At 33.6% G+C, this 144,179-nt stretch overlaps 9 protein-coding genes across 11 annotated transcripts in view; 3 read left to right on the top strand and 6 right to left on the bottom strand.

Annotated features, from left to right (window-relative positions):
* LOC129802087 (sodium-dependent nutrient amino acid transporter 1-like) overlaps window positions 1-5,592 on the bottom strand; it is a 17,491-nt gene extending 11,899 nt beyond the window's left edge. Inside the window, exon 1 of one of the 2 annotated variants that reach the window (XM_055847657.1) lies at window positions 5,286-5,592. The gene's annotated coding sequence lies outside the window, so the exon portion shown is untranslated. The remainder of the gene's footprint in view (window positions 1-5,285) is intronic. The other variant, XM_055847656.1, reaches the window with a different exon arrangement.
* Window positions 5,593-13,857: 8,265 nt separating this feature from the next.
* On the bottom strand, window positions 13,858-18,409 carry LOC129802089 (sodium-dependent nutrient amino acid transporter 1-like). The gene is made up of 4 exons (XM_055847659.1): window positions 17,517-18,409; window positions 16,891-17,265; window positions 16,445-16,811; window positions 13,858-14,463 (listed from the first exon to the last, which is right to left on the bottom strand). Exons 1-4 carry the CDS (start codon window positions 18,104-18,106, stop codon window positions 13,930-13,932), a joined length of 1,866 nt encoding a protein of 621 aa, XP_055703634.1. The 5' UTR covers window positions 18,107-18,409; the 3' UTR covers window positions 13,858-13,929.
* A 4,480-nt stretch (window positions 18,410-22,889) lies between these two features.
* On the bottom strand, window positions 22,890-39,912 carry LOC129802091 (proton-associated sugar transporter A-like). Its single transcript, XM_055847661.1, has 5 exons — window positions 39,664-39,912; window positions 39,464-39,584; window positions 30,025-30,597; window positions 29,619-29,956; window positions 22,890-23,395 (listed from the first exon to the last, which is right to left on the bottom strand). Exons 1-5 carry the CDS (start codon window positions 39,774-39,776, stop codon window positions 22,996-22,998), a joined length of 1,545 nt encoding a protein of 514 aa, XP_055703636.1. The 5' UTR covers window positions 39,777-39,912; the 3' UTR covers window positions 22,890-22,995.
* On the bottom strand, window positions 26,153-29,205 carry LOC129802106 (uncharacterized). Its single transcript, XM_055847684.1, has 2 exons — window positions 27,086-29,205; window positions 26,153-27,026 (listed from the first exon to the last, which is right to left on the bottom strand). Exons 1-2 carry the CDS (start codon window positions 27,130-27,132, stop codon window positions 26,189-26,191), a joined length of 885 nt encoding a protein of 294 aa, XP_055703659.1. The 5' UTR covers window positions 27,133-29,205; the 3' UTR covers window positions 26,153-26,188.
* An 11,079-nt stretch (window positions 39,913-50,991) lies between the features above and the next one.
* Window positions 50,992-61,730, bottom strand: LOC129802076 (DNA-directed RNA polymerase I subunit RPA1). Its single transcript, XM_055847637.1, has 5 exons — window positions 60,787-61,730; window positions 57,290-58,508; window positions 55,748-56,687; window positions 53,316-54,716; window positions 50,992-51,867 (listed from the first exon to the last, which is right to left on the bottom strand). The coding sequence occupies exons 1-5, from the start codon at window positions 61,509-61,511 to the stop codon at window positions 51,098-51,100; spliced, it is 5,055 nt and encodes a 1,684-aa protein (XP_055703612.1). The 5' UTR covers window positions 61,512-61,730; the 3' UTR covers window positions 50,992-51,097.
* Window positions 61,731-67,522: 5,792 nt separating this feature from the next.
* Window positions 67,523-93,615, top strand: LOC129802104 (uncharacterized). 2 transcript variants are annotated; one of them, XM_055847681.1, is made up of 4 exons: window positions 67,523-67,921; window positions 80,097-80,906; window positions 90,553-91,850; window positions 93,244-93,615. In XM_055847681.1, the coding sequence occupies exons 3-4, from the start codon at window positions 91,050-91,052 to the stop codon at window positions 93,415-93,417; spliced, it is 975 nt and encodes a 324-aa protein (XP_055703656.1). In that variant the 5' UTR covers window positions 67,523-67,921; window positions 80,097-80,906; window positions 90,553-91,049; the 3' UTR covers window positions 93,418-93,615. The 2 variants fall into 2 exon arrangements, with proteins under 2 accessions (XP_055703656.1, XP_055703657.1); XM_055847682.1 differs by having other exon boundaries at window positions 67,561-67,921; window positions 92,221-93,615.
* Window positions 93,616-97,151: 3,536 nt separating this feature from the next.
* LOC129802073 (protein transport protein Sec61 subunit beta) lies at window positions 97,152-99,258 on the bottom strand. The gene is made up of 3 exons (XM_055847634.1): window positions 97,819-99,258; window positions 97,527-97,732; window positions 97,152-97,463 (listed from the first exon to the last, which is right to left on the bottom strand). Exons 1-3 carry the CDS (start codon window positions 97,819-97,821, stop codon window positions 97,376-97,378), a joined length of 297 nt encoding a protein of 98 aa, XP_055703609.1. The 5' UTR covers window positions 97,822-99,258; the 3' UTR covers window positions 97,152-97,375.
* A 3,356-nt stretch (window positions 99,259-102,614) lies between these two features.
* Window positions 102,615-135,512, top strand: LOC129802072 (pro-interleukin-16-like). Its single transcript, XM_055847633.1, has 6 exons — window positions 102,615-102,743; window positions 108,066-108,166; window positions 124,193-125,091; window positions 126,494-126,946; window positions 134,682-134,934; window positions 134,994-135,512. Exons 2-6 carry the CDS (start codon window positions 108,142-108,144, stop codon window positions 135,146-135,148), a joined length of 1,785 nt encoding a protein of 594 aa, XP_055703608.1. The 5' UTR covers window positions 102,615-102,743; window positions 108,066-108,141; the 3' UTR covers window positions 135,149-135,512.
* A 3,984-nt stretch (window positions 135,513-139,496) lies between these two features.
* LOC129802071 (odorant receptor 33b-like) lies at window positions 139,497-140,231 on the top strand. Its single transcript, XM_055847631.1, has 2 exons — window positions 139,497-139,726; window positions 139,795-140,231. The coding sequence occupies exons 1-2, from the start codon at window positions 139,505-139,507 to the stop codon at window positions 139,852-139,854; spliced, it is 282 nt and encodes a 93-aa protein (XP_055703606.1). The 5' UTR covers window positions 139,497-139,504; the 3' UTR covers window positions 139,855-140,231.
* Window positions 140,232-144,179: the final 3,948 nt, after the last annotated feature.

Here is a 144,179-nt window from a genome sequence, read left to right as displayed (position 1 = left end):
ATTTTTTCCTTAGTCTACGTTTTGTGATAAGGCTAGATGTTCAAATTTCGTATTCCAAATGATACAGAGTAATGTGTCAATAAATCCTGACACGACTTCTTAAAGTGTCAATAGGTGTTCCTTTCACCCTAAGCTGTTATTAAACTTATAATAAATTTAAATGCTAGATTTTGTGTGTCCAGTAATTTTTCTCACGAGTTTTTTTTTAAATCATAGCATCAAATATATGAATCAGAGCATTCCGCAAAGCTACAGTGCTTTTCCATCCTTTTTCTTGTAAAATCATGTCGTAATGTCCCTATTTTATTTTTGTTAGGCAAATTAGGCAGTTAAATGGAAATTTTTCCTAAAAAACATAAACATTGTTTCAGCAATTCAATTTATTAATTCGACCAGCACCAAAAGATTTTTTTCTTGTGAATGAGATTTTTACCTAGTTTTGACCTATCTCAACCAAGTATAGAGTAAAGGTAACTGACCACTGAATTACCTTCAAAATAGTTTTTGCAGAAGGTTATCTCAGGCAATATAGATTTGCTATAGAGCTGAATGAACACTGAGGTCTGCAAAAATGATTATGTTGACATTCTGTACAACAATCGTCATTAAACAAGTCGGCATCCTTTTACAAAGTTTTCCATTCGAACGTAAAAAAAAGACTGATAGCTATAAGAAATTGTGTAAAACAGTCTGTATATCAAATCGAATGATAAGACTCTTTTTATAAGTGTATTAAGGTCATTCTGCGCAAAAGACAAAAAGATTTTCCAGCAAAAACCCAGCAGAAGTTGAGGAAACAGGTAAATTCCAAAATAAAATCAAATATTTCGCAGAAAAATAATTTGGGACTTTCCGTCACAGGGGCTTAAAGGTATGCAATTGCTTCATTAATTGGTTTTTGAAATACATGCTTAAATGTGGATTTTCTTGAATTATGTTTTCATTTGTCTCCATATTAGAATATTTTGGATTCGCATGACTTAAAATTGCCCAAAAACAAATTGTGTAAAGTGTTTCAATTTCTCTTGGAGCAATTGGTTACCAAACAAGTCTAAAAAACAACATTTCCATGCGGTATTTTTCCCCAAAAAAAGTATAACCAAAATGGTACGTAGCAAAGTTTTATTTAAAGTGCATTTAATCACTTTTGATACGAGCTTTCGCTTCCGAAGAAAATTCATCTGTTTTAATTGAGTAATAAGTCAGCGAAAAGTCGCAATTTCTTCACGTGAGGAGCAATTGCAATCATAAAAGTTCATCGTTGAGTGGCATAAAAGTTGCTGTCGATTGATGCAACGAGATGTTCAATTGTTCATCAATGTTGTGAGTCTTAACCTCTTAATTATGCGCCGTGGATGAAGCAATACCACTCAAGTCTTGCAAGAGAATCCGTGGAAAACACTAAATGATGGTACTTTATGCATACATTTCTCTTGCACTTTTGTACTCTTTTTTTGTCAAATTGTTTGAAACGATCATCATGATTATCACATCGGTGATTTTATTTGAAAAGTTTAAAGTTCAAAATAATTAAACATTTTTTAGTAGTTTCATCGAGTAGAGAATACAGTAGAGTCTCGCTATAGTCCATATTTGGTTTCAAATTTGACACTTGGGTCGCACTATAGTCCATGTATTTTTTTAAAATTATCAACGATTTTTAGTATTGAAATTGCTCGACGGCTTCCACTTTCTTTGCGATTGTGGTACTTGTCCTTGCTCTCTTCATTATGGATCACAATTATCACAACTACTTAATAAAGTTTGCCAAAAATATTAAAATAATTATGCATGTCGCATACTAAAAAACATAACCTAACTTAAAATCAGTGTTTTGAAATCAACGGTCGATAAATTGTGGACTATAGAGCGATGGCCTATAGCGAGACTCTACTGTATTCGTTATTCGTGTTATTCGAATATTCTTTTGAAGATCAGTTCCCGCTATCTTTGGATGACAACTTGACGATTTCATTTAAAATGTACTTTAATAAATGGATTTTTATTTAATTTTTTATTAAAAATATCTAATCCTACAAGAAAAAAATTAAAAAATCTTATATTTAAATATTTATTTTTGAGATGTTGGAGTTCGAAAAATCCGGATAATGCAGTCGTTATCTGTCATTTTCTTTCCCAATTATTCAAAGAAAGTGGACCATTGTCATTTGAATGCTGGTTCTAGCAGTTCGAAAATTCGATATTATTAACAACAGTGTGGTAAATTTTTGATAGTTTTTTTTTAATTAAATTTTTCATAACTTCTTTAAAAGAACTTAAAGAAAAAATGTAAACCAAACAACTGAATTTTCTCAAAATTTTGTTAAAATTCAAATTAAAATTAATTTCACAAAACCTTTTCTCATCATATTTTATAAAGAAGCATTATTTTGACAAACTTTTAACAAGATCCAATTGGATTTGATAAAACTAATTTAATACTCCAAAGAAAACCTTCTATTGACAAACTTTTCACGTTAAAGTAACAAAACATTTTTTCAGAGTAGTTGAAGTTAATTTGGCAACAAAATATTGAACTTCAGTTAAGTTCACTTCATAATCGGTATCAGTGACAGTCAAAATAGTAAAGTCAAAATTCTGATCGCCAAATACCTGGAAAGCTAAAATATCGAATAGACCAAAATTTCGAAAAACCAAAATCTTGAATAGACCAAAATCCCGAATGGGTCAAAATCCCGAAAAGCCAAAATTCCGAATGGGTCGAAATACCGAAAAACCAAAATCGCGAAAGGGCTAAAATCCCGAAAATCCAAGATTTTGAATGGACTAAAATTTCGAATGGGTCGAAATCTCGAATAGGCCAAAATTTTGAAAACACAAAATCTTGAATTGCTTGAAATTCCGAATGGGTCGAAACACTGAAAAGCCAAAATTCCGAATGGGTCGAAATATCCGAAAAGCCAAAATCGCGAAAGGGGTAAAATCCTGAAAATCCAAAATTTTGAATAGACTAAAATTCCGAACGGGCCGAAATCTCGAATGGGCCACAATCTCGAAAACTCAAAATCCTAAATTAATCGAAATTCCGAATAGGCCGAAATCCTAAACAATCTAAAGAAAATCTTTTGTTTTCGGAATTTTTTTGGAAAAATCGGAGTCGAAAGTAATAAAAATCTGTGATTAAAAGACTTAAACAAATTTGATAAATATGGAAATTTTGAATAGGTTTTGAAATTGTCTACTACCTTCAAATACCCACAGTTTTATTATTTAATCTAGGGAAAATTACCAGAGAAAAATCTTTTAATTTTTATTGAGAACCATATTTCTAAACAATAACAAGCAATAATGAAAATTCTTCATAAATCACAGATGGTAATATGAAACATAAAATAAACCAACTGTTAGAAAATAAACAAATAAAACGTAGATAAACTAAGAAATACTAATTTGAATACGAGTAATAAGTATGAGTATTACTATCAATTTTTATCATATTTATCAATTGTTTTCCGTTCTTTGTTTTTAAAGTTTTTGTGTTGGGATACTAAAAAAGTCAATTAAGTAATACGTCATTGTGAAAAATTTCATTATTTTTTTTTATGATTTCCAATGAACTAATCAATTCTAATTTTAAAACTTTCAACTAATCACAATTAAAATTTTAAAAATATTTTTTTTTTTGGGCAAACAGAGGGATTTTGATTCAAAACTTCCATTTTGAAACAAAAATCTCCAAGTGAGCTTTAGCTTTTTTTTTAATTTTTTCAATTTTTTAAAAAAAATTGACGTTCCTGCCTACAATGATACACGAATTTGTACTGTTGAAAGTTATAGGGGAAACTACTCTCCATTCAAACGTTCATGCCTGCGAATAATCTCAATTTTCTTTTAGTTTTCCTAAGAGACTTACACAATCCTATTAAATATTAGTTAGCTTATCATTATTTGTTGATAATTTAGTGTAAATCTCTTACGAAAAACAAAAGAAATTCACATTATTTGAAGGCATGAACGTTCGAAGGGAGATCACTTTCCCCTACTGTAAATTTCACTCAACAAATTTTAAGTGTTTCTTTATAGATTAATTGATTAGTTAACTAAAACTTTTTTTATAGACTAAGAATGAGAATAATTGATAAATTACTGGCTTAAGTGATTTATTGTTTACAGTGTTTATGGATTAAAAGTTCTTTATAACAATAGGACAAAAGTTAGGCTTTTTTTTTAATTTTTGTGGTTTTTCGGGTGAAATTTTGCTAAAGTTAGGGGAAAGCGGGCTACCTTCGGATGACTCAAGCTTCGGACAAGCGAATCGATTTCTAATTTTTCTAATGAATTTTATCCATGAAATATTATATTATTTAGTTAAATTCATTAAAAATAAATTTAAAAAAAATTGAGTTGTTTGAGGCTTGAGTCATCCGAAAGTAACTCACTTCCCCCTACTGATTTTTAATGAAACAATTCAGTTAAATCACTTCTTAACTAATTTATAAGCAATTAATACAAACAGACGGTTCGTATAATTAACTGAAAAAACTGTTCTTGTTCTTATAGACCTTATAGTTAGATGCACTTGCTAGTTATTTTTGATAATAACAGTGATTTTAGTTTACTTCGCACTCATGACTGGTATTCCTTGAAATACACCATATTTAAATTGTTTTTCTTTTTATATTTCTTGATTTTCTGAAATTCTTTTTACCAAGGTTTCCAGAACCTTATGTTTCTGAAACTTATTTACATTCATTCATTGATTTTATTCACTTTATTTATTCACACTTAATTAATTTAGAGTTTCGAACTTCTAACAGCTTAAAAAATGATTTTTTTTTAAATAAAATTGAGATTGAAATTACAAAGTAAAATTTAAAAAAAAATAGATATTACATCACTTTGTTCTCAGTGAGATCTTAAAGTTATGAAAGTCTTGATTTTTTGTATATTTATCACTTTTTCGATTGTTTAATTTTCATCATTTCAAGGACATTTAATACCAGACTAATAATTTACCTATTTTTAAGTTTTTTGTGATATTAAAATTCATAACTCTTGATGCTTTTCATAATTCAACCTTTAATATCTTTCTTGATAAATCACAATTTATTATTCATTCGGAAATACCACTTTTTTCCGGTTCCACTAAATTTTTTTGCTCATTTTCATAAAAACAACTTATCATCAAAATTCTTTGTCAGTTTTTTCTAGGCATCAATTTCTATTTCTCAGAAGATTTTATAGAATTCTTTTTCACACTGTCGCAAGAAATCACAATAATTGGACTTAATGATCACCTTTGTAAATTCAAAAGACAATCTTACCAATTGAGATAGGAAGACTTTTTTTTCTCACAATTCAAAATTGCACTTGAAGATTTTAGCACGAAAGTATCAGCGAGGAAAACTTGGTGGGAATTACACGATGTAAAGATTCATTTGTAAGATTGCAAGAAGTATTTGCGCGGGAAAGCTCAATGGGAACGATCCAATCGCGATCGAAGCGAACACAGAACTGAGGTGTTTGGGCTGAACAACTGGAGGCAAAAGCCCGTTCGTGTGTAGAGAGTACTTGGGGGAAGCTCATGATGATTGTGATAGACCTTCACCATGGACATTTTCCATGTGGACACTGCCACATAAGAAGTCCACCAGTACGCAACTCTTTGCGATGAGGGAGTGCGAAAAAGCTTCCTCAGCAGCTGTTCGTGGATTTAATCGCACAAAATGGGAGACAGATGCGATATGAGATTCCCATTCTACGTCACGATCTCTGGTTTTTTTTTTTTGGTGAAGCTCTTTTTTTTGTATCTCCATGTGCTTGTGATATTCCCTCCGCGGCACTCCTCCGGATCCCAAATTTTTATTGGAGTCTGTTTATGAGGTGAAAACACAATATCGTACAAATAAAGCTCTTGGGAGAAAAAAAAACGATAGATATAACTCTTTTGCGGTATATGAGATTCTAACCCTGGACAAGAAGTTGAAAATTGAATTAAGGCAGGAACTAACACACCTTTTCAATTACGTGAATTTTATATTAAACTCTGAAAAATGTAATTTCAATTTAAACAACAGCTGGAACTCTAAATGTAGTTGATGTTCGAAAATTTAAAATTTCGAATATAAGTTTTCGCACAATTGTGAGAACTTGCAAATAACTCACTAAAATTCTTCAAAGGTTTTTATCAATGTCTTCATTTAATTTTTCATTTTGTCTGCAAGGGAAATCATATATTCGTACCAATCATGAGTAGAGTTTAAAAAAATCGAAGATCTGTTAGAGAATCCAAAAAATTCTTACTTCTTGCAGGGGCCTAATCAAGCCTAATAAAAAGTGAAGCTATTTTTCACTTTTCCTTGTAAAAATTTTGCAGGTATTGCATCGCGACTTAAACAAATTTGCTCGTAGTTCTTGTATTATTTCGGCGAACATTACGAAATATGTATTTTAAGATAGCTTTTAATGAATGATTTCGAAATATGCTCTCAATTCTTCCGATGTTCGTCAGAAGGGTATTCCTCTTTTCAAATTAAATTAAGGAATACCCTTCTGACGAACACCGGAAGAATTGAGAGCATAAAGTTCCCCGTCAGACTCCAAAAGAAAGAAGATTTCGAAATATATCAGACTGATAAGTCAATTCTCTTTAGAAAAAAACTTGCCAATAGTCTTCAATGCCTCTATGCAAAATCGTATGGAAAAATGAAATGTCGATAGGCCCCTGCCTCTTGATTATTCAGGAAGATAGCTGAGGTACATTCTCCAGTCGAGTTCCTCAAATTTGAACTACGGTTGAGTTCAAAAGGTAAAATATGAAGTTATGTAAAAGAAATTTTGCATGGAGTCTGAATTAGAAATATTTTTCTCTGCTGTTTCCTAAATATTGTCGTATTATATTAATTTCCTCAACGAAGATAAGTGACCTATAGGGTTTTCAAAAAGCACTAAAATTTCTCACTATTTAGTATTTTGAGACCTTCGGGAATTGGGCTAAACCTCTACTCTGAAGACAGTTTAATTTTGACTTATGGGGGGGGTCATCGAAAACCGGAAGTCGCTATCTCTTACCGTTTGGCCTCTAGCCGTGTCATAAAGTGAAAAAAGTGGATTATGAAACTACTCTTTCTTTGAGTTCATTAAAATAAGAAGCCTATTATACATGATAGATTTTAAGATACGCATTTAGTAAAAATCGTTTTTGTTTCATTAATAATAGTTCAGTACTTTAAAAAAATTTAAAAGATCTCGAGAAATCAGAGAGAACTTCTTTAAAAGCTGTAAAGAATTTAGTAAATGAAATGATCACGAAAATGTTGATGAAGAGAGAAAATATTGTATATTATCATTTCTTATTTAATAAAAAAAGATCAAAACTGTTTAGTGTTCTGTAACTTATCAAAAATATTGCAGGTTCATGTAGAAAGAATTATTAGAAAACAAGGAGTAGTTACGTGAGGTGCATTTTCCAACTTTCGAAAAATCTTCGAATATGCTTGGTTTGGGTCTTTGGAAGGTGTCCCAATCGTCCTTAAAGGGTTAATCAGAAAACGACTTAGCGTCATAATAATCGTAATAATGTAACCTAAGCTGTTTTCCGATTTTCAAAAATAATAAATTATTTTTCCTTGCCTTTTGGCATAGATCTTTATTAAGTGTGGTACAGCGTAATTTTATTATTATTAATTTAAATACAATTTTATTACTTTAAATACAATTTTATTAATTGTATTTAAAAATAATAAAAATTGAGTCTATATTATAAAAATCGCTGCTTAAAAAATATTTTACAAATATTTTTAAATGAATAGAAACTAATCCACTTACAAAACAAAACTTCTGATGACTAAAGTTTAACAGGGCCTAAAAATTTTATTCACCTGTTTAAGAGATAAACTATTTTACTTAATAAAGGTTGCAAATTAACTAGACTTCCAACACATTCACATAGATAGACCTTTGCTTTAAAGCTCTCGGTAAAAAATCTGCGAGCACTAAAGTCATAAAATTCAGCCTGAAGGGGTTAGCTATATAAAATTGTCGCGCGGAAAGATGGTAAAAGTGTTAAATTAGCAAATAATGTGACAATGACACAATTTAATATAATCTCTTTCCTAATTTACGGTAGTAAGTCACATTGAAGTTTGTCAAAATGTCCACAGAAAGAAAAGATACATCATTAAACGGCTGGGAAAAAATTTGCAAAGTTAACAACCATTTAATTACACTTGAACAAATAGTAACTTAAGTTTGTAGAACGCTTTAATTCAATATTTTTTTGCCGCATTTACCAGATGATCACAGAAAAAAATTTAACCTTATATAAATTCATGGTTTATTGCCTTCAAAATGCCAGTGATGATTTTTTTTATCATTAGCAACGATAATGTTTATAAATAGAGATTGTGGTTCCAAAGCACAGATGGCGGTGTACTGAAAGCTTTTTACTCGATGGAGGCGCCAGGTGACTTTTTGTTTTCTGTCTTTCAAGTTTAGGTCAAGTTAGTATCCTTTCAAATACAAGTTCAGTAGGAAAGTCAGGAAAGTTAACTCTTTCGTCTCTTTTGGGACTCTGAGTACCCAAAGCAGCATATGAATATTCAGTGAAAAACAGTGTTTTTTTAATTATTCAGAACTGAGGAAAATTCAATTCTTTTGGATGATTACAAACTATAAGGATGTCCAAATGTAAGATATTTTTTTGTAGGACCTCAATTAATTCCTGAGCTTAGATATTTTTGATTAAAAAATTGTGAAATTGGCTTGCAGCATATGCTGCGGTCCGGAAAGAGTTAAGGGCTTCTTAATTATTCTTATTAGTTTGTTCACGATATTTTATAGTGCAGTAGTGCAGGAAACTCACGGCGGCCTAGAAATTCACCATTAAAACATTTACATATTGACCACCGGTCGAGTCGAGGAACTGGTCGACTCGAGGGCACTGTACCTTATTATATCTTTTAATTTTTTCACTGATCAAAATTGAATTTTTACTGCCAATTTTTGCTGACAAAAATATTTGTCGCATTTTGTTGAATTAAGTCAGTGGATTTAGGGGGAAGTGGGGCACCTTTGAAATGAGACAGCTCTTAAAATCGGCTTTTTCTTATTTTTTTTAAATGGAATTGGCCCCTTATCGTGATATTATTTAACTTCAAAACCCCATTGAGGCTAAATTAAATACATTATGATTAGTCTTAATTCCTTTTAAAAAAAGGAGTATAAAAAAAATTATAAAGCTACCCCATTTCAAATGTGTCCCTCTTCCCCTTACCCTGAAACATCTAGGTTGTTTGGAAATAAGTTGTAGGTTTTAGCAAGATTCTCAAGACTTTATTTAATAAAGTTAGGGTTAATATTTTGGGTAGTCCTGAAAAGTGGTAATTCTAACGGAATCCTAATAATTAACATAAATTTCTTCTTTTTCGCCAATTCTTACCTCTTTTAATTCCTGGCCTCAGTATTTGATACGATAGGAGTAGTTCATATTAGATGATTCTTTTCCATTCCCACCAAACGATCCAAGTTACCTAAGTATATGTTTTTCAAATGTTTCATGAGTTGAATACGTACACCGAGAGAAATCCGAAAAAGTTAAAATAACATTCCAGAAATGTTAATTTTACCATGCATTATTGATCCGAAATTGGTGTAAATATTATGCTTTTTCGGGGTATTATGGGTTAAAGTCACTCTTTTTCATATTAATTTTACATTTAAAAAGGTGTAAAATTAACGTTAAAAAATGTTGATATATTTTTACACCTAAAAAGTGTTAAAGTTATGAGGAAAAAAAGTTTATCGCACCCCATTTTTTTATCAGTGTAGGAGAAGGCTTTCAGGTTTCGAATTCTTCTTTTATGATATTTCTTTAAGGAATCTAACTTATCTATGGCAATATATATGAATACCTATTCTTAAGTCATTACATATCCTGAAAAAAATAGGTCAGAAGCATTAGAGGAATATGGGAAAGATAGAAAATGTTCGAAGCTGAAGTGTGTGCGAAGCCTGAAAGCCTTCCCCTACGTATATTACACTATTTATGGATATTTATTATTTTATTTTTTTTTTGCAAGCTAAAGTCGAACATCCCATAGTCCAATTCATCCCATTTACCTTCCTTCCATGTGGCCACCGCCGTCTTAGCGTTGCTTCTAACCTCCAATAATAAATGAATTATTCTCAAAATGAGTCACAAAATTTATTATTATTTTTCTTCAAAATTATATATTGCCTTTAAAATTACAATATTTAAGAAGTACCTTAGACAAATTCAAAGGCATGAGATAGATATTGAGAGGAAGTTCATGAAGGAGTTGGTATAGGTTCTTACACAGCTTTGTAGGATATCCTGTCGATCTGATGATCAGCACTTCAGGAAAATGTTGCTTCAGTCATACTTCCTTCTTTGACAGAGTGATTTTGAATGTAGGGGAAAGTGCTCTCCCATCGAACGTTCATGCCATCGAATAATGTGAATTTTCTTTTAGTTTTCCCAAGAGACTTACACATTTCCATTAAATATTAGCTGGCTTTATCATCAATTGTTGATAAACAAAATAAATTCACATTATTTGAAGGCATGAACGTTCGAAGGGAGAGCACTTTCTCCTAGTAAGGCGTAGGTTTGTAAATTTTAAATAATTTCGTGGGAATCAGGATGAAATAAAAATATAAGGATCAAAGAAGTTTTGATGTGTATACAGAAATAAATAGAAGAAGTAGTCGCTTTCCTGGTCAGCTATCCAAAGATTGTGATTCATTTGAGGGAAATTTTCTTTCTGTTTTATAAAAGGATTTGACACTTTTTCTGCAGTTTTAACTACGTGATATCGTAAGACTACGAAGATTTTCTTCACTTGCTTTTTAAACATTCTGGAAAATGATCTGTTTAGATTAGAGGGGACCTAGTGAACCTACTATTTCACCCGTCTTAACCACAATGACGACAATGACCACATTAGAGATGACTTAATTCATCAATTAAATTTAACAAGGTTTTATCCGGTTTTATGTTCTCATAACATTTAAGTTGTCCAAAAAATTATCTAATTAGTAAGAAATTATATTCTTCCTATTTTGTAAATATGTTAGTTTTATTAGGTTTCCACCAAGTAAAGTCTATAACATTTTTATATGTTTTTTTATTAAATATGTTCTATGTTATAAAAAGATATGGTGTCATGAATCATCATAAAAAACATAAACAAAATGTGTCATTAGTTCCGGTTCTTAATATTAATAAAGGTTAAAATATGGTAGTTTTCCTTCCTTAATTGCAGCGCCAAGGATCTAAAAAGAAGAATATGGAACGATACTTGTTGATTTTCTGGAATTATGAATTTCTATGAAGTAGAAGTATGCTTAGTGAAGTACGCAAACTCGAGTCTTCGATGCTATCTAAAATAAAGTGCCCTTACTTGACTGATAAAGTTATTTATTCAATTTATTTATATTTGCTAGAATGTTTAGCGAATGATCTAACATTAATCAATGACAAATTCATAGAAATTGACATTCAAAAATTCGAAATATTAAAGTACTTTCGCATGATTTACCGATTATTGGTTCTCAACTGGATTTGAACTGATTTACGAATTAGTCGAAAGGTCGTCCAAAATAGCTCGGAAATATACAAGATTTTCGGATAAGAATTTTATCGGCTAATATGATGGGTTCATTACCGGTTCGTAAGCTATTTAAACCGATGTATAAATCAGTCAAAAAATTGCCAAAAATAGCTTAGAAATAATACAATTAATTTTTGGTTAATAATTGTTTATCGGTTCATAAGCTATACAAGCCATTGTGAGGAGGCGTTGACCTCGAGGCAGACCTAGGACAAGGTGGCTGAATCAAATGCAGAATCTTACCTTGGAGCGATTTGGTATTGACCGCGAACACCTTCCTGAAGTGGCATAGGATCGATAGGCGTGAGCTGCTAATAGGGATGTCCTAAGCCCGCGACGCCAATAGGAAGAAGCAGTTAAAAATGATGATGACCTGTTCATAACCGATATGAACCGATTAAAATAGCTTGGAAGTAATAGGGGAGAGCCTCAATGTTTGAGACGCGGTGAATTATTATTTGTTTTATTTAAATAAATGTGATAAGAAAAAGACTAATTATTTTAAATAAGTCTATGAAAATGACTAAAGTTTAAAATTAATGAACATTTACGGGTAGGGAAGACTGGGGTAAAATTTGTCAAAACAAAAATTCCATTCACTATTTTCTTAAGTAAAAGAGACTGAGGCTTGAAATTTTAGATAGCCTTCATGAACCTTCTTAAACTTACAAAGTTTCAAGGGATTCGAATAAAAAATAATGAAATTTTGAGCCCTATTTTTGGAATATTTGGCTTACAGAAAATATCAATACTGATTAGCTCAATTTAAGCACATTTCTCGTTAAGATAGAGAAAAATTATCTTCGACAAAGTTGTAGAGGAATAAATTTCCTATAAAAATATGTCTATTTGATATTTTTAAATTATCCGAAGACCGACAAAATTTGCCCCAGCAATTTTGAGAATCTCCACAAAATCGACGTTTAGAAAACGATTCGAAAATCACATTTCTTTCGAGATAGAGGAAATTGTCTTCTGCAATGTTGTAGAGCAGTAAATTTCCTATAAGAATATGCTCATTATAAAACGTTTAAGTTTTCTCAAAGCTCGTGAAAGAATTAAATATGCGTTTTGGCAAGTTTTGCCCCAGTCTCCCCTACTTAACCGATTCATTACCTATTGCAACTGATGCAATGGGGTAGGAAATTTCAAGACCTTTCTAAAAATTCTAAATTTAACCAAATTGGTTGTAAAATAGACTATTAAAGAAGTTAAACTTTTACCTTCAAAAATTTAAGATGGCGATATTTTAGATCATAGGTATATTTGGACGAAATGTTCACCTGGACCACCTCCAAAACATATCGAAAAATAAAAGAAATCCTAGCCGTTTTCGAAATAAATCAAAAAACATGGTTTTGGAGGGGATGGGCTCGTCTGGAGATATCATTTTTTTTATTGGGGGTCATCGAAGACCGGAAGTTGATATATCTTAGAGTTTAAGCTGACAGTGATAAGTTGAAAAAAAGTCGATTATATAACTGTTCTTTCTTTGAGTACGAACAGTAAAATTATGGAGCGGGGGTTCCCGAAGATCAGAACTTGATATCTCATACCGTTTGGTTTCTATATTACTTTCTCTTTTGTACAGTAAAATATATGGCTAGCTCTTAGACTTATCACAGGTTTATGTCTATACAAACCTTTTTTGGAGATATTAGAAGAATTTTTAAATTTTTGGACGATGTAGTTGTAGAACTCAATGATGATACTTTCTGAAGTTTGAATATGCTTTCGCTAGAGTTTCAATTTGTGGTTAACTTTAGCTTTTTATAAAAATTCGGCATCAGAAAAAGACCAACGTATATGGAGATAGCTCTAAAAAATAATCGTATGTTTTTTCTTGGTAATGCATCGGAAGGTTCCTCTTCATTTTAGTATATTTTTCACTCTGTATCTTTTTGCTATTTCTTGTTTTCGTGACACTTCTGTGAATATTATGTCGTGCTATTGCAAAGAATTTTCCGATTTTACTAAACACTTTCCACTTGCCCATTCTGCAAATGATCCTTTCGGTTCTGTGAAGAATAGTATACTGAACTTTTAGACAGTCTTATGATCAACTATCAAGTTCATTAATTACTTTTTATGTTGCTATAAAAATGTTGTTTTAAATTATTTTGAATTACTGTTATTTTATTTCTGGAAAGAGTCTAGATGCAAATAATTTTTAATTAGTCTACTTAACATTCCTAATGATTAATTAGTAGGTCTTAAAATCTCATGATGCATTTCGAGCTTTTGAAATAAATAAAACTCTGTAAAAATTAAAATGATTCTTTATTGTAAAAAATTACGATAAATATCAAAGAAAAATTTAAGTTTGTAAAGAAAATCAACTGAAGATTCTGTCTCTCATTTTCTCAAAGAAATTCATCTGTTTCAAATGTGGTTCGCATTCTTTCTTGTATTTCGTTGTGAATTCTTTATATTCCCGCAAGAGATTCTCATCCAAAGGACCCCAATTGATTTGGGAGTGAAAAGCCGAAAGAATCTTCTCCTTGAGGTTTTGAGATTTTTGCTGAGTTATTGCATAGATTGCCCAGAATGGGAACTGCATTACTCCAGTAGCAAAGAGTATCCAACCAGCGACATAAGCTGCTAGAGGATAGTACTCATCCCGATATGTGAGAGGTTCTAGCTTTACCAGAGTGTAGATCAGAATGATGGCCATCATTATCGGTGTGATAAAGCCCCAGCAGATCCTCCAGTAGATACCAATTGGTATGCGTAGCATAAATTCAACGTCTTTGCAGAGACGTTTAACTCCATAAATCCATGCAATAGCCACCAATTCGGCGATGGCAAGAAAAAAGGCAATAAAAGACGCACCGAAAAAGTCAACAAGATTGAGGATGTACTGACCACCCTATAAAAAAGTTAAAATAAAAAAAAAATTTCCTTTTAATGAATTTTTACGGGAAAGTATTACATGTTTGTCTGTAATACCAAGAAAAATAACTTTGTATTGTTTAATTACCGGAAATGAAATTCAGAAAAAAATAAAAAAAGGACATTTAAATTAAAGTTTTAAATTTTGTTTTAATAATAATACTATAAAATTATAATGAAAATATAAAATTATAGCATCTACACTGCTCAGGACGACCTTTCATATTTTTAGTGTATCATATTTTGTGGAGCTTAAACTTTTCAAAAACAAAAAGAAGGACTCATTATAATTAATTCTAATTAATTAATAATAATTTTGATAATACCAATTAACCAATATTCATTGATTCATTTTGAACCGCTTAGCCTTATCAGGGTCCGGCTTATACCCTAGACACACTTACAACTTAAGCTGAGAGACGACTTAGTGGAAAATTATGGAAATGATGTCTAACCATTATTTCGAATACAGTGGACTCTCTCTCAATCGGCAATATGGGGCAAAATGTCATCCGGTTTAGCGATAGAATTTAGCGTCAAGGCCTTTGTAAATTCCACAAAAAGTGCTCAATTATAAAGAATCACGATAAAATAGGAAGAACTACAGCGAATTTGAGTGAATTAGCTTCATAATTAAGCGTGAAAACTGTCAACAAAATTTGACGCCCGATTGAGAAAGAGCCGATTGAGTGAGAGTCTACTGTATAGGGTATGTGTGCCAAATTTCGGCATAGTTGCATGCAAGCGCCAAAGTCTCAAGTTTGAAATGTAATATCTTAAATAGAAATTGATTTTTTTCATTCCTTCTACTTAAGGAGTGTTGCTTAGAACCTTGTAAACAGTTTAACATTTTAAAATGAATAAAAATGTACACATAACTTTGGTGACATATTTCGGCCACTATCATTCTCATAGCTCTTTGACCTTCGGGAATTATTTAATGTCTTTTTTACATCATCTCGTTTGTCGAAGCTACATTTTTTGTTATTTTTTGCATTGTGTATAATCTCTAGAGTATGCATTAACTAAAAATTCATGGAAATTCGAGGAACAAAAATGGTGGCCGAAATTGTAAGCTGGCCGGAATTTGGTACACTTACCCTATATAGTTTTTGACTTGAGCATTTGATTCTTTAAAATCTTAAATTAATCACACTTAACATTAGGGAAACTGAGAACTGAGGCACTTTTGAATTGGATTATCTGTGACATAGGGTTTTTTCTTCTCTTTTTAAACGAATCTGGCTTTAACCATGATTATAATTTAGATCGACGACTAATTGTTAACCTTTTAACGACGAGACAGTTTTCGCTGACAGAAAATCAGCAATAAAAATGAAACCGGTAAACAAAATCCATAAAAGGTCTTACATCTAATCTTAGACAGTCCAACGAAGTCTGATTTTGTGTATTTTTTGTCTCTATGAACGATAGAGACATAAAATAGCCCAAAAATTTAAGTAATTTTTCTGATGATACTAATGAATGATAATTTTCACTCTGATAAAAAATATTATGTTTGAGTACTGTAATTTCTTTTACCAAAACGGTTTTACTTAAAAAAAAAATTGGAAGTATAAAAAATAATTAAAATCAATTTTAAATATGAAAATTTAAAAATTCGTCATTTTTTCGAGCTTAAAAATTTAGTATATAGAAAATAGCTGGAGATTTGCAAAAAATATCTTAGGTTACTTGAACCTTCTACTTTGCAATTACGTACAAACATAAGAAAAAATAACTTAAGGAAGCCAGGAAAAATTATTTTCTTTATGGGACACCGGTGTTCCAATCGTCCTTAAATGGTTAAGCTAAATTATATTATAATAAGCCTCTTCTTTTTGGAAAATATATGAAAAATACCCAATTTCAAAGGTACCCCAATTCAAAGGTTTCTCACGCTATCGTAATGTATAAGTTTGTGGAATGTATGAGTTATTCTTGCATCTTTTACCTACCGGAGTTACAAAAATGGAACCAAGACTTAATCCCACGAAACCTATTCCAAAGACGACCTTCCAGTGTTGAAGGGATGGAAATTGATCACGCAGAACCGTCATCACGCACGACGTCATCCCAACGTTGCTTCCAATTCCCAGGGCAAAGAGCATGAGGAAGAAGAGTGCAGAAAAGAACTGTGGAGCAAAGGTGAATTTGGACAGAGCATCTGGATAGGAAATGAATGCCAATCCTGCTCCTCCTCGAACAACAGACCGAATGTCATCAGTTCCAATTTCATGGGCTAAGTTTCCCAAAATGCCAAAAATCACAAAACCAGCCAACAGAGACGTTCCTGTATCGATCGTTGTGATGATGTTGACGTCCCTTGGAGAAAAGGAATATTTGTATTGATTTATTTGATGATCTTTTAGAACAGGATATTAAGAGTAATAAAGGACTTCACCTGTAAATATTCTGATCAAATCTATTGTAGGATGCATACATGATGATGTTACCGAAACAAATTGTAAGCGAGAAGAACACTTGGGTAACTGCTGCATACCAGACTTTTGGCTCCAGCAGTTGATCCCATTGAGGCGTTATGAAGAAGAGAATCCCATCCTTGGCTCCAGGAAGAGTAAGAGCACGAATCAAGAGAATTCCTAAGACTATGTAGGGGAAAATTGCGAGGAAGTAGGACACTTTTCCCGATGACTTTACTCCACGGATGAGAGTAAAGCAGACAACGGTCCAAGAGAGAGCTAGGCAACCCATAAGAATGGCATCAGGATTGCCTATTCCATCTTCAATTGAGTCTTTTTCCTTCAGGATTTCATTTCTGAAAGTTTAAATGAATTCTATAATGAATATTTTTGTAGTAGAGGCTTTCAGGCTTCGCACATTACACTGGTTTCAAATACTTCATCTTCACATTCTTCCCAGATTTTTTAAGCAATATTTAAACATGTTTTGTAAAACTTTGTAATTTATTTTAACACAACTTCTTGTAAAATCAACAAAATAATTTGAAATTAACGGTTTATGAATGGTTATGATACATTAGAAATAAAGAAAACTTGAACTACTCACGTAAAATACAGCTCTGCTGAAGTGATAGGCCTTCGGTTGTCCAAGAACATTGTCCTGGATGTATTTGAGAGACTTGAATCAACACAAATCACTGAAGAATCATTCCACTCGGGTTTGCACTTGTTCCAGGGAAGATCCCCAGTTGTGAGGGATGCAAAGAAGTATCGAAGAGTAATTCCCATCACTGAGGCGTAGTAGATGGTGACGAAGGCCGTGGAGAGAACCTGACCATATCCTACTCCTCGAAAAGCCGGTGCAAAATCAAAGACACGCACAGCACCACGACTTGAGAACTGTCCCAGGAGCATTTCCAGGTAGTACACGGGTCTGCCTACGAAAATCAGGACAATCAGGTAGGGGATAACAAAGGCTCCTCCTCCATTTTCCAGAGCAGTCACTGGGAAGCGCCAGACGTTGCCAAGACCCACAGACAGGGCGATGCAGGACAGAAGGAATTCAATATCCCGACTCCAGCGATCCCTCTGTGTCTGAGGGGCAGATTCACTCCTTGAGGGCTGTTCCTGAGAGGCTGGGGTATGTCCTCCGGAGTCTTCATCTAGGCTGAGAGCGCAATTGGTGTGTGAAGGCATGTCAATGGAGGGTCTTCCCGATGGCGCTCCGTCGCGGTTGAGAGACTCTTGGCGAGACCGTGCTCACGTCGCGAAGAATTAGTCAAGATTGAGCCACAAAACCTCAACAACACTCTCACCCAAGCAATTGGTAATGATTGCAATCTGTGATTAAACGAAGGGTCGCGGGAATGGGAGCTAAATCGAGGAATTCAGTCCAATTGCTAATTATTTTGCTGTGTGTATCTCAATTAATGAATTGCAGGAGAAGAGATGATCAAGACATGGCCTTATGATTGACATAATGATATCTTTATTGACATTATTTATCAGCTTATCTAAGAGTATTCTTTATGTTTTATTGCTCGAACTCCATAAAGAGATGCAATCTAAATAATCCCTAGATTTTTTAGAATAAGAAATTACTAACATGCTCCCCCGAATGACCTAATTGCACACAATAGGGTAAATTTTAAATTCCGGACAATGCTGAACAACGGACAAACCAATTTAGAGTTCAAACAATTTCCTTAAAATATAAATTGAAAAATCTTAAAAGTATCTAGTAGCTTCAAACGTTCAAATTTCCAATTTGTTTGTCCGGAATACCACGTTGTCCGGAATTACAATTTTTAGTCTATTTCTCACCTTTCAGGACAATTCTTAGGAAGAGGTCTGGAGACCTTGATAAGTTATTAGTTATTACTCAATTACCATAGGGTAATTTGCTAAAAGTCGGACAGTGTTGAAAGTCGGACACTTCGGCACTTAGGTTATAAAAAATAGCGTCAGCACATAAATATCTTTAAATTTTAGCTCTATTTAAAGTTTTCGCCTTTTCAAAATTATGGTTTGGTACAAATAAAAATAACAAAAAGCCTCGAAATAAATATTACAACATTTTACCTTGATACGTAATAATGATTCCTAGTATGATTTGTGAACAAAAATATGTAAAATCCATTTCAATTTTGAGTAGAACCGATTATTATCATCGATGTAATAAATAATTATCACAAATTTTACATTTATCGGTAATTTGATTTCTTTTATATTATTTATTAAGAAAAATTACTGCAAAATACTTTATATAGACCACCTAGAAGAGTGTGGGTAGTTTAAGGAATAAGAAAATATTCAAACTCCGGAAATATTCAATTTTTGTTAATAAATCAATTGAAAAAATTATATGCTTAAATGCTTGAAAAGTTATGAAATATGTTAAGTGTGATTAATTTACGATTTCAAAGAATAAAATTCTCAAGTCAAAAACTAATATAGGGTAAGTCGGGTAAGTGTGCCAAATTCCGGCCACCTTTTCTATTTCTCGAATTTCCATGAATTTTTAGTTTTTCCTCAGTGTAAAGATTATTATAAAATGCAATAGAATAACAAAAAAATGTAGCTTCGACAAACGAGATGACGTGAAAAAGACATTGGAACCATTGGAAAAATTTTCGAAGGGCAAGGAACTGTAGGAATAAAAAAATCAATTTGTACTAAAAATATTACATTTCAAACTTGAGACTGTGCTGCTTGCATGCAAGTATGCCGAAATTTGGCACACTTACCCTAAATATCTTAATTTCCCAGAGGAAATAATATTAATCTTAAATAAAAAATCTTTAGAATATTTTTCCAATACACAAAACATTTCCCTTTGCCTCCAGCAAGCGCAGGTGCAATCATGGGAGTAGCTATGACATTTTTAAGAATTCGCGATTCTGGCTTTCGGGATTTTGGCTTTCGGGATTTTGACGTTCGAGATTTTAGCTTTCGGGATTTTGACCAGAACCCCAAAAATGAAATTTAGCTTGTCAATCTGTTTGTGCAGCTAAATTATATCACGATTTATAGTTATATCAAGGATTCAATTTTATTTAAAAATGGGTGAAAAAGACCAATTTCAAAGGTGCCCCGCTTTCAAATGTGCCCCACTTCCCCCTATTAATTTTTCTGGAATGCTTTTACCATTTATAAAATTCCAGATATTGGTAATGTGAGCTCTAATAGGGGCAACTTTTTTTATAATTTTCACGGTCATGACGTTTCCTATGTTTCCCATATGTTTCTAGCGTGCCGAAAAAGTTTTTGAGTTTGTTAACTGTTTTCTGTCATTGTAGAATGAATTATCAAAAACAACAAATACAAAATAAAAGTCAACTTAATAGTCAATAGGCAACCAAAAACCCTAAATTGGCAACCTACGTAGTTTTGAAGATATCTCGTGAAATGTGTACGAAAACAGGAGAACATTTACAATGAAACCGGTCGCATTTTTCAGAGCTAATGTCACCTCCCTGATAATTTCTATCAAATATTTTTTTCTTTTACTTTATTAAGTATATTTTATTATTTGAGCTTTTTCAGGAAAATTAACGATTCACAAAATTTAAACGATCACTTTTTATTCGATTCTGCAAAGATTCTTTTTAATTGATTCCATGTAAGGTGATGTAGGTATACTAAATTTGGTTGAACTGAATATTCTTTCTATTATTTTAAAATTGCTTCTTGATCTGCATTTACGTTATGACACTTTTATTTTAATTAATTTCACTTTATTTTAAATTTAATTTTAGTTTTGTTTTTCACAGTGTCTTGAAACATTTCCGTAATTTAAATTCTACTAACAAAAAAATCTCTTCACGTGCTTTATATAAAACAATGCCTGAATTATCTCATCTTACCGGTAGACAATAAACTAATTCAAGTTTAATGTTTAAATGAAGTACTTTATCACAAAAAAAAATTTAAGCAACTTTTATTAGGCAGCGAAACAGATTCTCACAGACTAAAGTTGATTGTGGATTGTGGAGCGAAGAAAAGAATATAAACTACTTCCAAGGTATCACAATTTATTACTGAGTCTATTGATTTAGGCAGAGGCTCGTACTAGGCGTTCTGAGACAGAAGAAGCCGCACATTTGACTGGGAAATTCAATCTCGAGAACTCCCACCTTGTCTAGGAATTACGTCATTATTGTTGCCCAGTTGTCTTGTGACACTTGCTCCCCTATTTAAATGCCTCCTTTCCATCTTTATCAGAAGAACCTCGAGGTGTTCAGCCCTTCTTCTACAACTGAGCCTCCCACTTTGGGCACAAAACGATAGAATAGAGTGGCCTTATTCATAATCGGAGTCCGTTAACATTGGCACCTGTACTTAAGTTGTACATGCAATGAAATTTACAAATGCCATTTGATGGAAAAGTACAAGATAGAGCTTTATATTTTAACTCGTTTCAGTGAGTAGCATTCCAGCTTTTTGTCGTCCAACACTTATATTGCACATAATTCTAATTGATCGAGAGTTCAACGACTCAAGTGATTTCCATACATTAAAATTCATTCGGAAAATTAAAATAAATTGTGCAAGAATCTACTTTTGTAGATGATTATTTCATTTGAGGGGGTCCGATTCTCATGTTTACAAAATAAATTACTTTATAAAATTGTATATATACCTTTGAAGCAAATCTATTTACAGACTTAGTACCACTTAGGACCGTTTTGGAATGATCGAAAAAGCTCCAAACGAAATTTTCGAACTAGATTGTGCGAAAAAAAAAATTTTAATTTTGTTTCTTTTTTTAAATTTACTATCACAAACAAATCAGAATAACAATTCACTTATGTTCGGTAGGAAAAACTTTCATACTTTTTTCGAAAAATATACTTTAAGTGTTACATCTCAAAAAGGACTGTAAAGATTTCAAGTTGGACACCGCTCTATAGAGCGGTTTTTTGTAATATTTATAATTTAAAGTAAAAACGGTTTCAAACCGTTTTTCCAAATATATTTAATGTACGTTTGGAAAATTTCGTGCAGAGCAAATTTAATTTTTATAAGCCGTAAAGTTTCTCTTTATTAAATAGATAGCCCTTGTAACAGAAACAGGTCAGCATGACATAAGAATGTGGTCGACATTACGTCATGGCTTAATCGAAGATTGGTCGAAACTGATCCAATTATCAAAAATGTACAAACAGCTTCATTGACGGAATAGTTACTAAATGATGTTAGTTAAAATTTAATAGGTCAGTAGATAAGTTAATAATGACGTCTTTATAAGGCTGTGACGTCGATCAGTTAGCCCTGCGTGTTACATATGGAATTTCATATTGTAACTACTGAGTTAATAATTTCTGTAATGCAATTTTTCTAATTACTATATAAAAAATCTGTATAATTTTTCATTTTCTCGGAATATCCATTATTGAAATATATTTTACAAAGCTTATTATTTTATTTTATTTTTTAAAGTCTTCTAAATATTTCCTTCTGGTTGTCTTTCTTGCCCGGTGTCGTAATAAAACTAAATTTAAAAACAAACTTTGAAAATTCCGTTTTTGTTTCAAATAAAACTAAGACGGTTTGCAAGATCTTCTAGACCTAAACAAATTTTTAATATGTTCTTGAAAGTAGTTTAAACAATTTTTAATTCAAATTAGTAAAAAATCTTCATCAAGAAAACAGTTAGTAAAGTTCTTTATTTGAATTTTAAATATAATTTTGCTTTATTTCTTATCTAGAAAAAGTAATTTAAAGTTTTTAGAGCAAGGTTTAAAATTAATAGAATTAAAAAAATCAAGCAATAATTTCGTAGATTCTTCTCAAAATAAAAATTAGCACTTTTTTACTTACGATTAAAAAAATTTTGAAATCCAATAAAAAAAGAGAAAATAAAAAAAGAATTATTTTTTGTATTTTCAAGTTTAGGCATTAAAAAACTTAAGAAAAAGATTCTTTATTGAAAGCTTTTGAAGTTTTTGAGGGTTTTGAGGTATACAAAAATACAATATTGTCAAAAATGCAGCAATATTTATTATTGTCCTTTGATTTTATTTAAATTAATGCAACAATATTTAAAAATTATTCCGTCACTAAAATTAGAAAATATCCCTTGATCAGTCGAGGTAGATTATTCGATTACCGACAATTGCAGCGCACAAACTAAAGATTCCTGCCGCGTAAATCACAGCACTGGTAGATCCTGTGTAGCTCACCAAGGACCCAATGGTTAGGGATACGAAGACCTGCGCCAGGAAGAGGGAACTGTTCACGATGGCGATGTCAGTTCCAAGACCACGCAATGGGCGCAATTTCTTGTCATCCGGTTGATCATTCTTGAAGGTGTCTTCAGAGTGATACTGGGCAATGAGGATGAAGGGTATTGTGAAGACAATGGCAAAGTTTATCCCTGCAGAGATGCTGAGGAGTAAGACATTCACCTTCGTTGGCCAAGTTGCAAGGCAAATCATTGATAAACCAAACAGGGATGATCCCCCGATCAGGATGGTTCTAGTTCTGAAAGGAAGGGATCATATCTCAAAATAGGATTTGAAATTAGTTGAGAATGTTATGATTTTTTAATTGGAAGACCTATTGTGAGGAGGTGTCGACCTCGAGGCAGACCTAGGACAAGGTGGCTGAATTAAATTTAGAATCTTGCCTTGGAACGCCTTGGGATCGAACCTGAACATCTTCCTGAAGTAGCAGAGGATCATCAAGCGTGGGCTGCTAAATTGGATGTTATTAGCCCGCGACCCAAATTAGCGATAAGCGATTGAAAATGATAATGATGATGACCTATATAAGGAAATCTTTTTATGTAATCAACAGTTTCCAATCTTAATTCCTCTTTTTGAAAATTTTGGGGTAAAAGTTTCAGTCAAATCATTATCGTCGGCTTAAGCGTTCTGTTCTTTATTTCTTTTGTTAGAATATTTGAGAAAATTAGATTTTAAGCTACGCTGAAATATTAGGTAAAAATAATTTCAAAATAATATAGAAAAAATTAAAATAAAATGGTTATTAAAATTTGTTTCTCGTTTGAACTATATATCTTTTTCTGAACATAAGAAAGAAAATCTTCACAATTTTTATAATTTCTTTAACTCTTATATACTTAAAGAAACGACCGAAAGTTTTCTTTAAATTATTAAGAACTTTATTTGAAAAACCCAATCATATCAGACACAGATTTGTCGATCATTTTACCTTGTACATATCAGCTATAAATAATTAACATCAGTGACATCAGTCTAGTATAATCGTTGTTATACTTAAGTCCTCAATTTTCCAGAATTTTTCCTTGGTAAATTCCACCGAAATTCTCCATGGTATATTTCCAAGGAAATTCCCATGGATTTATAGTGGATTTTTTGTGTGGAATATTTCCCAAGAAATTTACGTGGATTTAATATGGATTTTTCCAGCAAAGAAAATGAGGAACAAATGAAGCTGTCACATGCATCTCATATTTTCATTTTCATATATTAAAGAAATAGTAAATTTCACGAGGACTTTGATATATTTTATTAAATCAGCGATAACTAATTTAGACTTTAGATAAGAAAAAGCTATCGTACAAAAAAATAATTTTCCTAAAAAACTACATTCCATAAAATAAAAACACGTATATTTTAGGTCCTTAGTCTGTTTAATGTTATCACTTCACTATTATCTACACAAAACGCAGCGTCGCATAATTCATAATATTATTATGTAACACAGAAATCACTAAGATCTTTGCATAAAATTTGCGACCAAAATAAATCCATCTACAGTAGACTCTCTCTCAATTGGGTATTTGGGGCAAAATGTTATCCGGTTTATCGATAGATTTTGGCGTCAAAGCCTTTATAAATTCCACAAAAAGCGCTCAATTATAAAGAATAACGATAAAATAGGAAGAACAACAGTGAATTTGAGCGAATTAGCTTCATAATTAAGTAGTATCTTTGCTATCCACATAGGATAGATAGCAAAGGTAATATTCATTCATAAGTAATCTGCATTTGGCCGGCATGCTGGACGTATCAATTTGTTCAAAAGTGGAAGTGGTAGTTATTTTGTTCCAAGACCCGATTTGTCCTTTTGATTTTCATACCTGAGGAAGGGGAAAAATCGTCCCCGAAACGTCGTGTGTGAATACAATTGAATAAATCTGAACAAGGTCAAAAATCCGTGCATTTATATTATATTCATAATTAAACGTGAAAATTGCCAACAGAATTTTGTGCCCGATTGAAAAAGAGCCGATTCAGCGAGAGTCTACTGTATATTTCGTCGGTTGCCTCAGCAACTGTGCTAACTGCATTTGCTTTGTGTCAGCATCCGTTGTAAGCAACGCATCGCTGCGAGGCATTTGCAATGAATGCAGACACAAAGCAGATGCAGTTAGCACAGTTGCTGAGACAACCGACGATTTTGTAGCGCCACAAATATATTCTAGCGGTAAAACGAAAAAACAAACGTGTGGAATTTTCTTGGAAAACTGTATGGAAAGGTAGTGGAAGAATTTTCCCTGGAATTATTCCTTGGATTTTACCCAGGAGATAAGTAGGAATTTTCCTACAAAAAGGGCGTGTTGCGGTAAAATCCATGGTATCCATGGAAAATCCATAGGAAAACTTCTGGAATATTCCGTGGAAAATTTCAGTGGAATCCGCGGACGTTTCACGTTTGATTTTCCATTACAAACCTTCCATGGACTTCCACTGTATGTCGGGGTCAAATTGATCCTTTTCTTCAACAAAAAAAAGATTATATTTGATCCTTTGAAAGGTTTACTTGAATCTTTTGAAATTTTGTATGTACATTTATCACGATAGATTATGTTTTATCGTAAATTCAATACTCCTATCATATTTCTTTCATCTAAGCGAACACCAAAGTTGTTTTTCCATTGTTTTTATTCGTTTATTCGGGAATTTCTTCTTCTTTTTCTCTTTATTTAACGGGACGTCATCCACTGGATGGTTTCCTGTTATTCGGGAGTTTATGTGTTAACAGTGACCCTTTCAAAGGGTCATTAGAGACCCTTTCATTTATACCAGTATGAATTAAAGTGTTATTTTCATTTTTTTTCAAAGTTTTTGGTACAATTGTGATACAAAACGAAACATAAACACACCAGAAAAGATCTAAATGTCATTTTGTCCGCCAATCAGTCGGATCCAAAATGGTCAAAACAGTGATAAACCCAGATAAGCTTATGATAGCTGAGATTCTTTACAGGCAACCTCGGAGTGCTTGCAACTCGGAATGCGTACAAATTCGTTTTTGTTTTTTGGAAATATTTTACTTAACTCAATTTTACATTTTGCTTTTTTTCAGTATCTCCAGTTTTTCCCTCATCAAATTGACTTTCTCCTGCTTGACTTTCAAATTTTCCCTTTCAATGGCCAATCTCTCATTTTGCGTCGTTATCAATTCTTTCAGGGCAAAGTCAATTGTATGCTTGATTTCCCGGAAAGTATGCCGGTAAAGTCTGTTGGATTCTTCAATAGCCAGTAGAGTCTGCTGGCAGAGGTCTCTTATAGGACTTTTCACTTCTGCATTTTGTGTCTCAGCAGGAGCAGACTCAGATTCTTGTTCCATGGGATCCATCGGATCCATGTGATCCATATGATCAGTATCATAGTCATCATTTTCCAAGTCAGCATTCATATCCAAAATTTCAATTTCTTCCACTTTCTCCAGTATCAGTGGATCTTGATTTGAAGCCTCATCTTCCATTTCTTCCTTCTTCTCCTCCAGTTCATCCTTCTCTGCATTGAGAACTTTGGATGTTTCTGGATTTGTTGTGTATGACCCTCCTTGTGGTCCTATTCTGCTTTGAAGGAATCTCAAAGCTCGATGCTGGAGGAGAGTCAATGATGGATATCTCTTTTTATTGATCTGGGCTTCAATGGTAAGTGAACCCTTCCTCAGTGCTTCTATTGTACGCACTTTCTTTCTTATTTCGCTGGTAAAATCATTCCAAACCTTCCTCCATTCCTTTGCGGACTTTCTCGGTGGTCCCAACATATTCAGTTGATTTGCTAATTCCTTCCAATTGTCTTGTTTAAGAATACTGCCAGACTCTACGGGTTGATGATGCACTTCCATAAACTCCACAAGAGCTGCCATTTGAGCAGCCGTTGATCTTTTCCTGAAAAATTAATATGTGCTTACTAAAATACATTAATGAAGAAATATATTAAAGCTTACACAGATTTGTAGTGCCTCCAATTCCATATTGCGTCCTTTTTGTCCATAATTTTAAAATTTATTACTTTGTTTATCTGTCAAAAGAAAACCTCCGCGGGAAGATGACATTTCACACCGTTAGTTTTTGTGTGTGGTTCGAAAATATAGTCAGGCAAGTCGGGTGAAATTCCATTCAGAAATAGTACCAGTACCGGTACGAAGTGATTATTTTTGTAAACATTGACTTGACCAGCTGGGTATAAACAAAAATTTGACATTTCAAAGCATGCTTTTCGAAAACAGCACGTGGATTTCATCAATTGGGGTGGGAGAGTGGGAGATCTTCTAGACAAGACTGAATGTTTTTAGATTAATAAAATAATAATAACATAATAAAATGACTCTTAAAACTTTGGCCCAAGAAGCCTTCATAATTATTAATCCTCCAATAATCTGTGATCTATTTGGGTGTCATCAGAAAAATCACTAATATTACGACGTTTTTATTTTTATTAAATTTGCTTTAGAGCCCACATGTTATTGTGTTACTGATGTATCGTCACATATCCAGTAGACTCTCGCAAATTCGGCTCTTTTAACTCTTTCGTCTCTTTTGAGACTGTAGTACCCAATGAAGCATATGAATGTTCTGTGAAAAATAATGTTTTTTAATTATTGAGAACTGATAAAAATCCGATTCTTGTGGATGATTACAAACTATAAGGATATCCAAATGTAAGATATTTTTTGTAGGACCTCAATTAATTCCTGAGATTAGATATTTTTGATTAAAAATTGTGAAATTGGCTTGCAGCATATGCTGCGGTCCGGAAAGAGTTAACATTTCATCAATTCTAAAATCGAGAAATATTGAAAAAACTTCGGAAACTCATTTAAATACTAAAAGACTAAGAACATATGAAATTAGAGCCTATATCATTTTCATTTAATGATACAGTCGACGCAAAATGATTTCCAACTAATTGGCACATTTTACTGACTTTAAAGATATTTAAAATCTCTCTTGTAAAAAATATTAACACGAATCATTTTAATTTAAAAAATAAATCATCAAATCGAATAAATTTTTGATTTAAAAAAAAAAATGTGCAGTATTAAGAAAAACAATAATTTGTTAATTTGCTATTATTACGCGATAATAAGAGTAATTTTTGCGCAAAAATGCGCTTCAGAAAATTTATAATCCAAAAATGTTTTATTAGACCAATACAGCATTGGTCTAATAAAAATGTTTCTAATAGAATTTTTTGTAGTATTTTTAAAACCATCATTGAACTTACTAAGTAGGGGAGCCACATCTTTTAAAACGATTTTTTAATGCTTCTGCAACTTTATTTACCATAAAAAACTTAAATATGTAGAAAAATTCAGTTTCGCGATCAATTACAATAGTTGTGACCGAATGTGAGCATAATAAATCGATAGCTGTTTCAGGAAAAATGGCAATATTTAATTGCAAAAATTGAGGAAAATATGATTTTTTCAAAAGAAAAAACAAATTAAGCTAATTCAACAACTGCTCCAAATGGAAATTTTTCGCTACTCCAAATGGAAACGTAATTGTTTTCATCATAAATAAATACAGTACTAAATTATTATATTTATATATTTTCTATACCACAGTTTCATTATTTAGTTAATTTTGCTCCAAATAAAGTGAAAATCCATTCATATTCACAAATTTTAATTTGTTAATTACTCAGAAAAATTAAGAGTGTACTTTTTCACTATCGAATTTTTCATCCAATGAAAAACACAATAAAGTGACTGTTGTTTATTCATTTTGTTTAACATTTATGTCATATTTCTGGATAATTTTGGTTAAATTAAGTGCTAATCTTTATTGTTAACGGTACGTGAAGTTTTCAAATGAAATAATTACCTATTTCGTGAACAAAAAGGTTTTTCTGAAATGTCTGCAAATGCTTCAATAGGAAACCCCGGAAATATGATATTTTTGGAGAGATTTTCTTATTGTTTTAGGTGGGAAAGGAGAAAAGACCAAGAATAAGAACAAATCCTGCACTCAAGAGCAACTCAACAAGGTTTTTGACGCCTTTTGTCGCGGTTTCATTTACAGTATTTGTCTCCAATTAGAAACTTTTCCTTGTCTCCATTTGGATTAATATGTTTCCAATAGAAGCATTTTACGCTCGCGTATTTTTCTCGTATTTAAGAAGTTTTCAAATTATATCTAATGAATTTTCTCTAAACAGTAACATTCTAGAAGAGTCAATCTTGTAATCAAGCTGAACATTTCAATTTAATGTTCAGTATGTGGTCATAATGTGGTTAAAATTTCTGTAGAAATGTGATCATAATGTGGTTATCAGTTCCATCAAAATGTGGTTATTTTAATTTATTTTTATTCAATTTATTGAATTTAATTTAATTAATTTAATTTATTAAAATGTGGTTTTGATTTTTTCAACAATGTGGTAAAAATGTGGTTATAATTTCTATCAAAATGCGATCATAAAATCATTTCTATCAAAATGTCCTCTACTAAAAGACAACTTTTTTTTCTACTCACCTAAAAGTCTTTATGAGCGATTCCATAGCAATAGAGAAAATGATACAGGAAAAGGCATAAATAGACATTCCCCAGCATCCAAAGCGGACCCCAGATTCATACAATGCATGTTCCTCAGACTTAGAGTCACTTCCTGGATCTCCACGGAAGACAGCCTCTCCCACAAAATCCGTAAAATAGAGTGAGTAGCAGACATCACTCATCCATCCGAACAGACTCATAAGGCAGAGCATTTTAATTGCCCATGGCATCTTCACGATGCTCCTGAGGTACACTCCGAAAGACATTCTTCTCCTGTCCTCCTCAATAACTTGATTTTCCCGCGAAACGTTCATAACCTGAGAATTGGAAGGGTGCGTCAGGTAAGGTACTTCTGGATAATTTCATTAAATTGTATGTGACTCACGGGGCATAGTTCCTCATCATCTTCCAGGAGAGACAGAGGAATCTCTCGGAAAGTGGTGAGAGTGAGAGTGACGCAGACGATTAAGGATAGAACCACAATTGCGAACACTGCGGATATGTTGTTGCCCAGGAAGTGAGTCCAAGTTAGATGTTCCCAATCATAGGCACACATAGCATAGCCTACAAAGCTTCCCACGCCGGACATAATGGAGAAGGTGCTGAGGGCTTGTGTATGATCAGCTGGAAGACACATGTCCAGCAGATAGGCTCTAGAAGGTGTCTGGCAGTTGTCTGCACTGAAGTCCAGCACAATTGTCCCAAGGACCGTTAAGAAAATGGCCCAAGCGCATGGACCTGCGGCTGATTTTGTGTGTATTGTCTGTCCTTCGAGCCAGAGGCCTACGTTCTGACCATGAGGTACAAGAATAAGGCCTAGGACTAGTAATACTGAGAGAAATATTATAAGAGGACGTCGACGACCAAGTGAGAGGCGACACTGGTCCGTGAGGGGCCCTATAAAGGGTGAACAGACAATTCCTAGGCAGGCTGATAGACTCCACACCATCGTCATGTACTAAAAATTATACCATAGGCAAAAAACAAATGGTCAGTAAAAAGTCAAAAGTGGTCAGCAGAAAATCAAATTTGATCATCAAATAATTCGAAATAATCAGCAAAAATTTTCAATTTTGTCAGTAAAAAGTAAAATTTTGTCAGTAAAAAGTTAAATTTGGTCAGTAAAAACTTCGAATTGATCAGTAGATATATTCGAGTTGATCAGAAAAAAATTAAAAATTAATCAGCAAAAAAAATAAAAATGATCAGTAAAAAGAAAATATGGTCAGTAAAAACATAAAAATGAGCAGTAAAAATATTGAATTTGGTCAACAACAAATTAAAAATGATCAGTAATAATAAAATAAAAAGTGGACAGCAAAAAATTTAAAACGAGCAGTAGAAATATTCGAGATTATCAGTAAAAAGTTCAAAAGTGTTCAGCAAAGAATTAAAAATGAGCAGTAAAAAATAAAAATTGGTCAGCAAAAAATTAAAAGAGGTCAGTAAAAAATTAAAAGTGGTCAGTAAAAAATAAAAATTAGTCAGTAAAAAATTAAAAGTGGTCAGTAAAAAATAAAAATTAGTCAGTAAAAATTAAAAGTGGTCAGTAAAAAATAAAAATTGGTCAGTAAAAAATTAAAAGTGAACAGTAAAAAATTAAATGTGGTCAGTAAAAAATTAAAAGTGTCCTGTTAAAAGTACAAATTGGTCAGTAAAAAATTAAAAACGAGCAGTAGAAAATATAAATTGGTCAGTAAAAAATAAAATTTGATCAATAGAAAATCAAAAGTAGTCAGCAAAAAATAAAAAGTGGTCAGTAAAAAATATAGTGATCAGCAAAAAATTAAAAGTGATCAGTTACCTTTTTTTACTGACCATATTTTATTTTTCACTGATCACTTTTAATTTTTTGCTGACCACTTTTTTTTACTGACCACTTTATTTTTTGCTGACTACTTTTGATTTTCTACTGATTAAATTTTATTTTTTACTGCTCATTTTTAATTTTTTATTGACCATATTTTATTTTTCACTGATCACTTTTTAATTTTTTGCTGACCACTTTTTGTTTTTTACTGACCATTTTTTATTTTTTACTGCTCATTTTTAATTCTTTGCTGATCACTTTTGAACTTTTTACTGAGAATCTCAAATATTTCTACTGCTCGTTTTAAAATTTTGCTGACCACTTTTTATTTTATACTGCTCATTTTCAATTTTTTGCTGCTTTTTTAAATGTTTTTACTGATCATTTTTAATTTGTTGTTGACCAAATTCAATATTTTTACTGCTCATTTTTAATTTTTTACTGACCACTTTTTATTTTTTACTTACCACTTTTTGTTTTTTACTGATTATCTTTTACTTTTTACTGATCATGTTTTGTTTTTCACTGAACACTTTTTACTTTTTAATGATCATGTTTAATTTTTTGCTGATCACTTTTAATAAAGTACTGCTCTTTTTTAATTTTTTACTGATCTTTTTAAACTTTTTGCTGCCCTTTTTTATTTTTTACTGACCATTTTTTTTATTTTTTACTGATCATTTCGAATTTTTTGCTGACCAATTTTGACTTTTTACTGCTCGTTTATTCGATGCCAAAATTATATAGTTTTTATAATAAAATAATATTGGATGTGACATAAAAAAATCTTTTATGTATGAGGAGAGATTTGATCTAGAGTTTTTGAAGTGCGAATAGAAATTTTTTCTCGAATTGAAAGAACTTAGACTTCCCATTTAGACCTCTTCCCCAGTCTTCGCTGTGTTCTAAAACCACCAAACAGTCATGACAGGAACCAATATAAAGAAAATACGATAATGCAGAAGCACTCGGAAACAGAAATGTGTAAAGAAATGTTTTTTTTTTTTTATTGGGTAGAAAATGTTTCTTGGGGTGTTTTTACTAACAAGTTCTACCGTTTCATATAAAATTCAAATCAACTGAAGTAAGAAAGTCGATTTTATCTAAATGAGCTTCTTGTAGCGAGTAATTCTTCACACATGTTTCTTTTTAGAAAAGTAAATAAGTGTATTATCTAGGCATATTTGTATTTAATTAGAAATGTACAATAAAACTTTTTTGAATTTGTTCCAATGCTTATCGCCATTTTATCAGCAAGTCATGCGGAATATAATTTAAATGCAAAATGTGTATGGATAAAGTAATTCCGTTCATTACAATTTTTGTCATAGGCCCATTTTGTTACATTTAATAACAAATTTGTTATTTAAATTCAACAATTAGTGGATCTTAGCAGAACATCCAAACAATGCTGTTCAAGTTCATTGAATGTTTAGTGTTTTGCACGACTGCACGATGACCCATTAGTCTGAAGACCTTGTGAATTGTTCCAAATATCAACAAGAGCTTTTATTGCAGAAAAAGTTGTAAACAGTGGAGAGTAATATTTGATTTTAATTAAAGAAAATTACTTATCTTTCACTTGAAAATTGAGCTAGCCAAAGTGATGAGTAAACAATCAGTATTTGTTTTACATTACATCTAATAAAACATAGAGAAAAAATTATTTGAACTGTTTTACATGGCAACGAGTTTTACTTATTTTTGTGTAATGTCTGATTTTCAAGTGTACTCCTCTAGATGCAGATAACTATTAAATTTTATGACGTTGTACCAGATGATTTTACTCGAGTGATGCCAATGATGATACTATATGGTGTTGACTTTTGAGTAATCCGCATTATTTATCAAATTTATATAAATTCAGCCGATCAATACTCTATTGCAACGTGAACAGCATATACAACGCTTCAGCTAATACTTTATCTGATTATTTTATTGATATTATAATTATTTGTATTGGTGTGGAACATCACGTCCGGAAATTAGATTTCTATTATTTCAGACAGAACAAAATTTTAATAATAAAATAAAATTTTACAATTTCCGAAAATTATTAGACAACTTTTGGAATTAATTTGTTTTACCGCTACTTATTATCACTTAAGAAAAATATTAGGCCACGCCCCTTTTAGAAGCATTAACATTAATTTTGCACGTTTTAAAAAAAATAATGCTCAATAAACAATTTTTTCTTACTATAGTCTTGTAGAATTCCCTAAGGCATTATAGAACCAAAAATCTTTTTATTTGCTTATAATGCTCTTAGTTCTGTCACTGAGAGTACTATAAGTAAAGTGGCGCACTCTTAAGGATCTTAAAAGCTTCTATAGGAATTGCAACAGAAAATTCTGACTTTAAGTTTTTTAAAAGTGCACTAAAAGACTTGTCTAATACTTGGTTCTATAAGGCAGCTATTTTGCTTTTTGGGTGAGCTTTTATTATTATTTTTTTAAACATAAAAAAATAGTAAAATAATTCAAATTTTCTAAAAATTTCCAAAATTTTAACAATAGACTCAACACTCCGCTATCGGGATGATAGGTGGTGCAAATGAGAGATAAAACCCGCTAATGAGGACTTTTTGAATTCTTATGGTGTTTGACAGCTGTCAACTGGATATCGGATAGCTGAGTGTAGAAGCCTTTTATGGTTTTAGTTATTTTGAGGGAATCCATCGCTACGAAATTAATTTATTTGCTTCAAACTAATACGTATAAGTTCAATAACTTCCTTTTTACTAATTGATATTGAGTATTGTCTTTAACTTTCTACTCCTCGAGCTCAAAGAGGTCAGTTACACAAAACTCTCTGTTAATCGGGTGACAGCTTGTCAAATACGAGAAAGTCAACATTTACTCCTTCTCGAATATGTGTTTATCTGTCATATTCGGCTTCAATGAGCCCAATATATCAGCGAGGCCAGTGTATATATATTTCTATTGTGTAAACGGTAAGGGATATCGTGTTCTGGTCTTTGGTGACAACCCTTTTTTCCTTTTCCTTTTCACCTTCACTTTTTCCTTATGAAAACAAGTTTTTTTTTGCTTATTTCGGAAACTGTTCTTAAAACTTTGTCATTTTCGAATATGTTTTAGTTTTTTTTGATCGTTAATGTTAAACACCTTTGGAGGGCCTATTTCTAAATCGATTTACTTAAATTTGATATTTTTAGAAAGGTCTTGAAATTTAAAATCCGGAAGCATCGAACTTACTCGGTAAAGTAAGGAAAAGTACCCTTAGTCGGCCGGTTTCTCAACTCGGCCAGTTGAATTATTTAATCAATTTTTTTAACGTTTTATAGTCAATTTCTATGAAATTTTCACTGATTTACGTTATATATAATATAATACACCTTATAATGTTAAATCGGTAAGACCATATTATAACAAATCTAAGTAAATTGAATAAATAGTCGCACTGGCCGAGTTGAGAAACCGGCCGACTACAGGGTACTTTACCTTACTGGCGATCGATGTTTGTTTCTCAAATATTTTTTCAAACATCTTTTGTATTTGTCCGAAGAATTATGATGCGGCTAGAAACCGAACGGTAAGAGATGTTGATTTCCGGTCTTTGATGACTTCCCCTGCCCCTAACCCTTTAACTCTTTCGCGTCTTTAGGGTCATATATGACCTGGGGAAAAAAGTTTCTTTTTGGCTATTTACATTAATTGAAATCTAACTGGAGTCTTGAGAAAATGAGCCAAGAATCTTACATCCTTCTATTATGATGTCGTGCAGGAACAGATAGATTTCAATTAATGTAAATACCCAAAAAAAAACTTTTTTCCCCGAGTCATGACATTACCCTAAAGACGCGAAAGAGTTAAGGACGAGTGGGATACCGGTGTTCCAAAAACAAAAACATTTTTTAGTAGGGGGAGGCTTTGAACTTTCGCACACAAAAATGATGTTCAAGTTCAGTGATTTTTTCTGACTACCATGCAAACCGTATGGATTCTCCAACTATGCCAAAAAAATGTCTTACTTATAAGGTTCATAATCCCACCAAACAAAATCCCAGGAAATCCTTAGATTTTCCTCCAGAGGAAAATGAAAATTGAATGGCGATTTGTCCGATAGATGAATCAAGTTTCTATTATCGCACACGATTCACGCCATCATTGAACACCCCATTTTCACCGTAAATTTTGCACCGGACACTAAAAGTTGCACATCATTGTTTAAAGGGAACTCTAATCTACTTGATTAAACTATTTTTATAAGGAATAAAACATTTTAATATCACTTTTTTGGAACTTTTATGAGAGATGTTTTATTGACATTAAAAACCATTTTTTTGCTTGATTCTACGAGAATTTCACTCCGGAAACGGTTAAATCTGATGAATACTTTCTTGAAAAGTCCAAATATCACCAAATTTACACGAATCAATAAGTTTTTAAAGCTAAAAATTGACTAAAACTTTGCAAGCGAGAAGACCACACAAGATTCCACCATTCCTCCACGGAGCCGGATATGCACAAAAACCTTTGAATGCGCATCATTGAAGATTTCCCTGTTCCTGCAGCTGCAGGAATCGGGATTTAGCACAGATATTGAGCTTCAGCAGGTGAACAAGCTAAAATTTTCACAAAACATCTTCTTACGGACAATTTCTTTTCTTTGACATGAAAAACAACACAATAGTGAGGTTATGTCAAAGATTGTCAAAAACCAGTTGTAAACTGTGTGAGCTTATTGTAGATGTGATTCTTTCATTGCACATTCAGTTTGTGCAAGCTTGAAAAATATTTTTATATCAAAGAAATGCAAAATTGCTTAATAATTACTCAACTGCAACCTATTTGAGTCAAATTACTTCTTGTTTATCAACTTTACGATTTTTAAGTTTTCCTTTTTAGTGGTGGATCAAATCGGTAGATTACAATAGATGTGAATATGAGGGATCGCATCTAAAATGAAGTTTCTTGGAAAATGTGAGAGAAGCCATGTCTTCTATGTGCGATCGATGAATCTGAGTCAAGTTTGTGAATTTTGTTCCACCCACAAAAAGTGCCTGTTCAGCCTAAAAGATTTTTACTTAAATCTGATTCCTAATAACCCTTCTACCCTGTGTGATAGTAGTTTTTCAGAAAAGTGATATTTATTGTGCACAATCGTATGAAATATTGCACAGCAAAATTACAGTTTTGGACCTGTTTTTAATTTTTGTTTCCTAAAACTAGGGGAAAAGGATTAGACTCCCAATTTTTTCAGGAAAGGTGTGATTTAAGACTAGCTACTAAAATATATAGCCATCAGTGAAAGTTATAAAGTAATACCGGAGAAATTCGAAGTGTCCGATGGTAGCGTATGTGCGAAACATCAAAGCCTCCCCCTATAGAACATTATTTTATCCTCTAAATAATCCGAAAAAATAGTTTTTATTTTTAGGTACCGGTGTCACATTTGTCCTATTATTATTATTAATCGTATCGAGATATATTCATTACAAAGGTAATCATTTTACAATGTCCATATCCCGGGTTAGAAGAATCTGCTAGTCCGTTTGTAGACTCGCCCAGGAGCGCCTTTTCCGCATTGTGGATGCTCCTTTCATGCTCCCGGAGTTGTTGGGCGTAGGCGGTGCATTATATTACGTTATTAACATATGAAAATTTCCTAAATTAGACATTCAGATCTTTGCACCGGGCGGGACTCGAACTCACAACAGTCGAGTCAGGGAATCGATCCGCCCAAGAGCCAACGGTCTTGCCTATTGGCCAAAGATTCCCTACATTCGTTCTTAAAGGGTTAAGTTAATATTATTTAGGATAGCATTTTCTTTTCGTTTTCACACACTTCTTCCTATCCTTCAAAATCATGTTTTTTTTGGTTGCTAGACTTTTTTTTTGATTTTCGGAAATGATTTTGAAAAAGTGTGTTGGCGATCATTTTGTTCAATACATACCATATGCCGATAACCTCAAATCACTCATTTTATCAATTTTTCGACTTTAAATTTTAAGATCCTCTTTAAAATTATTTCCCGAGTGAAGTCTTCTAATAGCCGAAATTAGTCTCAGTCTGATCCTCGATAATATTTGGCATGTAAAATTTGGTAGTCAAGATTTATTCTGAACTGTCATATACTGAGGCCTTAAGATCATCCATTAGAGGTCCTTTGCAATAAGTTTTGCCAAATTTTACAGGTTAAATATTTTCGAGGATCACGCTGAGTCTATTTTGGCCCTAAGGCTATATCAAAGTACAATATGAATCTATCCAAAATTCTGTACTTCTTAGTTAATTTTAAGTCTTGGAGTGGCTTTCTGAGAAATCGTAAACCAATTTAAATCTGATAAATTTCTATGAACCGAAAAACAAAACGAAAAATTAATTTACGGAGAATTCTAGCTCGTGAGTTCGAGCATCTTGTGAAGCTGGGACGGTTTGCAAACTCTTATTTTTCTTGCTGTTGCACTATTAGGACAGAGTGGAGCAGTTTAAAGGATTCTGCACATTGAGAGCAATTTTCGTCAAAAATTGCATTTTTGACAGAATTTTGACATTTCCACCTACAATATAGCAGGTAATTTTCTTCGAAAAAGCAATTCTTGACGAAAATAGCTCTTAAGTTTTTTCTCAAGATTCATTTGCCAAACTCTATTTAAATTAGTTAAGTCATTTTCTCTTGGGTATTGGCTTTTTAAAAAGATTAGCACATATTTCATATTTAATTCATTGCATGAAATTGCTCCATATTTAGGGGAAACTGAGGCACCACCAAACACGGGGTAGCATCAAACACTAATTTTTATTTCTAAACTACTTGGACTATCTCGACCATTTCTTCAGTGGACAAGCATCCCTATAATGGCTAAAAATTTGTATAAGTCTAGTCCTCTGAAGTCGAATATCTGATTAAAAATCGCAGTGTTTGGTGCTACCCCATGTTTGGTGGTGCCTCAGTTTCCCCTGCCCCTATTTTTGAAGGGACCTTTTCTCTTTCTCTGACCTTTTATAACTAAATTTTAAACTATGTTTTTGTCAAAAGTTTATATAAGGATTATGTTGCTATTACAATAAAAAATGAAAGGGAGAAACCTTTTTCTTAAACATTTTTTAGTACATGGATATTCTCATGTGCTTTTGAATTGGTTCCTGCCATGACTGTTTTCTCAAGTCCTCGTCGTGTTCCAAAACCTCTAGTCGTGACAAAAACCAATAGAAAGAAAAGTCGATTACGCAGAAGAACATGAGAACAGTCATGTACAGTAGACTCTCGCTAATTCGGCTTTTTTAAGATTTGGTTACTTTTTAATTCGGGCAGCAGCTAAATTAAAAAGAAAAATTGTTGACATTTTTCAAGTTTGTATGGCAAATATGCTCAAATTTGCCATTATTTGCCTTAGTTCTGATATGTTTTTGCATTATTAAGGGATGTTCATGAAATTTACCATAAATATGAGTATGTAAACTCAATATGTGTATGCTGATGAATAAAAAATTGTTGCACTTCAAAAAATGTTCCGCCCGAATTTGAGAGAGTCTACTGTACTAAAAAAAACTGTTCATGAGAAAGATTTTTCCTTTTCTTTCATTGGAATAGCACCATTATTCCTTCTCCTCTTGTACTAAAAGGTCTTAAAGTCTTAACGTTTTTTTTTTTTAGCACAAAGGAAGAATAATAGGTATTTTAGTGACGGTGAGTGGCACTATCGGAAATTCGCGGTGATCTTTAATTTTAAAGGATTTTATAGCTTTTAGAACAAGGATCAACTGATCGCCGGAGTACTTCACGGATTTTTCCCTTCTCTTTGTACTAAAAATTCTGCAACTTTTTCTCTCTGTGTTATATTCGACAGATATTTCTAATCACAATTGATGCTCAATCACTAAACAATAAATAAAGTAGTAAAATTAATCATTCAGTAGCCGTTTAAGTAATAAATTTAAAGTTCGTGACCATTGGCGGACACATGGCAGCAGTTTTACAAAATAATGTAGTCAATGTAGGAAATAAATTTGTGTTTAGTTGGTGTGAGATTATGCCAGAATTACATACTCTGTGATTAATGCCAATATTCAGCAAAATTGGTGACACGAAAGCTGTTTCGGCCGCGTAAGCTAGTTCAATTCCCATCATAATAAACGACAGTCTTATGAGTTCCCATTGACTTTTTCTCCTGGAAGCAACAAATTTATACGATGTAATTAACAGGTTTTTCTTTTCAGCTTTTGAGATTTTTCTTTTCAGCTCAGTACCGGAAGATATGTGAAAAATTCTGATGATGCTTTTTAAGATCTTCTTTCGGATCTTTAGCGACAATTTTGGCCTTTCGCCTGAAGAATATCCATTTAATCCTGTGAAAAATCATAACGCACTCTTAACACTTGAACTATCCCTTTTAACCATTCACGCACAAGACCGAAGTACTAAGTGAGAATTACAATTGAATAATTTGTAAAATAGCATAAGAATCGTGTGAGCGATATGAGATATAGTGAGCAACTGAAAATAAATTTTCATGAATTAGGTTCCAACCATTCCTGAGTGTTTTTCCCTCTCATTTAGCCACTTGACTGCGTTTTTCGCGTTTTTCGCGATGACCTCCCGTGATATGCACGATCGCCACCATGTATGTGCTTGAGAGGGAAAAGAAGGAACTTGAGACATCGCTCTTCTCTGTCGTGGGTGCATCTGGGAAAAATGTGACGCGATTTATTGAATTGATTATGTCTTATCGGATCTTACATCTAACAACTTAAGAATGCATTACACAGAGAAATATCTCAGAAGATCTATTCATCGGAAAACCAGAAGTTGCTTATCCCGCTAATCCGTTAATAATTTGTCTCTGAAAATTTATTACAAATTACAAATAATAATTTATTAGCTTCCATATTGGAGTTGAAAAAAATTATTGAAACTGTAAAATTGTTTGTAAATGTTTGTGAATTCCTACTGGGGACTTACGAAATGTTCGTAAACCGTGTAAAACCAAAAAAAAGTTCGTAAAAGTTTGTACTTTCTCACAAACATTGCTCGTAACATGATCACTTGACTAGCATTTTTTGTACTTTTACAAACATTTGTTCGTACTTTTTTTCTTTGTTTGACAAAACTTTACGAACAAAATGACAAAATTTTTCGAACACTTCTTTATGTTGTTATGAACATTTACGAACAAATGTTTGTAAAAGAATAAGAAATGCTTACGAACAATGTTTGTGAAAAAGTACAAACTTTTACGAACTCGTTTTTGGGTTATATGATTTACGTAAGTCCCCAGTAGGAATTTACAAACATTTACGAAAAAATTTCTAAAATATTTTTTTCTGTGTACGGATACTGATATGTGGAACATTCGAATTAATATAAAAATATCTATTAACCGTAACAATCAGAACGATAATTAATTATTATAGTCATTATAGATTTCTCCATGCATTTTGCTGTGAAACTTTTTACCATAAAGGAAAAAGTCATAAAAAAAAGTGAAAAAATTCTTATTAGTTAAATATTAGTTGTGCTTAATTTTTTAACCCTTGAGCATCTAAACAGGGGAATTTTGATTCGAAACTTCTAGTTTGAAATAAAAATTGACCATTGATCTTCAACCCCGTGCATTTCTTCAATTTTTAATAAATCGAAAGATCTGTTTGTTTCATGTTCGAAAATTTTGATACTCATGCAATTTAAAATCAGTTGTTTTTTGTTTTTCAAAAGATATTTCTTGTGGTATTGAGTTATTGTTCAGTGAATAACGTGATCTATTATCCACTCAAGAAAATGCATAATTTTCTAATCAGAGCAGGAGAGGGACATGCTTGATAGACGGGATTTCACGAAAGGGAAATGTTCCTGATAAGAGAACTCAAGGTGTAATTAAAAAGAAAATTGAAGCATCGAGTTTTTTTTTAATTTTTAGTCAGAGCATTACTTGGGGAATTTATAACAGAGAGTGTAAAAAAAATATTTCAGGTACAAACCACTTCGGGGGATTTTATGAGATTCATCGGTATACATAATGTTGTGCATTTCGAAGTTCCCCATATAGAAAATGCTCAATACCCATCAATACAGTAGACTCTCTCAAATTAAGGCATTTGGGACCAAAATGTCACCCGAATTACAGAGAAATTCGGGCGACAAATTTTTTAAAATGCAACGACTTTTTGTTCATCTGCATACTCATACTAAGTTTACATACTCATATTTGTAGTAAATTTAGTGAAAACTCCTTACTAATGAAAAATCATATCATGATTAGGACAAATCATGGCAAAATTGAGCATATTTGATTTATTTGATAATCATAATCAAACTTGAAAAATGTCAATAAACTCTTTTCAAATTTAACTGGTTCCCGAATTAAAAAAGTAGCCCGATCTTGAAAGAGCCAAATTAGCGAGAGTCTACTGTATACGAGGGTATTTTGATTCGAAATCTCTATTTCGAAATAAAAATCTCCTAGCGAGTGTCTACCTCTGTTCAATATTGCCTGTCTTTAGGCGTATTACATTTCATTCATATTACTCTTTCATTGAGTTCGAAACATTTACGAAAATTTTTGCTTTTCAGATTGAGCAATTTTGAGTTGAGTACCTAGGCGTGATAGGAATTAAAAAAAATCGAAATGAGATAGAAAATGTTTCAGATTTTCATTTTAGTCGAGACACTCTGAAGGAGATTTTTACAGATGGCAGATATCTCAAGAAAATAAACCACTAGAGGAGATTCTTTCAGAATCTTAGGTCTATTGCACTGTGGAGAAGATTTCGAACTCCCTCCCCCCATACGTGAGGAACATGAAATGCAATTAAGTACAGATTTTCCAAGAAATTATTGAGGATAAGTTTCTATCTTCTCTTCATTTTTTTATCTTTATTTAACATCTTTACTCACTTGATATCTCTATAATTTCTATTTTGCTTCGTTGTTGGGAACATCAAAGCAACGAGGCTCAATCACTGCCATAATCTGAGTGACAGTTTTAACAGCTTATTCATATAGTGTGAAATTTAATAAATTTTCCTTATTTTGTAAACTGAATTTGATTATTGGAACATCAAAGACTTTTTGTATAAATAATGTTCTACCTACCTTTTAACCAAGACAGTTTTGGAGAATCAAACTCTAGCTGTGATTGAGAAGATTCTATCAGGATCAGACTAGCTGAGACACATTAGGTAGTATTCTAACAGGCATGCGAGAGATTTTATTCCAGAAACAAACCACAAGGAGGGATTTTCCATGATCCACCTGTATGTTTCAAAATATCTCTACTTAAAGCCGTGTCCTGAATAGGAGGACAAAAGTAACCTGTTTTTTGCGATTCTTTTTCGGAAAACGAAGAAAAGAAACAGCATTAAAGGGTTAAAGTTTATTGCAAGGATCTTTTAAATTTTCTATTGAATATTCTGCAGTTAAGAAACAGAATAGGTAAGTTTTTGTATTGTGGGACAAAAATAGAAAATTTAATTTAAATCTAGTTAAATATTTAAGTTCTGTATAGAGAATAGTCAATCAGAGCAAGTGATACTCAAATCATCCAGTTTTTTCTCAGGATAGATAGGAAAAATTCCTGCCTCCACCCAGAATTGAACTGGGGACCTCTCGTGAACTAGACGAATGATTATACCAATTGAGTTATTAGAGGCCACATGCCAGAGAGGTCTCCAGTCCAATTCTGGCTCGAGGCAAGAAGAGGCGAGATCTCCCCTGAGAAACAACTGTATGATTTGAGTATCACTTGTTCAGATTGACGATTCGTAAAATTCTCACATAATAAAAAAGTTCGTAAAATTCTCACAATATTTAAGTTTTGTTTATCTCGGGATGCTCGAAATGATTGTAGGTAATAAAATTAAATGACTAAGAAGTATTTAGTAAATAAAAATCGTGATAATGTCTTCCTGAATGAAGAGGGCAGTTATAAAAACTTTTAACAAAAAAATATGTGTTATTTTAGTACAAATTATACTGCCCGAACTCCACAGAGAGAGCAGTAATAATGTACAGAGAGTTTCGGCTTAAAGGTGTCTACACATTATAAGAAATTTCTATCAAAAATGAGCTTCAAGAAGTGTTCTTCAAGAAAATTGCCTACACATTGGTGAGAATTTTTGACAAAAAGATGGATTCTTGAAGAAAATTTGTCTAATGTGTAGACAAATTTCTTCAAAAATCATATCCAATTGAAGGAAATTTCCATCAAGAATTTTTGAAAGAAATTATCGGCTACACATTGGAATAAAATTCATCAAAGTCATTCTTGACAGAATTCTTGAAGGAAACCATCACGATTCAAGATTGTTTTTCACGAAAATTTGTTATTTTCTGCTGGAAAAAGTGAGAAAAGCGTTTGGTGAAGTTCCTTGGGATAGTATTTAGTGAATTTGTGAAGAAAATCTTCTAAATATGCAAGGGAATAGTGTTTTTCTGGAGATGTCGTTCCTGGTGGAATCCAACCCAGCCTTGAAGGAACATTTCCTGTGATTTTCGTCCAGAAATTGCCCGAAGTTAATCCATCTGTGTATTCTTGAGGTGTTCCACAGTACAGTGGCCTCGTACTCCATGGATTGCAAGATGGATGGAAAGGAGAAAATTTACGGGCACTTTGGAATCTCTGCCTTGGTTACCAATCAAAACAAGAGCTAACCAGAGCCACCGAGGAGATCTCAATGCAAACGAGAGCTGTCCGGAGCTACCAGAAGCCATCACTTGAACCCCCAGAAGAACATCAGAATGATCTTTTATATCATTCACTTTCTCAACCACTAGGAACTCTGTGGGATTGCTTCCTTTCGAGAACATCAGAACTGGATAGCCACATGCCTTCAATTCCTCATGTCAATGGAACATGGAACCCAGTAAATAAATCAGTAGTGGAATTATTTTGGAACATCCATGGAATTTTCACAGGAATATTCTTCTATTATATTAATTAAAAAAAAACTACATTTTTTACATAATAGAGATCCTTTATGTATTTTTTTTTTTTATTTATTAAGGGGTCCATCTGGAAGATGTTTGCCCCGCCTTTATGTAATTTCTAATGATTATTTATTAAAAATTCCTACTTTTAATAACATAATGAAATGTAAAGGACTAGATTCAAAACTAGATTTTTTGGGAGTCTTAAAGTGTAATTTTTCGAAAATACTCTTAAGATCTCATAAAAAAATCCTCCTGATATTGATAAAATCCTTTCCACAAGCGTTAAAAACTTGAATGAAACTTTTTACTGATCAAAAAAGACAATAAATTTCAAAGCCTGTCTCTTATTTGAATTTTAATGTGAAATTAAAATTGAAATAAATTTTATTTAATTTTTGGGAAACTGCTCTTAACATATCGACCACCCAGAATAAGACCTGACTAATTCGTGAATGGCCAACTTTACAGGAGAGCGATTTAAAGCTGAGATTTGCATTTGCTAATAAATCAATTAATTTAACTTCACTTTCCTAATATTGTACATCAAACGAAAGGATTCGATAAAAGTTATCTTAATTCCATAAAATTTTCACAAAATAATGTGTATTTTAATAACTATTACAATATTTTCCGAGTTGTAACATATTTTTCCTGAGCTGTCATATCAAAAGCTCAGGATAAGACCCGAACAACTCGAGTTTCCCACGCTGCCAAGCGACCCGGCTGGTCACGCATCACTTTTCAAAATTGTTTCGATATCATTCCCCATACGCATCACTATCTATGTATATTAATTGTTCTAAGTAATTTTTTCAAGACATTTTAACACTTTAAAACCCGAGCCAAAAAATCACGTAAAACACCAAACTGGCATAAAATGCTAGAGCAGTTATTCTCCATAAAAAAGCAATTTTTCAATATTTTTCGTTTCGTAAAACTTCACAGCAGTTCTAGGACTCGTAAATTATTTTTTCAATAAATATTTTCCCATTTTTCTAATCATTTTTATAGAAATTTTGTGAAAATTGACAACAAATGCCAAAGTGAATTTTTACAGATTTTCGTAGCAAAAAAGCAACTTCTGTTGAATTTCCTTATACTACAGTAGAGTCTCGCTATAGTCCATATTTGGTTTCAGATTTGACACTTGAGTCGTACTAGTCCATGTAATTTTTTAAAATTATCAACGACTTTTAGTATTTAAATTGCTCAACGGCTTCCACTTTCTTTGCGATTGTGGTACTTGTCCTTACTTTCTTCATTGTGGATCACAATTATCACAACTACTCAATAAAGTTTGCCAAAAATATTAAAATACAGTAGAGTCTCTCAAATTGGAACTATTGGGGGGTATTTTTGACATTTCTCACCTCTCAAATTCGAACGATATTTTTAAAACTAACTGAATTTATGTGAGATTAAATAACACTTTGAATCAAATTCCCGTAATTTCTCACAAGTGTTAGTTGGTAACATACTTCCTTTTCATTTTATTCGCACATAATGTGTATAAATATTCAGAAAACAGCACAGAGATATGATTTTTAATCATCCACAATACGAATTTTTTAACATAACCCTACAATTGACATTTTAAATCCAACCGGCGTTCGAATTTGAGAGATTCAGATTTGAGAGACTCTACTGTAATTATGCTTGTCGCGTACTAAAAAACATAACCTAACTTAAAATCAGTGTTTTGAAATCAACGGTCGATAAATTGTGGACTATAGAGCGATGGCTTATAGCGAGACTCTACTGCAATTGTTTACATATTTAATTTCCTTTTTCCTAACAATTTGGAAAGAATCTTAGAACTTATATCTATATATTATTCTGTAAAATTTTAAAATTCTCATATATAGTTTAAAAAGAAAAGAAAAAGTAAAACAAAGCGAAAAGTGAATTTTCACCTTTTTTTACATTACCATTCTACATCAATTCTTGGTCTTATATTATTTAATTTTTAATAATTATTTTATTATTTTCACGTATTTTTTACGATTTTTTCGAATCGTGACAAAACTCAAAAATATTAACATTTTTTAGGTTATATAGTATAAGCCATTCAAATGTCCATTTCGGATGCCAACTACGTATAAAAAGGTAGCATTTTACGCCAATTTGGTATTTTACGCCCATTTTTTAGTTTATTTTTTCAATTTTTAACATAATAAAAAAGTTATCAACTATTTTTTTCTACTAAACGAAAGGTCATTAAATTCTCTATACATTAGTGTTATCACTTAAAATTAAAGTAAAATGTCAATTTGGGTTTTAAAGTGTGAAAAAATCAATTCATTCAATTTTCGAATCGAACAAATGTGATATGTCGATTGGCATTGACAGGTATCAAACGCAAGCGTGAAAATTCCACGGCAATTACAGAATTTACCCTGTGGGAACTGTAGTGATGGGAAAATGTCGATCAGTTGGTGTGTGTCTAGGATGGGAAACTGGAAGGGGAAGAAGAAGAAGAAGAAGTGAAGTGTGGAATGACGGCTAATTATCCGAAAGAAAATATAGAAAACTTTCATGTGAAAATTGATTAATAAAAAGATATAATTATCGAAACAAGAGGTAATGTTTCAGTGAAGTAGGACGGGTAACCACACCCCCTATAGGACTTATATTATTTAGTTTTTATTATTTTCACTTTTTCACATATTTCTTATTATTATTTCTAACCAATTATCAAGCAACAAAACCTCTTAAAAGTTAATAGGTTATGAGCTCTCGCGCCAAAGAGAAGTTTGATGCATAATAAATTAGCATTTTATTGCTTTTATCCAGGTTTTGCAACACTTGCAATACTAGAGAACCTCAAAAAACTATCAAGATATCAGTAATATTTTAAAAATAATTGCAATATTCGCAAAATTTATATTCTGAATTAAATCGTGAAATTTTCTTTGATCTTTATAAAATATAAGCCATTCAAATGTCCATTACAGCTGTCAAACTCCATATAAAAAATACTAGCACTTTACGCCTATTTCGTATTCAATATCCAATTTTTAGTTTTTGATCCATTTTTTTAATTTTATAGAAGAGTTATTAATTATTATTAACAATACTGGTTATTAACTAGATATTACCAAATTGAAAACTATACATATTTGCAGCCAAATAATAGCATATCTATTATCGTGAAATCAGCCGGAATACTTTTGACATGCAAAATGATGACGTCACACGGTCGAATTATGCGGCTCTTATCCTGACTGAATTGAAAAATGAGTGAGATTTTGCTTTTTTAGAAAAAGCGCTATAAATTTGGAAATAATTTATATTCAGGTATAATATTCACAGGGAAGGTAGAGGGTTTCACGGAGTATCCGAAAAGCGAAAAAAAACGAATTTTGCAAAAAAATCGAGATAGTCGGATTATATTCTGAGTGGTCGATATTATACTAGATTTTTTTTAGTTCATTTATTTTAAACCGCTTGTATTATATTATAACATCCCCACATCAGATATATTTTCTACTACTAAAAATAAGCAAACCTAAATATTTAAAAATCCACGTAATCTTCTAAATTAAAAGTCCTTTACATTGCATTATGTTATTAAAAGTAGGAATTTTTAATAAATAATCATTAGAAATTACATAAAGGCGGGGCAAACATCTTCCAGATGGACCCCTTAATAAATAAAAAAAAAAATACATAAAGGATCTCTATTATGTAAAAAATGTAGTTTTTTTTTAATTAATATAATAGAAGAATATTCCTGTGAAAATTCCATGGATGTTCCAAAATAATTCCACTACTGATTTATTTACTGGGTTCCATGTTCCATTGACATGAGGAATTGAAGGCATGTGGCTATCCAGTTCTGATGTTCTCGAAAGGAAGCAATCCCACAGAGTTCCTAGTGGTTGAGAAAGTGAATGATATAAAAGATCATTCTGATGTTCTTCTGGGGGTTCAAGTGATGGCTTCTGGTAGCTCCGGACAGCTCTCGTTTGCATTGAGATCTCCTCGGTGGCTCTGGTTAGCTCTTGTTTTGATTGGTAACCAAGGCAGAGATTCCAAAGTGCCCGTAAATTTTCTCCTTTCCATCCATCTTGCAATCCATGGAGTACGAGGCCACTGTACTGTGGAACACCTCAAGAATACACAGATGGATTAACTTCGGGCAATTTCTGGACGAAAATCACAGGAAATGTTCCTTCAAGGCTGGGTTGGATTCCACCAGGAACGACATCTCAAAAAAAAAAACAATATTCCCTTGAATATTTAGAAGATTTTCTTCACAAATTCACTAAATACTATCCCAAGGAACTTCACCAAACGCTTTTCTCACTTTTTCCAGTAGTGAAATAACAAATTTTCGTGAAAAACAGTCAGAAGAGGTAGAGACTTGGAAATGATGGCAATCTGTCAAAAAAATTTTTGATGGAAAATAAAAAACCCAATGTGGAGGCATTTTTCTTCAAAAATTCCTTCAAAATTATGAATTTTTCTTTAAAAAATTCTTGAAATAATTCTTGATGAAATCAGCTCCAATGTGTAGACACCTTAAGTGAAAACGGATTGAAAGATTTTGATATAAATTGCCTACGGGAAAACACGCTGCCTTAGGACTATTTATGCTTCGCACAAATTATTGATTGTACAGTTGAATTCTTTTGTTGGAACTACTTTTACTCCGCGCGAAATTCGTTCTACGGCAGATTCATTTAAAAGAAATCGTCTGCGGGCATGCAAATTTTCTCGATGCGTAATGCAATTTCGCGCGTTTTTTTTTCGGTCCCGAAAATATGCATAATACCGGGATTGAGTGTATAATCCCTCGATTTTGAGTTACTTCGACTCCTTACCCAAAGGGCTCGTATTTTGGTACAATTTTGGAAATCTGGAGTTTCGAGTTTCTTGACGTCATGCTGTTTGTTCGTCTGATATATTTGGCTGTCGCCCAGCTCTAGAGGCCAAACGGTTGGAGATAGATAGACTCGGAACCTTGTCGCTCTCCGTGCACAAACAGAAAATTTCTTATGATTACGTACCAAGCGAACAAAAGTCTGTTCAATCATGCTCTATAGAGCGTAGTTTTCAACCGAATGGGATCTTATTTGGGATCGTAGGAAAGGCCTTTGAATTCCTGATAAGGCCGAACCGGTTTCAGTCGGTGCTGAACCGGTGATTTATTTTATCCGAAAATCAACAGTATTCCGGTCAAATAATTTCGTCAGATATCTTTAAGATTTCTGCAGAAAATATCTACACGTCTGCCAAAAATCTGAAGATAAATCAGTAGATATTCCTACGAATTTTATTTCAGCTTGGGACAAAATTCGTCAGAAATTTTTGCAGATTTTCTGACGAATCCTGTTGCATACTCTGACGAATTTCTGTAGATAAATTTGCCGATTTTCTGTAGATTTCTTCTATACATTCCAGACTGTCCAGACAGCTATGTCTGAAAAGATGGAATATTTTTCACCGAAGTTTGGAAAATTCAATAGAGTTATTCTTGTGTGATATCACAGTGTTTATATAAAATAAAGAATTCTGCGACGCCGTGATAGAAAATAGTGAAGGGAAAACTTTAAGCAGAGTGTCGACCTAAATTTCGCGTTTTTGTATCATTTGATTGGCGATTTTTAAGAAATTATTATTTTTGCTCGTTTTTTTTTACTTATCTAAAATGTTTAATCGGTAATGCTTGTTAAGCAAAACATAGCATTTTCTTTATAACTTCTACACTTTTTTTTCATAAATCAACAATATTTTTGTGAAGTATAATGGACACTATGCAGATTTTCTAGGCAGAAATTCTGCAGAAAATCTACAATTTTCTAGCAGAAATTCTGCCGAAAATCTACAATTTTCTAGCAGAAATTCTGCCGAAAGGCTACAGATTTTTTAGCAGAAAGTCTGCTGAAAATCTACAATTTTCTATCAGAAATTCTGCCGAAAATTTAGATTTTCTACCAGAAATTCTGCCGAAAATCTACAATTTTCTAGCAGAAATTCTGCCTAAAATCTACAATTTTTTAGCAGAAATTCTGCCGAAAATCTACATTTTCTACCAGAAATTCTGCCGAAAATCTACAGATTTTCCAGCAGAAATTCTGCCGAAAGGCTACAGATTTTCTACCAGAAATTCTGCCGAAAAGCTACAGATTTTTGCTGAATATACTGGAATATACCGTTACAATTCAAAAAACCTCCGAGTAAAATCGATAGGTAGATTTTTGATTTGACGGGTTACTTTTAAAACTATTTTGTGGGATATTTTGAGTGATTTATGAATCGGTTGAGAACCGGTAAACGGTAAATGACGCAAAAGTACTTTTAGGTATAGCATCTATGTCACGAGTTCGAGCATTTCCCAAAGCACTGGACGCTTTTTCATTCTTTTTTTTTAATTTCTGTCTTTAATTTTATTGGCATCAATTAAAGTTTAGACTAATAGAACAGAACTTTATGTTCACACGTACCATGAATGACCATGATGCACGAAATTTTATTTAAATGAAAAAAAAAAATGTTTTGAAGTAATTAAGAGTTATAAGAAATTTTTAGTATTCCATCTGTTAAGGTAAATACATTTGTTTATCCAGTGTTTTTGGTACCCACCTTTAAACCGATTCCGTAAAACTGAAATAAGAAAATAACTGTAAAATAAATGAAAACAACTATTTTGCAATCCATAATTCAATTATTTTTATTCACAAAATATCTCTAAACATTTTGGAAATGAAAAAATAAAAAAAGGAAGAGGTTTATTGGTAAAAGCAGTAGAATTTAGTGGGAAACTTGCTTTGCAGCTTTGCGTGTGAAGTTGCTGAGGAACATCCTGTTGTCGTTGAGGAGAGTGAAGGCTCCAGTTCCACTTTTGCACGGTTGTCCCACCATTAGCCGACTTGACGGAGAGCTAAGATTGTCCGTGCAGCCGGAAACTGTGGCCGCTTTGAGGAACTTCATGCAAGATTCAAAGGACATTTGCTGCAGCGGCGACGCCGAAGATTCCATCCCTTTTCGGCTGAGTGCCGAGATTGTTCCATTGAAGGTCATGTAGTCAGAAATGAGGAACAAATGCCGCGGATCCACTGTAATTCCATACACTTTGAACACATTCTGCACCTCCTTCACGATCACCCGTCCCGCCGCCTCAATCCCGTAAGTCTGGGCAATTGCGTGAATGTCATTGGAATACAGACGATCCAAATCCAGGAGTTTGTTGTACTGAAACATCTCTACAATGTTAATGCCTTGAGTCTTGAGCATCAACTGATCACCCTGAAAGTACGTAATGGCTCGAGTGATGCAGGGAACTTGCCAAATCACCGCCTTTCTGGCCACTTCACGCAGCATCGCCGTCAAATCGAGCGACTTGAACTTTGCCGGCAAGTGAAAGATCAATTCGCACCACAAATGATGCTCCTTGTCATATTTGTAGGCTTCAGTAAATTCATTGCTCTCAATAACACTCGCAGTTTCCTCATCTTCCTGCAATTCCTCCTCCTTCCCCTCCAGCAACTTCTTTTCCTCATCCTCGTTGATCTCTTCGTTATCTGGAAATCAATGTTTGCATTTTCGTCCTATTCTTTTCGGTAAATCAAGGAAATTCTCGGTTCTTAGATATGATAAGGGCTTTAAGGAAATATATTCAAGGAATAAATATTTAGGCGGCATTTATAGGGGGACTTTTGATAAGAAACTGTTCTTTCGAAATAAAAAAATATCTCACTGAGTTTTCTCGCCGTGTCATTTTGTCTATTCTCAGGCGCACAAAATATCGCATTGAGATTTCTCTCAGTGACAATTGCCTACCTCCTGGCGCACAAAAATAACTCTTCGAAAGCTCAATCAGTTGTTTTTTGTTATTGATAAATATAAAGTGCTGTCCGTGCAGATTTTTCAAGAGTTTCTACACCTTTCAGCAAGGATATCTTTAAAAATGCCTAGTTTTACAGTGAAATTGTCTAGTGAATTTAATTTTCATTTTAATAAATAGATTGTGTCTCTATTTATTAACTCTTTCGTCTCTTTTGGGACTCTCATGGAAAAAAAGATTTTTTTTGGACTATTTAAAATCGATAAAAATCCGATTCTTGTGGATGATTACAAACTATAAGGATGTCCAAATTTAGGATATTTTTTGCAGGATCCCAATTAACTCCTGAGCTAAGATATTCTTGGTAAAAAATCGTGAATTTTCGATTTTCTGCTTCCATGCAGATATTGTGACTTTTTTGATATTTCTAGACCAGAATAAGGAAAAACCTCTAGGGGCTAATAAGTATGATAACTAACAATTACAAATTACATAAATTCGAAAAACAATTTTTTCTTAAATTTTCAAAAAATTTGTTCAAACTTTTTGGGTACTCCCGTCCTCAAAAATCTAGGAGGTTTACGCAAAGCGTTGCGTAATAACCCAGCGAGCACCAAATTCTGCTGAATTCTGCTAACTTTAAAAACTTGCGAGGCAGTGCTATTTCCATTTGGTTAGCACTTTTTTTCGAGAACTGCTGACCGGTTAGCATATTTTTGCTAATCGAGTCAGCAAAAAATACTGAGAACGCTGCATTTTTTCTGCTGACTGTCCTCGCTGGGAGGTGGCTTATTTTGAAATAAACCTGTTCAGAATCAGCCTCTGAGATCCATTTCAGCGAGAGTATTTCGATCTGAATCATTCGAATTCGAAAAATCTCCTCTTTCGAAATTAAAATTTCCCAATGATCTTTTTGGAATAAAACTATTTAGAATCGGTTAAAAATGGTAGTGAAACGGTAATGAAATAAGAATTGATTACGAACCGATTTGAATCGGTTAACCGGTTCACACGGGTCACAGGTGCCAATCCTAGAAAATTCTAAAGGAAAATCCACAGTTTCTAATTTATGTAAGTTTCTGCAATCAATGATTTCCGTTAACTGACAGTTCACGAATCGGTTCAAATTGGTTTTGGACCGGTAAACACAAAGCGGTGGTAACAAGGAGTGGAAAAATGACTCACCATCAGCGTCCGCGTCTGCATCCTGCTTTTCGTCATCATCATCTGGTTCATCGTAGTCCTTCTGATCAGCCTGTTTGTTCTTGCGATTGGCTTCCGTTGCATCAGCATCATCCATTCCTTCATCATCTGTGCTGTCATCAGCCAAATTGTTCTTCTCAGCTGACGTCTCCTCTGGTTCGGCATTGTCAATATCGAAGTCCTCCTTCTCATGTTTCGAACTCTTCTTCGTTTTCTCCTCGTCAAAATCAATCACTGAATTCTTCTCCTTGGCCAACTTCATAATCCCGCGGAACATAAGTTTGAAGAAGACCTGACTCATATACTTCAAGATCTGTTTCGGTTTTACGCAGTAATCCTCCTTGTAGGCATCGCGTGGAAGAAAACGAAAGAGGAGTTTGTACTCCCAAACTCTCTGTGGTCGAAGAACAAGACGAGTTTTGACGTTAATTGACTCAAGAACATCTCCAACTGTCACTTTTCCTAGTTTTATCCTCAATTTCTCCGACATGGTGTCGAGTTTAGCGTGCTGCTTGAAAGGGATGTCCATTGAAGGTGTTTTGATGTTCTTTGACGCCAACATAAGAATCTCTCGAAGACGCGGAATACCCAACGTTACGTTCATCTCACCACGTCCGGCAAAGTGAAAGGTGTTCAGGGTCATCTGTGTTGAGGGTTCTCCAATTGACTGAGCTGCCAGAAGACCAACAGGTTCTCCCGGTGGAGCAACAGCCTGCATAGCCTTCAAGTTCATGACCTCTGTGAATTCCTTCCTGCGTGTCGGATTCTCTCTTCCGTACTCCCGGATCAGCTTTTGCATGTTTTCCGTAATGGAACCAAAGCATGATCCCGGAAGGAATTTCGACACTATCGGATCTGGGCATCTTTCAAAGGCCTTATTCCTGTAATCCTTCCTTTCGTCCTCCGTCATCTTCTCCCACATTTTACATAACTTCTCATCAATTCGACGTCGTCCTTTGACCATCTTATTGGGATTTTTTACATTGGTCGACTCCTTCATCTGACCACAGAAGTTCAAAAATGACGAAACTCTTCTCTTTGCCAATGCATTTTTATTCTTCTTCTCCCACGATTTGATACTCTTGACGTACTTGTGCAACCGATCGGCAGTTTCTTCGTCATTCTTCACTTCAGCCAGGACATTCTTATCCCCAATTATCTTGGCATTGTCATCAAGGAAGGACAACATTTTAGTCTTAAAGAACTGACTTTTGGTTATGTCCAATCCGTCTTCTCCATAGAGGAACTGAACGACCGAATTATCGCTATCTCGGACAGTTGAGTCATAATTCACATTCAACCCTTCCAAGTGTTTAATCAAACACCTCTGGAGGTAACCTGAACGACTAGTTTTAACTGCTGTATCAATAAGACCTTCACGACCTGAAAACCAAATGGTTGCAAACGCAGGACGTTAATTTCGCGAAGAAAAGATTTCATTCGAAAAGATTAAAGGTCTTTTCAAGTTTGCCTGATTCGTTTTGATCAATAAGTCCGATTCTAATGATTAGTCAGGAAGGAAGTTAATGGAAACAAATTTCAGGATGATGGTGTCTTTATAAGTGAAACAAATTCCCGATCGAAACAAAGTTTCCGACGGGGAATCGATTGAAACAAGGCTTCAGATGAGGAACTGATCGTAACAATGTTTTTGATGAGGAACCGATCGAAATAACGTTGCTGATGAGGAACTGATGGAAACAAGGTTTCTGATGAAGAACTGAGCGAAACAAGGCTATCGATAGTAATCGATTGAACCAGGTGCGAACCAATCGCAACAAGTTTGCCGATCGAAAGATTTTTGACGGACAGCCGGTCGAAAGGTTTCTGATGGGAAACCGATCAAAACAAGGATTCCAATGGGGATCAGATTGAAACAAGGTTTCCGATGAAGAGGCGGTCAAAACAAGGTGATGGGGAGCTTATCGAAAGAAGATTACCGAGGGAAAACCATTCAAAGCAACGTTACCGATGGGGAACTAACCAAAACACGGTTTCCGATGAGGCGGGGTCGAAACAAGGTTTCCAATGAGGAGCTAATCGAAACAAAGTTACCGAAAGGAAACAGTTCGAAGCAACGTTACCGATGGGGAACTAAGCGAAACACGGTTTCCGATGAGGAGGCGGTCGAAACAAGGTTTCCGATGGCGAGCTGATCGAAACAAAGCTTTACTTGGAGATCCGATCAAAGGAAGATTACCGATGCGATGGAGATCTGGTCTGATCGAAAGACGGTTACCGATGGGGAACCGTTAGAAACAAGATTTCAAATGGGGATCTGATCAAAACAAGGGGTTATTGATGAGGATCCAATCGAAACAAGGTTTCCGATGGAGAAACGATCCAAACAAAGTTTCCGGTGAAGAACCAATGGGGACAATTAGTAAAGCTTGAATATCAGGAATTTGACTTACCAGCCATACAGTGAAAGAAGAAGTCCTGAGGTTGAATTCCCGTCAAGAAGCGCCCATCGATGAAGCCTCCAGCTTTGGGTGATGTCTCAAAGAAGGGAAAACTGGGTAGGGACTTACCAGAAACCATCAACGGTGGCCTCTTTCCCTCCAATTCAATCTGCCCGAGCAGACAAGAGATTTGCATAGCATTAACGGCTGATCCTTTAGCTCCCGACTGAACCATCAACTGTAAATTGTTCTGCGGAAACTTGGTAATGAGTCCCGTTGGGATACAGCAACGGTTGATGTTATTGGTGAACTGATCCAAGGCAGACTTAAACTGCCTGTCCATGATAGTCCGGAATTTTGGATCACTGTGAAATGCATCGGTCATCTTCTCCTTCAGTTCATCAAATGGTATATCTTCTGGCAAATTGAGAGCTGTAGCCGCAGTGGCGTTTCCAATTTTGCGACTATCTTCGATGATTTGCGTTCGTTGCTTGTCTGCATCCGGCAGTACGAGAATGTCCTTTGGACCAAGGGTAAATCCTTCCCATTGGAGAAAATAGGTAAAGAGCCGAGCAAAGGCACTCAAAAGGCGCGTGGAATAAGTTGGACCATACAATTCGTAGATACAATGAATCAAACTGTATGCCGTTGATCCATAGTGCATCTTATCCAAGATCCCTACTAGAAGCTCTCCCTGGCGAATGATAACTTCAGCTTCAGACATGACATTGTCTTCCAGAGGAGTTCCTCCAGCTTTCCATTTTCTAGGTTTGGAACTCTCCCAGGCCCTTGAATTTATTTTTGACGTTGACGTTAAGCAAATCAGTTTTTTACCGCGTGGAATAATGTTGAGGATTACTGTGGAAAGGACCTGCTTTCCACTCCACAGAATTCGTGGTTTCATGATTGCCGGTGGAAGGAAGATTAAGTCTCCGCGCTGACGACTGACACCCTAAATTGTTTTTACGAATAAAATATGGGGATTTTGTAGTTTTATCGGATTTACTTTACAAACTCTTCTAGTTCTAGAGAATTGATAACCGTTTGAAGGTCTACAAGGTTTTCCTGGGATAAGGAATGAATCAGGACAATCCTCATTATCTACTGCAAACCACCCTCAGGTCTCCCACAGCCCCAGGTACCTATTTAAGGTTCAAATTCAAAGTATATTGGTCTAGGTTGAAAGTTTTACACTTAAGCCTATACTTCGGGAGGACACCGCATATGCATTTGCAGGGACCATATACGCATAAGCAGGGACCCAGTGTTTCTTTTGTTGAAATGAAGCGAGAAGGATAGGGGTAAACATGACTCTTCACCATTTAGGACTAACTCGGTTTCAAGGAACAAAATATCTTCTATAATAGGACGAAACATAAGGATCATCAAAAGTACTAAGGAGAGGCCCCAATGACCGCTGCAAGAAAGAAGTAGTGCACTTCAGGGGAAAGGAATCCTTGTGAACTTCGGGAATGTTTAGATCCGTTAGGATGAGACTAGGGGTTCCCTCGGAATACAGAAGTCGAGATTGGAGAGACCAAATCACAGGCTTACCTGAAAAATTAGCTGGTAGTAGTCCTCTTTGGTGAAAAATCTTCCCCTCATGGAGAGTTTCACTCCGGAAATGATGTGATCCTGAATCAGTCCTCCCAAGGGAGTCCCATCCTTAGGCACCAAGTACTGATGGGGCACATGCACCAAATTGTACGCTTCGCTCCTGCCCATCTCATTTTGCGGGCAGTGCGCATTCATTTCGTCTCCGTCGAAGTCAGCGTTGTAGGATTTGCAGTTAGAGTAGTGGAGTCTAAAGGTCTTCTCCCCCTTGAGTATCCTAGCCTTGTGAGCCATGATACTGGGCCTATGGAGCGTAGGCTGTCGATTTAGCAGCAAAATATCATTGTTCATTAGATGCCGATGTACAACCTGGAGACTGTGATGAGCATTTGGAGTGGTTAGTAGTTTAGCCATCGCTTCCCTGCGAACGGGATCATTAGGCGGAATGAGGGTCTTCCCATGGTCATCCTCGACAAAATTAGCTCCCGGATAGACATCAGGGCCATTCATCACGAACTTTCTCATATCATGAATATTCCAGGGTGTAACTGGGACAGGATAGGTTAGTTTCTTGGCAAACAACTCAGGAATCCCAATTTCTTCCACATCAACATTAGGATCGGGAGTTATAACAGTTCGAGCTGCATAATTCACCCTCTTTCCCATCATATGCATCCTTATAATCCCCTCCTTCTTCTCAAGTATCTGCTTCAATCCCTGTCCGACAGCCCTCTTATTCTGATTCATCGTTATGTCAAGCGTCTCATCGACATGCGTCTGCATTTCCCTCCAAGCATTGTATATCTTTTCATGCTTCGTTCCGCCCTTTGAAGTCTGATACAGAAATTCAATGTCTTTGTCATTTGACGTTTCGTTCTCCGGATTGAATTCCAGAATAGCCTTCAATGCAACATTTGACGTCAAAATATTCTTGTAAATTTCTGTCTGCGGATGCTCAATTATTCGACCATCCATCTTTGCCGCCGGCCTAACTTTTGGCGGCGTCACGGCAATGCAGTTTGTAAAAAAGATGTCAAAGGGCGCTACGACAGAGGGAGACGCATGACGGAGAACGGGAAAGAGGAGAAGGAAGAATTTAGGGTAATTTTCGTAGATTTTACGGCAATATTCGCGACATTCATCCGCTAAGATTGCTTTGTTGGACAATCTCATGCGATTCTGTATCTCCTCGCTACTTATCTCATTTGATTGCTTTTGACTGAAAACAAAAGATGAAGCCCTCAGCTTAAAGCATCCTAATTTATGTAAGAATTTTCTTTTTTTTATTACTTTTTTTTAAAGATGTTAAATACTTTAAAAATGTCAATTGGAGAAGTTTGGAGAATTTCTTCATGGATATAAAAAGGTTTAAAAAGTTCATTTGTTTTTATTCGAATATTATACGATGCCTTCAATGCTTCGCTTTATAGTAACTGAGTAGCAATAAATTTGGACCCGTCGGTGGCAACTAAAATCCCAAAAGGGTCACAATTTTGAAAACCGAATTTCGAATTTCAAAATTTCGAAAATAACACAATTCTGAATGCCAAAATCCCGAAAGAGTCACAATTTTGAAAGATGAAACTCCGAACTACAGAATCCCGAAAGTAAACACAATTCCGAAAGCCAAAATTTCGAAAATGTCAAAATCCAGAAAGGACTACGATTCCAAAAGCTAAAATCTTGAAAGCTGTAATTTCGAAAGGTTTACAATTCCGAAAACCAAAATTTATCCCGAATGGGATACAATCCCGAAAGCGCCACAATTTTGAAAGCTGAAATCCCGAATATAAAACAATTCCGCAAGACCGAATCGCGAAAGCGCTAAAATCCGGAAACCCCAAAATTCCGAAAGGGCCACAGTCCCAAAAGTCGAAATTCCGAATGCCAAAAACGAAAGCCAAAATCTTGAAAGCCAAAATCTCGAAAACGAAAATCCTGTAAGCTAAAATCTTGAAATAAAAATTATTCCGAATGGCCTACAATCCCGAAAGTGCTACGATTTTCAAAGCTGAAACCCCGAACTTCAGAATTTCGAAAGTGAACCAATTCCGAGAGACGAAATCGCAAAACCTAGAATCCCGAAAAGCCAAAATTCCGAAAGGGACACAATGCCGAATGTCAAAATGTTGAAAATTAAAATCTGGAAAGCAAAAATTCCGAAACTTACAATCTTAAAAGTAAAATTATCCCGAATGGCCTACAATTCTGAAAGTACTAGAATTTTGAAAGCTGAAATCCCAAACTTCAAAATCCTGAAAGTAAAACAATTCCGAAAGAAAATATCCCGAAAATCCGAAATTTCGAAATGTCAAAATCCAGAAAGGGGCATGATTCCTAAAGCCATAATCTCGAAAGTCAAAATCTCGAAAGTAACACAATCGTGGATGAACCCACAATTCCGAAAGAGCCACAATCCCGAAACGGAACGGAATTTCGGAACGGAATTTCAAAACCCATTCAGAATTTTGTCTCTTCGGGATTTTGTTGTTCGGGATGTTAGCTTTCGAGATTTTGGCTTTTGATTCTGGATTAATTTTAAACTACTTAAAATCGGTTCGAATGCAGTATAAATCAATTTTGAATCGGTAATTGATTTTTTATTGAAAATTCCTTAACCGATTGCGACAAGTTTGGATTCATTTGAAAGGTCTTTGATTCTGGAATAATTTCAAACCATTTTAAATCGGTTCGAATGCGGTATAAAACCAATTTTTTATCGGTGATTGCATTTTTTATTGGAGGTTTCTTAACCGATTATGAATATATTGGATTTGTTTGAAAGGCCTTTGATCCTGAAATAATTTTAAGGCAATTCAAATTAGTTCAAATGCAGTATAAGCAATTTTGAACCGGTAATTGCATTTTTATTGGAAATTTCCAAACCGATTACGGAAATTTTGGATTCATTTGAAAGGCCTTCGATTCTGGAATAATTTCAAACCACCTCAAATCGGTTCGAATGCAGTATAACCAATTTTGAACCGATAATTGTATTTTTATTGGAAATTTTTTAACCGATTTTGAATATTTTGGATTCATTTGAAAGGCCTTTGATTCTGGAATAATTTTAAACCAATTCAAATCGGTTCGAATGCAGTAGAAACTAATTTTGAACCGGTAATTGCGTTTTTTTGGAAGTTTCTTAACCGATTACGAAACTTTTGGATTTATATGAAAGGCTTTCGATTCTGGAATAATTTTAAACTACTTAAAATCGGTTCGAATGCGGTATAAACCAATTTTGAACCGGTAAGTGCATTTTTATTGGAGGTTTCTTAACCGATTATGAATATTTTGGATTCATTTGAAAAGTCTTTGATTCTGGAATGATTTTAAATCAATTCATATCGGTTGGAATGCAGTATAAACCAATTTTGAATAGGTTATTTGCTTTTTTATTGGAAGTTTCTTAACCGATACTGAATATTTTGAATTTATTTGAAAGGCCTTCGATTCTGAAATAATTTTATAAAATAAAGAAAGGAAGGACTTACTAGAAGCTGGTCAGTTCCTGTTTGGTGACGCCGATCATGAGCGTCTTGTAGGAATATTTGACCCTCTTGAGACTGTGCTTGCAGTGTAGGCAGGTCTTCCTCATCCCCATTTTGAGGGTCGTGGAAATGATACTGAGCCTCAATTCCTCTGTGTTCTTGTTGTGATAGTGATTGATAGGGCTCCTCTCGAGCAGCTCGAGAAATTCTGCCACTTTCGGATGGACACTTTCTCCATTTTCGAGCTTCACTCGAGCCCCTTCAGAAGCTGCAGCAACTTCTGACTTTAAGAATTCCAGCTCTTGTGCCTCAATGATGTACCCAGCATCCACGAGGCGCAACTGAAGCTCCAAGAGTGACCGCACGTGGTCAGTGAGCTGAAGCTTAAAGCACGACAAACAGCTAATCCGGAGGACACTGTACACAGTCTGAATGAAGATGGGATTGTACACCAGCATATTCAGTTCAATGTGCCCCAAATGTCCTTCACACTGGACAAAAGCCCGCCCACAAGTCTGACAAGGATCGGAATCTCTGTCATAGGGTCCCATCCGGCGATCGTAGAGTCCTCCGGGAAGGGCAAGACCCAGCCGGTCGATTGTCTGGGCTGTGAATATCTTCACCTTGCTGAGTTTCTTCACCTCGTCGGAGGTGAAGGCAGAGAATTTCAATTCATTTGCATCCAAATGAAAAGTCCCCGAATCGCCCCCACGATTGAAGTAAATCATTTTGAGGTTATATCACACAAAAAGGGAATTTCACAATCAATCGAGAAGCTTTTAATAAAAGCACACAGTTTTGTTATTCACTACACCACAATATACTAATTTTATTAGTTATTTTTGCAAAATAAACTGCACTTTAAGTATTTATTGGAGAAAGAGCAAAGGAAAACATAATCAAAACACTAAATGCCGCATGTGTTCTTGACGTTTAAGTACACTGTAAAAAATCTAACATTGTCGGTAAGTTATGTCGGTAAGTTATTTTCAATTTTGAAATGTCGATAAGTTAACCCAATTGAAACAGGCAAATTTTTTAATTCTATTAAAATTTTAATATTTTTTGCTTTTACTTAAATGTAGAAAGTTTGCAAAAAAATGGAATTATATATTTGAGTTCAATATTCACTTTTTTCGCAAAAATATCAATTATTTTGATTTCTTAAAAATTTTCTGAAGGATTTTTTTTTCACACCAATTTCGGTCAATTTTTAAATATTTGAAAAATTTTGGCATAATTAATCTTCATATTTTTCAATTACAAGTTTTACACAAGTGTACAAAGTCTAAAAAAAAATTCAAAGAATCAAATGAGCGTTTTTCCGAATATTTTAGGAAATCTAAAAATTGAACTCTTAGAGTTTGCCATTACATTTTTATTTAGACAGACAAATAATATGAAATAAAATAAAATCAAAAAATAAAAAATAAATAGAAAGAATATTCAGATACATTTTTTATTCGGTTTATCTTCATTTAAATTGTTTAAATTGAGTTTTATGATTATTGTTTTTTTTTTATATCGAGAATAGTGCAATTAGGGGAGACTGGGGCAAAATTTGTTAAAACGAATATATCAATATTCACTACTTTCTAAAATAAAAGAGAGTGAGGCTTGAAATTTTTATTATAGATAGCCTTCATGAACCTTCTTAAACTTACAAAGTTTTAAGGGATTCGAAGAAGAATTATGTAAAATGAAAAATAATGAAATTTTGAGCCCTATTTTTGGAATATTTGGCTTACAGAAAATTACTGATTAATTCAATTTAAGCACATTTCTATTTGAGATAGACAAAAATTATCTTCGACAAAGTTGTAGAGAAATAAATTTCCTTTAAAAATATGTCTATTTGATATTTTTAAGGTTTGCGAGAGTAAAACGTCACAAATTATCCGAAGACTGACAAAATTTGCCCCAGCAATTTTGAGTATCTCCATAAAATCGACTTTTAGAAAATATTTGAAAATCACATTTCATTTGAAATAGAGGAAAATAGTCTTCTGCAATGTTGTAGAGCAGTAAATTTCCTATAAGAATATGCTCATTATGAAACGTTTAAGTTTTCTCAGAGCTCATGAAAGAATTAAATATGCGTTTTGACAAGTTTTGCCCCAGTCTCCGCTATTTTACGCGGTTCTATCTATTTTTGTGTTACTAAAAATACAGTCAGTCAATTAACAATTTGATCCGGAGTGTGCACCGAGAAAAATTTGGATGGTATTTTCTACAAATCGTGTCTTTAAATTCTACTGCCTCAAAAGATAGTAGAAAATACCATCCTCCATAGATACTTTCCTTTAGAATCTACCATCTTGACATTTTAAAATTTACTATCCTATGGATAGTAAATTCTAACAGCCGGATGGTAAAATCTACTATCCTCCTTTAGATTTTACATTGACCTCTCTTAGATTCTAATATCCGGGAAGTAAATTTTACTGGCCGCATATTTGATGTTAAAATTTAACTGGAAGACAGTAACTTTTAACGGAGGATAGTAATTTGGATTGAAATTACTATCCAAGCCAGTAAAATTTGCCATCCTGCTGTTAGAATGTCATTTTGGAATATCGTGGGTGCCGATGCAACGGTTCCCGATATGCTTTGAATACATTATAGCAATTCGTGGCGCAGCTGGAAGATGCTGGACTGTCATCACAAAGGTCGCGTGTTCAAATCTCGGCTGAGTCGTCAATGTTGGAAAAAGATTTTCACGCATCAAAATGGCTTGAAATACAGAGAATGTCATCCAGGAAGGGCCCCAAGCCCTCAAACAATGGCCAAAAATCAATGAAAATAAGGAAAAATAAATTTTTCCGACATTTTTCATTCTAATATCCGGCTAGTAAAATTTACTATCCTGCCAGTAAAATTTACCATCCGGATAGTAAAATCTAATATCCGGGGATATTAGAATTTACCATCCAGCTATTAGAATTTACTGTCCATGCAATAGATTCTACAATTTTTGACAGTCCAATTTAATATCGCGTTTGCTGGGTGACTTTTTTACTATCCGGCCATTAGAATTTTGTATGGAGGATGGTAAATTTTACCATCCACATTTTTCTCGGTGTGATCAGTGAAATATAAACAGTGAATTCAATCAACATTAATTACGAATTACTTAATCTAGAATTAACCTATACTTTAGTGTCCCAGTCTTGCAATGTTTTTTTTTTAAGTTTTTAAGTTTTGGGCGTTATGCCGATTTCACTGGGTGAAATCTAAAACGTTTTGGGTTTAGGATACCCGAACAATAAAATTATATCTTGTTGCCTTTCATACCGCAGAGATTATATTTCGGAAGCGTATTTCTGAATTTTCGCCTGTTTTTCTATCAACTCATGCGGCACCCATCTTCCCTTATTTTGATCTTGCCAACGGCATGCAAACGCTTGAAAATATTTTACCGGGACCCGTGTAATGCCCTTAAAAGTTAATTTAATAATTTTCACCCAGAGATACTTGCAGATCGGCGCCATTATTTGTTTTTGGTCCTTTGGTTCCTTACGTCGAAATCACCAATTCTGGAGCACTTAATCAATTTTTTCGGGTAATTCTCGATGGTATATGTTCGTTTCTGACATCTTTAATCAAATAACGTGATTTACTTTTTTTTCTTAAGTTTAACGCCAGAAAATTCCTGGTAATCTAAAGGGAGATTTGAACTTAAGACACTTGTATCACAGAAAAGGTATACTACCACTTGACCCATTGACTGCCTGGAAATGTTAACCTAGGCTACCTGCAAAACATATTCGAATGCACAAAAATCGTTGGAACCTATCTCAAAATAAACTAAAAATATGGCTTTGATTAAGTAGAAAGGGGCAAGGGTGTGGGAAAATGGAAAACACATTTCTAAATAATTTTGACTTATGGGAGGGGGGTCAGTGAAGAAGGGAATTTAGTATCTCTTACTGTATGACATCTAGCCCAGTAGGAATAGAAACTGCTCTCTCTTTGAGTTCGAGCAATAAAAAATAAACAATTCTTTTGCAATTGTCTTTGTTAAAACCTTTAGCAAAACCCGGCTATTTCAATAGGGAACTTAATATACAATAGACTGATTTTACCTGCAGCAACTCCAATGTACTAATAGTTAGAATGTTAGTAGTTGGCAAACATATAATAGCTGCAATAGGTTAAGCAATATCTTGGTGACAATGGTCAGTTAAAATGGTCGTTATATAAATAAACCCGAAATTAAAAATTATGCCTAAAAAACATAAAAATACCCAAAGATTCTTAAGAAAAGGAATATCAAGAAGTTATAAACCATCTTGACATTGTCGAGTAAATTTTAAGGGATTTCTGATAAAGATTGTTTTTTATTGGCTAATTTGCAAATTTACTGACCAAAATTGTTATATCATGGATAATTGTTTTCTTGGATGGATCCATAGATAGATTACATGCAATAATGCCTTGATTAATTGTTTTATTTAGTGCGATCCAGAAAGTATTGTGCGATAAGGCAACTAAAAGCGATAAGTAACAAATAATTCTAATCGTTCTAATACTTTAATAACAGCTATTATAATTTTTTTTTGTGAAGCTAGTGCGTAACAAAAGGCTTAATGAAGTTGAAGCAAACGTGAACTTCTCAATTGACACGTGACAATAAAAATTGATAAAGAACTTCATAACGAGTCTCTGAGTTCAATTTCCACGGTTTTCAATTGAAAATGCGCAATGAATGCAATAAAGGCACAAAACAGTCACGTTTTGCGAGGGAAGATATAAATTAAAATTGCACGTTACCTCATACAGATGGTAAATTGGAATGGGTTTTATGTCCTTAAGATTTAATAGAAATTCTTCGAGTGATAAGAGATTTTCTGACACTCGCAACAATTGATGAACAATTATTTTCTACTTTATCACTTTCCAATTTATGACAAATGTGATCTTAGTAAAGATAGTCCTGAATTTATTGCTTTAACTAGAAAAGAGTTAAATGTGTCAAATTAATAATGATATGGCTTTAAGATAGCATTTGAAGAATTGACAATACAGTAAGAAAAAAGGGAAAAAAAAACTAAAGATTGAAATGTTAAATTAATGTGGTTCATGTTTTTCAATTTTCTCTTTGCCAATAATATTTAACTACTTACCGATTTTAATTTTTACTGACCATTTTGCCAAAAATAGGGGAATGTGAGGCTACTTGGGCTACTTGGAGCTGTGGGACTAAATTGTTATACGACTTTTTCTAAATGAAGCTAGTCCTTACGATTATTTTATTTAGATTCACAATTTATTTATTTATTCAAATTACATCATGGGCACTCAATGGGTCAAGTGGTAGAGCACTCGCTCATGATGCAAGTGCCCCGGGTTCGAATCCCCTTTAGGTCACCAGGAATATTTCTGGAGTTAAATGTGTTCGGATTGCATCCAGTGAGCTTTACTGCACTTGATTCCACGGCCATGGGACTGACAACCTCATCCTGTACAAGAAAAAATAAAAATGCATGTCTAGAAATTCCCTTGCAGGAAGGCCTAGTTCCTTAATGGAATGTTGTGCCAGCATTATTATTATTATTATTAAATTACATCATGTCAAAACCCAGTTTCCATTATAAATATGCGGAGAAATCGTATAACAATGTAGCCCCACAGCTCAAAGTAGCCTCACCTCCCCCCACGCCTAATCTGCTACAGCTGAAATAAAGTTGAACTTTAAAAATTTTAAGTGTGTTTATTATTTTCAATTTTGGGTTCTTTATAGATTAGTTCTTGTGAGGAAAATCTATTAAGTTGGTTTCGAAAGATGTTATCAAATAAATGTCTTAACGGTTACTGAATTTAAATTCTGTATTTTAAATCATCTCTAACTTTAATTATTTTTATTGTGTAACTGTCCAAGAGAAGAACTTATGATCCAGAATTTAAATTAGGAATAATAATAAAGGAAATTATTATCAAAATAGATGCGATGTCAAATTTCCCGTGAAAATTCATAACTTTCCCTGCTAAATTCCTTTCTCGATGAATAATTCGATATGCAAATGGGTTAAATATTTTTTATTACTGAAACTTTTTTTGTACAGATGGTTTTGAAAGCAGATAAAATAGTTAGAAAGAAATAACTGCGTCCACTGCCGTCTTAGCAGATGGCCAATCTAAAAAAAAGGAAGTATAAACGGTGTGAAAGCTCCCTTTCTGTTATCTTTTGCGAAATAAAGGAAAGCTTTAATCCGAGCGTAGTTTGTAAATTCTCCTACAAATTGTGCCTTAATTTTGCAATATTCGAGAAAAAGTATTTCTCAGCATAAGTTACTTGAAACTTTGTTCATTTTTTTATCGTTGTTACAATAATTGCTCATGAAAATATTCTTCAGTGAATAAATATAACATTGAGAATTTCATATATATATATATATAAAGCTGTTCTATGAGTCAATTTGAGTCTATTTTCAAACACATCGTCGTAAATTTTTGCTTTTTTTCACCCAGGAAATATAATTGGTTGTGCCAAAAAATTTCATCAGGCAGACAACAATTGGGATGCTTTTATATCAATAACGAGTAATTAAAAAATTGTTTAATCTTTTTTCACCAGATTCCATTTGAAGGACTTTCCCATTCACAATCGGACTTTTTTTGCAGGAAAATATTCCAATTGTGTGTTAGTTTTTCCCCAGGTTTGGAAAAGGCGGAAAAGTGGGAGGATGATGGCGCAGAAAAGCGACGCAGTGGTGGAAAATGTTGAGGTTGTCGCATTTGGGAGAGCACAAAAGCCCAAGTTGGAAAATTCACCATCCAGTTTTTCCACAACCTCGGCATACGCCATTTGGCGTCTTGCTCCTAATCCATCTGACACTCTTTATCCATTCAGTAAAAAAAAAGTCTTTTTCTAAGATCCCAAGTGATAAGAGTTTCCACAGACAGAGGGGCAATTGCTTAAGGATCCTTTCACGAAGGGATTCAAAGGCTTCTGTCGTCCATCCAGAGTCTGCAGACGGCACAAAAAGTCTGGCGGAACATGATGGTATCCTCAGATTACATCCTCCTTTTATTTTATTATTCTGGTTCTTGTAATTGGCATCAAGAAAAGTCCACAAAGGTGAAAAAGTAAATTGTACGCAGAAAGGACTCAGCAGCAATTTAACAGACACAGGAGGTAAGTGTCCCAAGAAAAGAAGAAAACCAACCCACAGAAAAAAATTAAAGGAAAAATCAATTCAATTTCCCTTGCACAACACCGCTCATTCTTCATATAATTATTATTTATTTATGTCAAGATAGGAAGAAAGAAAAACGTATGCTCTAATACTACGTCAAATAGCTGCGTCAATTTCCCGTCGAAACCATATAATATTGATTTTCCAACTCACTTGAAAAATATTACCACAACAAAAAAGACACGATTGAAAAATCGATTTTGATATATAATGCCGAGGAGCTTTTATACAGAAGGGTGCTTAAGTAAATTTTCATTGTTCTGTCTGCATTGGACAGAAGCAATTTTACTATAAATGGGAAAAGTAATATTAATATGATAAATTTTCATCTTTCATCCCTCTCATCACTGGATTTTATTAATTATAAAGTAATTAATTAATCTGTAATACACAAATTAGGTCGTATATTACATGTAACCTCATTTACAGTCTACCAATTCTCAACCGTTTTGAACCGATTTATAAATCATTCAAAAAATTGCTCAAAAGGCCTAAAATAACTTAGCAATATTATTGAATTCAGAATAATATTTAGTTATCGGTTATGAACCGATTCATTGCCGATTTAGAACCGATTCAAACCGTCTCAGTTTTGTCTAAAATTCCAAGACCTTTCCAACGAGTCCAAATATGACATTATTCTGTTTAAAAATACGCTCTCTATAGCCTTTTTAAGCTTTGACATTAAAAAACGGTTATTAGGAATGACCCGTCTGACCAGGTAAGCGTGGATTATAGCCTCAATTAACCCCTATCTTTCATACCTTACTTTTAAGAAGCTCCCATACAAAATACCCCTTACTAAATATATGTGAAGGACACTGTTTTGCGTTCATGGTGGTGAAGAGCGGAACTACGAAAATTATGTTGCCGGCCGTGTTACTCGGCTGTCAGTGACAAGATGGAATATTTTCCAAAATATTTCATTTGTTTTTAAAATTATCACAAAGATTCTCAGTGTTTTTAGTGTTTTTTTATAATAATAATAATAGTGCGTGAGTGCGTTTCGTGTAGAGAAAAGTGTCGTGGTAACAATAAACAAATTTCCAATCTTGAAATACGTGTTTTTATTTCCTTTCGGGGTATTTTTTAGGAGACAATTTTTTTCATAATAGTTTTTGCTTTTCTAAAGTGTTAAATCGTTCATCGTGGTTCAATAAAACATATCCATATCTTTGTAGCTTTTGTCATTTGTATAAAATTCGAAGGTGAAATCAGGATGTGCAATTGACAGTTTCATTCCACCGCCATTGATATCCGTGGCAAGATTCAGTCCTTAATTTGTGCCTACCACTCGGATCTTGCCGATGAGGGCTAAAATAGTTCCTATAGATGGGTGTTAATTTAATGGCTCAACGCTGGGCCCCCTTACCCTGTGTCAGACGGGGATTCAATGAGATTTTCTTATAAGGACGAACCGTTCACATGGACAACCGTTAAAACATATTCAAAAATGAAAAAAAACTGCACAACGCATTTATTACCAAAACAAAAAAAATAGGTGTGATTATGAAGGAATCACACCTAAAAGGTTTAACCCTTTAACGACGAGACACTTTTTACGGACTGAAAATCAACAATAAAAATTAAAGTGGGAAACATAGTCAATGATAAGTCTTACATCTAACCTTGGAAAGTCCAACACAATCTGATTCGGTGTATTTTGTGCCTCTATGAACGGTAGGGATAAAAATAGCCCAAAAATTTAAGTAATTTTTCTGACAACACCAATGAATAATATTTTTCGCTTTAATGAAAAATATTACGTATGAGTATTGTAGTTTTTATTTCCAAAAGGGTTTTGCTTTAAAAAAAATTGGAACTATAAAAAATAAATAAAATCAATTATAAATTTAAGAATTTAAAAATTCGCGATTTTTTATCTTAAATATTTACTATATAGCAAATAGCTAGAGAGTTACAAAAAAATATTGTAGATTCCTTCAACCTTCTACTTTACAATTATGTACAGACATAAGATAAAAATAACTTTAGGTAGTCAGGAAAAATTATTTTCTTTATGGGACACCGGTGTTCCAATCGCCCTTAAACGGTTAAGGGGATGAAGAAGGAAGGCGAGCAATGAGGGACATATTAATGATCCCACCCCATAGCAAAATTCCGCAAAAATTCCAATGGAAAACTTGCGTCCAAATGGCTAAATTCGCTGGAATTTGACGCTAAAATTCCACTAAGTTTTCCTATGGAATTTAAAGCCGGAAATTCCATGGAAATCATAGTGCTCCATGGAATTTACTAGTACGACATGCTGGAATTCCAGCGTTAAATTCCGCGGTATTCCGCGGAAGATTTATATGGAAACTCACACGTGAAACGTCCGCGGGATAAGCTGGAAAAAACATATGGAAATTTCCACTATCTTTCCATAGTGTTTCATATGGATCTTTCCACTAGTTTTCTGAAATGTCAAACAAATAAAATGGTGTTGCGACAACTTTTAGAATTTGTTTCCAAACCTTCCGCAAACATTTCTAGTGATTCATGTGGCAATTATAATTTAATTAATTATGCGATGCTACGTTTCGTGTAGATAATAATGAAGTGATTACATTAAATAGGTCGCCAATCTAAAATAATGCTGTTTTTATGTTAATTAATATATATTTTAGGAAACAAATTTTTTTTTAATAAAATATTTTTTTATGGCTCAAAGTGTCAATTCGTTATTGCTGGTTTATAAAAACATATTATAATCCTTGTAATCTTTTCCGTTTCTATAAAATTCGGAAGTAAAATCATGAGGTGCATGTGACAGCTTCATTTTTTCTCCATTTTATTTTGGTGGAAAAATCCACATAAATTCCACGAGCATTTCCATGGATGTATTCTATAGAAAAAATCCAGCATAAATCCATTAAATTTTCCTTGGAACCTATTATGGAAAATTCCTATGGAATTTTTTAAGGAAAAATAGTGGAAAATTCCAAGGAATTTTTCGCTTGTTATTCCTATTTCGCTTTCTTTTGCAATGGGGCAGTGTCAACTTATTGGGGTCTCCCCGAAGGTCCCAAGTCGCTACCTCATACCATTTGGCCTTTAGAGCTGGTGACAGCTGAACGGACAGACGGATCAGACAGACCAACAGCGTAAGGTCAAAAAGCTCGAAACTTTCAATTTCGAAAATTCTACCAAAATATGATCCTTCGGAGGGTAAAGAGCCGATATATATCTTAAAATCGAGGGATTGTATACATATATTGCTCTCTCTGTGGAGTTCAAACAGTAAAAAACGAAAAATCCGCAAATATTTTTCTGCAGCCTCCGGCGTCTTGGCGTTGGTTACCAACTTACTCCAGGTGGTGGAAAGCTCTTTCTCAGGTTGTATATGCCACATATCCAGAGGACGCTCTTATTTGTTAATTTCAATACAATTCAATGATAAACAGAAAAAAGAGAGTGCAAATGCTGCTTGTTTTCTATTTACCGCTGATTTTCTGCAGATTTACTTTTAAAAGCTCAATTTTGTTGTAAGTTCCTTTCTATGGGCCTTAAGGGGTTACGTGGATCACGAAGCTTTAAAAACAGGATAGGGGGATGTGGGGCTATTTTGAGCTGTTTGGCTACATTGATATATGGGTTTTTTGCCTATTTCTAAATAAAGCTGGTTCTTGGAAATAGTTTACACAGCTCTCTACGATATCCGGCACTTCGATATCCGGCTGACAGCTGCCAAACACTGACGGTAGAAGAATTCAAAACGTTTTTGCGAAATATGCAGTTTGTCCAGCATGAATTAAAATGTTATTTTTACTTAATCAAAGCCTTTGAGACTTAATTGTAGTACCAAATGAAGCATAAACGCACCAGAAAGAAAATTCTGTTGTTTTTCGACAAGAAAATAAATTCATACAGCGCAAAATAGAAAAACCGTTGACCAGATTCAAAAAACCTAAATGTCATTTTGTCCCCCCGTGAGCCGGATCTCGGAGAGAGCTGTGTATCCATTTGACAATTTATTTGAAGTCAAAAACCAAAATATTTTTTATGATTAATACCAAGGATTTTTAAAATAACGAAATTTGTATTCTTTCGAGAATTTTATACAAAACATTATCACTTTCGACATTGCGCTACATTTCGTTCTGTATGATATGTTGTAAACAAGCAAATAGAAATTCTTCGTTCTAGTACGAGTTGCTAATAGAAAACATTTTGTATTTTGACTTCAGATGATTTTACTCTGATTAATTGTGACTACCGCAAAGTAAGTTTTTTTTTCTTTAAAAAAAAGTCTCCGACAATCAAATTCCATAACGACAGTGTTTTTTTAAAATTTTGATATGAAAATTTTAGAAAATAATATTTTAAATGTTGTACTTTAATATACGCATAGTAGCTTAATTAATTTTTTTATTATTGTCAAAAAAAAAATTAAAGAAAATATCCGGTTTTTTTTAATCTTTGTAATCAACGTAACCCTTTAATGCAAATTTTCTTTCATAATTTTCAATTAAAATTCCGGACAACTGACCGATTAGGGATAGTGATTTGGGGTTTTCGGTGGAAAGTACAGTAAGTCGAACTTCATTGACTATTGTCGTAGTTGCATCGAAAAAAGTGTTAAAATTATGAGGAAAAAAAGTTAATCGCACCCTCTTTTTTCTCAGTATAGGACCACAAAAGTAGAGATTGTAAAGAATCTCAGCTAAAAATCACATGCCGTGATATCCAAAATTAAAAATTTTATAGAGGAATGAAGTTGATGTGGAAGTGTACTTATTAGGACGTTTCCCGAAGATGCCAAGTCTCTATCTCTAATCGTTTGACCTTTAGGCCTGGTTGAACGGCAGTCGGACAGAGTGATATAATTTCACAGAAATCTTCTAATTTATAAACATGACAAAAAATTGGGTCGCGTATAATTTCATTAGCTATTAGTATTTAATTTAAATTAATTAAATTCTTACGCTGCTCCTTATTTGAATAATAGATTGAACAAAAGATCAAAATTTGATTTATTGTAAAGCGTGTCCACGATAAAATTGTTCCAAATGATTTCATATTTTTACGACATATGTCACTAGCTCCGCATTTTCGTTCTATGTAAACATTGTAGCACGTGGTTTTACCTTTCTTTTGCTGAAACTCTCATCAAATTCATTTTTCACTGAGACAGGAAATATTAATGGAAAAGAGAAGAGAACTGATCGGGTACACGTATCTAAAAAATATTGGAATCAATTACGCGGACCTTGGAGAACTCACAAATACCTCACGCTAGACCGTCCGGAGGGTGATTCTTCGATTCCTCGACAGTAAAACCAGTGCCCAGAAACCTGGATGGAAACCTGGATACGCGTTTGGCAAGAAAGCCAAACGCGTCGAGAACATCGAGGACTTCAAGAAAAAATGGAATGAAAGAACCAAGAACCGCGGTGATGATCTTCTATAGATCTGTGATGGGAGGACTCAAGAAGAAAATTCGAGATCTCGCCAATCAAATACTTTTTTTTTTGGCCAGTCGTTTATTTCAATCTGTTACATAAAAAAAATAACATTCAGCAATTTATACTCATACATTTTGATTAAAAAATTTGACTTTTTGGCTATGGTCTCGAAAGGAAACAAGCCCAGTATAAATAGCTTTATAAATAAAAATTTTCCAATATTACAAGCACGGTAAGCGCATGCGCTTTAATCTAGTGGAGCCGAGTCCATTTAAAATAATTCTTGCCAAAGGGTTAGGATGGTTCAACAGCCTTACAGCATAGCTTCGTCTTCGCGATCGAATTACTTCCTCTACAGAGGAAATTTCAAGGTCGTTGCGTATGAGTTCGTTGGGAACGTACCACGGAGCGTTTACAATTTGCCTCAAGACTTTGTTTTCAAATCTTTGTGTAATGTTTACGTTGGACTTACAGGCGGTTCCCCAAAGCTCTATGCCATATAAGTCCAGACCGGCTTCAGCATACACTTATACAGTATCAAATACTTGAATAAAAAGAGTAATATATTTAATAAATCTACAAGGAATTGAAATTTCAAAAAATATTTCTCTTTTTTTTTAATATTATGTAGACTTAACTATTAAAGCATTATTTTTGGGTGCAATCTTAACGTGGACACGCTTTATCCTTATTAACATAATTAGTTTGTTTTCTTATAACAAACATTTAATATTTTTTTCATTATTATTGATAAATTGACATTATTTTATGAAAAAAAACAATAATAACCGAATTCGGAGAAAATGATATTTTTGGTGAAATAAGTACTATTTATTATATTAAATCTATAGTACATAAAAGTCGCTGAGTCAGTAATAATATGTCCTAATTTAATAATTGGATATTCTATGACGAACCGAAAGAACTAAAATACAATTTTCTTGTTAAAAGGCCATCTTCTCTTGGAAAAAATTAATGAGTATATTAATAAATAGTATTATTGATGTGAACAATTTGATGTTGTTCTTTGCAACCTCTTTAGGGTTTTTATGGAAGATTTTGACGTCACGTCTTGTTGCTTGGGGACATCACAATGAAAATTACTTTTTGTGGGGTGAGTGATTTTCATGTGGTTCTATGACTCATTGAAAACAACATAATACCTACACAAGTCTCTTGAATTTCACATTATTGCGCAGTGAATGTCGTCAAAATAAATATTTTTGCCTCTCAGAACATCCAACTATTTAATTATTATCGTTATCACAATTTGAGTTTTGTAATCTCTGCTGTAGAAAATTTATTTTTGTACGGTAAAGTACTTGGCAAGAATAATCCACCTATTTTTCTACCAAATTCATGTTGTTTACCATAATTTTCATTGTTATTATTTTGCGTTGTTGGCAAAAGTGCAACAGTGAATTTTATTCTTTTTACGAAATAAGAAAAATTCAGGTTTTCTCTAGAAGTAATTAATTTGTTGTGATTCTAAACGAAATGACGTACTGATAACGTTCTTTCCAAAATATAGTAAACACTTCTTTAAGTTTAATTGCTCGAACTCTGCAAAGATAGCAATTGTTGGTAATTGTGTAATCTTGACGGTTTTTGATAACTTGGAACATCTATCTTACATTCACCTTGAGCCATTTTTGCAAATTTTATGAATTTGACGACTTCTGACTTATTGGCAGGGGTTTGAGAGGTCTCAATCACGATTTATTGTGGCTTCCGATCAGCCGATCATGGAAATTAATCAGCGCCGATCAGCAGTCACGATGTATTTGCAAACCCTGGTAAAAACGAGTTGATACAGTAGGACCTCGATAGAGTCAACCCCCGATAGAGTCAATCTCCATTAGAGTCAACAGCTATTTTTTTATTCTACGGACTCCGATAGAGTCAACTTATCTTGTATTATTGAATTAATAATATTATTTAATATGATCTTTTCGAAATAAAAACCAGTCTTATTTTAGATTTAATTAATATAAATCGCATTTGTCTAGTTTAACCAAATCTATAACATTAATTAAATTTTTAATTTGTCATATGACAATGTCGTAGGGTTACAGAATTTCCCTATTAATTAATTAACGTGAAATCAATATTAACTACTTCAAATCAAAAGTCTCAACTCCGACTTCGCAGAAAAATCACTACCATCCCTAATACAGTGCTTTAAGGAATTATAAGCCAAGAAATTTACCCAAAAGTCGCCTTTAATATAAAATACAGCTTTTTTTATGGAATTGGGACGTGAAACGGAAAAACGAGATGGCAGTAAAATTCTTGGAAAATGTGTCGCTAACGAAGTCATAACGCAAAACAGATGTATTTAGCAGTCTAATGGTGTGGTAAAAAAAAATGAAATGATGATGAGGAATATTCCATAAGCACCTAACAAATAAACTGACTCTTATAATATTATACACAAATAATGAGTATTTAATGCATGCATCTGCCATAAATATATATAACACTCGTTGGCAACAGAATCACGAAGAGCTTTGCACAAATCATTAAAGAAGAACCGTCATATCATGCGAAATCGCAGGAAAATCGCTGATAAGAAAATGTATTACAAGAATTTTCTCTGCTCTATCTCTGTCATACAAATCTTATCAGTGAGGAAATTTTTCACAAAGCCCATTTTCAATCTTTCACACAATGGGAATTTTTCGCTGTATGGGCGATTTTCTTGTATACACAAGTGCTAATGTATTTGCGCATTTATTAAAACGTGCCTAATTCGCCTAATCTCGAAGGCTACACTGGGAAAAATCTTATCTCTGAACATTTGCGTTTATACATTGGTTTTTTTTTAATTCAGCAAAGTAGTTAAAATGGGAATAAAGTGCATTCAGTGCACTTCAATGATATCTTGGGAGTACCAATTATAGTGTTGAAGAACGTGTAGGAGAGACTTGAACAATAATTATGAACATTTTTAAAAGATATGAATTTTATTCCAATAAACATGTCTTTTGATATTTTACTTTATTTATATTGGCCCCGACACATCCTTTGGATCAGGGTAAGTTTATGAAATAAAAATTCATATACTTTTCTCAAACGTTTCGATAAGGTCTATTTTAATCTTTCACACTCAAGATTCATTTGACTCAAATTTAATTTGTTGTGATGTTCAAAAGAAGAAGAAGAGTACGAAAAAATGGGATAGTCATATGCAAAACGTTTGAGCAGGAACGGAATGTGAATTTTGATTTCATAAAATTTTCCTGATCTAAAAAGTATGAACCTATCTATCTATCTATCTATCTATTTATCTTACCCTAACAGGAATTTACAAATATTTACGAACAATTTTACGAAATAATTCTTACTGTGTATGCTGATCTTTATATATATATATATATATTTTTTTTTTAATTTTAAGGTAGATAATCTCCCTTGAACAACGTTTAGTTCCCTTGAAAATGACATTCGAAGAGTTAAGAATATTTCTACGATTGTCGTATCATTATCATTACATGTGATAAAACTTAGTACAGTAGACATAAATCCTACATTAGTTTGTAATTAAATCAAATTTGGCCAGTAAAAAGATTGATTTTAGTAAAAAATATTTACACTGTGTTCAGTCACAAATCAATTTTGGTCAATAAAAATCCTAATTTAGTTAGTAAATAAATCAAATTTGGTGATCACTGATCGATAAAAAGATTGATCTTAGTAACTAAAAAATCAATTTTGGTCAGTAAAAAATCAATTTTCCTTAATCAAATTTGGTTATTAAAAAATAACATGCTCAGTACGAAAACCAAATTTGGTCAATATAAATATAATTTCGGTAAAAACAATAGATTGTGGTCAGTAAAAATTTACTATAGTCAATAAATAAATCAAAATTAACAAGTAAAAAAATATCATGATCAGTGCGAAAATCCACTTTGGTCAATAGAAAATCTATTTTGGTTATGAAGTAAATCACATTTGCCAGTAAGAAGTTTTGATCTGAGTAAAAACCGATTTGGGTCAGTAAAAAATGGTAAAAAATCAATTTTGGTCAACAGACATTTTCTTACGAATTTAACCAGCAAAAAGATTAATCTTTATCAGTGGAAAAATTGATTTTGGTCGGCTCTGGCACACCTTTTAAATCAGGAAAACTTTATGAAGTCGAAATTCTAATGCTTGTGTTTCTCTAACATTTTGCGTGAGTCTATCTCATTCTTTTGCACTCTTCTTGTTCTTTTAAACATCACAACAAATAAGCTCAATCGTATTTGGAGTATTAAAGAATGAGGTAGTCATATGCAAAACGTGTCAGAATGAAGGGGATGTGAATTTTGATTTCATGAAATCTTTCTGATCTAAAAGGTGTGCCAGAGCCATAAACAGTCACTTTTAATTAATAATTGAGTCAAATTTAATTAGTATAAAAAACTGATCATTGTCAGTACAAAACTTAAATTTTAGTCAATAGAAAATCCATTTTTGTCAGTACAAAACTAAATTTAGTCAGTAAAAAATTTAAATCTATATAAAGCAATAGTCTTATAAGCCAGTATCAATTTAGTTTAATTTTCTATATTCCAAAGGGTAAATTAAACTTTCAATTCTTCAAAAGGTTGCAAAATAATGTGCAGTATTTTAGTACAAATGATTAGGGGAGACTGGGGCAAAATGTCACAAATCGAAAAATTCAAAATTCAATATCTTCCAAGGTAAAAAAGATAGCGGCTCAAATTTTTTTCTATAGATAGCCTCCATAGACCTTCTTAAATGTCGAAAGTTTCTTAGAATTCGAACAAGAAATTTAGAAAATAAAAAATATCGAAATTTTTAGGCCTATTTTTGATATATTTTCCTTGCAGAAGATAACAATTATTACCTATTTATATTCCAAAATTGATGCACTCGTGAATATTTTCTAAATAATTTGGATTTTTTGAATACGAATCCACTATCTATTTTAGAATTTCACGAAAGTTCTTTTCTCCAGAAATCCTTTTATTAAAAATGGGTACTTGGGGTAAAAAGTAACAAAAGGTATAGAGCAAAAAGTAACAAAAAAGCGAAGCCATTTCTGATGTTTCATGGTGAAGAGAAACGTCATTATCACGTCTCGCCGCTTGTTGTTTGCATTGGTCAAATGATTTGCAGTCTTTTGTGTGTTTTTTTTCCTAAAATAGCTTGAAAAACGCTTTTCTCGTTTTCTCATTTTTCTCGCAGAGAAAACGGTGTTTTACAAAGGTGTAGATGAATAAATTTTCTATGAAAATATGTCATCTAGGTATTTTTTCAAATTTTCGGAAGCCCGTAATGAAGCGAATCTAAATATGATAATACCCCATGTCTGGTACTATTTGCCCCAGCATTATTGAGAATGGTTACAAAATTACTTTTTAAAAATCGGCTCGATAAACGTATTTCCTTACAAAATAGAGAAAATGACTTTCACACAGGTAGAGTGGTAAATTTCCTATAAAACTGCGCTAATTAGAAATTTTTGAACCGCTCGAATAGCTTGTAAATAAATAAAATATCCGTTTTGTGACTTTTTGTCCCAGTCTCCCCTACTCAGAAAAAATATTTTTTTTTGTAAAGAAAATAAGAGTTTTTGTTAGAAAAAGTTGGTCGGTGGGAAGAGGGACACTTTTACATTATAATTATAATAATAATAATAATAATAATTTATTGATTCATGTCCAAAGTACACACAAGATACATCGAGGACTATAGGGGAAAGTACTCTCCCTTCGAACGCTCATGCCTTCGAACAATATGAATTTTCTTTTATTTTTCCTAAGAGATTTACTCATTTTTTATTAAATATTAGTTAACTTTTCATCAATTTTTGATAATTGTGTATAAGTCTCTAGGAAAAATAAAAGAAAATTTACATTATTCGAAGGCATGAACGTTCGAAGGGAGAATACTTTCCCTTACACACAAGATACATCGAGAACTATAAGGGAAAGTAACTCTCCCTTCGAACGTTCATTCCTACGAATAATGTGAATTTTCTTTTAGTTTTCATAAAAAACTTACACATTTCTATTAAATATTAGTTAGCTTATCATCAATTATTGATAATTCCGTGATAATTTAGTGTAAATCTCTTACGAAAAACAAAAGAAAATTTACATTATTCGAAGGCACGAACGTTCGAAGGGAGAGCACTTTCCCCTACATAATCATTTTTCCACATAGAAAAAAAATGTTACAAAGCATCAATTGAAAGATCAAGAAACGAGAAAGTAAATATTACATTTATAATTTTTTGACTAAGTAAGATATTTATTTCTTTTTGAAAAGGTGAAGTAAATTAATTTCATTATTATAAAATCCCCGCTCTCCCCTATGGTTATGAAATAGAATGACTTCTTTGTCTATAATTCACTATAATAGATTGATATGGATATTAAACGTATATTATAATATTATTAATGTATTCTGTAAATTTTACAATGAATCCACAGTTTAAATTAACTTAATTAAATCCTACAAAATGCAATAAAAGCTCTAATTTAATTTATGTAAAGCAATTTTCCAGTAATTAAAAACATTTTTATTAAAATGCATTGCTCAATCACAGTGTTGTGTTACTCAAAGTTGCCATAAATCAAATATTAACGTATGCGAGATTTCTTTGTGACTTTATCTCCATGATATTTAGTTCGAATAGGTACGTTTGAATTTATGTTTTGAAAGGTTCTGTTGTTGTTTATTTCCTCAGAGGGGAAATCTCTCTACCTGGCATCATACAGGAGGGAGGGGGAACGATAAACACCTGCTCCTGTCACATGAAGCATCTTCACCTTCGTTGCATTGAACGGCGTCACAACAGAGAAGGTCACGAGGTCAAATTCCGTGATCGAGGGATCTTGGGACTCAGTCCCGACCCCAGCAAGCGGCGGAGGGGTACACAGACTAATACATTGACCCAGGAAAGCCCAGATTGGCTAGAAAAGTGAGGAAATTGTGTGCGCACGCAGCTCAGCTGAGAGATTTTGCGCGTGTGTGAGTTTGAAGTGGTTGAGTGGGGATTATACCACCATCTGCAGTACTAAAGCAGTACTAGTATTGTAAGTACTGCGCCTGTGTTTGTTGAATCGTAGAGTGCCGTGATCTATAAATTCAGTCAAGTGTTTCAGTTGACTCAGTCAGTTCGACTGGGAATTTTCTGGAGTGCAAATCAACACTTCACCTGGTGAGACAACAAAGGTGTCAAAACATTTCTAATTCTCTAGTGAGCTTCACTGTGAGGCAAGAGAAAGAGACTCGGATTGAAGATAAAACTGTGCTATAAGATAGAAATTTAATCAAAAGACTTACAAAAGATACTACCAAGTGCAAGAGATCCCAATTCAATTGTACAATTCGAAGCATCAAAGACTATCCATTGATAGATCAATTTGAAGGAAAAGAGGACAACAAAGAGAAACTTTCCCTTTTTTCTTTTTTATATATATTTTTTGTTTCTTTTCGCGGGCGGAGACGGAGCCAACAACAATTTCAGCTTCTGGGGGCTCTGATCATTGTATGGGTAAGTGTAACTAGTTTATAGCACCATTTGTAAGTTCCCCCTAATATCATAAATTGCACACACACCTTAGCATAATATTTTCTAACTGTACAAATCATATGATTTTTGCCAACCAATAGCTATTTCACAATTACTGGAATTTCTACTATTTAATGATGTACACATGTCTCTCAAAAGTCCATTTATCTCAGTTGGAACTGCTATCTTAATTTGCGTGCAAGGAAAATGTACAAGACTGTAGAGATATGGAAGAAGAAGGGAAATTGATATGGATTTGTTTACTTTTTCTCTCCAGTTGTGATCCAACAAAAAACATACCCGAAGGTTATTAACTTGGTTTGGTATTAGACGCAATTGCGACGCAATTTCCTGACTTTTTTTCCTTTCGTTTTAAGTTCATTTGCTTAACTGCGCTGAATTCAGGGAGACAACTGGGCGCGTACAAAGAATGCGACATCAATTGAACTGAATATAGAGATCTTGAGAATTATCTCAAAAGAGCTTCTATTTACGTTCTCTATAGACAAAATGATTAGGAAATTGGATTAGGGACTGGAAAATATGATGTTTTATTTGTCATGAGGCATGTAATGTGTTAAGGCTTCTAGACTTTGGAATCTAGTAATTTTCGTCAAAAATTTCATTTTTGAACGAAATTTCCTGCAGTACACTGTTGGTAGAAACGTCAAAATCCTGTCAAAAATGAAATTTTGATTATAATTGCTTCCAATGTGTAGAGGCCTTTAAGTTGCAGAGCGTTGGGCTCGATGCGAGTATTCTGGGTTCGAGTCTCTTATAAGTATTTATTGACTTTTAGTTTTTGGTACATCATACATCCCACTTCTGAAATTGTGGGCAAGAGGCAAATCAAGCAACATTAAATTTTTCTTTGTAAAATAAAAAAAGTATCTCATTTTTTTGTTTAATCAAGTTATCTTTTAGAACCCTTGACCTCTTTTCAAACATCGCAAAGTCTGTAGCATTATTTTTTATAAAGCTGTCTTTCGCTATGATGTCAAGGTACTGAGATATTTCTTTTATTTGATATAGTAATTAAGTCTTTTTTTCAAAGTTTATCCATAGCATTCAAGAAGTAAGAGAAAGTCTGGTATATACATACATTGTACGTACAATCATGATAATATTTATTCTATTTCAAATACTGAGGCGATATGGACAAAATATGGATAAGTTAGATGGAGGTGAGGCTACTTTTGACTTATAGGGCTACATTGATATAGGGGGAGGTGGGGCTACTTTGAGCTGTGGGGCTAGATTGTTATACGACTTTTTCGCCTATTTCCCAAAGAAGCTGGTCTTTACAATTATTTTATTTAGATCCACAATTATTTTGTCTATCCAAATTATATCACGTTAAAACTCAGTTTCCATTAGAAAAATGCGAAAAAATGGTATAACAATGTAGCCCCACAGCTCAAAGTAGCCCCACTTCCCCCTACCATTTTATCGTATATTTCCAAAGGAATCTGGGCTTTAACTTAATGTAATTTATTAGTTCCACAAAACAATTCGTATATCCATCTAGCCCCACAGCTCAAAATAGCCCCTCCTTCTCCTATTTTGTACTTAGGAGGATGACAGGATTTTGCCATACAACCAATAAAAAGTTTATTTGAGACTTTGTTTTTTAGAGATCAGCAGAAATTTTGAAATATATCAAAATTAAGAAGTCTTTCAGGCTTCGCACATATGTAGGAGAGACCGGGGAAGATTTAGCCACGAATAATATTAGACAGTATGGTACTATAGTTTTCTTTAGAAAGAATATTGAGCTAATTAACAGGGAGTTCCTGCTTAAGTGAAAACGGATTGAAAGAATTTGATATGGATTGCCTACTATTGGGAGCTCATTTATAAAATAATTTTTTGAAATGCCCCTAAATGTATGCATAAATTTTTTACGCGGTAACTGTTGGCGCTAGAAATAGACTGAAATATTTGCGCCGCAAATGTTTTGCATACATCACGGACATCACGGCGTTTCCATATATTTTTTAAAGTGCTCTCCTATGGGTATGCAATTTTTCTGTACCACTGGAGTGAATTCTCGGGCATTTTTTCGGTCCCGGGAATTTCTTTGAAGGCAGAAATCCTTGTACTACAGTAGAGCCTCGCTATAGGCCATATTTGGTTCCAGATTTGACACTTGGGTCGCACTACATACTCAATGTCATTTTTAAAATTATCAACGACTTTTAGTATTGAAATTGCTGGACGGCTTTCCACTTTCTTTGCGATTGTGGTACCTGTCCTCGCTCTCTTCATTATGGATGACAATTATCACAAATACTCAATAAAGTTTGCCAAAAATATTAAAATAATTATGACAACATTGCATGTCGCGTACTAAAAACATAACCTAATTTAAAATCAGTATTCTGAAATCAACGGTCGATAAATTGTGGACTGTAGAGCGATGGCCTATAGCGGGGTTCTATTGTATTGCCATATGAAATGTCTGCCTAGACACTTAACACTTCATACTTTTCCTGCTGTTTTAATAAATTTCACCTATTTTTAATAGCCAGTTTAAAGTTAGTTATTTCCTGAAAAAGTCAGGCCCGTCAGGCCAGATTCATTAATAGAATATGGAAAAATTATGAAGGGTTTCAAGCCAGAGTCTGTGTGAAGCCTGAAAGCCTTCCCCTACTCGAAAACCTAAAATTCTTTCATTATTTCAGAATTATAATTCTTCCACTAAAAAGACTTGTACAAGTTTCCAAGAAGTTATTATTGAGACGTTTGAGAGTTGACGGGAAAATTTCCGGTTTTGGGTTATTCCAGAGATGAAATTCTAACTTATGCAAAATATTTTTATCAAGATCTGTCTTTCATGAAATTTTGAGACATTCCTGTCAATCTCAAGTCAAATTTTTAGGATTTCAATTGACATTTAAAGGTTTATTTTTATTCTAGGAATTAATTCATTTTTCCAAGTATCAACATTAAACCTAAAAATAACTTAAGAGTGTAAAATAGAGATATAAAATTGGTTTGAGGTTTTTCTGTTGTAACGGAAAGTGGGGCAGATTAACACAGCTGAATATTTTTTCAAGACTTATCTGCTGAACAAATATGAACCAAATGAAACTTTTACAGCACAATTAATAGATAAATAATTTATTATCCCAAAATTCTGTGGACTGTAGAGGAAGGCTTTTAGACTTCGCACACACTCTGAATTTGAACACTTCATATATTTCCCATTTTGCTTTAATGAATCTAACTTATTTGTTAGATTCATTAGACTTATTAGACTAGCTATTAAGACATATTACCATAAATAAGTCGGATTTACTGAAGAAAAACGTAAAAAATACAATTTATTCGAAGCTAAAATGTGTGCGAAGCCTGAAAACCTTTATGTCTTCTAAAAAAATTCAAAGGTGAAATTATCCCATCGCAGCAAGAAAATTCTAAATTGGGATTCACAAAAGTAGGGCAGTAATGTTCTTTACTAGTAATTGAATTACTCAATTTAGAGATAACGTACGCTTAAAGCCTGGCTTAAAGCCTGGCTTAAAGCCCTAAATTGAAAATTTTCTGTAATTAAAAGTTTAAGAGGTTCATCCGAGAAATTTAAAAAAAAATTAGGGGATTTTAAGTTAATTTGACATTTTAACTTCATTTTCATTCATTTTCATTTATATTTTAACTTCAGTAGTATGAAATTTGTTACATTTAAGGTTAAAGACTTAAAAAAACCTAATGCTTGAAAATTAAGGATCTTTGTCGGAGAATATAAAGTGGTTTTTAAAGGCTGATGTGAAGATTTAAGACTTAATGATTCCAGCACATCTTTTAGATCAGGAAAATGTCATAAAATGAAAATTTACATCGCTTCCTTTCTCAAGAGTTTTGCATGTGTACTTCACTCCTCCGTACTCTTCTTCTTCTATAAAACGTCACAACAAATTAAGTTTATTTTAATACAGTTTTAAGTGCAAAAGGAGGGTAGAGACATACAGTAGACTCTTGCTTAACCGTGAGAGCGGGACCGAAATGTCACACAGATTAAGAGACTGATAAACATAAAAACTTTTAAAGTCCAACGATGTTTTTGTTTACTTGGTAAATTTGTGTAAAGAATTCTCACCTCAGGTCGAATTGAGGACACTTTACCTTAAATTGTTCGAGAAAGAAAGAGATGTGAATTTTAACTTCATGAAAATTTTCCTCATCTAAATGTGTGCTCAAGGTCTTTGTCGCAGAATTCAGGAGCTTTCTTTAAGTAAAAGAATTTTGGAAAAAGCTCTGTTCTATTTTCTTTTAAATAAGATTTATGTTTTTCATATTTTCTTAATTTATCATTTTTTGTAATTTTTTTTGTGGAAACTTTCTGTACCATTTTTTATTATATAATTTTTTAATTTAAATACTGTTTCTCATCAGTTTAGTGTCTTAACTTTTATTAAATAAGATGATTTTAATCCCAAAAACTTTAAGGAGAGATTTTATATTTGAAATTAATTGTGTAATCTAGGTTCTTACTAGTTTTTAGCATAAATCGTATACTGCTTTTCACCGCTTTAATTTATCAATTAAGTATTTAAGTAACTATATCACTTTCTAGGGCCACGTGGAACAATTTTAGGTAACTGAGCTTTTTTTTTAAACTCATTTGACATTCACTTTTAAACTATTCAAGCTCAGTTATGCCCTAGACACACTTACGACTTAAGCCGAGAGACGACTTAATGGAAAATGATGGAAATATAGTTTCACCATTATTTCTAATAATTACGCTAAGTCATCTCTCGACTAATCCTCAGGTTTGTTAGGGCCTTAGTCTGACAAAGTATTTTCTGTGAAATTTTATTATCCTAACATATTTATATTTTAAAAAGTTATGCATGTTTGAATTTGCCCGACTTTCCCTTTTTTCATTTTTGCTCAAAATAAGTAGAATTATAAATCTTCACCATGGCTTTAAATTCGGATGTTAATTATATTAAGTTGCTCACACGTGTGATGCTGTCCTAACTCTATTAGAGCAGTCCGTGCCACAATTTGCATGAGCAATTGCATGAAAATCGCAATGGGGTTACGATGACGCATAACATCACGTGAATCTACGCATTCCAGGAATTCCTGTGAATCACATATTCTATCAATTAGATATAGATACTATACTGATTCAGCCATACATCAATTCGCGGGGTGCTTCACAACAGAGCTATAACAAGAATTTTGAACTTTTATGCCTAAAGAAATTGTATAAATTGTACTGTGTACTGAGGCATGTTGAAAATGTTTATGGAAAATGTATGAGATACGACAGAAATTCTTCCCAGTGTACAAAAGAAATTTTCGTTGTTTCTACATTGATAACATCCGCCTCTACAGTATATATTTATTTGCTTGGCTACAGTAAGACACAAAGAAATATGCGTAGAGTTGAAGTTAATATTGCAAAAAATGTAAAGATATTTTAGCGTGATGAAAAATTGTAAGAAGTGTGTCAATGAGTTTGACCTCTTTGAATAACTCCACATCTTAAGTTTAAAATTCTAAAGTGCTACAAATCTTTGAGATTTCTAGGCTATTTAGCACCCTGTTGTTACTCAACAGGAAATTCACTTGGCATTTTCACGATGTATTTAACCATATTCACACAATGCTTTGTCAGAGTGTGCAATTGAAAATTAACTCCATTTATTTATTTCTTTTGCATGTTTCTGTGTGGGAAATTATTTTCAATTGAAAAACACTTTAGACGTTATGATTCACATTCTCTGAGGCTTATTAACGATTTACAATAAAGAAGTTCAAGTTTATGACGCTCGTAGAGATTATTTTAGTTTTAATGGAGACTTAACGACTATTTCAAATTAAGGTTATGTTGTTCAAAAATTTAATAAATGTCAAAATAAGTTTGCCTGGTAGCGTTTTGTACTGAATGTAATACGGAAAGGAGAATTAAAAAGAATAAAAAATTGTATATTTCTTACACAACTTTTAGAAATTCTTTAAGGAACCCATTACACTTTAGCGCCCTGTCTTCAGACACTTTTTACACTTTCTACGGGAACTCATTATTATTGTACATCGTGAAGAGTAAAATTTTAGCAAAAAAAATCGGAATATTATGAACATTTTTTTACACATTGCAATTTTTTTGTGGTATCGGTTTAAGTGAAAACAGACTAAAAAAAATTGATATGAATTGCCTACAATTGGGAGCTAATTTACAAAATTCTATTTGAAATGCCCCTAAATGTGCGCAAGTTTTTCACGTAGTAAAATTTGAAATGCATTTCTTATGAACCGTTGGCGCTGAAAATAGGCCGAAGGATTGAAACTGAAAATAATTTTGCATTCATCACGGTGCTTCACTTCCGTAACATATATTCTAAAGATATCTCCTGCGAGTATGCATTTTTTTGTGTTATGGGAGTAAATTCGCATCCTTTTTTCGGTCTTGAGAATTTCTTTCGAAACGGATTTCCCTGTGTATACCGTTGTACAATTTCCTTTACCTTAATTTTACACAATTTTAATTTGCACGATTATTTTGCAGGATTTAATTTTACACAACAAAACAATTACGCCTAAATTATTACACGTTTTATTTGAAATTAATTTTAATGTATGACTACATTGATAGTTTCATGGAAATGTACTTGCGAAGATTTTAAATTAAAATGTGTAATAAATTAGGTGAAATTAAGTGTAAAGCATTTTTCGTGTAAATTTAAACGTTTAAAAAGTAAATGGAATTTAAGAATACAAAGGAATAACAATATTAATTTAATAAAAAAATACACGATGATTATTCTTTCTAAGTAATGTACAGGTACACATTACATAGTCGTACAATAATTACACAAAAATCAGTAGATTGTGTAATAATAAACTTTTGTACTGTGATTGGATAAACCAGTTAACATTAAACCTACAGACCGTTTTTGGTCATTGTTTCTCGCACGCTTGATCAAATCACAGACCGCTAAATTTGTTGGTAGGATACTCAACAATTTTTTCTTGGAAAAGAGGAAAAAATAAAAATTCAAACACTGAAAAATATATTACTTGCATATTTTAAGAAATTCATAAAGCGACACTTTATAGCGACATTGTACTTTTTAAATATGTGTTAATTTTAAAAAATTTTAAACCGGTCAATTTGACCGGTCTTGGTAGGTTTAGTGTTAAAATTGAGTTTCCATAATGAAAAATTACTATTAAAAATATGTTTTTTTTTTTTATTTTTGAAGTATAAATCATTTTTTTTAATTTACATGACTTCAAAACTTTTATGTTAATTATATTTAGTTTGACTTCTAAATTACTTTTTTTATCCCACCTTACCTATAAGGTCTTATTGGCTTATAGCCCATTAATGACTGCAGACTAACTTCTAAATTACATTTTTTTTAAAATTTTTTTTATTAATTACTAGGGCACATTATTAAGGAAATAATCCGTGTACTACATTCGGCTACTATCTACGTCTTGCTTGATTTTTTTTATACTTGAAATTTAAATACAAAAAGTTTCAGTCTACAAAAAATTGACGGTACATTTAAAAAGTTTTTGGGCGTTTTTTTTTTAAAATAATCCTGTTCTATTGTTAATTGTAGCTGTCTATCTCTTCGGTACCGGTTCAAACGGTACAAACTCAGGTACAAACTCATGAACTGAACCATTTTTTGTGGAAACTATTAAGAAATACGATGTACAGAACTGTTTAACCTTTCATTTTAAAGATATATCAAGTCATTCTCTAATGAGGGTTTTCTGAAACTAATACCTCTTACCGATTATCCGGTTTATCCCATAAAAACCTATTATATTACGGGTCAAAGAACAAATGATATTACGTATTTTTTTGTATAGGGCTTCAGTCTCACAAAATTATGTTAAACTATGACCTTCTCGGAGTTGGCAAGGATTTGAGATAATCGAGATATAACTCACGCTCTCCGAAAGTTAAAACACTAAAATATTGATACTACAAGTGCAATTTTTCATCGTAAATGGTTCATATTAAGGAAGATATGAATACTTCTCCGCAACTGAAGCCATTAGAAAAATTAAGTTTCCAGTTTTAGCTAAAAATTGGCAGAGATTCAGGCAAAAGAAAGAACGTTGAATTGTGTTCTATAAATTTTAATTCTTTGGAATTGCATAAACGCGACTTTTTGACTAAGAACACTTGAAAAGCTAACCCTGGCAATTAAGTGTACTAAGCACTCTTTAAGTAAATAGCAACGTCAACATAAAAAGAATGCTCTGTAAACTTAAAAAAAAAATGTCGCAAACGGCATTTATATTAAAGATCTTGTTTTTGTTATTAACAATGCTCGCGGGTGTTTTCATTCAAAGAATTTAATTTATATAAAGAAAGTACTATGCTTTGTGAATGAATATGTAATGAATTTTCATGAAAAATTGAAGAAGAAAAGTCCATGCCATTAATCTATGATGTCATTAGCATAAGGGTAAACTTTTATTTTCTTGAAAGTTTTAGTAGTGTCGACAATGACTTGAGAACTTTTTCTCTTGATGTCGTTCGCTTGCATTGCATTTTTAAAAGTTAAAGGATACTCTAGGACCAATAAAAACAAAACTCAGATAAGTTTCTTAACTACAAAGTGTCTATGTTGCTCTTTTATTTACACTTTTCAAAGTATTACAACTAGTATTCGATTGTGTTTAGAAGACTTTTGTACAAAGATTTTTCAGAATTCTATATTTTATCATTATATATACTTTGATTTTGTATCTTACGTGCTTGTATTTTTTCTTTGTCTTTTATTTATCAATGATAGAAATATTTACGTTAATACCAAACATAGAATAACATCGAATAGAATAGTACAGTAGAGTCTCTCAAATCTGAATCTCTCAAATTCGAACGCCGTTTGGATTCAAAATGTCAATTATGAGGTTATGTTAGAAAGTTCGTATTCTTGGTGAATGAAAATCATATTTATGTGCTTCTTCCTGATTGTTTACATACATTATGGTCATGTAAAATGAAAAGAAAATATGTTACCACTAAGACTTGCGAGAAAGTACGGGAATTTGATTCAAAGTATAATTTAATCTCACACAAATTTCGTTAGTTTTGAAAAAATCGTTCGAATTTGGGAGGTGAGAAATGTCAAAAATACCCCCCGAGCGTTCGAATTTAGGAGACTCTACTGTAGTTCCATCTATGAGCATTAACTTAAATTACATCAAACACCTTACGTTAATACTTCATTTTGTTTTCTAAGTTTCTATTGAAGTTTCATTAATTTAGTTACAATTTTACTTTATAAAATCGAAGAGATATCTATCAAACTACGAGTTTCTATGCAGTAAACATTCAAACTAGCTAATTTTTTTAAAGCAACTCTCCTCAATTCAAAGTTGTAGTACTCTTCAAGGATAATTTAAAAACTATTTATTTAAAGTCTCTCAAAATTTTGTTTGTCGTATAATGGATTCCATTTGATAGATTCTTCAGAAATACCTTCAGAGGTACCTCTATGATATGCATTTACAATTTTGCATTCGACCTGTAGCATTGAAGTCACATTGAGGTCACGTGTGTGTGCAAGGACAAATTCAAACGCAAACTTTTTATTACATATTCCTTAGCGACTAATTAGAAATATTGATTGTATTATTGCAGAGCGTGAAACCAAGGCGACAAAGAGAGGGGACGAGCCGGGCCTGACAAAGTTGCAGGATCGGAGTGACGTTGGACCTGTGAGTCCCATTTCAAGTGACCGCCAAGATGGTGGCTATGTGCCAACGGTTGGCCGCTGGGGCTGCGAATGGCCAAGTTGACTCGCCGAAGGGAGCCTTGGGTATGGACTCCCTGTCACCATCAGGTCGGTGGTGGGAACATCATGGCCTGATGGAGTGACACCGGACGACCATCGTGGACAGAGTCGATGTGTCGCCGATGATGGAGCGGCCGCTGAACTGGCCCTCGTGTCCTCGACACGCTGGGCTGCGGCCGACTCCTATCACTTGAGGGCTTTTGATCAGCAGAATGGTGCATGGCCCATTCGCCATCCGCTACCGCTGCCCTGTTGGTCGTCCGACGCGAAGCCCCGGCTCGTGGTGGACAAGGTGTGGCAGTATGAAGAGCTCGTGGCCATCACCGAGACTGTCTTACAGCGTATGCTGGAGGACACCTTCTACGACACCGTACACAACTTTCTGGATCTCCGTGAGAGTTTCAGGCGTTCTGGCGGCAACGATCTCCGGCTCTTTTTCCAAAACTATACGCCACCTGTCAACAGGCGTCATCACATGTGTGTAAGCTTGGCTATGGAGATTGTAACGCGACTAGCGGATGTTCTGCCAGCATTGGCCGAGCATCTATTCATTGTGTCATGCGAGGAGGCTGTGGAATCAGCTGACCCTTACATCTCCAATTGTCAGAAAGGCCGAAGCTTAGAAGGAGTAGCACACACGCTGGAAAAGGAGCACGCTCTGATTGCCGTTCATATAAGCGTTGCTGGACGCGAAGGACTCATGATTCTCGACCCTGGGTACCATGTAGCTCGGGCTGTCACCGTGATGAAGGACCTATGCTATCCGCATACTGGTTGGTTCACTCAGTCTGATGAACCACATTGCCGTCGTGAGTACTGCTACAGCTTTAGCACTCACAGCACTAACTTTGTGGAATGGTCAGAGAGAACCACTCGCGGATCGACCATCAATCACGAACTAGCCCTCATCTATGTGGAGCGCCCATATAGAACAGCAATAGATGTAACAGTGCGTAGGAATCTGGTGTACAACTTCCGTTCATTGCTGGCTAGGAATGCCAAGGGACGCGTCTGTGCGGGAATCTACTTCCCTGTGGTGCCCGGACCTGAGGCACAGTTGACGCTCTTCTATGATGGCGCCAATAGTGCTAGTGTAAAGGTCAAGGTCAAGTTTTCCACTTTCAACCGACGCGATGCGCTCAAAGTGAGTACTGAATGCGTTTGTGGGTAACCTTAAGTTAGAGATCCCTTTACCAAACATTGATTAGACAGGGGAGATGTGTTCAGGGAGAACCCGAATCAACCTTCAAAATGTAGGACACTACATCAACAGTCGCGAATGTGGATATTTTGATAGCTAAACTTTGGACCAAAACTATATTCAAGATGTCGAGTGAAACGCGGGTACGCGGCCGATAACCTGGCACTTATAAAAAGAAGAAGATTTCATGTTGAAGTTAGCTTCGATTATTTTCAAATTGAACTTTGCAAAATGTAGTTTTTGTTCAAATTTTTAGCACACTTTCTATCTTTTATTTAATTTAAAAGTAATGAATCAAAAATTTTTGTTACAGATTAGGAAAGACATAGGTGAGAAGATGAAGAAGATAGATTTTTACCTTTCTAATCTTCATCTTAGCTTCATCTTTTCTAGCCTATGGAAGAGAAATGGTAAAAGTCCTTTACTATTCTACTGGCTTCAAATTGAAGAATAATGCATAGAATTCACTAATTTGTTTGGCTTTTTTATAAAAAAAAACAATTTAATATTCCATGTGGGGTATTGTACGTTTGCATACTTTACTTACAATGTTCTACGTGAATGTCTTTAGCTCAAAAGTTTGGGTGCTTTCGTATACAAAATTCTAATTTGGAAATTTTAATATGTAAAATTAGTTTCAGATTTAAATGCTTGATTCACAATATCTCAAACTTTTTGAAAAATATTCTAATTTTTGGAAAATTTCATGGATATGTGAATGAAGCATGAAGAATATCCTGAAATTTTGATAAATTCCAGCGTAAATTATTTACGCATTATTGCAAGAAAATGGTGAGTTGTTTTTATTTTAAACTTCATAATATTTTTGGGAAAATATTAGGAGGTTTTTTTTTGTTAAACCAATTTTATCGGAAATACTTTTATCGGTTTAAATCTTTTAATGCTTTAATTTAAAATGTCAAAATTTCAAAAGATTTTAAGATAGAAAAATATGCTAAAATCACGCTTTTTGTATAATTTTTAATTGATAAATCTTCATTTGAATTTACTAATCGTTTTGCTGCGTATCGAGCTATTTCGTGATTACAAAAGAATTTTTTCCCGATTTTTTTACTATTAATTTCTTAACTTTACATGCTTTAACTAAGCTGCATTTGCCCTAAGTTCTTATTCAGCGTATTTCCGAATTGGTTTCGCAAATTAATATTGGGAACGATCTTAATAAGTTGAACAGGAACTGTTGACCTGTTGAGAGGTTGATTTCGAAAGGATCCCGCGAAAGTGTCTCTCGAATTCGAGAAATTTGCATGCTTTCTTTTTTGCCGGAGCTCCCCAGAAATTATTTCGCTAACCTTCAAATTAATCTACCCAACAGCTTCCGGAAACCATTGCCGGCCACGTAAGTCACCTTTCCAAGCAATTGCGCATGGAATTCGGGGAATTGCTGGAGCTACTTCATGATCTTGCAGACGTTGTGGCTGATCAGGACTTCTTGCAGCAGACGCTGGCCATTAATGAGACCATTACGGAGATGTCAGCAGACAATTAAGCAGTTATTGGAGGCACATTAAAAAAAATAATTTTTTCAGCATTGTATTTCAACTATTCCTCAATCATTTGCACTTTAAACTTCTTGGAGACACTGAAGACAACAAATATTTTTCTTTCCCTACAATAATCTATAATTATCTAATATTTTCACCATAATATTCTGCTTCTGAAATAAAACAATCTCTAGTGCTGAAAATTATTGTCTTTTAATTTCTCATGATTGACAAAATGGTTCCAGATGGACAAAATCTCACAAGAACTCCTTTTTCTTTTAAAAAAAAAATCTATATCATCTCTCTTCCTGAATAATCTAAATGGCTGCCAGATTTTATGGAGGATATGGCGACACCAAGTAAGTATGATTTTGACAGAATTTTGCGAATTTGACGTTTCCTAAAAAAAAATAACGGCCACATGTGTCTAGTTAGCAAAGAAACAGGAAAATGGTTAGAGCCCAATTAGACTCAGACTGATTCTTGAATTACTTCACAAAAATATTGTTGATTTATGAATAAACTGTAGAAGTTATAAAGAAAATGGTATGTTCTGCTTAACAAACATTACCAATTTAACATTTTATAAGTAAAAAGATTCAAGTGAAAATACTGCATTCTTAACTCTTTCGCATCACACTTTTATTCAGCAGATGAATTCATGTAAAATTGAGTTTTTCCTAATGCTTTATGATCAAATATAATAGTTCAGAGAGGAAAAAAAAATTCCATTGCGTGAAAACTCGGAAAAACCCCGGGTCATGTATGATGACCCTATTGTCCTCAAGGGAAATGTACATACCATTTTCAAAATCTATATCACGGGCTTTTTAAGAGTTTTTTTTTGCTTGAAGTTATTAATTTGGCCAAAACCATGGCAAACTGGATTGTCTTGATGAACACTCTACTCTTGGTCTTCAAGGAATCTTCCTGGTAATCCCTTGAACAGTCTCTGTCACAATATTTTGAGTGGAATTTGGCAAAAATAAACTTATCCACATATTTATTCACACACAATACAATTGCACAATATGAGACGCTTGCAGAATACTCTAAAATATTGCAAAATATATTATAATTCATCAGATATAAGATGAAATGTTTAGGAGCAAGATGTCCCACCTGCATTTCACAAAGAAAAACAATGTTCCAACTACATTTCGCTATAGGTTTGGGACGAAAACACTGTTACCCTTGGGGACAATAGGGTCATATATGACCCGGAAAATTCCACATGCTTTTCTGGAAAATTGAGAGTACTTTATTATATCAAAATAAGCAATATACAATCTTTAGATATTCTATTTTGTGTTTCTAAAGAATTTTTTGCTGAAAAAAATAAATTAATATAAGAAATTTTGAAAAAGAAAAGTCATTTCACAAAATTCGAAATTAGTGATTTTTGATCTCAAATATTTTCTTTTCCTGAATATCTGGAGTCTTGAGAAAATTAGCCATGAATCTTACATCCTTCTATTATGATGTCGTGCACAAACCGATAGATTTCAATTAATGTAAATTGTCAAAAAAAATTGTTTTTCCTCGGGTCATATATGACCCTAATGACGCGAAAGAGTTAACACTTGGAAGGACCCTAGTGGCAGCCGCTGCCAATTTAGTTTTCAATTTAATTTTTTATAGTCAAGAATATATCATTTCGCCTGGAGGCCTGATTGAATGCGTGCGGAATTTATCTGGCTATTTTTTCGTTATAAAATTTTTAATAAAAATTAAATATTAATGTAAATATATTGCAAAAACAAAAAACTGCACTCGGAAGGACCAAGTGGCAGTTGCTGCCATATGCACTTTATATGGGAGTTTGACGTTCTGCAGATGTAATTTTCTTGATTGTTAGTGTATAAAAGCCTTAAAAAACAAATTGAAAGTGTTTTTGCAAATTATTGAGAAGAATTATGGGAAATATTGAATTGGGAAATATGAATAATTTTGGGAATTATACAATTTTTCTCTTACTTCCCAAAGCTAAAAATCCATTTTGTTAAGCGAAGTTAATAGAAAATAGTTAATAGTATTAACTATTGTTCATAAAGTAGAATTTTTGCTTTGAAAAATAAGAGAAAAATTGAAATATTCAAAGGCTGCCGCATCCAAAGGCAGACCACTTTCCCTGACGCCATGATTCTGATAAAGATGAAAACATCGAATGATTAAAAATCTTTAGATACAGTACCCAAGGAGGTGAAATTTCTGATTCAGACACCAGAAAAGAACTGACTGAGGCTCCGAATGTTAAAATATATGTAAAAATATTAAAATATTATGTAAAATCCGATAAGTGGCAGCGGCTGCCACTTGGTCCTTCCGTGACACTTTTAGTTAGGGTTCTACGAAGTGTTAAAGAAGCACCCGTTGATATTTGAATTAACAGCATAGATGGCAGGAGAATCGTTATATCGACTTCAATCCTGTGAGTTTCCCCTGTATTGTCAATTGCGGACGACATCCATAGGCCACTCCACACTCGCGGTTAAGGAGATTTTTTGTCGAAGTATAACCGCAGCAGCTGAGAGGATGGGACTCAAGGTTAACGAAAGTAAAACGAAGTACATGATCACTGGCAACACAGCATCCAGATCCCGTCCGAATGTCACTTTGGACGTGTGAAATTTGAGGTTGTTAAGGATTTCAAATACCTCGGATCGGTACTGACGGACGGGTAAATGGAGTCGAATTAGAAGTTAACGAGAGACTTGCGGCGAGGAGTAGAAGTTTCTTTGCACTCTTGTCGATATTTCGATCAAGGAACGTCTCGCAGTCAACAAAGATCAAAATATATAGAAATATACTGAAGCCAGTCATAACGTATGGAATGGAAACAGTACCGTTGACCCATACAGAGGAGAGAAAGCTGCTGATCTTTGAGAGACGGGTACTACGACGAATCTACGGGCCTTTCCATGAGGAAACTACAGGAGAATTCCGAATAAGGATAAACCACGAACTGGAGGAGCTTTATGGAGAGGCCGACACTGTGGCCTCTATTCGGGCCAGAGGAGAGGATGCCCAGGAAACTGTATGAGCGAAATCAGGAGGGGACGTCCCTGGACGAGATAGAAAAACATAGTGGACGATGTCCTTAAAACCCTGGAGGTGCTGCGAAGCTGGCAGACACTGGCTTTGGATCGTGTGGAATGGTAAGGCGAGGTGTTGCGCAGGAGGCCTTGTCTCTTAAAAGGACGTAAGTGGCCACTTAAGTAAAGTAAGTAAGTTATTGACAGTTTAGTTCGTGCATGATTCCTATAGGGAATAGATCGTAGGAAGGACGCTGCAGGTTTTGGGAGAATCTCTGGCCTTTGGTACCTAAAATAGCGTTTAGGAAGATGATTTAGCTAATTGGATCTAAAATTTAACTTAATTTTTGTGTGACTACCGGGAGGTGACTACGGACCGATTTATAAATCTGTGCAAGAGCCTGCGGCGAGTACCCGGTTTTCAGGGATTTTGTCCTGGGAGCACTAAGGCACAGGAAGCAGAAATTTCTTATAAAGAATTGAGAAAATTGATATGATTTTGTCTGCCACTGTAAATTCAATCATCTGGATGGCACATTCTTCCATGTCCAGGTCATCAAGAACTTCAAAGATCAATAATAATTTCAAGGACAGGGAACGAAAAAGAACGCATCTTGGATAATTCTGATTTTTCCCAAAGCTTTCAGCTCATACTCCAAGCCTTCCTCAGTGGCTCACCGGTTTTTCAACCAGGAGAGAAAAGATTTTTCAGAGAATCCCTTTATTGAGATGGGCAGGTGATACAATAGAAAAAATCGCATCTTGTGGAAAATGTTTTGTGAAGAAGTCTCAGCACTGTGGCCTTTGATGATTGATGAGCAGCTGATGAATTGGAATTTTAAATATGCTGAGTCTCTGGAGCAGCTTTCCAGCCTTGAAAAATGCTCACAATGTTGTCTTTTGATATCCCAGGCATCCCAATCTCCCCTTACGCCCTCGTGTACTTTCCCCAAATGTGCAGCATAAAAACAGACGCTATGAACAGGAGAGACATCACGAGGACAGGAACTGGACCACTGAAATATAAAAATTCCTCATTTTACTTTCCCGGGATGCAAGAATTTTCTAGGAAGACTCACACTTTGATTCCGGGAGAATCGTCTGTGTAGAAACGCCACATTCCGCCACTTCCGCCTCCAGGAGCCCTTGTGCGTCCTGCCGAGGAAGATGAGGATGTGGTTTTGCGTTGCTTCAGACCGCCACTGGTGGCTGTCCGGGGAGCTGCTGAGGGTTTACTTGGAGATCGGCCTCCTGAACCAACATTGGTGGAACTTGGAGCTGCTGGCTGGAGAATTCAAGCAATAATTCACAATTATTAAAGGGTTTTATTAACTCTTTCATAACATTCCAAATCACAAGATTTTCACTCACCATTTTCACTGTTTTATTGCACGGAAGTCTCGAAGAAAATGCAAAAACACTTCTGGAGAAATTAAGCTGTGACTCCGGGTGAATTGGTTTTGACTTGGTTACACGTCGACCAAAACGTCAGCCACGTGTCGGTAATATGTTCACCCACAGGTGTCTCTGCTATCAACCACCCGGCGTCTACATATTGTAATATAGCGGCCTCTTGTGTCTGGGATAGCTCTTAAAGTAAATTGAATTATTTAAAAATGCCTTTTTGAACTGAAATGGAACTCGAAACCCTTGTCTCAATTTTGAGCCTAATAAGATTAGGTTAAAATTACAGGCTATTAGTAATTTTCGAGATAATAATATGTGTAATATGATGGGATACCAGTATTTCGTCTCATAAGTCATCAATCCTCGTATAGCTCATATATAATAATTGGAATTGAAGTCTTCTGTTCTATTTATAATTTCCTTAATAATATATTTTAACACTTAAAAGTTTAGAGGACAATTCTTGAGAAAGCTGAATTTGTATTAAAGACAGCTACTGAAAACTCTAGGACTCATAAATCCATTTTACTGTAAAGGTTTTTCCATTTTATTGTATCCATATTAAAATATTTGACTTAAAATATTTATAAATTAATAAAGCGAATGAAGCGGATGAGGAAGTTAAATTAGTGACGTTAAGTGACGTCTTTTGAAATGTTTTTTTTCTTAAAATTTAATTTTTTTTTTTGATTTTTAGGTGAGTTCATAAAAATAAATAAAAAACACTTTTTACTAGTCGTCAATTCTTACTGATATTGATAGTTTTCAAAATAATTAATAAAACAGAAACTAATATAATATAATCCCTATTTTTTAATCTAGAAATAAATTAAAAAAAATATTTAATTAAAAATCTTGATATTTTATGCAAATGCTGTTTTGAATAACTCCGAAAAATGTCAGTAACGTGTTGATCTTGATCGAAAGTACAAAGCTATAAAATTTTCGTGCTTGTGATCATTATCTTAAGGCCCTTGTACACTAAACATTTTTATTACTTAGAAAATGCTTTTAGAAGCTCCAGATTTCTTTTATTTTTATTATGAAGTAAAAGATGTAATAAATTATTAGTGCAATTTGCAGATCCTGCAGTTGGAGTACTAAATGGGGGTGGCTAAAGGTGGCATTGAGACAATAATCGCTGCAGAATCACGAGTGCGTGTCGTAATTTGTTGAACCCACACATTCACGGCACTTTTGAACATTGTTATTCAATTCACTCAATCGTCACCGATTCTTGTTGCTGTTTTTATTGTTAAATTCTTCCTCTCTCGTGTCGTTTTCACGTTTTTTTCTGTCTTTGCACCTCTCTTTTTCTCCCTTTTTTCGGGTACACAGTTTGATGGAATCTTTGTTACAAACGTTCCTGGTCGATGAACACCGATTCTTTCCACGTTGTGACTCTTCTGGGTCCTTAGCATAAACAAAATAGTCGCTCATACAAAGTCAATTTCGCTAAGCCTGATCACAGAGTTGAATTGTACAAGATTTACCGAGATTGACAAATGTAATTTGTTCTAAAAGTAAGACAAGACGTAATTAATTATTCATACTATTCCAATAAAAAATAAAAAGGTAAAATCTCTCTCCTGAACATATGTTTAGCACATGACTGTTCTCATGTGATTCTGCATTATCGACTTTTCCTTGTGATGGTTCCTGTTTCTACTGTTTGATGGTTTTGAAACACGACGGGGACAGGGTAAAACAGTTGAGACGGGAACCAACACAAAGAAAAGTCGATATTGCAGAAGCAATTGACAGTAATGTGCTAAAAATATAAAAAAAAAATATTATAGGGGGAACTGGGGCAGTAGTAAACTGGGGTAGTTGTAAACACTGTGATTTTTTTCATTAATTTTAAGACTCCAGAGGATAAAACCCATAAGTATTCATAGATACCATGGGGATGTATGTCCACAGATGAATTGGTCAATAAAATCCTAATACTTTAAAAATAAAAATCATTTTTCCCGAAAATGTTGATATTTCAATTATTTTGGTCATTTGGATTTCCACCTGGAAATTAAAAACTGTGTAAAATAATCGAAATGTAGCAATACCAGTTCTTTTCTACATCTTTTAGGATTATATTTATGCATTTACTAGACAAATTGAGATTCTCATTATTTCAGAAGAATTAATAATTGGTCAGAAAACAGCATTTGGGGTAGATGTAAACAGTCAATTTCAATTTCACAAAATGAGTAGGTAAAAGAGCAGGAAATTGACTTTCATGCGAAATATCTATAATTCATAGATTACGAAAAAAATTGGTGGCGCTGTGTTCAATAAAAAGTCACATGATGTCAAAATATGGGGAAAATCCATTGAAAAATGTCTTTGATATGCATGCTTTTAGTTTTTTTGCTATTTTAATTATTCTTTGTAAAAAATGTCGTGATTTTTTGAAAAATATACAGTTTTTATATATCTCTTAAGTAATTAAAATAATCGAAAGTGGTGCAAAGTTAATTTCAAGGGTGGAAAAAAGGGTGTTTACATCCTCCCCAGAAAGTGTTTACTTCTACCCCAGGTATTTTGTGAAAACAGAAAAATGCACAGTGACACAAATTTTATTTTTATGGAAAACTCAATTGTTTTCCAGCATCAGCATTACCCTCGATGAATTGCCTATACCCAAGGGTAAAACATGAGCTAAGAAATATTTTCCAAAAAATCACGGTGTCCTTGGAAAATCACCTCAAATTCGCATCTATCGAAAATGGTTACATGTGCCCCAGTCTCCCCTAGTGGAAAAATAAAGAGTTTTCTAGGAAGATTGGTGGCAAGTATAAGACTTTTCAAAGATTTCTCTATCAATTAAAATTTATTTTTTCAATTATTCATAAAAATACATGGGAGAGGAACTGTATCAAATTCTGGATAGATTGCATATATTTCATTCAGAGGCCTATCGACATTTCAATTTTCCATACGTTTTTGCATAGAGCCACTGAATACTGTTGACAAGTTTTTTCCTAAAGAGAATTGACTTATTAGTCTGATATATTTCGAAATCGTACATGAAAAGCTATCTAAAAATACATATTTCATAATGTTGGCCGAAATAATACAAGCACTACGAGCCAATTTGTTTCGGTCGCGGTGCAATATTTGCAAAATTTTTACAAGGAAAATTGAACAATAGCTTCACTATTTTATTAGGTTTGATGGGCCCCTGTTTCATTTTTATGAGTATTTTTTGAACTTCGTAGAGCAGTTAATCGTTTTTCTTTTGCTAAAGTAACTCTTAATTTTTAATATATTATATTAAAAAAGAATGATTAAAAATTTAGACATTGTTCTGTGCAATATGGAGCACAAATTTCTTCAAAGTTCCTTGTTTTTCTGAAAGTCTTTCAAAGTTTTTTTTTACAGCAACTCGTATCACGCGGAAATGGCGAACTGGAGATAAAGTGCTCTATGTGCTTTAATTGCAGAGTTTCAGGGACTATGTACATTTTTAGGACCAACGAAAACTGTGCGAAATGGCTTTATGCACCCAGAAAATTTGCATACAAGAGATTTTTTCAAAAAAGTTACTAGAACTGCCGATCGCTGGTGCTCTTCCTTTATATAAGTAAACATAAACATGCATTATTGTGTTTACATAATGTGGTCAAGTGTGTAATTCCGAAAAGCGTAGTCTCGAAATCCCCAGTATATATTATATTTTATCCTAATCCTAATGGTAGCACTGCACAATGAAGTTAGAAGTAGAAGTAGAATTATTCGAGAAATTCTCGAGAAAATAGTTTTTAACGAGATTGGGCAAACATTGAATATCCTCTGAGAAGGAATTATTGATTCCCAAGACATTGATGATTTAATTGTCCCTGTACTTAGAGAAATCTGCTCCACTGGTAAACTTTGCATAAGAGGGAGATTTTCAGTAGAAACTGGGCATTACTCTTCATTTTGAAAATAAATAATTGCATGCCACTTACAATCTTGTCGAAAATCAACGTCCCATTCATCCCCATTCAAGTGTCCCAAACATCCCCGTGGGTAGTTTTGGTATTTAAAACTCTTATGTAAAAAACAAGAGCGTATAATCTCTAAAACTTTTATAAGAATATATGTTCCCAGATTACACTGCTACCTAATGAAATAAAAAAGTTTTGATTATATATCGCTGATATAAAATACAAAGAGGAAAACTGAGACGTCAAAATATACAATTTATATCAATTTTTAAAAAAGTGTTCATAGAATTAAAAAAATAAAACTGAGGATGTCCATTCTTTTAGTCAAGATACATCTGAATATTGCCTACGATTGAGTAGTGCTTAAATCCCATTTATTTAAAAAAAATAATGAAAAAATCGTCTTGTCCCACACTACCCCTGTCCCAAACCTCCCCGGTCTCCCCTAGTAATATTTACTAAATCGAAACAACATGATAACGCTATGATCTTCAAAAGAAGAGAGTGAAGTTAGCAGCATAAGTGTTTCAAAAATTCGTCCAATTTTGAATTTAAAACGTTGGAAACCATATTGTTCCAAATTCAAGAGGAAGTAATTAAAGGTTTTCACAGCATTTTTTTCAATTATTCAGAACTGATTACCATGAAAGAAGAAGAAATAATTACAATTAAATACTTCAAACCACTCATTGTATTTGATTCGAAGAATTATGGTAATATAAAGATCTCTATCTCAATATCATGCATCTATTCCGAATTCATGAAACGCTTTCAACTCAACTCTGGAGGCGATCTTGAGGTTGAGCTCGGCTGTTCGAGTCGCTCAACATTCAGTTGCTCTTGAGTCACCGTTGAGTTAAGTTTGGCGCGCTTTTGTACCGTGTCACGCGTTGCAAGAAAACAGTGAAGGTTCACCTTACGATCGTTCCAAACACCGTCAAATCTGTTATTTAAATAAAAGTACGTAGAAAATTTGCAAAAGATCTTGGATTTTACCATCTGTGGTTGTTTTGAATTGTTTTTTTTTTAAGTGAGACTCACTGACAAAGATGCTCTTTGATTTTTGAGGGAAACATAAATTCAAAAGACATGATTCAAGACCATTGAAATTAGAATCATTTGACAAATTTCCTACTTTAAAATATCACGCTATAAATACAAAACCGCGCAAGTATTGTGTGGATTAAATTGGTTGCCGGAGGGAGAGAAGAGACCGTACAGAATTGTTCTGAGTAGCATTTCATTGTGAATTACCACAAATAAAATCACTCACATGCAAATTCTACTGAAAAGGGCGTATTTATAGGAGCATCATTGTATTGTAATTTAAAAAAATATATATATCGCAGCAACTTATTTGTAATTATTTCAAAACACATTGAGAAATTATCTGAGGAGAATCGTTCTCCGCCATCAGAATATTCCATTGTAATTGAAATGTGTATTTTAGAACCATTTTCAACTATTGAATGGACGTTTTTTTGTGAGTGTTTTGTTAGAGAAACCAACATTGAATGACTGTGGAGACGAAGGAAAATGATGAAGGGTACGAGAGAGAAAAAAAGAGATCCTCTTGAAATAGAAACCGGGATGGATTGATGGTATTTTAGTGAGATTTATGAACTCAAGTATATTTGAGTGTGTCGTTAACATAAATGTTTAATCAATGAAATGTTATGTGAAAAAAATGGAAACACTTACCGAAAAAATGGTTAAAAGCATGCAATATCGGGGGTTAGTCACTGAGAGAAAATTTAGGGAATGCATTGCTGCGAGGGGCGTGCCTTTAGTGAAATTTGATCTATTGATTTACGGACGTTTGCGCATTATCTATCTTTGTAAATCCCTCTGTTGACTTAATCTTTGAGTAACCTTCCCTAAAGGACAAAATTTCGAATTTCGGTCAAATAAATTTTGAGTTTGAACAACTTCATTAAAACCGGAAAAAATCTTCGAATTGCCAAATGATTTATCTAAAATTCTACGTTGTCCGAAATTCTAAATTTTATGTAATGCACGAAGATGCATTGAAAACATTGAAAAGTATTTAGTTAAAAAATTGTTAAACAAATTCGAAAACTTGAACCAATAAATTCATAGCATGGACAAGCTTTCTGAAACTGGCTAAAAATATTAAATAGTTTTTTAATTTTTGAATTGGTTTATCCAAAATTCTACGTTGTTTAAATTTCAAATTTTATTCCATTGTAAATGTTCACCGGTTTAGTTTAGACTGAAAATTCATTATTTCGAAGATGCATCGAAAAGTATTTAATTACACTGAGAGAAATCCGAAAAAGTCAAAATAACATGCCGGAAATGTTAATTTTACCCTGCAGTATTGATCTGAAATCGGTGCAAAATTACGCTTTTTAGGTGTATTATGGCTTAAAGTTACACTTTTTCATGTTGATTTTACCCTCAAAAGGTGTAAAATTAACATTAAAAAATGTTGATATATTTTTACACCCGAAAAGTATTAAAGTTATGACGAAAAAAAGTTAATCGCAGCCTCTTTTTTTCTCAGTGTAGAAAACAAATTCGAAAACTTGAACCAATAGATTCATAGCACCGACGAGTTTCGTTAAACTGGCTAAAAAATATTAAATAGTTGTCTAATTTCCGAATTGGTTTATCCAAAATTCTACGTTGTCCGAAATTTCAAATTTTATCCTATTTGTGAATGTTCCCCGGTTTAGATTGAAAATTCACCGTATCGAAATTGCATGAAATTTTTTTTATAGGAAACCGTTAGACAAATTCGAAATCTTGAATTAATTAATTTCAAGCACGAACAAGTTTCCTTAAACCGACTGAAAAAAATAAAATAATTTTCGAATTTACAAATTGGTTTGACAAAAATTCTGTCTTGTCAGAATTTCCAAATTATGTAAATTTTCCTCGGCCTTGATTTAAAATACACATTTTCGAAGATGAAGTAAAAAATATTTATTAAGGAAAACGTTATACATATTCGAAAATTTAAATTAATCGGGCAAAAAATTGTCACAACGGGTACCGCAAACTAAAAAGAAAGGATCTAAGCTTTACATTGCTACATTACCATTTATTTAATGTTCGAGAATTGATTTCGAAAGATTACAAAAAGACATTCTATATTCTTGAAAATTCCGCCAGATGACTCATGATATCCTCTGTTCGAAATTCAAAGTATCTAGAATTGTCGAAAAAAGTCTTCTTTTTGTTGCGAAAAAATCAAAATAATGAAGATTTTAATGCTCCTATTACGTTCTAGCTTTTCATAATCATTGAATAACTTCTTTATCATCTTCTAATTCGTAAAAGTTTATGTAAATATTCAGTGTACAAATTCTAAATTCATTTTTATTTTTTCGAACATCAATGACATTTTGTCACAAGATAATTAGACTGTGTGCATACAGAATATGAGCTGCCTTTTTGTTCCTTGAAGGAAAGTTTAAAAAAGTAATGAGATTAAAAAATGCCGTAAATGTATTAAACTGATTCCATGAGTACACTCGTTTCACTTATAAGAAATATCACAAATTCGAAAGGAAAGCGCTATGCGCTCAAGATCAATCTTTTGCTAAACCCTTTTGCAAATTCTAGCAGAATATTCAGATAAATTTTAAAAACCTTCTTGCCTAATTAAACCAACTTTACTTACATTTTTTTGTTAATGTTCCGAAGAAAGAATAGGAGACAAAAAGTACAAAAAAGTCTACTTAAAGTTTATTACTAAACAAATTTTAGCAAATATTTTACTGACTCATAGAATTGGAATAGTGGCTGGGAAAAATTACCGAATACTTTACTGAAAACTGTGACAGAAACCAATTTTTTCGGTAAAATTACAATCTATTAATCCAGATTCCCGTTAGTTTAAATTAATCGTCAAATTACTTTATTATCAAGTGATTCAAATGATCATGATCTATAATGATTTCAAATGATCAATTTACTAAAGATCACCCAAAAAGTCTTTATAAAAGACTTCCAAATAATTTCAAATTGAACATAAAGATGGCGTGACAAGCAGCTGTCAAAATTTATGACGGGATTCAAATTCAAATTGGTTAGATAAATTGGGATAAGTCTTCAAATTTAATATCCCAAATGGTACGAAATGGGATACCAATAGGTCTTGACGCTCATATAACACAAGTTCTTAAAGTGTCAATAAGTGTTCCTTTCGCCCTATAACGAATTTCTTTAAAATTCTAATGAAAAAAATCTGTAATTCTAATCTATGATATAATATTAGTTTTAAGTTAAAGAAAAATAACTTTTTTTTTTAATAATAATATTCTTTCCATACACAGAAGTAGATCTTGAAAATTTCGAAAATCTATTTGAAGATCCAAAAAAGAAACTTTGTTACTTCTTAATACATTCGCAAGGCGGCGGAAGTTACATCTTGTTCGAATTTCGAAGTGCTCAAGTGTCAAAATGTGACAGTCTTCACATTTGTTGTGAGGAAAAAAACAGAACAACAACGCTTATTGTTCTTGTCCAATTATTTAATCACTCCATAATCACTGAGTAACTCTTTTACCAGCTTTCTAGTGTGATATTAAATTTTCCCCACCTTGTTTGAAAATTTACAGTAGAGTCTCGTTATAGTCCATATTTGGTTTCAGATTTGACACTTGTGTCGCACTATAGTCCATGTAATTTTTTAAAATTATCAACGACTTTTAGTATTGAAATTCCTCGACGACTTCCACTTTCTTTGCGATTGTGGTACTTGTCCTTGCTCTCTTCATTATGGATCACAATTATCACAACGACTTAATAAAGTTTGCCAAAAATATTAAAATAAATATGCTTGTTGCGTACTAAAAAACATAACCTAACATAAAATCAGTGATTGAAATCAACGGTCGATAAATTGTGGACTATAGAGCGATGGCCTATAGCGAGACTCTACTGTACTATGAGAATTCGAAATTAAATTTGAATTCTTCAATCTTCAACGACTTCTTGTGCAAATAGAGTTCCATTTACCTTTTATCCAAGACACTATTGGAGAATCAAAATCTACTTCTGTTTGGGCTCATTAGGGTCTTTTTTGATATTCATTTAGATTAATAGTTAATTTTATTTATTTTTAATTTATTAGTAATTTAATAATTATTTTGGTTATCCCTTGTCGTGTCTGAATTGGGTCCAATACTGTCAATTCCTTAAAATATTTAATTCCATTGAAGAAATATGTAAAATTTGATGGTAAAAGTTAAAATTTTAGTAATATCCTGAGATAACTTTCATGAGCGAACTACAATGACTAAAACCCTATAGATTCATTAGAATTAAATTCGTTGACATTATTGGAATCTGTACAGTATTTGAGAAAACTTTTACCTAACAAAATAATGAAACTTTTTTATTCATTTGAAAGGTATTTTAATCTAGAAAGGAATGTACAAGTACACATATAACAAAACTTTTATTATTTTATTATGAAGAATACCCAGTGAAATTTTGAGAGGTCCATTTAACCACACTTATTTTAGATACAGATTTTCGTTAAAAAATTTATACTCTTAACTCAATTAAGTCTAAATTGCTCTTTTATTTGTTTTCCTAAAACTGAAATTGGGTAAAATTTACGCGAAAACAGCATGGTAGTGAAATTAAATGAATAAATTAGCAAAATTTAGACTATAGCCGTGCTTTTCCTTTTCAAATCTCACAGTTCGTTTTGGGGGAAAATTAAATACTCAATTATGGATGTTAAATCTTTATACGTCACTATAGAATAACATTATACATTTTGAATGAACAATGCGGGCCAAAGTGAAAAGTTAATTACAATCTGCTTTTCATTCACCATCATGTTAATGTTGTGCTGATTGCAAAAATTCTCAGTAGTTGGTCTCATTGGATGAGTGATGGAATTGTTATTTTTAGATCCAGTACTTGGCCCCCTGAAATGCAATTGCAATATTCTTATAACCAAGTGTTCACACCGTGCGTTTTTATGGGTGGAAAGGAATCACTCTGGCTGAGTGCTTTTTGTGGCAAAGACGGCATTTGTTTGCTGTTTGCTTTAGGGTGAATTAATTGAATTCATGTGAATAAATAAATAAATAGAGAGCGATCTTTACCCTCATGTGTGCCCTCTTTCTCGTATCCCCCTTTATCACTCTCCCAGTCATACAATAGCATGCATTCAGACCTCACAATAATGTATCCCATTTGATGAATTTGTGTGACTCCTTCTGTATAAATATACCTCCTTTTCGGAGAAACAAATCACTGAGGCATTCATACAATATAATGATTGAATTTCCACAGTTGATCATCTCCAATTTCCGCGGTAAGACGCACGTCTGTGACCAAGAAGCAGAGGAAACTGCCTTAGCATTACGTGATGGTGCTGTGTGACAATGATTTGGGTGAGTACTGTGAGATTTCTTAATCTGATCATCATCTTTTGTCTCCAATTCAATCGATCATTGTGTGTACATAAGCGTGAGATTTGTGTCTGGAATCCAGCGTGAAGTTAGAACTGTGAGCCGAAAAACAATCCCTGACTGTCGCCTTTTTGCAAAATTTTTAAATTTTGAGAAAAATTACTCCACGCTGTTTCTCTGTTTTTCCCGTTTTCCGTCCATCTATTGTCGATCAAACGGTCTGGTATATCGACTTATGATTTTCGATGACCCCCCCCCCCAATAAGTCGGTACTCCCTAGAAACGCTTTATTTCTTTTATCCCTCTAAAGATGAGTGGGAGTGGGATTCAGGTGTCCCAAAAACGAAAATCATTTTTTCTGACTATTTAGGGGTCAAAATAACTTCCTATAATTAAAAAAAAAAATTTTGTTTTTGGGACACCGGTATCCCATTCGTCCTTAAAGGGTTATTTCAATTCTCTTTGATTAAAGTCCCTACACGTTTCTCATAGATACAACTTGTTTCAACCTCGTTTCAAATGTCATATGACAAATTCAGAAATGTTTTGTAGGAAACATAGATTTGGTGTGCAATAGAGTTTTCTCCAATGATGTTAACTGGGCTTAAATATTGTCCAACTCCCGATTTTATTACGAAAATTTGTCATATGACATTGTCATATCGAAACAGAAATTCTATTACTGGTCAGATTGTTCGATTTCTTTGCAATGAATTCAGAAGATTAAGGGGTAACATCTATCAGAACGTCTGAAATTGACAGTTTTATTTGTGACTTTGCTAATCGACCGATCATAATAATCATTAGCAGTCTCAAAAAAAAAAGATCAGTAATAAACCATAAATTTTAGACGTTCTGATACATGTTACTCTTTAAGGTTTGAAAAAATTCCCGATAACAATACTCCCTGCAGACCTAAATTTACGCCTTATGATTTGCTATTCGATAACATTTGAGGAGATTTTAAACTTCGGATTTGTTTTTGGGAGCACTATAGATTTTTGAATATTACTAAAATTGCTTGTTATTAAAATTAGGTACCTTTGGAAACTTTAATAAACCTTCAATCTGAAACGTGTGTAACGTGTGTAACAATTTAAACAATTCCGAAAATTTTCCGTATCCAGAATGCGGAAAACTTAATAAAAGTTAATAAAACTTAACTTAGATGGCGGGAAAGTGGAGAAAGTTCCGAAAATTCAATTTTTTATGCAATTTATTGCGAAGATAAGTATTTTTGACTATTTATTTTCAAGTTTTGAGCACTAAAGTCCTAGACAAGATACTATAGATACTCGAAGGATTTGTAAATGTGTACAAAATATAAGATCTTCCGCCTTATAACGTCACGGATCTTTTGTTAATTCAATAGCCGCCTTGTGCTTAACCTTCGACTCACACCTTTTCCCGCGAAGCACTTGGAGTGTAAAATGCTGAAGAATGTAAAATGCGTGGAATGCATTCCCACTGCGTCCTGTGAACCGAGCACACCCATGGAATATTGAGAAATTATTCTAATAACTCCTTCCATGGTGCATTTCTTTAACTTCACGCACCTTGTTCTTGTCACTTGAGGCTTGTCCTGAGAAGATCCAATAAGAATGGAAAATGCGACACTTCTTCCGAGACAATTGAATTATCATTCCTCTCAATCCTCCTCGAACCCCCGTCTTGTATGCACTTGGTAAACAGACAGACATCACTCTAAATGAAATGAGAGAGAAGAGATAAAGAAGGGAAAAAAATGCCGCGATCGCGAGACGCAATCTTCAAAAGTTAGTTGAGCTCGCGAAGATCTTGTCTGACGATCACATTAATTCACTCCCAAGCAATTGCTCACAGAATCTCCCTTGTCCCTGTCCACCAACTCAACCAATCATCTCTGGAAGAATATGATTCTTGGCTGTTTCTTGATTAACTCAAAATGGACAGAGAGCGAGGGTGCCAAACTGACCACTTAGGAACATGTTTGCGAATGCTAAAGTGCCAATCATGCGATAAGATGCCATAGTGATCGAATCATGCAAAATTTATTCAAATTGCACAAGTTAATGACGCACTGGACGGGAGAAACAAATATTTTAGGTCAATGGAAGCGATTTAGACATGATGGGTGTTTTGATAATTCCACTTGGCAAAAAAGGAGATCTTGTGGTGATCACAAAAAAATTCTTCAGTTGAGAATGAAAGGTGTGAAATCGCATTGAGGTTTTATGCAATTTATTGTCAAGCATTGTGTAAAACAACCGCAGGAATTTTTGAAGACTTGAGGATCCATATCAGGGGGTTTATACAGTCAAGTTCCTCAAAATAAGAGCGTTTAGGGGGCATTGATAATATTTCTCGATCTTCACAAATGTGAGCAATATTCCAAATATGAGTCTCAAAACGTGTAAATCCAAAATTTGAGCCCAATCTGACGAGGTAGCATTTCACCTGTAACCACAAAACGTTAGCAAATCTGAGATCAACCTTCAGTTCTGAGATTTATTCATACAACTCAACTGTTCTGATTTATTAACAGGCACAATCACTAAAATTAATTGTTCTTTAGAAATTCGAGGCTTTTAGGAACTGTACTAAGCTCTTGTTCTGTAGACCGCTTAATGGTGCTATTCCAGTGGAAAATGAAAAGGAGAAATCATTCTCCTGAGCAACTGTTCTCAAGTGCTTCTGCGTTATTAACTCTTCTTATGCACTAGACACACTTACGACTTAAGCCGAGAGACGACTTAGTGGAAAATGATGGAAATGATGTCTAACCATTGTTTCGAATATAATTACGCTAAGCCCTCTCTCGGCAAATCCTCAAGTCTATCAAGGCCTTTAGTGTTGATTCATATCTAGACTGTTTTTTCCAGCCTTCATCGTGTTCCAAAACCACCAAATAGTCGTGATAAGAACCAATACAAAGAAAAGTCGATTACGTAGAACCAATTTAGAACAACCATGTACTAAAATATATTCAAAAGAAAGATTTACCCTCTATATTTTTTTTAGTACAAGTTTAAATATTTCACTAACGTAGAGAAAATTGCCGTTCAGCTTCAGTGGAAATTTCGGAAGCAATCTCCACCCGGACACGGCAGCACAATCTGTGGAGTTTTTAACCAGAGAAGACCAAAAAAAAAGTCACTCTTCTCCAGAGCTTTCGATACGCTCCGTGTCTTCCTTGGTGGCCGAGTGAGCTAAAGATCACTGGGTTTCGTTAGGTGGGGGATCTTATAAACTTGGCGGAGGAGTTCCAGGGTGCTCACACAAACATTTCGGAAACACAAAAGTGTAAATCCACTCAGTGTAAAAAGTGTGAAAGTGTAAATTCACTTACAAAAATTTAGGCTACTCCCCGTCTACAATAACTTAACGAGAAAAGTTTTTAAAAAACTGGGGGGGGGGGGGCGGCACAATAATTTTACCGTCGGGGGCGTCATAAACCCTTGCTACGTTCCTGGCACTACAAACGATCTTTCTACATCCTCTTTCTTACTTTGTAAGAGAAAGTTTTGTCAAAAGTTCGTATAATGGAGATCACTTTCGTAAGACAGATGACAAAAGGTTAGTAAATAAGTTTGTCATGAAAACTTAAGTAAATCATTGTCCCAATATCTTATTGCGATAATTTAAAATCTACTTATACAAACGCATCTGGAGAGAGAACGGAAAGAGATATCGAAAAACGATTTTTGATATCTCGAATATTTCGAAAACTAGATTATGCTTATTCTTTAAATTTCAGTATATTGTAGCTAAGGTCGAGACCTTTCGAACGGTGTATCGCAGTTCTTCCTCAATATTCTCTGACCTGAATTATATGCAAAAAGGTCGTGACCGGACTGCATTTTCCGTACTTATGAAGCGATTTCAATGAAATTTTAGTATATATTGTATCTAAGGTTCAGATCTTTTTAACGATGGGCCCCATTTGCCTCTATGCCAACCTAACTGTACCCAGACCCTTACATAGGCTTCAGACCTAAGGTTCGCCATATGGCTTAACTTCTCTACTTTCTTATCAATCAAGATTTCTTAGAAAATTATCACTTAATGGACAACATGGGCAAATAATCCATTAAATAAAAAAAAAGAATTAAATTAGTGGCTATTTTGAGTTTTGAGACCATCGGGAACTGGGCTAAACCTTAGGTCTAAATTCGGCCTTACTATATTCAAATGGACCATGCTCTATCTCTAATGTTTATTAACCGATTTTAGTGAACTTTTTTATTATATATTTATTTTTATTATATTTTTATTTTTATTATTTATTTATTTATTTATTTATTATTATATATTTATATATTTATTATATAGGCTTAAGCGGTCTTCACAGTAGAGGTTTAGCTCAATTCCCGAAGGTGTCAAAATCTTAAATAGCGAGCAATTTTATTGCTTTTTGAGAATATAATAGGACATTAAATTAAGAAAAAAAACTGTTTTCATAAGAAATTAGAGTAGTTAAGCCAGATGGCTAAGCCTTACGTCTGAAGCCCGTATTATGGTAGCTAAGATTCTTTACAGGCAACCTGTAAATGCATCTAACTCTATGTGCTTGCAACTCGGAATCGTAATGCGTGAAAATTCGATTGTGAGTTGAACTTTGGGTGTAAAGGATCACGTCGAGCTAATTTTATCCATTTCGATCGCAGAGAACAGTTTAGTCTACATGATACTTTACCCTCCAAATTCAACACATAATCGAATTTTCACGTATTCCGAGTTGCAAGTACCTAGAGTTGCACGCATTTTCAAGTTGCTCGTAAAAAATCTCAGCTACCATAAGCTTATCTTGGTTTATCACTGGTTCGAACAGACAGCAATAAGTCACACATTTCCTGAGAAAAATCGGTCTTATGCATTAAACCCCTGAGTTCTGAGATAAATCTTTAAGCGTTAATTCTTTAAATCGGCTTTTAAAGGTTAATTCAAATTATTCGATAAAGATCTTAATTTTATATTGCCAAATTGCCTTAAGCTTCTAACCTAAAATGTGACAATTTTTTACAATAATGAAGCTAAAATGGAAATTTTAAAGTTTATTTAAAATTTCCAAATAAGTTTGGAATAGATAAAGCATAGATTTAAACATCATAGATCTCTCAAAATCAAATCAGCCGTAAAACCAGTTAAATTTGTTGAAGTTCGAAGAGCACGTCGATGGTTTTACAACCGCATGTCAGCTGCTTTGTGTCACTAAAGGAAGTTTCTAATTGCCAGTCAATAATGTTGTGCACCCCTCGTCATCGAGAGCCACTGTATTCTTTTTTCGGGCTTCAGAGACACGCATAGAAAGAAAAATGGTTTTATGAAAGTAAAGATCGGCCCATAAACTAATAGACTTTTGCGTCCTTCGCATAAATTAGACCAAAACATTTGAAGAAATATTGCTGGAAGAAAATCCATGTTAATGTGTCAATTATGCCTTTTGCAGTGAAGAAGTTGGAAAGGTAGTGCAATTTAATATTGGGCAACATTGCTGGAGACACGAATAGCAATAACAGTCTCTAGGATTAAAATATTTTCACTTACATATCGTATTAATAATTTTCTGAGAGATTAATGTTAGATCCGAGATAAAATGTTGTGGTCATTTATCCTAATGTTGTTGGCTTTTTTGGTCTCTCACGCGTCTAACAATAAACATAAAACATGGGTGAGTCACTCGAAAAGTAGCATATAGTGCTGACTTTTTTAGGAATAAAGAAAGAAAAAACCAAACATGATCGTTGTATCCAAAGCATTTGCGATTTTTTTTCATCTTTCATCAAGTTGGTAACGATGGTAAATTTTAGATTATTTCCTCTCTGACTCCAAGAATACATTCTATTCTAGCTTCCTTTTCACTTCTTTTAGCACGCAACACAAAGAAGCACAAATGATACTCTTTAGCTTCTCTCAGCTTGGGGTTTTTTTCCTGGTTTAATGACACTTTTTGTTTGGAATGGAAAATTGCGTTGTTGTGCTAGACTGTAAAAAAAAACACGCCAATTGGAATAAATATAAATAAATTAAGTAGATTTTTGCATAAATTGTTCAGTGAATGACAAACTAGTGGTATTCTTCTTTCCGTTAACATTTTAAGTTAAAAGTCGACTTTTTTCACCAATGTTATAACCATGTGATAACTAATTTATCAATTTGGGTAAAGTCAGATACGTAAAGTAAACTTTATAAAGCTGTATTTACTTTTTGAATATTTCATCATGTTTCATCGTAATATTTGATGTACACTCCTCTAATTTCTGCTTTTCCTACCCATTTCTTTGCCACTTTGTCCATTTCACGTGATTAGATTTTAACGTACAATTGAGGACGTATTTATTGAAACACTGAAATGATCGTCATTGTATTAATCAACGAATTAATTAAACAAATAAATAATGGAAGAAACTGATTAAATAACACAGGATCCTATGACGATCACAGCGGTATCACAGCGTATATAGGGGGAGGTGGGGTTACTTTGACCTGTGGGGCTACATTGTTATACGATTTTCTCGCATATTTCTAATATAAACTGGATTTTTAAATGATGTAATTTGGATAGACAAAGTAAATGTTGATCTAAATAAAATTATTGTATGGACCAGCTTTATCTTGAAATCGGCGAAAAAGTCGCATAACAATATAGCTCCACTGCTCAAAGTAGCCCAACCTCCCCCTAACCTAGTTTTTCGTTTATTATTTGAAACAAAAATCGTTTTTATTCTGTAAAATACTTAAGTATTTTTTTACTAATTTTTAAACGTCTAACTTTATACAATTGCACAATTCAGTGGCAGCCAGAATTTCGAAAGTCGAAGTTCCGAACACTAAAAGCTTGAAAGCCTAAATTCAAAGATACAAAATCCCGAATCCTTACGATCAGTAATAACCTTCCCGACTTGAGAACTCTCTCCGGTTGAGGTTTTTCCTCTACCGATTCGGAGATATTACCGGAGAGAACTTACATAAAAATCCATTGGATGTTCGAACATTTAAACTGACAAGTTCCACAAAATTGAGTAAGTTCATGAATAGAACATTTTTAAATGAAATTGCAATTAAAACGCTCTGCCATCCTGAAATTAAACAAAACTATACAAAAATTCTCTTTTTGCAGAAAACGTTTACACTGTTGTTGACAATTGAAGTGCCAATAATACCGAAATTCGAAATGGCAGAACAATTAGCGCTAAAGCGGTAGATTTTTGAATAGGTTTGGCTCGACTTTGGAGTGGATTTGTTTCTCCGAATGGTTATTACTGCACCGGGCCTTTCTGTAGCGATTCGAAGATATATCAGAGTGAACTTACCTAAAAACCCGTTGAAAGTTCGAAAATTTCGAATAGGTTCATGGGAAGGACATTTGATTTCAATAACATTCAAGTTCAAACATTCTGCTATTCTAAATCGTTTTTTTGCAGCAAACGTTTACGTACTGTTGTTAACGATTGACGTATTCAGAATATCGAAAATTCTGAATGGAAGAACAGCCAACGCTAAAACTGCGAATATGTATGAACTTTCTCTTTTTAAGACTTTTGGTCGATTTTCGAATAGGTATGTTTGGGCTTTAAACTTTTTTTATAATCACGAATAACCCCTTTGATAGCTTTTCACTGTGGTGTTCCAAAATTTTTTTAAATCTTGAGCGAAAGTGTGAAAATTCGAATTTATGTTTGATTTTTTCGAAAGTCAACGATATTTTATGAGAGTAGAATTTTATTTCATTTTTATCCAAGACAATTTTGGAGAATTAAACCCTAGTTTTGAACATACTAAATCAGTCGATTTTGATTAATTTCTGTGTTTCTTTAAAATTTAATCATTACGAAGCTGGGATCATACGAAGCATGGGCTGGGCACTTTCCCCTATGTAAGTCATTCTAGAATTTTTTGGGTGTGATAGAAATGACTGTAAGAAACACTTTTTTCAAATTCTTTGAAATTATTTATTTATTTGTTTATTTATCTCTTCATGAGACTGTATATATGCAAGTATATATGGTGGTGTACCTCCGCTTAGCTGTGTGTTGTCCTAAATCTCTCGTGAGTGACTGTAAGATTAAATGGTTGCGCTTATGCTGGTGATATTTACTTGATTTTTATCGCGTGGATTTCATGGTTTTGTGTACACTTGAGGGTTTCGTTTGAATTGGACGAAAAAATCTCAAGAGAGGACACGTTTGTAGCCCATATGGTTCAATAACCATTGCACAATTCCCTAAATGAGTCAGCTCTTAGTCGTGCCCATCTTTACTGCAACCCCTCAATTTTTTCAATCGAACAATATACGGAAATCGAGCAGCTGCCAATGGCGGAAATATAAATTTTTGTTGAAAAAGGGAGAGAATCTCACTTTCCAACGTCTATCTTCCCTTCCAAAACAACCGACAAAACAAGAGTATGGAAAACATGGAAATTACCAAATGTTATAATGTTATACCATTGATCCACATTGAAAATTTTACCATGAAGTTGATTAGTGTTTCATTCATTTGAATTAATATTTGTTCTACTCCAAATCGCATTCACGAGATCTCTTGCCACAATCAGGTGTAACATGAAAATTAATTTGCATTTAACATATTCTTCTTATACATGTTTGTTTTTTTCCTCTTCATCTAACAATGGTACCCAGACAAATTAATTTGCGAAACTCGATGGTGGAGTGGAGTACTAATGACGAACTTGTTTTAACTTAAGGAAGCTTTGATTCTAAAGTGAGCCCTAGGGGAAAGTACTCTCCTTTCGAACGTTCATGCCTTCGATGATAAATTAACTACACTTAAGAGAAATCCGAAAAAGTTAAAATAACATTCCGGAAATGTTAATTTTACCCTGCATTATTGATCCGAAATCGTTGTAAATATTATGCTTTTTAGGTGTATTAGGGGTTAAAGTTACTACCCTTTTTCATGTTAATTTTACCCTTACAAAGGTGTAAAATTAACATTGAAAAATGTTGATATAATTTTGCACCTAAAAAGTGTTAAAGTTATGAGGGAATAAGTTAATCGCACCCCCGTTTTTTTTTAGTGTAATATTTAATAAAATTGTGTAAGTCTATAAGGAAAAATAAAAGAAAATTCACATTATTCGAAGGCATAAACGTTCGAAGAGAGCGTACTTTCCCCTACAGTGTCGCAGAATCAATGCCACGATCTAGGAAATAATAATCCCACACTATTTTAAAGCAATGTCTCGATGTTCTAAAAATTATTTACAATGTTATGATATACAAATTAGACCATTTTATGTATTGATTTAGGATTTTTAGGAATTGTGTGGAAGAGGCTATGTACCTCAATCATAATAATAATAATAATAATGCTGGCACAGCATTCCATGAAGGAACAAGGCCTTCCCGCACTCTTAGAAAAAATTAGTTCGTACAAGCTCATATGCAGTTATTAGAACTATAAAATATAGTAAATATAGACCCAACTATATATTTAGTTTGGGTAACTAAATGAAATAGTTGACCACAGTTAGTTAAAGTATCCTTTTCATTTAGTTATCACAACTAAATCAAAATAGTAATGGGTACTATAACATATTAGTTTCAATTACTAAATAAATGGGGTTGATACCCATCTTATTGGCTGTAATAACTATATCATATTAGTTGTGGTTACTATATAGCATTCATTGTGATGCATATTTCTTATTAGTTGCTTAAAATTCGAAAGAGCTTCAACGCATTACTAAAATAAAAACCACTCTTTACTATTGGAAAAGTAGTCATAACTTTATGAAAATATAGGCCCATCTATTTACATTGGTTGTGAGAACTAAAAGGAATTAGTGACCAATATTAGTTGGGATAATGATTTCATTTAATTAACACAAGCAAATATAATTGTATGAAAGCATTATGAAATAATTGCCGCAACTTGTCCACGTAAATATTGCCTTCTGTTCTCACTACTAATAAATTTATTATGAGTATAATGTTTTAAGAATATAAGAACCATTTTAAATAGATTTGATAATAATCGCCCGAACAACTAATTTTCATTAGTAATTACGTCTAAACTTTTCTAAGAGTGCGCAAGGGAATTTCTAGACATGCATTATTATTTTTTCTTGTACAGGATGAGATTGTCAGTCCCATGCCTGTGGAATCAAGTGCAGTGAAGCTCACTGGATGCAATCCGAACACCTTTAACACCAGAAAAATTCCTGGTGACCTAAAGGGGATTCGAACCCGGAACACTTGTCTTATAGAGCGAGCGCTCTACCACTTGACCCATTGAGTGTCGTCAATCATACCCCATTTAAATCTGTGTTCCTCAAGTCCTTGAAGTGCTTCAAAACCACTAAACAGGCGGGACAAGAACCAATACAAAAAGGTCAATAACACAGAAGCACTTGAAAACAATAAAGTACTAAATAATGTTAATTTTTCATTGGAATAGCACCATTATTTATTTTGTGGGCGCGTCATTTTCGGAATTAGGAGTACTTAGAATAGCATCACCATCATTTTCAACCGCTTATCCCTGTTGGGTTGTCCCTATACCGCTTAGCCCATATGACATCCAAATTAGTAACCTACGCTTGTCGATCCTTCGCGACTTCAGGAAGATGTTCGGGTACGATCCCAAGGCGTTCCAAGGCAAGATTCTAAATTTGACTAAGCCACTTTGTCCTAGATCTGCCTCGAGGTCAATGCATGCTCACAATAGCTTGCATAGCTTTCCTGGGGAATCATTTGTGCTTAGTATATCTACTTCTTAATTCTAAGCTTGCTCAAGAGGTAGTAGATTGGTCCGCAGGATCACAATAGCTGTGATTGTGAAAGAGTCACAAGTGATTGTGGTACTTGATGTTAAAGTGCAGTACAAGAGATGGGTTATGCAAGCATTTTCCAATATCTTTTGCTTCTAATCTTTTCACCTCACTCTCTCAGGTGAATACCTAAGACAATGCACAATTTCCAGAGACAAGAGATGAAACTATAGGTGCTTGTGATGACATCATCACCATCCACGTGTGAAAACACTGGGATGGATATTCTTCACTGATGTTTTACCTTAATTGTCTGCATTAGAGCATGGGGAGCTGCCTCCTCACAAACTATCAATCACATCCCATTGAAAGTGTTGCAGCTTAAGACTTTTCTGGCACAAAACGTTTTATTTATTTAACTTAAATCCCCGTGTTTGGCCTTCTCCGAGGTCATACTTTACATCTCTCACCAATTTGTTTTCACGACACTTTGAAAAGATCAACCAAATTGGATGGTTTTATTAATGTCGACCTTCGGTTATTTTTCTGATGATCTTTGATGAACCTGATTGTTAAATTTCAATAGGAAATTTGGTTATTTGAAAAATTGCTCGGCAATTGTGCCCAAACTGCTCACCTTTTACCACACAAAATATTAAAGATTCCTCATGTAGGACTTCATTAAGCATCATTCTGCACTATTATATGCCACGTTGTGTCATCATTGATGCTTTACAAGTTTATTAGAGACGCTATAAGTTGAATGAGTTATTTGGAGTATAATTTTATGTCTATATACCGTATTCGCACAAAAAGGTCACTAAAGGCATTATGTTCTCTGTCTTATGGAGCTGCCAGCAAAAGTATTTTCTTTTTATGGATGTTTCTTAAGAATGCAGAAAAGTATGCAACTATGCATAAGACCATGGAGTGGAAAATATTTATAATATCATCACTTACATGACCATCGTTCTCCTATTTTAAATTCAAGAATTGTAACTTTAAATAAAAAACATTAAAAGTATAAAACAAAAAAATACTATCCTTGCCAAATTGATTTTGCGTTCTCCTAAATCACTTTGGGAAAATTTGCCAACTTTTAAAATTGTCTTTGTTCAAGCCAAAACTTTCAATATTTTACCATACATGCTCTTGATGCTGATGGGAGTTTAGAACAAAAATAAATCATATAGTTTTTAAAGTCTTCTAAAAAAAATTTAGAATAAAGTTGATATTTATAGTCCGATTTGAACTTTTATTTTTCTTTTAATTCAAATGTTTTTTTTGGTTGTTTCCGTTGATTTGGTAATATTATTTTGATTTGAAATCGCTTTTGCAGATGCATTTTACTGGAAAAGGGCATACAGTCAAGTGTGCTAATTCGGGCGCTTCGCTATATAGATCGTTAATAACTAATCCACTTAAAATAATATTTTTATTTTCGTAATATAGTCACTACACTAACATAATATAACTATTCAAGTTTGAGAAAAAGCAAAAATAATATTTTTATCCATTAAATAAGTGAGTGTAATCGACTCATTTCGATCTTGTGCCAGCTAGGTTTTCACTATAAATTTTCTAGCAGTGATATTTTCGCTAATGACAGCTGGTTGATTAAAACATTTATTGTTTTTTTTCCTTGTGAAAAAAGTATTTTAAATCCAAAGGTGTTTAATTAAAAATGAATTAGCGAAAAGGCGACCCAGTTAGTGCATGCTGACTTATTTCAGTATTATCATTATTTTATAAATTTCTTTAGCATTTTTGATAATTTTTGTTTATATTATGTTTCTGAATGAAACAGTGAATAATTCTATGGATTGAGAAAAAGTAAAAAAGAATTTCATCAGTCCGAAAACAAGCGTTTAAGTAGCACTCCTCGGAAAACGATCCAGTTACCACACCTTACTATATTTTCTCTATATTTTTTTTAGTATAATGAAAGATTTATTTAAATTAAGTTTTAAGCATATATCTGAAATTTTCATTTAAGAGTTTAAAAATTCAATTATTGGGATCTTATTTTCAGAGAAATTTTTCGAGAAACAAACATACTTTGCAATGAACAAGATTGCTCTTTGTAAGTTCATCTAAAGCAAAAGAAATATGTTTTCTGTTATAACAGATTAGTTAACCCTTTAAGGACGAGAAGCTTTCCGCTGAGCGGAATTCAACGAAATCAAGTTTTCCTCGATATTTTAGCCTAAATAAAAGATTTACGGTTAAAAAGAAATTTTCCCATCCCTAGGAGTCCTGGAAAACTATGGGTCATATATGACCCAATCGTCCTTAAAGGTAAAAAAGCACAAAATTTTCCAGACAACTTGTTTACTCGTTTGCGCTGTTATTTTTGAAAGATAAATAACTTGAATATATTTGTAATAATAAAAAGAATATTTAGAGTGCGAGTAAATATTCTAGTCCCAAGAGGTTTTTGCTTAAAAAAAATTAGAAATATTAAAAATATTAAAATTCAAGCACCAACGTGAAAATTTGAAAATTCGTTATTTTTGAGCTCAAATATTTTTTATATAGCAAATAGCTGGAGATTTGCAAAATATATACAAGATTCCTACATCTTTCTACTTCGTGATTATGTACAAATATTAGAAAGAAATAACTTCAGGTAGTCAGGAAAAATTATTTTCTCTATGGGTCACGGGTGACCTAGTCGTCCTTAAAGGGTTAATTCGCACTTGAACGAAGGTTTTTTTTTGTTACCATACTTGTTGGCATACTCTTATAAAATTCTTTCTTCTTTTTTCAAAAACCCTTCAGAAGAAGTCTTCGAAAATCAGGCGGATACGTTCGGATCAGGTTGAATACGGTAATGGTAACTAATTATCAGTTTTAGGGCAGAATCACATTGACAGTAAAATGCTCACCGTCACCGTCAAAGCTCTCACCGTATTTCGTTGATTTACGCATTTTAATTGTAATTTTTACTCAAATTCTCAATTAACGTGTTGCATTATCTCATACTCGGTGGCACTAGGTGAAAATAATATAAGAAAACTGAAGAAATAAAACGAAAATGCGATAAACGGTGAGCAAAAAAACTGTTCGAAAAACTGTAGCAAAAAGTCCTAGTTTTTTTTTGCTCACCGTTTATCGCATTTTCGCTTTATTTATTCATTTTTCTTATACTATTTTCACCTAGTGCCACCGAGTATGAGACAAGGTAATATCGTAATGGAAAATTTGCGTAAGAATTGCAATGAAAATGCGTAAATCAACGAAATACGGTGAGGGCTTTGACGGTGACGGTGAGCATTTTACTGTCAATGTGATTCTGCCCTAAATGTTAAAGGTTTTTGATTTTTCGGGTTCCTCAATTTAGGTTTTTGAAACGTTTTACGTACAATTGACCGAGGTTTCTCCATGGGATTCACCCCTTGCCATTTTCCAATATAATTTCAGTATTATCAGCAATTTACATTCTATAATTTATGTTTATTTACCCTCTGACAAAGTTCAATTTTTACAATAAATTCAAACATAAATCAACGTTGGAAATTTTGCCAAATAAGCGCAATGAACAATTTTTTTTAATTGGAATAATTAATTTTGCCGCAATGGGAATATTATTGAAAAGCATATAAAAAGAATCATAATTCATACAGCCAGTAACTTTATTGCTCGAACTCTTCTAGGAGAGCAATGTATATTACTTGGAATACATGGGAATAACATGGATATTTATTATGTTTACAATTTCCAACGAATCTGCCGATTTCAGAAAAAGAAGATTGCACTAGCTGTCTGACCATCTAATTGTGTTCAGAGCTCTAGGCGACACTGTTAGAGATCTAGGGAGACTTTCGCAATATTAATATGACTTTTTTCTTTACAATATCTTTCTTATTAAAAAATATCCTAGAATTACTCCTTCTAAAGGTTTTTTTTGAGATTTTAGAAATCCAGGATTTTGACCCATTTGGGATTTTAACTATTCGGGATCTTTCTTTTTCGGATTTTGACCCATTTACGATTTTAACTATCTGGGGATCTTGGTTTTACCGGATTTTGCCCTACTAAATACTGGATTTTATTTTAACCATCCGCGGAATCATGTTTTTTCCAGATTTTGCCCCATTCGATAATCAGCTTTTCTGGATTTTGAACCATTTAAAATGTTGTCTGTTTTCGGATTTTGACTTTAGGAATTTTAACCGGTTTCTGTTTATTTTTATCCTAAAATCCCGAAAACCCCAAAACGGTTGATCAGTTCTCTAGAGCGTATTTCTTGTAGATTTGTTTGTAAAGACCCCGAATCTTGGATAATGGTAATGAAAAATAAATACAATACAATACAATACAATACAATAAGACTGATCCGACTTGAACTGGTTTCGAATCTATTATGGACCACTACATTAATTTTTTTCTAAAGTTAAATTGGATTGCCTTTTACTATTTTTTTTAATTGGAAGTGATCTGTTAATCGCTGACAGTAGAAAATGACGTAAAAGGATTTTCCGGAATTTTTTAATCAAGTTACAAGTTCCTTAATCGAAACAAAATTGCATGATCAATTGTGATCAATTTTCCGAAATTACCACGAAGATTTCGAGAGCATTCTGCAGAGTCAGGACACTTTGCTACTCCTTTTATATTAAATTTATTTAGAACCAAAAATTTCCCGAGTAATATAAGTGGATGTGTGTTCATTATTTATTAAAAACGTATATGCAAGACCAATTTCGTGGTTGAAACCCTAATAGGACTGACGATACAAGTTTACAGAGTTTTGAATTGCGCTATTGAGATGCTTTATGCTTTCAGAGTTTGCAGGTTGTTGAAGTTATGAGATTCAGATATTTCTTTCCAATTAAGTTATATCTTCAAAATTAATTTGTATTCAGGGAAATATGCAATATTTCACTTTCTTTGACATAACTCCCATTCTTCGTATTTAAGCTTATTTGTGACTATATATAGTAGTTGGAATCTTTCTCTTCCTCATTCGCAAAAAAATTCTCATAATTTCAATTTTTCTTCCCTTTCCCATTATGATGCATCTGCGAGACAAGACAGAATTCAGTTATGAGTTTATCCGATGTGAAATGCTGGTATCATAATGGCAGTTTTGCCACAAAATTTATTCAAAATAGCACACTTTATTGCAGTGAGAGCGTTGTATAAAATGCTAATATGGGTAGGGAAGCTTGAAAATTCCATCTCACGTGCATTATCATTACCTCTGTTCAATTAATTCAGGCTGCAGGTTGATATAAAGTGGTATAATTGAGAAAGTAACTTCATTGGTCAATAGTGCAATTTATTTTGCAGATACCTCGAGTATATCACAAAAGTGGCAGAAATTGCGAAGAAGATGTGCCAGCTTTAAGGCAACAGCATCTGGACCGTCCTCACTGGATTCCGACACTAATTACATACTAACAGATGCTCCATCCTCATATACTCTCCTTGCACCACGAGATGACCAACTGACAACATGGAAATGCAACGAGAGTAATCATCTCTGGCGCCGCAGTGACTCGGCAGACAAATACAGGTGCCCAGAGTATCGCGATATTAATGTTAACCGGCCAAATGTTGCGGATAAATTGAGCACAAAGCCACCAATTGGCTTGAGGCCCGAGTCTTGGCGTGATCACGATTGGGAGTACTCAGTAAAGCGCTATGAAGACCTGCCCGAAACTCCCAGAGTCATGGGTCGCAGGGAAAGGCTTCAGTACTACAGTGCAAGTGACGAAAGGAGATCCACAACACCTCAGCAACCCCGCAAGAAGCTCAGCTTCAGCATGGACAGCGACAGTGGCATTCCGGTGAAAGAGAAAGAATCCTCCAAATTTCCCCTCCTGAAAACCTTCAAGTCCGCTTCCATGAGATTACCCGGCCAGAAGTCATCAATTCAGGAAGTACAGCAACTCCTCCGCAATAAATTCAATCGACTTCATGCCGGCCTCCGGAAACGAAGAGCTCTGTCGGTACAGGAAGTCTTCCAGACTCCTCAACCATCCCAATTCTATGTCCCATCACCTGCCTACGATGCTGATGATATTCCAGAGAGCGATGGACCTTCATCCCTTCCATACAGCGCGAACACCAATGATCGTTCACGGAATCCCGATCGGAAGCATCAGACCACGAAATTACCAACGCGATCACCGCCATCGAGGAACGGAAGTGTGTCTCGAGGATCAATGCAAGGTGCTTCGATTAAGGTAATTTACCAAGAAACCCTAATCACTTTGCTCGGGAATGAGCCCTACTCAAGCCACATTTATTGTGATCAATCCAAAAAAGTCCGTTCTCAATTGAACTTGGAAATTGAAGCATTTTTTCATCTTTCTAAATTTCCTCAGAAGATTTACGGGAAATTATGTTTCGCTGTTTAAACCCAGATAAGCTTATGGTAGCTGAGATTTTTTACACGCAATGTGTGAAAATTTGATTGTGAGTTGAATTTTGGGGGTAAAGAATCGCGTCGAACCAATTTTATTCATTTCGACCGACGAAAACAGTTTACTCGATCCGATTCTTCCGCTTCACTGAACTGGGCTTATCACTGGTTTTAAAGTTCTAGGTTTTATTGCACTTAAAAAGACAAAAAAACAAATTTTCCGTATTTTGGAAAATTATTCTATATTTTATCGTCTGCATAAATTCGTCCCTTTCAGGATTATGATCATTCGGGATTTTGGATTTTTCGATTTTGACTTTTTGGGATTTTGGCTGTTGGACTTTAGACCAATTTGAGTTTTTCAATTTCAAGATTTTAATCCATTCTTGATTGTGTATTTTCGGGATTTTGGATACACCGGCTTTACGTAATGTTCCGGGTATTCAGAAATGTCAGAGGTACGAAAAGTTCTTAATACGAAATTTTCCGGGTATCCAATTACACTAGATCCCGGCATTATGCACATTTTCGGGACCGAAAAAAAACGCGCGAAATGGCATTATGCATCGAGAAAATTTGCATACCTACAGGGGCTTTCTTTTGAATAAATTGACCGTTGAACGAATTTCGCTCAGAGTAAAAGTCGATAAAAGTAGTTCAAACAAAAAGATTCAAATGTTTCAACTAATTCAACAATATAAATGCATTAACAAACAGTACATGGCCAGAGTTCTTCAATAAATGGTTAGAATAATAAAAAAATACCTTAAAAAAAAAGAAATTAAAATTTTGTTCTGAAAAAGTAGCAAAATGTTTTCAAATTTCCCGCGTAGCAACATAGTATGCATTCAGGCGTATTTCAAAAATGATTTCATAAATTGACTCCCGATGGTAGGCAAATTTGCATAATTGTGTGTGCATAATTCCGTCAGGTGCATAATCCCGAAGGACTTAATGCCGGGACTGAGTGTACTGCGTAAAAAACTACCCAAGAAAAAAACGTCTCAGTATTTATTTATTCATTTGATAAGCAATTAGTTGTTCAACGATTTTAAATTAAGGCCTTGCATTAAATTAAGTGATTATTAAGTACTTAATGTGATAGCCGGGTAGTTTAATTTGAAATACGAGAAAATGCTTTATTTATTTGATAACACAAGAATCACTCCCATCTTGTACATTTTAAACCCTATCTGACTTGTTACTGCAATATGTCTCTGAAGGGTGCAAAACCGCCCAGTAGATTGCATGAGAAGCCACCACAATCATCTGCTACAAAATTACCAGTCTCTGCAACGCCCAAGAGACCAATTTTCGCCATTGGCGGTCGTGTAAGTCAGACACCGGGTGTCCAGAAGAATCCTCCGACTGATGGTGGCCTCAAGGTTCGCATACGGCCGCGGAGTCACTCACCGCTGAAGAACGGGACGACACGTAGCCGAGAATCCGTGGGTTTCTTTGAGCGTATCAACAAGTTGATGGGTCAGCAACAGTTGCCGCCAAAACCTGTCACACTTGTCAACGGAAGTGCCCAGAAGAAGCGACCAAGCACAATCGTCGCCACGACAAAGAGTGACACGGTTGTAGGGCGGACGCCTACGCCACCGGTTAGGAGGGCCCAGAAGAACCAGCAGGAAGCACCAAAACCACCCAACCGTGACCGGAAATCCAAGCAGGTAACGTCCATTTAAATGACTTTCACATTGTCAGACACACTTTCTCAATCTCTCAAGAGAATATGATGCAAGTGATAATTGAACGGGCAAGTGGACGTAATGGGCTTAAGGCGACACATTCCTACTGTGCACAGTATTCTTCCTCTTATCCAAAGCCAACAATTAAGATGCTACTCCATAGGATGATTAATATTCAATGGGGAATTGTTTCCCAGAATTCAATTAAAATGCCGGCAATCTTGTGGTCAGTATTTGTATAAAAATGGGCCATTGGAATGCTCATATTGATTAATTTGATTCTAGAGCGGGCGTTTTATATGGGCATTCCGGGGGCTCATCAATCCATGACTCATTCACGAGGTCAGTCTCATTACATCAATGTGGTATCTTAAAAAGTTCGGTAATAGTTACAATTAGCACACAAATTGTTTCTTTTCTCTGCTCGATGGAACAACGACTTTGCATTTTCAGTGGAGCATAAATATTTTTAATAGAAATAATTAATGAGATTAGAGGAAATTGGATACTAAATGCAAGAGAGATAACACAGTTAACAATATTGTTGCATTTTATTGTTTCGTATTAGTTCATTATCAAAGAGTAAGTATTAAGGTTGGAAGTGTTCTACTTGTTTGCTGATTAAAAATTCTTGTATAGGGTAAAATTTGGAAAGTCGGATACTTAAGAAATGTGTATTTCCTCAATGCATGCAAATGCATTTTTAAGCTGAATAAACTACCTGATACAAACGTCTTGGTAAATTAACGAGAAAAGTTTGTAAAAAGGATATTTTTCCATCTTAAATGTAAGAACAGGTTTTGTCAAATCGGTATATAACATTCTTTTGACAAAATTTTTGGATCATTTTATTTTGGTTCAGTCTTCGTGGTCGCTACGTGCTGAATTTACCTAACAATTTTTTTTCCTTTTCTTTTAGATCATGATATAACTTAACTATTTTTTAATAGTTTTTTTAACCATTTTAATTTTAATTTTTATTAAAAAATTTAAAGAAATAATAGAAAATCCGATGCAAATTAAATAAAAAAAACAACTTTTTCTAAACTCGGATAAAATTTTAACATTTGGACCAAACTAGTTTACTTAGTTAAATAGTAAAAAAAAAAACAAATTGTTGAGGAATTCCTGAGAAATACACAGAAAAAAAATTTTTGTAAAATAATTCGTGAATGTTTGTGAAGTCCTATGGTAGACTTACGAAATGCTCGTGACTCACATAACCCACAAACAAGTTCGTAAAATTTTGTACTTTTTTCACAAACATTGTTCGTAAAATGATTATTTGACGAACATTTTTTGTACTTTTACAAACATTTGTTCGTAAATGTTCGTAAAATTTTGCTATTTGTTCTTATTTGTTCGTAATTTTTTGTTTGTCTGGCCAAAATTTACGAACAAATACGAACAAATGATAAAATATTACGAACATTTACGAACAAATGTTTGTAAAATTACAAAAAAATGTTTGTCAAATGATCATGTTACGAACAATGTTTGTGAAAAAAGTACAAAATTTTACGAACTTGTTTGTGGGTTATACGATTTACGAGCATTTCGTAAGTCTGCGCTATAGGGTTTCACAAACATTTACGAGAAATTTTACAAAATATTTTTTTTCCGTGTAGATCAAATTCATTAAAGAAATATGGGGAAGAAATATGAAGTGTTCGAAACCAGTGTGTGCACAGCCAGAAAGTCTTACCTCTAACTGTTCTCAAACGCTTTTGCATTACCGACTTTTCTTTGCGTTAGTTCCTGTATCGACTATTTGGTGGTTTGAAACACAACGAGGACTGGGAAAAACAGTCGAGACAGGATCCAACACAAAGGAAAATCGATTAAGTAGAAACCTTTGAGAACAGTAAAATTTATAAAAAACATGTCCATTTTTCATTGGAATAGCAACATTATTCGCATGTTGTTTTATTCTTTCGAAAACGATCAAAACAAGTGAATATCTTATTCATAATAATGACACTAATCTTTCTTACAACTTACCAATGGTAAGTGTACTTACGAAAACTTTACGTTAATTTTCCCCATACCAGTTTTCTTTCTCATATTCATCAAGGGATTTCGTTGAAAATTATTTAGTTATACTAAATAATTATAATGGGATGTATTATAATCATACAAGTATGATTATCAAGAATGGGATTTACGTTTTCTTCAATTTAAATATTTGATTTGGTAAAAAAAATGTTACTGAGGGAAGGTATGAATCGTATAAATAGTTTGCCGAACGTGATTTTTTGTATTTAAAATTCAAAACATAATTCGGATTTCCACGCCTTTTGCATTATATCAAAAAATAATATTAGTCACTACTTTATAAGCTTATCTGGGATTATCATTGGGTTTTTGGTTTATAAACCAATCCCAAAAGTCTAGCAATAAAAGAAACAATATTTGGATATTAATGGGATTTCCACTTGTGAATAGTCGTTTCGTTTTACATAAAATCAATGAATATTAAATCGTAACTTGTGCACATTTCTGCAAAGAATTATGGAATTTATGGTATTGTTATGCATAAAAAAAATATAAAGTGAAATTCTCCATGATTTGACAAATGTGCAAAAGGTTTAGGCATGTACTACCATTTCTAGTGTTAAACATTTAACAAATCTTAATGGGAAATCGCAGCTGTGGAGAGTCACAATTGTTAAAGTTGACACATTTGGACAATTGATGTTGGAGCCTCTAACATGAAATTCCGCATCAAAATGCAAAAGATTTTTAATCCATGACAATATCGACGATGTATTAGAGCTACAATTTGCTTTAGTGAGAGTATTTTCTTGGGTGATTTACGTAATTAAGTAACATTTTTGATGCCTACACAAAAAACGGGCGGGGAACGCCTCTTCAAAATCTTGTTAGCAAACCACCAGATTCAGAAGAGTGATCATTGATTAGATGGAATTCTAATTTTTTTCTACTTTGTGCGAGGAAAAACATGTCTGAGAACCATTTGCACGCGGGAAATAACATAGAAAATTTAAATGCGAAAAATTCAATGGCAATACAGAGATTTATTAGGTGTTCGAAGCAAATTTTGCTGATTAGGCCATGGAGAGTGGTTCACTTCGAGAGTTGCTTATGATTAATTGCGCGCGATTAAAAATATTCACCCACGCAAGTTTTATTTAATGTCCGAATAAATTGCTGAATGCGATAATAATTTTTTTTGAGAGAAGAGAATTTGAGCTTCTTCGTTGATATTGACACTTAAAACCTTTCTCACTGCCACCCACCAAGAATTTTTGTTTTCCTCTTTATTGTTTTCGTTTTTCATTTCTTTCATTTCTTGTAAGAGGTCAGGATAAATGCTAGCATGATTTAGAGATTTTACGATTTTTAATTGGGATGATATTTCAGAATAATTATACATTTTGTTATGTTCTTAAATATTTCGTTAAAAGGAAAAGTGATTGTAGCAGTCTCGTATTTCAGAGCTGTTCGATACTTTACCGATATGAATCGGTAGTGATACGGTTTAAGAGTGATGTTCTATTAGTAATCCCAAGGCCTTTCAATTAAGTTCATTTTTGATAAAAACGGTTAAGATGCAAGCTCTACTGACATAGAAAAAGAATTCAAAAAGTTGAACACTTTCAGGACAATAAGCTTTACTGCAAAAAGAGATAGAGAAGCGTCCCATGCTATGCGAAATACTCGAACTCGTGCCTTCGATGCTATAGGGGGAGGTGGGGCTACTTTGAGCTGTGGGGCTAGATTGTTATACGACTTTTTCGCCTAGTTCTAAATGAAGCTGCGCCTTACAATTATTTTATTTAGATCCACAATTATTTTGTGTATCCAAATTACATAATCTTAATACTCAGTTGTCATAAGAAATATGAGAAAAAATCGTATAACAATGTAGCCCCACAGCTCAATGTAGCCCCACCTCCCCCTACCTCAAAAATACATTCGTATCATTTGCCGAAACGATCCAGATAGCGAAGCGCCCGGATTAGCACACTTGACTGTATTAAAAATAACATTTTCATATGACGTATCATTAATAAAGCAAAATTTCATTACATTACGTTAGCTGTGATTTATAACTGAGTTACATTCCGGAATTTTTCTTAAACGATAAGAAAACACTTGACTAATTGAACATTCCTAATGAAAACATTACTTGAGTGCTTGTTGATCTTAAACATAAATAATTCTCTATGCGTCCACATGGTGTCCGGAAATTACCACTAAAGTTCAATCACTTGTTCAATTTATTCACAAGATGCAAAATTTAACCAACAGAAGAGGCAAGAAGTGCAAAGCCATCCAAATCCAAAATGAATTCTCAATAAAAGTTTCATTGAACTCTTGGGCTGTCGATGTTGTTTCTTTTTCTGGACAATTGTTGTGGGTGTTTGTTTCGAGTATTTTCAATACATTACGTGACAAATTCATCCTTCCAACAATTTTGCACGATGAGTAAGCAAGTGCGCTAATCGACACCTTCTCTGATGAATTTTAAATACTGGCAAAAATATTAAATACACTGGGAACTTGGTCATAATTTCCAACATTACGTGACAATATTCAAAAATGACAAAATCGCATGGTTCACATGAATTAAAGCTTCGATAGGTCGTTTTGATTTCTTTCTCTGATACAGATTTTGATCACACGATAAAAATTTTAAATTCAAATTAAATTAGGTCAGTGGCATTTGTATGGGCGGTTTTAGGTCTATAAATCAGCTGAGAGGTGTTAAGTAAAAATTACTATTTCTTATCTTTCATCACATTTAATTTAAGATGTTTTTCTTTTTGTTTATTTTTGCATATTTAATAAATGTTCAACTGTGGTTGTATTAACTGTGTTAAATTAGTTAACTGTCGCCCTTTTGGTTTTATTTGGACAAATGATTATTATAAATTAGAGATTGTGATAAAAAATCACCTTCTGAAACCTCACCGATCTATAAGTTAAATGGAAGGGAGAGTGTTTCTTTTTTAAATATTTTTTTAAATCGTCGCTTGGATCAGAAATTGTCGTAACTTACTCTTTACTTAAATCAGAAATTCTTGTTTGATCTGTGATATTGTTGAGGAAGTTATAACAATTGCCAGTCCAAATGACGATATACGGAAAAACTGTTAAATCATTCCTAATAGCAATTTTTCGGAGTTAAAGGTTAATGGCTCTAGAAAATAGAAAGCGTTTTTCCCGTATTTTGAAACCGATTTCGTTATATTTGACATCAACGACGTAGCCAGGATTAAAGTAAGAGGAGTTCAAGTTTGAAATTATGCCAATTCTAAGAATACTTTTGCAGGACTCTCCTCGAAAAAAAAAAACCTTTTTCAACGTTAAAGAACAAGTTGTTTTCTCGAGAAATCGGAAAATACACAATTTTCATCCAAGCTGATTAAGAAACCAAACAAATTTTCCATTAGGACCTTAAATCGTTAAGTATTTTGGAAAAAAATCTACTGAGAAACTATTCTTTGAGGAAATTCTGTTCCTTGTTCTATAGATTTTGATGATTTTTACGGATTGAGACACAGATTCAATTCAAAACGTTCTCATGGATCTGATTAGCCTTTCTTGGAGATATCGCATTTAAGATTGAGAATTATGGCCTACAAGAAATGATCTTAAATCAAAAAGGTTGTAGACTTTTGATTTTACATGAAAAAATCGCATAAATTGCATTATTTTTAACCGATTTTGATGATTCGAAGTAGTTCGAACAATTGATAAACATTTTCATCTCTTTTTAAAGATAAGCTTTTGTTTTGATGCTGGAATTCAAAGTGAGCAGTTATATGATCCACTTCTATTTTAACTTATCTGAACCTTAAACGGTAAGAGATATCGACTTCCGGTCTTTGATGACTCCCCATTAAAAAAATTTCTTTTGACGTTTTTTCCCTTTTCGACTCATTCTCCTAATTCTCCTCCAAAACCATTTTTTTGGCTTATTTCGAAAACGTCTCCTAGATTTTTTTTTCATTATCGAATATGTTTTGAAGGTAGGAAAATTGAATATTTCGTCCATAGACACTTATGATCGAAAAATATATCAATATCGAATTTTCGAAGGTCAAAGTTAAACCACTTTAGGGGATCTATTTCTCAATCTATTTCTTTAAATTTGGGTTTTTTGGAAGGTCTTGAAATTTTCAATCCGACTTAATCGGTAAAGTATCCGGTAATTCGGTATTTGATGTATCTTTCTGGAATACTTTCAAAAATATTTTTTTTACGAAAGCCTGTGACATGGCTAGAATTGTAACTGTAAAAGATATTGATTTCCGGTTTCCGGTGACACCCCATACGTCAATATTAACTAGGACAGTTTTTTTCAGGAATTTTCGAATATCAAAGTTAAACCATATTGAATGACCTATTTCGCAACAGTCGCAACTGACCTTTCTACATTAGGATTTTTAGAAAAACCTTGAAATTTCTAACCCGGCCGCATACCATGGGAAAAGATAATACACGAAGAGCTCATTCTTGTGCTTCTCTCCGAAAAGCTGGCCTCTTGGCCTTTTTTTTCTTTTTTTAAGAAAAGGGATAAAAATAGCTTAATTTTCATTTGAAACTTTTTTGATTTTTTTTTATAAGTTTTCTGTTCAAAATTCACCATAAATCCTTTTCCACATCGATTTTTTTATATATATAAAACCTATGAAACTATTAAGTAAAAACGAAAACATTTCCACAGAAAATCTCTAAAACCTTTTCAAATGGGCTTTTCTTGGATGTATATTCTGATCTAATTATCTGGAATAAGGACTGAAGTTAAACTAATTAAATCCAGTTTTGACAAACTTACTAAACCTAGTAGTTTCTTTTTTGAGATGAAAGCTTGTGAAGGATAACAAGAAGTTATTTTCTTGCAGAAAATTGAATGGAAAATATTCTCTAATGCCTCAAAAAGTTGTCCAAAAATCTTGCAAAAATTAGTCGAAAAATTTCAATGTTAAAACAATTTTAATTATTTTGAATAAGGCAAGCTTGAGAGATTTCCTAAAAGCTCGTCTAAGACGAAATAAATAGCTTTCTTTAAGAAAATGTTATCAAAAGCTTTTGCAAAATCTTTCCAAAAATTCATTCGAGGTTTCCTTTCGAAATAACCAAAATTGAAGGATTTTGGGCTTTTTGGAAAGTTCATAAAGTTCAACAAGACGCCTTTAACGTGTGCTGAATCTTAAAGTTTAAAATTGTTTTCAATTTTGTGCTTTTTTTTTAAATTATTTAAAACGTTTAGTGGCAAGGGGCTACGGTCTCTCCCTGATCTTCTCTTACTACGCCATTGATTGGCACCTCTGAAAGGATCTATGAATCTACTTCAAATGGTCAACAAAATTATTTTCTAGAAATTTTGAGATGATATACGAATCGGAGTAAATTGGTTGTGAAGCATTACACTTTAAAGAAAAATTATTCAATCCCTTGAGAACTTACTTCCTTTTAAATAGACGGATATAGATTTTAATTCAAGAATTCGATTATTTCGCAAAGCTGGGACACTGAGACAAAATTCTAATTTGGATTATTGGATATTTCAAAATACCCAGGATTTCAATTAAGTATTCAATTGACATCTTCGTGCTTTCTTCATTTCCGAATTCGGGGAAATTAACGTAAAACTAATGACACAGAAACACAACTTTCAATCCAAATACGTCCTATTTTGCAAATTTATTGTTGATTAATAATATATAATATCTCTATTTTGCAGTCTGTCGCATGTTTGGCCGACAGAGAATTGAATTCAGAGCTGTCGGAAGCAGAAGAAAGCAAATTCTGTACACTTCCTCGTGGAGGAAATGGCTTTACCATCCGCCAAGCAAAATTTTGCAAGGGAAATGGCGCCAAAGGACTTGGATTTTCCATTGTTGGAGGAAAGGATTCACCCAAGGGAGCTATTGGGATCTACGTGAAGACAATTTATAGTCATGGCCAGGCAGCTGAGAAAGGAACACTCAAAGAGGGTAAATTGTCTATTAAGAATTTATCGAATATGTCAGTTAATATTTTACTCAATTTCCAGGAGATGAAATTCTATCTGTGAATGGAAAGAGTCTCCAAGGACTTTCCCATCAGGAAGCCATTGATGTATTCAAGTCCATCAAGACTGGCGATGTTGTGATGCTGCTGGGACGTCGGCAGCCAAAACGATCCCCTGAAAGTTCTCAGAGGACATGAACCAACTGAAATCCCGATTCAATCCATCTAAATCACAGTATATTGAGTTAATAGGTTATCTTTACAATTTTAATCGCTACATTAATCACAATTCATTAATATTTTTATTTTTTACGTTTATCTGTGATTTTTTTCAAACCTTCATGTACATAGCGCTTTTTTCGTAAAAATTCTGCTTTCACTTGTGTGACAACTCTTTTTTTAAATTCCAGACAAAAAAATATATTGTTAACCAAATAACCTGACCAAATGTATAAATTTTTAATTAATACAACAACCAACGACAAATTTACCATTATTCTAAAAAAAAGCAACTACAACTTTTATACAGAAAGTAAAATATTATACTGAATTTGAAACAAAAGTCTTTTTTTCGTGGATTGAAGGGACTACGTAATTTAAAATTACCATTCTAATTTACCCAGCGAACATTAAATGCTAATCGATTTCAGTTCAGCTGAAGAAAATATGTATTTTCAGCTGAATTCTGCTAAACTTAAAACGACACTCGCAAGGCAGTGCTATTAGAATATTTTTGCTTATCGATTTTAATGATCGATTCAGTAAAATCGTTGGTTACACTGAGAAAAAAGAGGGCGCGATTAACTTTTTTTCCTCAGAACCATAATACTTTTTAGGTGTAAAAATATATCAACATTTTTTAATGTTAATTTTACACCTTTTTAAGTGTAAAATTAACATGAAAAAGGGTAATTTTAACTCCTAATACACCTAACAAGGGTAATATTTACGCTGATTTTGGATCAATACTGCAGGGTAAAATTAACATTTCCGGAATGTTATTTTAACTTTTTCGGATTTCTCTCAGAGTAGTTGTCCTGCTCAAGTTTGAATTTTTTTTGTCCCTTTGAGGACCATTGGATTACAATGATTAAGAAAATTATTGAGCAAAACACTCAGAAATTTTCAGAAAAGTAAGTCGAAAATCTTTTGTTTGAAATTGAATAGGTAATACAAGGGATTATGTGGCTCAAAAAGACTGATAAATGGCATATTTTCTCTAATTTTAATAATGCTGCTTTTTTAATAATAGAATAACTGTCAAAGCTAAAATTCAACCGAATGAGCTAAAATTTTAGTATGTTATAACTGATGCCAAGACCTTTTCAGAATATATATAATCCGACCTAGGTCACTCAGTTGTCTAGATACAGGCGTTCCCAGTTGAAAATTTTGACACTCTCACGAATATACATAGAACTTTGGGGCGCTTTTTTTTTGAAATAATCACTAAAAAAAAAAAACAACAACGGTATCGTTAGATGGTAAGATTTAACAAAGAAACAAAGAGAAAACTAATGTTTTTGCTTATAAATAGCAACTTAATTGAGGATTAGGAAAAATTTTGTTTTATTTGTAATAATCTCTTTGTTGAACATTCTATCTCAAGTATTTCAGGTACATTGACTGAATGGGTTAAGAGTTATCCGAAACCTTAGACATAAAGACTAATCCTAATGTACTACTGCATAGGACTATGATCCCGCGATCTTCACGGTTTCGTCTGAAACGTGGATCTGGGTCCTCAGCAAATAGAATTGCTAACTCTTACATGCTTTTGAGAAGAGGATTTTACGGCAAAATCTGGTCACGTATTATGAGGAGGAACGACTTCGAAGCCTATAGAACTATTAGGTGTATGAGATGAGCGCTATCGAAAGGTAACTGTCGTCAAGCAAATACACAGCAATATGCTCCGGCGGCCGGGTCATATTGTTTGCAAAGACGAGAACGGCTCAGCCTAGAAAGTCTTTAGAGGCGGACTCTAAGCTTTGACGAAACGAGGCCGACCAGTCGGCGTGGACCAGGACGCCAGCTCAATAGAAGTGCGATATTCGAAAACGGTGGCGCGTAACAGAATCGTATGGAAATGGGCCCTGACAAGCACGTAGCAAGTTGACTTTTTTATATGGAGCTATTTGAAGTTAATTCCCTAAATTCATCTCGGACTCAGCTCACAGTGCTCAGAGGAAATTAAACAAAAGTTTAGTATATTTATCCTTCGACGCGGTAAGGGATCTTATAATACGAAAAAACTTCTCAATTTTTAGATATTTAGCGTAATGGTCGCGAGTTCCAAAAAAATCTAATATAAATTTAAATCGAAGTGTGAGAAAGTGGCTTCAAATTTCAGGCAACTTGCCAGAGCTTAGGATCCTGAGTTAGGCCAAAACTAGTAGTTGTTTGTAGTTTTGGTTAAGTAAGTCGTTTCATAAACACCAAAAATGCAGCCTGGTTAAAACATTTTTGATTATAGCTCAGGTCAGGGAACAACGAGGAAGCAGTGCAACCCATCGTTGGAAGCCTCATCTAGATTTCGAAATATTCCACATCGAATATTCGAAAATCTATTTTCCATTAATCGATTATTCGATTAATCGGACCTTCGATTATATCGGATGAAATCTCGGTTGAAAACCGTTTGTCTATATCTCTTTACGTTTTCTCTAGAAGTGCTTACATGATCGGTAGGAGTGAAAGAGATGGAACGGGACGTTCGGCCAAGACCAGCAATTGGTTCTAGCGCCGGTTAAGTAAGTAAGTACTTAAGCCGTCTTTTGGTTTAAGTCGTAATTGTGTCTATAAGGCATAAGATCGAATCGGTTCCATAAGTTAATGAAGTAATATTGAACCTGTAAATAAATCGATAATTTATTTTTATTAAAAAAAATCAATTGCGCCCTAAGCTTCTTTGAGCGAACCTTTAAATGATTTATCCGGAACCAGTAAAGGAAGCAAAAGAGCTTTTGAACTCGTTGAAATATTACATCTAAAAGTCATAAGTTCAGGAATTTCTGTTTTTATAAACCAAAATGAAGATGGTTATTGTTAAATATTGTATAAATTAATATCAGAATTTCGGAATTTTATGAAAGTTACATTAGGATTTCTCTCTATGTAACGATCCAAAACTTAATCCAAACTACCAAATCTAGTTAATTGTCCGTGGAAGGTTAAAATTTACTTTCCCGCACAAGGAAAACCTGATCATCGCGCCAAGTAAAAGAAAATTATTGATAGGAAGAAATTTATAAAATAGAAGATTCTCTGTGTAGATTTTTATATCCAATGACATCCTTTTGAACAGGAATATTCCCTTCAGAGCCAGCGTCTGAAAGAGGTGCTTGCACCGAAAACTCTGGAATAATTTTTTTACACTGAGCTATTTCTCTTCTATTTGACGATGGGCGCATTGCCGTTCAAAAGTTCAGTAATATGTCAGCGTTTATTTTTTTATTGTCAGGAACTCTGTCGTGATTTTCTCAATATGTAAAATTACTGTTGACTAACATTAAAACATCTGTTTTTAATTGCGATTTTCTCATAAAAGTAATAAATAAATCGTAGACAAATAAAAACAGTTTTAGTCTTTAGAAAAGCTCCCAGTGAGTTACATCACAGAAAATATGCCTTCGCAACGTCATTTGGAAGTTCTTAACCAAATTAAACTAAGGCTAAAACTAGGAATTTCATTTGCATCTAATTTCGTGACAAACGAAACGTTTCGTTATCGTATGTTGATTAGGGCTCCCCTAATCTGTTCAGCATTGGCCATTGTGTTTTTATTGACTTACATTGGAAATACCTTCGATGGATGCGTTACAAGGAATCTTATGATATCCTTAATGTATTTTATGGCACATGTTCAAATAATTTTGAAAACACTTTTAATGCGGTACCACCGAAGCAACTTACTGAAGCTACTGGATAAGGTAGAGTCCCTTCAGAACTATCTTGAGAATAAGGAATTGAGAGATATTTCTGAGAAACATCTGGTTCAGTTAAGTAATGCTTGGCTAATCTGTTTCAAGTGAGTAAAGATTTTTTTTTAATTTTAGCTTTTTAAGTTTCATTATTATAAAAACATTAATCTATTTCAGAATACTAAGCGTATGTATGATTGTAGCACTTCTAGTCCTTTCAACTGCAAATGCACTAGCAGGAGAATCGAAAGTTATTTTTCATGTCCCTTTTATTCCGAATAATTATTCTTACTCTTCAGAAATTATGCTTCTCCTACAATTCATTTTTCCTGCATTATCAATTTCATTTATCGTTTTCAACGATTCTGGTATGGTTTTCTTTGGCTTCGGAATTATGTCAGCCTGTGACATTCTTTTTGACTACATCTTTTCGAACAAAGAGAAAATTCAGGAAAATTCTGATTTTCTAAAAATTTTTATAATTAGATATTGTGACGTAGTCGACAATATTAATCGCTTGAACAATATTATGTCAATTTCACTCCTTATTCAGTTTCTATCAAGTGGAATTATTATTTTTGGAGTATTCTTTTTAATTCGTTTGAATCCTACGATTCCTGATGGCTACATAATGGCATCTACAGCATTTATTCAAACGTTTCTATACTGTTTCTTTGGTGAATTCATCACGATCAAAATGGAAAGACTAACGACAGTGCTGTACTCAACTAATTGGTACGATATGAATTTGAAGGACCGAAAGTCCTTTATGATTATCCTGGGAGTAACTCAAAAGGCCTACGGAATGAAAGCCGGCGGAATGTACAATGTTAATATCTACACATTTGTTCAGGTAATAATTTAAAAATTTAATTTTTTTTTTTGGTTTGATATAAATGTTTGTCACTTCTGTTTTTGCAGATTCTAAAGATAGCCTTATCCTGGTCTACTCTCATTCTCACGCTGTACGCATACGAGTAAAATATGGATGAAAGATACGTACGTCGTTGTGCATTCAGATTACTAAGCCGTCATCACTAATAAAACTCGGTCGGCCTGGTAGCAGAATTTTTTCTCCGCTTTCTCGATAGGGGTAGTGGGGCATCTTTGAAATGGGGTACCTTTGAGTAGCTTTGAAATTGGGATTTTTTTTTTCTATTTCCAAAACTAGTTGGTTTACCGAGCTGAGTTGTGTCATGGTAAAGTTCATTTCTATTTAAAAACCATTTATAAAGATGCCCCTCTACCCCCTGTATCAAAATAAAGAGAATTATTTAATGTTATTTAAAGCCTTTTAATGCTCAATATCTTCTAGTGAGATGCAGGAAGGGTACATTTTTCCCAAACCGAATTGTCTACTAATTACCCGCCAAGGAATTAACACAATCTGTAATAAATATTTGAAAATCACTTTATCAAACCACAGAATAAAAATTCTTGGTACATAACCACAACTAGATCTGTCTTATATCTTGAAAAGAGTATTTCAGACTCACGTTAAAAAAAAAACAATTTTAATTTTATTTTGATTTACTACTAATTAAATGACTTGTTGCCTTTGCCGAAACTGTAAATCGTTATATCATCGAATGAATTAGCAACTGACTGATCAGACGAAATCTCACCTAGGACCAGAGAAATTTAGATGATTGTCAATAATATCAAATAAAAAAAAAGAGAACAAATGTCTTTTCTGATTTTAAAGCCCATCAGCAACAATTATGACGCCCCTGTGTGCTGTGCTGGATCTGACCTACTTTTATGGTAAATGCATAAATATTTTTAAATTGGGTAAGATTAAAATAATTGCAAGTAACACAATTCAAACATCTGTTTCTAACTTTAGTATTCTCATCAAATACTCCTGTGTATGTACACATAGACGATAGGTCTAATATTTGAATGTATGTCATAGGGAAATCCAAATCAGGGATCCATCAATTTTTCGAGAAACTGTGGGAGCTCGGGAAATCCATAGTGGACGGCTTTCAAGCTTCAAATATACTCTGACTTTGAACATTTCATATTTTTCCCATATTTATTTAATAGATTTATCTCAATTTTTGTCACGAAGTGTGTGTCTTAAGACTGACTTATAAATATATTCCTATTAGGTCATATTCATTAAAGGAATCATCATTATCATTGTCAACTGCTTATTCCTATTGGGCTCGCAGACCTATGAGATCGAGTTTAGCGGCCCACGCTTGTCGATCCTCCGTCATTTTAGGAAGATATTCGAGTTCAATCCTAAGGCACTTCCCAGGTCTGTCAAGGCACTTAGGATACAAACGTTACCGCCTACGTCTGTCGATCCTCTGCTACTTTGAAAAGGTGTTCGAAGCCGATCCCAAGACGACTCAAGGCAAGATCCTGAATTTGATTCAGCCACCATGTCCTAGGTCTGCTCCGAGGTCCAAGTCTCCTCGCAATGGCTTACATAGCTTTTCCGGGAAATCTTTCTTCATTCATGCATCGAACATGACCATACCATCGGAGTTGTCATCTCTCAACACGAAGAGGCAACTCATCGACTCTTAGCTCTTCACGAAAGGCCACATTCCTTACTCGATCTCGACGAGTGATTCCCTTAACCACCCTCAGATACCTCATCTCGGCAGCTTGTACTTGCGATCTTATTTATTCGGTCATTACTCAAATCTCCATCACAATAATGTATGGATGGTTACTCTTAAAAAGGTTTCAAATTTGAATATCTACTGTCTGTTTTAACATTAAATCGTTTTAGACCGAAGTTTTGATCTTTTTATTCTCTTTATAAGGTTTAAAGGATGGTTGTAAAATAATCCTGATGTTATTGCATATAAAATAATAGGGAAAAAAACAAAAATGGTCTAATCTTTTCTGGTAAAGTGTTTCTGACTATTCTAATATTAGTATAAAATGGTATTGAAAATATATCATTTTATTCAAGGAGGCATAAAATGGGGTAGTGGCGACATTCGAGGCATCCACCTTAAATATTTTAAAATTGAGTTAAATTGCAATAATTACTATCAACACACATTGAAACACTTTTATTGATTTCTGAACCTAAGATAGAACAATAAATAAATTGACAGAAGAACTAGGTTTCAGTCTATAATAAACTCTCAATCAGTGAGTTACAGATACAGGAAAATATGCCTTCGCAGTGTCATTCAGAAGTTTTTAGTAAAATCAGGCCAGTACTTGAAATAAAAAGAGAAAATTCGCATTGTAAGATTCACTCTCTCTGTGCGAACTATTCCAACATTCTCCTAACGTCCCTAACTATATGGATTGTTTGAAAGTAAAGAATCAAAAATTACCCGAAAATCCTTTTTCCCAGCTTTTTGTGTCAGTGTCAATATCATTTCTCACGGTTGGTACTCCTAGGTCTGAACATTTCACAAAGCTATGACGCTTTGGTGCTTTTATTAAAAATATGAAACATTGTCAAATTTCGGTCCACGTACATTAATTAATGTTTGTGTTGCATCTCTTTCATTCTGTGGCTTCATTCTTCATTCAGGTATTGATTTTATGTTTTTACATCAGTCAGTGTCACATGAGATTAAGAAATACATCAGGACAGTAAGTATACCTAATGGATGAGGCGTATCAGCAATGGGAACTTCTTATACCCAATCGACCTCAGTTTTTTTTATGCGTATATAGAAAATATTCTGAATATGAGTATGATGTATAAGCAAAATCCTTCTTTAGCATTTTTTCCTCTGACATTCAGTGAACAACTTGAAGGAAGTACAAAGAGAGCGTAAGGAACAAAGTTCGACTTAAACTTTTTGTGAAATGTATAAAGGATTTATTGTGCTACAAAGCTCTTTTCCATTAGCAACTGTCGCTTTTCTTGTCAATTATCACACTGCATTTTCCAGCATGTTCAGTAAAAGCATTACATGTTTGTTTTCTCAAACGCATGTTGTATAAAATTTATCATTTCTTGTGATCATGAGAAGATTTAATTTCTGAGCAGCTTAATTTAACAATGAAAGGTTTTCAGTGAAGGAGAAACTCGATTTTGAGAAGCAAACGTTTTTAATACAAAACATTTCTTCAAAATTTACAGAGTGTTGGATTTGATCCGATGACATCTTCTTTATGTTGTTCCATTTTTTTCAATCAGTGAGTGCAAAACGACAAAAATCACTTTAGAACGATTTTTAGTATATAGAATAAAATCGATAACTATACCTATTGAATGCATATTCCTGTACGCTGCTGATGTTTTCAGGCCCGGAGGGTTACAATGCTATTTGTTTATATATTCTGCTTATGCATCAAATTTAGCCATTTTCAAATACGGGTACACATTGAACATGTGCAAGATTAACATAATGTTCAAATAAAATTTTTTTATATCAAGTCTCACTCGCATCCTCGTGCTACCCTTAAAAGAGATTGTATTGAGAGTTTGAGTGCCAGTGAAATGAAATAGAAAATTATATTTAATATTTCCCTTTTCTAAATCCATTTTGACTTCTGTTTTATGGACATATTCCGGCATTTGCATATATTGAACTTCTGACTTGAATACATTTTGAGTGGAAATGGAGCAAACTATGCTGATTAGGGATACTATGAATATAATCTGTTGGATCATGAAAAGGGTGAGTTGTCTGATTTTGGTATTAAATGGTGCAAATAGCTTTCGGAAGTATCTCTGACGTGTAAGTTTATTCAGAAAAAGGTGTAAAAATTCCCTTATTTTGTTGAATTTAACAATTCTTGTCGGTTTTCAAATATCGATCACTCAGAATAAGACCCGAACAACTCGATTTTTATTGTAAAATTCGTTTTTTTCGCTTTTCGGATACTCCTTGACACCCTTTACTTTCCCTGTGAATATTATACCTGAAAATAAAATATTCCCAAAGTTATAGCGCTTTTTCTAAAAAAGCAAGATCACACTCATTTTTCAATTTAGTCAGGATAAGAGCCGCATAATTCGACCGTGTGACGTCATCATTTTGCTTGTCAAAAGTATCCCGGCTGATTTCACGACAATGGATAAGCTATTATTTGGCTGCAAATATGTATAGTCTTCAATTTGGTAATAACTAGTTTATAACTAATATAGTTAATAATAGTTAATAACTCTTCTATAAAATAAAAAAAGGATCAAATTGTCGTAAAATGCCACCTTTTTTATAGGGAGTTGGCATCCGAAATGGACATTTGAATGGCTTATACTACATAACCTAAAAAATGTTAACATTTTTTTGAGTTTTGTCATGATTCGAAAAAATCTTAAAAAATACGTGAAAATGTTAAAATAATTATTAAAAATTTAAAAACCTAGA

Source organism: Phlebotomus papatasi, chromosome 2, assembly GCF_024763615.1.
Source record: "Phlebotomus papatasi isolate M1 chromosome 2, Ppap_2.1, whole genome shotgun sequence".
Classification (NCBI taxonomy): domain Eukaryota; kingdom Metazoa; phylum Arthropoda; class Insecta; order Diptera; family Psychodidae; genus Phlebotomus; species Phlebotomus papatasi.
Note: the sequence above shows the minus strand (reverse complement) of the source record. Positions and strands in the feature narration are given on the sequence as shown.

Coding starts and splice junctions, on each gene's coding strand:
- LOC129802106 (XM_055847684.1), bottom strand. CDS start 27,132: ATGGACAAAAAGGACGCAATATGGAATTGGAGGCACTACAAATCTGT. Junction 27,027..27,085: donor TGGAGGCACTACAAATCTGT/GTAAGCTTTAAT, acceptor TTAATTTTTCAG/GAAAAGATCAACGGCTGCTC.
- LOC129802104 (XM_055847681.1), top strand. CDS start 91,050: ATGCTGGAGGACACCTTCTACGACACCGTACACAACTTTCTGGATCTC. Junction 91,851..93,243: donor ACCGACGCGATGCGCTCAAA/GTGAGTACTGAA, acceptor TCTACCCAACAG/CTTCCGGAAACCATTGCCGG.
- LOC129802076 (XM_055847637.1), bottom strand. CDS start 61,511: ATGATTTACTTCAATCGTGGGGGCGATTCGGGGACTTTTCATTTGGAT. Junction 56,688..57,289: donor ACTACCAGCTAATTTTTCAG/GTAAGCCTGTGA, acceptor AAAACAATTTAG/GGTGTCAGTCGTCAGCGCGG. Junction 51,868..53,315: donor TGCAGACGCGGACGCTGATG/GTGAGTCATTTT, acceptor ATTGATTTCCAG/ATAACGAAGAGATCAACGAG.
- LOC129802073 (XM_055847634.1), bottom strand. Junction 97,464..97,526: donor GATTCTCCCGGAATCAAAGT/GTGAGTCTTCCT, acceptor TTTATATTTCAG/TGGTCCAGTTCCTGTCCTCG.
- LOC129802091 (XM_055847661.1), bottom strand. CDS start 39,776: ATGATTTTTCACAGGATTAAATGGATATTCTTCAGGCGAAAGGCCAAA. Junction 39,585..39,663: donor AATTTTTCACATATCTTCCG/GTACTGAGCTGA, acceptor TGTTGCTTCCAG/GAGAAAAAGTCAATGGGAAC. Junction 29,957..30,024: donor ATGATGAGGAACTATGCCCC/GTGAGTCACATA, acceptor TCCAATTCTCAG/GTTATGAACGTTTCGCGGGA.
- LOC129802089 (XM_055847659.1), bottom strand. CDS start 18,106: ATGCCTTCACACACCAATTGCGCTCTCAGCCTAGATGAAGACTCCGGA. Junction 17,266..17,516: donor TCAGCAGAGCTGTATTTTAC/GTGAGTAGTTCA, acceptor TTAAACTTTCAG/AAATGAAATCCTGAAGGAAA. Junction 16,812..16,890: donor TTTGATCAGAATATTTACAG/GTGAAGTCCTTT, acceptor CTTTTCTCCAAG/GGACGTCAACATCATCACAA.
- LOC129802072 (XM_055847633.1), top strand. CDS start 108,142: ATGGTGCTGTGTGACAATGATTTGG. Junction 108,167..124,192: donor GCTGTGTGACAATGATTTGG/GTGAGTACTGTG, acceptor TTTATTTTGCAG/ATACCTCGAGTATATCACAA. Junction 125,092..126,493: donor TGCAAGGTGCTTCGATTAAG/GTAATTTACCAA, acceptor ATGTCTCTGAAG/GGTGCAAAACCGCCCAGTAG.
- LOC129802071 (XM_055847631.1), top strand. CDS start 139,505: ATGGCATCTACAGCATTTATTCAAACGTTTCTATACTGTTTCTTTGGT. Junction 139,727..139,794: donor ATATCTACACATTTGTTCAG/GTAATAATTTAA, acceptor CTGTTTTTGCAG/ATTCTAAAGATAGCCTTATC.